General features: G+C 40.2%; 5 protein-coding genes across 6 annotated transcripts in view; all 5 read right to left on the bottom strand.

Moving 5' to 3' along the window:
- The window catches only part of WWOX (WW domain containing oxidoreductase), a 531,112-nt gene extending 529,822 nt beyond the window's left edge, over positions 1-1,290 (bottom strand). Inside the window, exon 1 of the mRNA XM_056360980.1 lies at positions 1,146-1,290. Within this exon, the coding sequence (XP_056216955.1) occupies positions 1,146-1,252 (107 nt within the window). The 5' untranslated portion in view covers positions 1,253-1,290. The remainder of the gene's footprint in view (positions 1-1,145) is intronic.
- Positions 1,291-18,461: 17,171 nt separating this feature from the next.
- On the bottom strand, positions 18,462-25,633 carry CLEC3A (C-type lectin domain family 3 member A). The gene is made up of 3 exons (XM_056360903.1): positions 25,452-25,633; positions 23,237-23,317; positions 18,462-20,090 (listed from the first exon to the last, which is right to left on the bottom strand). The coding sequence occupies exons 1-3, from the start codon at positions 25,564-25,566 to the stop codon at positions 19,699-19,701; spliced, it is 588 nt and encodes a 195-aa protein (XP_056216878.1). The 5' UTR covers positions 25,567-25,633; the 3' UTR covers positions 18,462-19,698.
- Positions 25,634-40,585: 14,952 nt separating this feature from the next.
- Positions 40,586-104,683, bottom strand: VAT1L (vesicle amine transport 1 like). The gene is made up of 9 exons (XM_056361132.1): positions 104,241-104,683; positions 97,663-97,792; positions 93,473-93,688; positions 82,299-82,441; positions 78,607-78,710; positions 77,308-77,363; positions 74,983-75,177; positions 45,667-45,750; positions 40,586-43,645 (listed from the first exon to the last, which is right to left on the bottom strand). The coding sequence occupies exons 1-9, from the start codon at positions 104,468-104,470 to the stop codon at positions 43,547-43,549; spliced, it is 1,257 nt and encodes a 418-aa protein (XP_056217107.1). The 5' UTR covers positions 104,471-104,683; the 3' UTR covers positions 40,586-43,546.
- Positions 104,684-127,214: 22,531 nt separating this feature from the next.
- NUDT7 (nudix hydrolase 7) lies at positions 127,215-131,682 on the bottom strand. Its single transcript, XM_056361018.1, has 4 exons — positions 131,559-131,682; positions 131,054-131,207; positions 129,978-130,136; positions 127,215-128,051 (listed from the first exon to the last, which is right to left on the bottom strand). The coding sequence occupies exons 1-4, from the start codon at positions 131,591-131,593 to the stop codon at positions 127,668-127,670; spliced, it is 732 nt and encodes a 243-aa protein (XP_056216993.1). The 5' UTR covers positions 131,594-131,682; the 3' UTR covers positions 127,215-127,667.
- Positions 131,683-132,301: 619 nt separating this feature from the next.
- LOC130159409 (hypoxanthine-guanine phosphoribosyltransferase-like) lies at positions 132,302-141,885 on the bottom strand. 2 transcript variants are annotated; one of them, XM_056361020.1, is made up of 9 exons: positions 141,720-141,885; positions 138,329-138,435; positions 137,702-137,885; positions 136,733-136,795; positions 136,180-136,197; positions 135,900-135,982; positions 134,828-134,874; positions 134,096-134,172; positions 132,302-133,235 (listed from the first exon to the last, which is right to left on the bottom strand). In XM_056361020.1, the coding sequence occupies exons 1-9, from the start codon at positions 141,735-141,737 to the stop codon at positions 133,221-133,223; spliced, it is 612 nt and encodes a 203-aa protein (XP_056216995.1). In that variant the 5' UTR covers positions 141,738-141,885; the 3' UTR covers positions 132,302-133,220. The 2 variants fall into 2 exon arrangements, with proteins under 2 accessions (XP_056216995.1, XP_056216994.1); XM_056361019.1 differs by having other exon boundaries at positions 132,302-133,202; positions 141,720-141,883.
- Positions 141,886-144,179: the final 2,294 nt, after the last annotated feature.

The following is a 144,179-nucleotide window of genomic DNA, read 5'->3' on the forward strand; positions in this document are numbered from 1 at the left end:
GTCATGTCATTCATTAAATTGAATCAGTTAAGTTTCACAACAGTTACAAACCACAGCTGTTGAAATGTTTGTGTAGACAGTACTCTGTAATATCTTGTTTTGTCAATTTGCTACTTTCACTAGGCAATCCCTTTCTGAGTGAGCTTTTGAAGTCAAAGGAAATATACCAACGCTTGACTTAAGAAAAACATCTAGAGAGAACCTGCAGTGTTTACAAACCAAGCACAGCTAAACTAAAGCATTCTGTCCAGTGCTTGGAGAACAGAACTTGGGAGGAAGATGCCAACTTGCCACTGGCGAGAATGCACTATACTTTCCCCCCTTTCTGTGGAAGGGATTAAATCTTGCAGCTTTAAACACCCTGAAACAGAATTCCCAGTTCAGCATGGCTACAGAAACCACCAGAAGAGAAAAGATACAAATATATATCCCCACAAGTTAGTTAGCCCTACAGTACATCCCCTTTTGCAACCAGCGAGGATGCAATCGTTTTCAGAATGGCAGAAGCCAGATGGTGCCAAATGCAAATTTTCATCGCTTGTTGAAGCTGTAGTATACCGATGAGCTGCGGGAAAGTATTTATAGCTTTTAACTTCTATTGTACCCGTTTCCCCTCTACTCCTACAAGGAGGAAAACTAAGAAAACTCCGATGTTGTGTGAGGCTCAACTGCCCATCCTATGGGGATCACCCACAGACCCCCGACGTGTACTGCAAAAGCAACAGCTGTGTGCCACTCGCTCTCGGAGCCGCTCCAGCATCGCTCCCACGCGGGCAGGGGGCTGCTGCTGCCCGGCGGCGCTCAGCACCGCGCAGCCCGCCCCGCCCCGGTCCCGCTCCCGCCGCCCACCGGCACCGGTGGGGCTCAGCACCGGGAGGCCGCCGCGGAGCGGGGGGGAGGATAGCCCGCACTCGGCGCTCCCAGGAGTCAGGAAAGCGGAAACCGAGTCTCAGGGGAACGGGTCCCGGCTGCGGCCCCCGCCGCCTCACGGCGGCAGCTGGCCCCTGTGGGAAAGGGCGGGAAATGGCGGGTCCTGCCCCCCGCCCCCGCGCTGAGGGGCAGCACCGGCGGCCCCACGGATGCCGCCCCAGGGCGAAGGGGCGGGTGGGCGAAGGGCTGCGGGCGGACTCGCCCCCCTCCCTTACTTCGCGTAGTAAACCCAGCCGTCCTTGGTGGTGCGCTCCTCCCAGCCCGGCGGCAGCTCCTCCTCGCTGTCCGTGTCCTCCAGCCCCGCGTACTTCAGCGCCGCCATTGGGACGGGCGCCCCGCGCCGCCGCCAGCCAGCGGGCGCGTGCCACACCGCCCCTTCCGGCCGGGCTGACCAATGGCGCGGCGCGCCCGCCCCGGGGCACCATGGGAAGCGTAGTTCGCTGCCGCGGGGCGCATGAGGGGGCCGGGGGCGCTGCCCTCGGCCCGCGGCTGAGCAGCGGCTGCGCCCTCAGCCCTGTTGGGTCGTAGCGGTGTTACTGAGTTTTAACAAACCCCTAAGGGGCCCTGGATTGAGTTGACATCGTCATGGATGGCACAAGAACCTCAGATTTTGGGAGCCCTAGGTGTTTCCAGCCCTCTGTTTTCAGAGACAGGTACGAATACACAGCAAGGTGGCAGAAAGCAATGAAAAATGAACTGTTCTTTAAGCTTTTTACCATTAGTTGCCACTTCCTGATCTCTGGGATGAGACCGTGTGGGATCTCCATTGTGACCGTGCTAGTCAGAACTCCTCTGTGTCGCTTTCCTCGATGAGGGAGGCCTGCCTGGAAGGGAGTACCTCGCTGCTGGGAACACCCCCCGCAGGAGGCTGCGGGCCGCTTCCCCCACCCGGCTTCACAGGCCCCTTTGCCAAGCCTGTGCCACCCGGCGACATAAGTACCGTCAGCTGCAAAGACTGGAGCATCCCAGGTCAGTGAATTGACACCAACCTACAGGTCCTGGCGGCTGGAGTCCAGGCAGCTCACTTTGCAGGTGTGACACGCAAAAGACCCTGTCTGTTAGCATTACTCAGCTGGCATAGCACACATCCCAGGCCCACCTCAGTGCTTTTGGTCCCGTACCCGTATGCTGACATATTCCTACCTATTTATATAACCAGACCCAACTGTCAGCATTTGTAGCAGCGTCTTCCCGTTGTCAGGTCCTTTGGCAGGTGTTACAAGCCAAATAAAGCCAAGCGGACTGTTGGACAGAGCCTGTAATCCGTGAGGACTGCACCAGGTGGCAGTGCAACCTCACAAAAGCAGTGGAGTGCGATGACTCCTTTGGGTAACATTTTCATGCACTATTTGAGACACTGACCTACACGGCTCGCTCACCCCCCACTAATGGCATGCGTATCTGTCTAGAAAAAGCAGCCTGAACTTTCTTCTGCCCTGCTGCTCCCGTTGCTTTACAGGTTCCCCTGAGGAATTACACCTCCTAAATTATCTCCTCCTGCTACAAATAAAAACTCATGCATCATCAAAAGCCAACTTTCATGCAAGTATTGCTGGGAGTAGTAAAACAGACTGTGACCATACTATCTTTGGTAAACATATGAGAAGGGAAACTTCAGCGACACACTCACTTCTGGTCCAGGAAGCTGCTGAAATACTCCATGGGTGAATGAGTGGAGAGATGTGCCAGGTCTCAAGAAAACACATCATTTAAGTCGATATTTGTAGTTCAGAAAAGTATATTAATCTAGCAGTAGTACTGTAGGAAAAGGTAGGTTTTAGTTCTCTTCCTGTTGCTGTCTGCTAGGATTCAGCACCCAGCATTCCATGAATTGCATTCAGTGGGATCATGGAGATCATTTGTCTGACAGTTTTCCTATCACATCTGTATTGCATGAAGTACGCGTTATGTCCTAAATGTAAACAGCGGCATTGCAGTATTTCAGTGCAAAGGGTGTATGGTGTACTTTAGATTAGAAAGAGAAATAGAATCTCAAAACTAAGCATATATATGTGTGTATGTGTATATACCCATTTAATAGGACCACTGCCTTTCATGTAGAAATATTTACTGAATGAAAAAGCAAAGGCTTTGTTTGACAGATCAAGGTGGGTATTAACAGATTGTTTTTAAGTCCGTGGTACGTGAGTAATATGATACCACAGAAGTCCTATGTGTTTATATTGTTTTCAGTACAGTTTGTTTCTACAAAAAATATTTAAGAAATGCCACACTTGTCTCTGAAAACTAATAATCAATAGAGACTCCAACAGTTATGATACTTTACACAAACATTTCTTCCTCTCTACTTTAAAACTCCTCCTACTTTTCAGGTTTTCACTGGGGGGGGGGGGGGGGGGAGTCACAAGTTTTGATAATTTGGTGACTTGTGTTATTTACTTAATTGTTTCAAAGAATGTTGAAATTCAACCATGTATTTCAATTTCAAATTCTGGCAAATGGAAGATTAATTCCCTTTCAAAGGTCAGAGAAGTCCTTTGCTATCTTTACAGCTTTTTCTTTTTACATTGATTACCTACATATCTTAACTAAATAATAAAGATTACATCAAGAAACTTCATGGGGACAATATGACATTTAATTATGACTTCAGTGGTGGTCCATGCAAGTTCAGGTTTCTGCCCATCTGTACTAAATTGCAGAACTAGTTCTGTTAGGTTTCTCAAATGACAGAAAGCAATGGCCATGATTTCTGTAAGAGCAGGACTCTAACTTTAGGACACAGATTAAGGCCTGTAACAGTTTTGCCACAAATTAAGACACTTTTTTAGATCCTAAAATCATAGGGGTAATGCAGTCTTCCTCCTTATCACTTCCTCCCCATCAGGTAGGTCTGTGTTAGGAAAGTAAGAAATTGTATATAAATTGACTGAGTGTACACACTTATCCTTGGCGTGTACAGTATGTGCATTGTTCTGGCTGTTATTTGGGGGGTTGGGTTTTGTTTGGATTTTTTGTAATAACAGTTGCATAAAGTTACTAGTCTCTGTTATTACAGTGATCTCAGTTGTCATGTTCATACAGTCGGAGTAGTAAATAATCCATTTTGCTTAAAAACTTCTGTCACTTGCTTTCAGAGTCATATTTTAGCATATATGCTTCAAAGACATCATTCTGATACATTGCTGCAGCCATCATCTAAATTAATTTTTCTGATGATTCTAAGCCTCACAGACCAAGATTAATTCCACAGCCTGCCAGAAAGTGAATAAATTAAAACAAGAAGACATTTAGAAATGATTATTGATTTGACAATAACATAAAAGTCAGTTAGAATCTTAATCTCATTTTCTGTTAGCTGTCTTTAAACTATCAAAATCTAATGTATTTCTCTAGCTTCTCCGTGAGAAACACTGACAAAGATTTGGTCGTACAGTTACACTGGCAAGGCTAAGGCAGCAAAGGCGTAACATTTCCTTAACACTAGTCACAGGCTTATATGCTTTGCTGAATCATGGCCATTGTCTGTCAGAGATCTGAGCACTGATTTATCTGACAAGGATTTAGGCACTGAGAGTTATCTGGATGAGAGAAAAATAATTGTGACATATTGCAAAAGCATCCAGATGACACAGCAAAAAGGTTGATTTACCCTTTTGATAGAGCATGTGTCTACTTGTTAGAAATCATGATTCAGGAATATGACAAAAATCTGAGCAGCCCTCAGATCATAATTTTTCAGCAGCTGGCAAAACATGTTTGCATAGGCTACTGCTGTTTCTTTCCAGGTGAAAATTTCTTTCCTGGTGAAAATTCTGCCTCAGTGACTCATGCCTTTCTTACCTCAGCATTAAAGCAGTGCAGTCTGCATAAGGCTATGATTTTAATTCACTGGGACATGATAAATGAATATTTGAGCTACTGCATAGTGTGGATGTGCCATGTCCTTCAAGGGAGATTTTTTTTTTTTTGTGTGTGTGTGTGTGTGGAGTTAAACTCAGCTTTCCATAAAAAAGTTTACAAGGTCACTTTTTACTTTCTTTCAAGTTACGAAACCTGTTCAAACTTTCTAAATCCCTGAGTTTTTACCCAAGTTTACTTTTAGAGATTTCAATAATCTTATCCTTCTTCCTTACATATAATAATACATTTTTTGACATAACTTCAAAGTTAATAAGATTCATATAGGCCTTGTGTTGATGATCTAGTTTCCTCTGAAAACAACATAAAGAACATTTTGCCTATGGAATCTGTGTGAAACGTCTGTGAAAACTAGAGAGCTGGAATCCCAGTCATAAGAGTTTCCGTGACGTGGCGTTTTTTATCATAATATTTCCAGAGAAAATAACATAGAGTAAGGTGCAAAAAAATGTGGCATACAATCATGCCTTGAAATGCTTGAGGAATCGGTAACCTCTGATGCACTGTATCTGAATATTGTAAAGTCTACCTTTACACTTAATCTAATATTAATTTATTCAGAACATGCACAGTGTAGAAATTAATGTGCAGGGTTATATTAGATGTTCTTACCTGCATATTCTGATATTTTATTAATAGAAATATTAAAATTGTTCAACATTATTAAGAAAATAATGGAATATAGGAAGATATATTTACAGTTTGGTTATAAATGTTATAAAGGACAAGATTTTTTTCTTATTATTCACCTTCCAAGTAAGGACTTTCTGTCACTTTCCAGCAGTAAACCTTAACCACTGCAGAAAAGTAAAAGTCAAATAATTCAAAGGATAAGGCAGCGTTCAGCCAAACTTTCAGTCTATGTATATGTTATTTCTAGAGCTTATAGGTTTTGTCTTATACACTAGTATTTTTTCATGCTATTTGTTTCTTTCTAAGGTTTAAATATCCTTAGCCTGGAGTGCTCTGGTTCAACCAATAGTGGTACTTACAAGGACAAATACACTGATAATAAAGCATTTCCTTTCTTGCACATTGCATGATCTTTTTTCCATACCTTTATATGTATATCAGCATGCATAAAAGCCTGTAAGATAAATTCTAGTCTTACCAGTGTCAAAATTCATCATTCTGGCAATTTTGTCTTCTGCAATGACATTGATCCCCTCATTGAAGGCAGTTGTAAACCTCCTGAGAGTCACCATATCTCAGTCAGTCTCCTGCTACGTTGGATGTAAACCGAAGTCAGTTCATTCACCCTGTATTCTATATCCATCTCGAAGTCATTAAAAGATTGATGGAATATTCTTCCTGAGCTAGTTAAAAAAAAAAGAAAAAACAATAGTCAAGCCTCCCTTAGGTACAAAACCCATATTTGAACATACAGAGAAGTATTTACTCACACCTACTAAGTAATTATTCATCTTTCACACTGCAAAATTGGACAGTGATAAGCTAGGAAAAAAAAAAAAGAAAAAAAAGAAAAAAGAGAAATGGAAGTCAGCTATCTAAACTCCTTTAAACATTTGGCTTTAATTGCTTTGCACAGACAAGAAAGCAAGAGGTAAATAAGATTAATCAGTAAAAGAACAGATTAATGGTAAAGTTCTTATACCGCGATGCAATGAACACTTTATTCACTCTTTGCTTTGCAATGTCTCTCTGAGTTCAGGAATACTACTCATATATCTAAACTTAAACATGGAAATGTTTGCAGCATCAGACCTAAAGGGTATAGGAGAACATCTGGTTCATTTTTTCATTGTTAGTCTCGCTTCTACCTGAGGCAATGGTGAGAAGCTAGAATATGCATGTGCAACATCACCGGCAATGGAAGAAGCAGAATTACCAGTATATTTTAAATGAAGATGAGAATTGATACTTGATCACAGACATGAAAAAGATGAAGGTTTCATTCTGAGAGATTTAAAAGCATTCGGATGATTTGTCTCTAATTACTCAGGAGAAATCAAAGAGATGGAGCATAACTAAAAGAAAATAGAAAAACCATTATAACAGTTTATGAATATTAATCACCAGTTCACGTTCTTAATCAAATTAGCTATCATTCCTGATTAATTCTTTAATGAGCTTCTTCACACTCATAACAATGGATGCAGTCCATGCACAATGAATACATTTCAAACATAGATATTGTTTAGATAAAACTCTAGCCTTTTTCTTAGAAAAAATGTTCTTTGTTAAAAACTCTTCTCTCCTAAAATTATTTCAGCAGAGTAGCCATTGTAACTAAGTAACTGCAAGCTTCTTTTCTTGATCTAGCATGTAACTGACCAAGAATGCCTGATTTATGAAAACAACTCATTAGAATAAATACTGAGCACTGATGATATGTAATTACTTTACAACACTACAGAAGAAAAGGTATTATTTAGATACAGGATCAAGAAGATCACATAGAAGAGACTTTATCCCCACTAAACAAAACATTCTAATCCACTTTCAAACTGCTAAGAAAAAAATAGAACTGCTACAAAGAAAAATAGTATTTCTGATAAATTTTACAAAAATATTGTAACAGATATTTTTTTTTCATAGGCTGGCTGCTGGATTATGTAAAGGAAAACCAGGACTGATATGTCAGAGAAGTTAGTGCAGTATGAACTACTGTAAACCTATTTTGGAAATACCCTGAAAAATCTTGAGCTGATTCTGATCTTGCTTAAGCTATTGAGAAATGACATAGTGACATTTCACTAGTGAGAGATTTGAATCCAGCTTGTATTTTAAATTAACTTCAGCGTATAATACATTTGCATATAAAGAAGTATCATAAGTTCTTCTACACCCTCATTTCAGTTATCATTGGATCACCATACACTGTATATCTGTTTAAAAGTCTTGCTTTCACTTTCTTCTCTCTCTCCAAATCTCTAACAGTCATCCCAGTGAAACACATCACATGTGGTTTCCAGTAAGAACCATTTTCTTGGTAGGACTACGGCAATTCTTCCCCCATGCATGTTACATACAACACTGTAACAGCATTTCAAGCTGTCTGATAGCACTTGATTTTAAAGATACTTCATGACCCAATTAAGAATATCCATATGCTTGGCGTGAGTGACACTGTACCTCTTAAAAAACATCTACAAATACAGGGGAAAGGGACCAACTATCTAAATTCAGCTGGATTTCATTTGTATCACAGATGACCTTCTACAAAATAATCTATCATGCAAATCTTGATGTAAGGCCACCTCTAACAACAAAATCATGGCAAAACAGTTCTTAGGGCATGCATGGGTTATGGCAAGCTAGCCAGTAGGCTTAGACAGAATAGAAAAAGGCTCTTCATGTAAGGCTTATTGTGTGAGAGAAGGGGTAGAAAGAAGACTGGCAGCACAGACTAGTGACAAGCACCTTGTTTTTGTAAAATTTCTTCGCCAACAACTAGTCTTGTTTGTTTGTTTGAATTTAAATGGTCTACAGTCTCACAGAGCTGCAGAATCAGCTTTGTCATCTAAATAAAATAAATTAAATAGCATGAGGCCTAATGCATGTCCCTGAAGCAATTCACTGGGTACTTCTCCTCAGTGGTCTATTATCTTCTGTTTATGGTCCGTCAGCCAATTTTTGTTCTGCCTGAAAATCAATCTGAATTCAGTAAAAAGCTAGCAGTACATTCATTTACATTCCTGACATCTACTGATTCTGTAATTCAGTAACAAAAGAGCAGTCACAGTTGCTTAATCTACTAATTTGGTGTTAGGATGATCTAATGAGAACAAAAGCATTTATGGAAGTGCAAATTAATGGATACATTGGATTTCATTTCAAATGTTACATAATGGCCTGGAAAACACAGTGCATTTCACTGAATGGTATGTCACTATCACAGAAAAAATTCCAAATGCCTAAAATCTCATGTTGGCATAAATTAGATGGATTTTTAAAAGGTTTTAACTTATTGAGTGTTGAATGTTGTGGAACGTTAGGTCTTAGGTCTGAATGTACTCTTAAAAACCTGGTCATGAGTTCCCTTGAAAGTCTAGCTTTTATTGTACAAGATGTTTGAATTAAGGTATTCACCTTTCCTTACTGAATAAGAATATATGTTCTGTGGTTTTGAAGAGGGACCAAAGGGGAAGTTAATTCCAAAAATAGTCAGTGCTTATGCAGCCTTTAAAAATGAAAAATAGATCTTTAAAGAGTAATGGTTAACAATGTGCCCTCATTAGTCATGTTTAAATTGCTTTTCTTGGCACAAAACAGTTCCATACTGGAGCCTTTATTCTGTAACTGGAGAGAATCTATCATTTTAAATCTCTAATCAAAGTCACAAAACTTTCACAATTACTCTATCTTCAGTGGCAAAAATGAAACTTCCAAAACACGTTAATAAAAATCTTCAATCACACAGTTTTGTATCCCTAAGTCAGACATAAGACTCTAATGGGGATCTTTTGCTACAAATACTCAACAAGTGTTTGGAGTACTCAAATGTAGTACATGACAGTGTTAAAAAGCAGATCTCAGCCCTCTCAGCTAAAGATCATATTCCTGAATGTTTTTCACATCATTCATCAGCTTCTAATAACAAGTGTGATTCCTTTGGGAACAGAGCTTGATAACATACTATTTAACTTTTTCCTTAATAAAAGCCAATTGTATCTTGATCTTACAGAAGAATGTGAGGACCTGTCTTAGTTCCTGACACAAGAGGGAGAGCAGAGATGCCTATATAGAATACATATCACTGTCGAGCAAGAAAGTGGGAAGAAGTACAAGGAAGAAAAGAAGAGCTTCTTACCTTATATTTCCAGCAAATTTTACTGTATCACGACAAAAAGATTAAAATCACCTTTTAATACTGTCTGGTTGACATGGCAGCTAAGGAAGACTTGTGAAACAGTCACAGCTTATGGTAGTTGGTGTTCCTTCGCTTTTTTAGGCTTGAGTTTAAAGACAAAAGGTACACCTATAGCACCTAAGGCAGACAGTTAGTGTCATCAGAGCTTCTCAGCTCCATGCTCGGTGACTAAATAGTTTCCAAAAAGGAAAATCATGTCTAGCTGTCTCATTGACTTAGATGATTTGACACTGTAGACATACCTTATTCATTCTGTCCTGAAACGTGTCTGTTCTCATCAGCTGTTTTGGAGAGGATAGCTTGTAGAATTGCTACCATTTTTTTTTTTTGTTCCTTTCTCATTTTTTTTGGTTCCTTTCTCCCTACCTGCCTTCTGCATCCAGTTTGTCTTTCTTCTTCCTTCCAAGAAAATAAATTTTAAAAAAAAACCTCAAAATTTTCTGCTTAGTTTGATTATTTTTCCCCTCCTGGTTTTTTGGTTTGACCACAAAACCAGACAACCCATTATTCACCCAGCCCTGCTAATGAGCTCCTTTCTCAGAGTTTTTGTACCCTGCATAATGAAGAACATCTGCATCTTCTGTAAAGCTTGACATTTCCCTGCCTGTTCACCAATGGCCTTTTTCTCTTTTCTTTCAATGACTGAATGGATTAACACTGCAATACTACTAATGCAATGCATGGGAAAGGAAACTGGCATAGTCTCCAGAACATTCTATTCTTATCACCTTCCATTAATATTTCACTAGAATTGCCCAATTCATGTGGTAATAATTTCCTTCTAATCAATGTTTCATATGTAAACTTGGTTATTTACTCCTACTTATTCCTACTTGCCAAGAAAGCTGAATGAGACTATTGGGGTTATCGGTCTTTCATGATATTAAGAACAGATTAGTAATGCTGGCAGCATGCTAACAAAAAGATGTTTTTCATTAATTAACACTTATAAATAATTTGTTAAAGGTTACAGAGTGCTTAATGTATCCCTTAATAAACAGCTATTACATTGACAAGCCAACCAATAAATTGCTTATAACTATAAAGCTTTTCTGCAGTGCTTAAAGTTACTTCAAAGCATTTTAAAAACAAAGGGCCATCTACTATCCTGAAAAAAATGCCGACTGCCTAGTCCTGTAGAAATGGACTATTTTGTGCATCACTGCTGTAATGTGTTTCATATGAATTTATTAGATTTTATTATTCATATTAACTTATCTTTTCTTATTTTCCTTGATGGTTTGGTCATGCATAGGATTGTTTGTGAGACCATTATTCTGGAAGGGAGAGAGACCATTTTTCAGGCTACCTTGTGATGTCTGGCAAAACATCAATGACCCAGGTTGAGGCATAGTGATATATGGTACACACTGTTCATGTAAAGTGCTATTAGAAGTTTCTTTATTAACTCTTACTAGAAGTGTATTCATGGACTTAGATTCCAGTCATTAACATTATTGAACAGCTGTGTACACACATGCACGTGCAGATATAGTTTATATTTCCTAAGAAACCATCTGGTTTCAATTGAACACTAGTAGAATATAGAGATTCAGTAGGGCATCTAGCAAAGAATGAAAAATATGGATTTAAAAATCTGACAAAAGGCAGAAAACTTTGTCTTTTGAAGGGTAAGGACTACATTAAGTCTCCTAGTGACCATGCTGTGTCAGCGAGATCCAGTGGATGTTACTTAATTACTATTTATTAACAAAAATACTGTAGGGAATATTATAGTGCTGTGCAGACAAAAACTTGGGAAGATTCACATGCTTATAAAATCCCTGTGAGCCCATTGTCTTCTATTTCTCACAGTGTCTCTGTAGCAGAGTATACAAAAGAAAGCTGAAGCTGTTTTCTTTGTTACCTGTCTCTGATCTCAAAAGCTGCATTTGCACCATATGCATTCCAAGATTCTACAATGTAATCTGGGATGACCTGGAATCTCCATAAGATCTTTCCACTACCACAGGTTTTTTGGCCAGTCTCAAGATAAATGATTCCTTACAGAATCACCTGAAAAATAATTTTTACAAAAGGATATTCAAATTTACTTTACATTTGCTATGGCAAAGTGCATGAAGGAGTTCACATTCTTTATAGTGAGTGTACCAGCAAAGCAGCCTATGAAAATGTAGTCCTATGCCAGTTAGACTCATTAGGAATAAATTACAAGAAAACATAGACAAAAATGTTACACCTCCTTTGAAAGATCCCTCACCCAGACTAAATACACCTGCCAATTCTTTAGCAAGATCTCAAAGTACTGCAGCGGTATTAGTAAAATTTTGCACCTGATAACACTTTGAACTAGTTATGTATGTTCCATTTTATAGACAGGGCATGCAGCCTAGGAGATTAAGGAGTTAGAATTCAATTTCATTTAAAGCAGTGGAGAAATTCCACGGGGGTCTTTGCATAGAATTTGTACCAGAGTTCTAATGAACTAGAGGCTAAGTAAATGTTCACATAATTGTCTTTATACAACAGATTTTATGAAATTCAGGATTTATGGTGGCCAAGGGCTTCTTAGCAACACCTTTTGACTATTTTTTCTAATGTTCCAAAATGGTTACAATGATTCTTAGTAAGTGATATTCTCAGCAAATGTTGTGTTTTAATTAGCAGAAGAACATACTAGATGGCTGCAGGTAATGCAGGTAATGATAATGTCAATGACTCCAGAGCCAAGGTAAGGTTAGGCATGAGTAAACACCTTTCAAGATAACATTTGAACCTCTAACCTTGTTGCTTGGAAAAGGAAGCTCTTTCTCATCTAGTGTACCAACATAATTATGCCTAGAGACTACAGACTACAGTCTTAAAACTTTGCGTTAGACATAGTTTTATAGGAAATGGTTTAACTTTGTGTAGCAGGGATGAAATATATTTGCAATAAGTACAGAAGTATTTTCTCTTCCTTCCATTTCTCTAACCAACTGAAATTGTAACATTATAAATATAGAATACATATTTGAAACAAGACAAATATCTCAGTCTTCAGCAGACTACAGTGAAATTGACTGAAATAGTGCCTTCTCAAACTTGGACAGGTTCCTAAAATAAATTCGCCTGCAGTATCCATGTTTGCACTTCACCGTATTGTTCCCTGCTTAATTAGGTACTAGCCACAGTTTCTTTTGTGCTTTTAATCTTGATATTTTTCACATTGCTTTACCTAGCTTAGACTGATTGCTTAGCTAAATATAAAAGATGATAATTAGTTCAACAGCATGTTGGATTTATACAGCAGTTCAACAGCAATTCATTGACTACACTAATCACATAGCACACATTAACATAATTATTTTAGACATACTGGAATAAATACAAAATATAGTATTTATTAACTGAATGCTTGGCATAACATTACCTGACCCAAGAATCAAAAATAAAGTTAATTTGATATGGGTTTTGCCACAGGAGGTAAATTCAGTGTCTCTGTCCGAGGCCAAGATAGCTCTGGCAGGAACAGTCCTTGCCCTCCTCGCCCTCCCCCAGCTGCCGTCTTTGTTACCTGCACCCAGATCCTTCAGCCCAGTCCCTCTGCTGCTCCCACACATGCACGCTCAGCTGCTCCGCTCAGGGTGGAGGTAGATGTTCGTTGCATCACACACCCCAGGTCTGACTCTTGGGAAAGAAAGATAATGTGGTGGCTGAGATGCTGGCTCCAGATTTCAATTCCTTTTCCTTGCTCAATGATGCTTTATTTCAGTCCTTAATCTCATAATTCTTCAGCTCCCCTTTGTAAAATTGGGCTAATAATCTTCATTTTGTCTATCTAGACCGTAAACTTTTTGGCACAGACACTTTGTTTTACCATGTACACAAGAAGGCCCTGAACACAGAATGTGCTAGTGTTTGAAGTTAGAACTAACTCTGATTTCCTACAGGGAAAAATTAAACAAATCAGTCATCCTTTGAAAGGGGCTAGTTCTGCAGCTGCTGGGCACTTCTGGTTAAAGCTGATTCTGCCCTAAGAAAACAGCTTGCTTGTTTAATCCTTACCTCTTTCCTTTCTCAATATTCCCACAACTCCTCTTTCTCATACTTCTTTTGCACTCTATTCCTCCAAAAGCAGACAGCAGGACTAGCAGGAATACATTTTCCTACCAACATGTTTAACACATGGCAAATACCTTTGTGTCTAGACAGAAGTTGCAATCATAACCACATTTCAGCTGATTTTCTAAATGTCTTGAACAATCTCACAGAAGAGCAACACCCTGATACTGCACACTAACCCCAGCTCAACAAAAAAATTGGCAAACCTCAGGCAAGTTCAGCACCGGGCGCGGCGGACAGCGCCCAGCGGGACCGGGGCGCTGCTGGGGGCCGGGGCAGTCCCGGAGCCCAGCCCCCCGCGGCGGCGGCGCCACAGTGTCTCGATCGCTGCGGACCTCGGGGACAGAAGGGTCATCTCAAAGAAAAAAAAAAAAAGAAAAAAAAAAAAAAGAAAAAAACCCACCAAAAAAGCCCAGCTAGTAGCGGGCTGGACACTGAGGAACTCTGCGTTTCCCGGGCCGGCAGGTCCCGGTGCGCCGGGAGCCGCCGTCGGGTGGGCGATGAGTGTTGCCTGCGTGCACGGGGGAAGCGCGAAAGCGGCGTGGAAACGGTTCCTCCAGCACGCACCAACTTCCCCCGAAAATCCCCTTGCTCTTACCCACCGACAGCTCTGTTGGGTCCTAGCAAAGCAGGCAGGAGAGCCACTCTCACCGTGGAGATTTCTGAGAGACAGCGGTCATGTAGCAGATGGCATCAATATTTGGGGAAGCCAGCACCCACGGGTGCTGCTATGCTGGAAGATGAAATCTCCTGCTGCTGAGATACCCCCTTAGCCCTCTAAGGAGTCACACCTTGTTGGGGCTGGGAAATCACGATAAAACTATCAGTGTTTTCTCTGCTCCTGTCCATCTTGAGCTGATCTCTGCATTTACTAGTTTGAACAGCTTTAGGAATGAAACCAGGGTGATAGTAAAAATAGAAGGGGAAATACAAGTTCTTGTTTCAACCCAATATCTGGTAAATTGAAAAACAGTCCTTTTCCTTCGATAGTTTGCAGATCAGGCCTTTGCACCCTGAATGGACACAAAGATTTTACTAGTGAATTCATCTCCAAAGCAAACAGCACTAAGACCTAGTTCTGCTTCTGTTTGCTTCACTGTGAGGGAAAAACTCACTAATGTTGAAGGAGGAATGAGACTTTTCATTTACAGTTGAAATTTCTGAAAAAAACCCAAAAGGATCTGGCAACACCATCTTTTGAACAGCCATCTTCTGCAGGAGCATTTGAGAATGCTTGTCTTAAAGAAGATTTTACATCAATATTTGTGTATGAAGAGTTTGGGATAATCTGGTTGAAAGGTCCTTGATTTCAACAGAATTCATTGCATTCACTGTAAAGAACTTTGGGTCACGCCCTAATAATGCAACTTTAGGAGGTTTTTGCTCCATTTTCTCTAAGGATGTACATTTTACTTTTGCAAAATCATTACCATTACATGGTAAAATAAAGTAGTACTTCAGTAGAACAAAGATAAATGCCACTGTGCTACTGAGAAGGTTGAGTATCCCTGGAAAAGCTAATTTTCATTTTATTTGTTTAAATTAAAGGAAGAGATTACTTTATTTCAAAGAGTTTGTTAATTACTGGCAGCTCTCATAGCTGTGATACAGTTCAGAGAAAAGACAGCTCATTTAAAAGTACATCATGTACTTTAACCACTAAACCACCTTTAGAGTCTTGTCCCTCCTGCACTGCTGGTTTTCTTTTTAACTACACCAATATTCATCTTTGGTTATGCTCATGGAAGGGATCTATGTTTGTGGATTTTTCCACATTTCTTCTGCATAAGCATGGAAGAATAAATCAGTGCTTTTAAGTCTGAATATATCCATCTTACAGGCAGCTTGCGTGATTGAGCGTGCCATCCAGAGGCTCCTTGCTGTACTGTATCAGTAACTTTACTCACTACCAAAGAAAATTTTTAAACTTCTTTTCCACTTAGTTGACAGCATGTATGAGCCAAAGTAATACTCTGAATGTCATAGAAGTGATTTTCTCAAGAAAACCAACCGAACTAGATTATGTACATTCAAACCCCTGTACTAGAGAGTCTCCTTTTCTCCACAGGCTGCACAAAGAAGCAATGTTTGCACGCACCCCAGCCTCTGGGCTATTCCTTCCTAGCAATTTAGAGTATGGCCATCTGTACCCTCCTCTCAGGTCCTGCTGAAGGAAAAGGCTATCTAGCACACTGCAATACTGTCCCCCTCTATTTCTCTAAGCCTATGGACAGCTGCAACCTGAGAGAGCAAACATATGTTTAAAACACTCTCAAGCCATCCCCTTCTGCCCACTTGGCTGGGGGAAGGAATGCTTTATCAAAACCATCACGCCAGGGAAGTTCTCTTTTGTTTAGACAACAGTAAGTGAGATTGGTGTTTTATTTATCAGTGCAATGAACTGTTTCTAAGGTACCTATCATTTAGTTTCCAAGATCTAGTAGTGGTTTTTATCCTTCTCTAAAGTGATCCACAAGATGGAATTTTAAAAGAAAAGAGAAGCTATAGAGGCTTTGTAGGAGAAAGACTATAAAAAACCTTCTACATAGTAAATAGAAAGTCAATAAAGAAGGGAATGTTTCTAGACTTTAGGGAGTAATTGTAGGCCACAGCAGGGATGAAATAAACAGGGGAAAAAGTAAAGTTCCTTTAAAGAAGAAAGTATGCACAGTTAAGCCTTACTTCCCACTCCCCCACCCCCACCCCCACCCCTCCCCTCAGAAAATAGTACTGGAACTGTTAGAGGCTTAGCTAAGTCTACATGGGACAAATTCTGCCTCAATTCATAAGCAGTCATCCAGCTGTTAGGACAAATCTAAGATTATGCATCACATTTTTACTTTAAAATGTGATATTCAACAGGCTGTCTGCAAGATACTTGATCACCAGTAAGGCTTATCTGATTCATGGAAGATATTCCTTTTTCATGCGTCAACAGTGATGAGTAAGAGGATTTGGGACCCCTTAAAGCCAGTTGTTTGCCTCTTTCCAAATGTGGAGGGACAAGGCTTGTACTAACGATAAAATATTCATGCAGTTCAAATTAGGCACAGCAAAACCCCTATAGTACTTTTGTTCTGCATAGCACGTTTCTCCTCAGAGAGACTGCAAGGCGGGAAGCTACATTGCCTGTGTTGCAACTAAAGTGGCACTTTAATTTTTTAAGTGGCAATTTCAAGTGGCACTTCAAACTTTGTAAACTCTGCAGTCTCCTGTTACACCACTAGGTGTGAGTGTTGGAGCTTCTTCTGTTGTTGGTTTTGCAGTAATGTGTATAAAAGTTGCTCTCGTGTGTCCTGTTGAATTCCCAGTCACCCAAGCAATTCCCAACTGAATCGTGATGACTATCCAGTGTGCAAATTGGAAATCACTGACTGCCCACTCCATGATACAGCACCCACCTGCAGAGCAGAACACCCCAGCTGCACATAAAACTGCTCTTATATCCGTTTTGCTAGCTGTATGTGCGTGTACTGAGAAGCAGGGGTCCCTGGTGCACAGTTGTGTGATTTTTGGAGAGATGAGGAATCCAGAACTGGAATTTGAAGGGAAAACACCACTCAAGACCTCGGAGGATTTCAGAAACTAATTATGGGAGACTAGTGTAGAGAAGTGAGCTCAATCTTCTTGAATGGAAAAGATGGGCAATGCCATGTGTTTATCAAGAGAGAAAGGCAGGGAACGAAGGTCTGGGGAGAAGAACTGGTGCAGCAGTGGTCAAAGCAGGCCCACCAGGCAGCAAACACTCATCCTTGCTCTGAGCTCACTTTGAACAGGCACATTTGATCAAGAGGAAAGATAGTGACAGCTAATTTGACAGGACAAAGTCTGGCTCTCTGCTGTGTTTCTACTTTACTTTCTATCTTTGTTGCTCCCTTTGCAGGCACTTCTGGAAGAGTTTTTTATCCTCCTACCATCTCCTCTCCACCCCTATCCAGCTGATTTTTCCTCCATCATTTTTCCTGTTTAGTTTACGTCCCTTTGTTATTTACTAAGCATTCTGCTGTGAATCTTGAAATTAATTACTGACTTCTCTATGGTGAATTTTGTCTTTGTGGAGTAAATCACTACTAAACAAATAGTTATTTATCTGGTATCTGTATCCACTAGTTGGTAAACATCCACCAATAATATCTATAAACATTTTCAACTGTTGCATAGAACTTTAGAAGCTGGGCTGAAATAGATTAAATAGGACATAAATTTATAAACTCCTCAAAGGTAAACACATTATGGAATTTGTGGTGAACTTTCAATTTGACTGTAGCTATAGGGATATGCTGAGATACTGACTTACTTCAGGTAAGCCAGAGGTAAAGAAACCCTACAAAATTACTGCAGGCTTTTTAATCATGTTAAAAATCAGGTAAAAGGAATATTGATTCCAACCTTAGCAAAGGTTGATAATTTTGAACAAGAATTGGAGATATTTGGGGACATTTTGCTCCTTTATTTTAATTCAGGAGCTAAAGAGAATTCAGAATCATGCCTATTTTACAAATATATTAAGTGTTGGAAGATAAAATTAATTATAACACATTACAGTGGTGCATTGAACAGCTGCATCTTACACAGTATTTAGGCAAACAGGGATTCAGATTTTGTCCTGTGGCATGTATATACACTAGTAAAAGAAAAAAGGTGTAGTATAATGTGCCCAAAGATGTTACTGCTTTTGAATCCTCAAGAAAAGTCCTAAGAAAGAATGGCCTTCACATGGATGCATAAGTAGTCAAAAATACTACTACAATTAAATACCAGTAGCCACAAATTTATTGCATACTTTAGAAAATTTTGCACAACTATAAGATAAAAAGTAGGAATTAGCCCCCTAACAGCAATATATTTAAATACTTGAATGAAATTCCTTCACACAAGAGAGGAACCACTATTTATAACATAAAGGCAAATCTCTATTGCGAGGCTAAGAACAGCAAAAAATAAACAGCACATTTTACTTAATTTTCAAATGTCAGGTGTTAAATGGGGAAAATTTTCATGTGGCCAAACGAGCTAACGAGCTGTGGTTTGGCCCCACTCTTTTGTGCCAATTGGGTATACTGCCTGCCATGTGGAGAGAGAGGTGAATGAACAGTGATATTGTGCCCAGAAAAGGGATCCAGCCTCTCTACTTGTGCTGTCAGGCAGGTGTTACTGCCTGAATTATAAAGCCTTTTTCTGATCCTGCAGGAGAGAAGGCTTTTGCAAGTCTTATTAAGGCATTGCATAGTAGAAGTATGATCTAGTCCCACGTTGGTTTCTTCTACGGGAATGTTCCAAATGACATCTAATATTTAACCATAATTGAGACATTTAAAAGCAAACATGTTTAGACTAACTGATGTTTTAGAACAGTTACTTCCCCCATTTTCTAACAGTGTATCACTTTTTACTCCATGCAGTTTAAAAATTAACATCAGATTTTTCTGTTTCATTTGGCTTTGTTAACCCATAGGTAAAACTCTTGGTCACAGATCCATCATATTAAACTCTATAAGGGCCATGGCCATTTTTCACAGGACCTCCCATAATCCCAAAGTCCCTCTTAAGTACTGGAACTGAAAGGATTCCTACACCTGATATTGGCACATGTCACCATACAGCAATCTTTTGTAAACTTCCAATAAATTCACTAGAGTTCTGTATTCAAGTAAGTACTATTCTACCATGGAGATGCAAAGTACAGAATAGGAGGTGAATTCCAGCAACCTGAACATCAGGCTGAAATAATATGCCAAAATATGATACAAAATAGATCAAAACATAATATATATTCCTATACATAATGAGAGCACTCACTAAACATAACATTTTAGCATCTGAATAGAAAATAAATTAATAAAGAAAACTTCTGTTTCAGGAAAGAGTGAGTACAATGCAGGAAATGGGTATTTTTAACTCACCACTGTCTAAGTGGGAGGGGTTACTAACAAGCAAAACCAAATGTTAATATCCCAAAACATGGCCATGGTCATTTGTGCATGTAATTATGGGATCAGAAATTCACAAATATATCTTTTAGCAGTATGGCAGGCTTCATCCACCCACTTGCCTTGAGATGACTGAGAAAAAAAGACACAGTTTTCACGCTTCCCCCCATTGGGCTGGGCACGATCCCAGTTGAAGTACTGTAGAGCCATACCATTGACATCAACAAATTTCCCTTCGTTTATCATGTCAGTGACACCCAACCAAAACTCAGACACTCTAGGCATGCTTTTCTTGCCATAATCTCGAAGAGTGTTTGTTTCATCGTTATTCCTTGGGATCGCCAGTGTCCCTCCCTTGGCTATGCAGTCTTCGTTGGCTTCATGAAAATGTTTGGTACCCTCTGATATGAGGTAGCACTTCTTATGGGCCTTTGTCCCACGAAGACAGACTGTGAATAGATAGGTATTGGTTTGTATGTTCAGTAAAAGCTTGGCTTATACGTTTGAATAATGTTTTCTAAAATGATAATTTTCTAAAAGCATATTGGGAATTAAGCAGACAAGTCCCTCAGCTCTTGCCTCCACATGGTGGACCTGAAAGCGGCAGCAAGATCAGACTTACCTGTTATTCCTCCTGTTCATGAAGGAACTTTTACACAGCCAGCATGTTAGTGTGGCTTTGGGATCCCAGCCTGAACAGACTGTTCACAGACACTCTGCAAGACAACTGGGACTACAAGGGACAGCCAAGAGCAGAGCATGCTCTTATAGCTGCTCCAGAGAAAAGGCGCTTCTGAGGAACAACAAACATAGCTGTGATCTTAACACTACAAAGTGCTTTGGAGAACAGTTCCTGTGTTTATGCTGATAAACCATAGGCATGATCTTGAGCCCTAAATTCCCTCCAGTAATGTAATTCTCTCAAGGATTAATTTTTTTTTTATGTTGTTGTTCCAGAATGCTAAAATATAGCCCAGGCCTGTTGTCAGCATATCTTTTGCCTTCTTTTTAGCAAATAGTCCTGCTTTCATGCCTTTTTGCCTTATTTGTTCAGTCTTTAAACTGATGGAGTGGATGAGGTATCGATGTTTGTATTGTTGGCAGATGTGAGTTTGTCATCAGGAAATCTATACTTGGCTTTCTAGTAATGACACATATCTAAAAGTCTTTCATATTTATGATATTTAAGTGCCAAAGAAAGGTGGTTTTATGTATTAAATAAGCCTAGTTCCTAGGAAACAAAGGCAGGACAGAAAAGTGCCATTTTAAACGTGTCCTGTTCACCAAATATTGATTTAAAATTCATAATACAAATCTGTCTGGATGATTTATAGAAGTATATTTCCACCTGCAGAAGAGTACACATTCACCTCTCTAGTTCTTAATTGCTGGTCTTTCCAGCAAAGTCTATCCCTTCAAACTCTAAATTCAAATGAGGTGAAGTGACTTAAATCTGTAAACACTTCTAAAAAGTGTACACTTAGTACTGAGCTTGCATGACAATCTGAACCAAACAATCTAAACATTTGCATTTATAAATCTGTTTGCTTTTAGTTCTACTGGAACATATCAGGGAAATCCTGATGTAAAGTCCAAATGTACTGGAACATTATTTTGGCATATGCTCTGTAACTGAAATTGCCTTGCAGAACTGTTGTCAAGAGTTCTTCCAGCCCTAGGTCTGTGTGGGCAGGCTTGCAGGGGTGAATACTTGAACTTTGCTTTCCAGCTCTCCTAATGCAGATATGTGAAAAACTGGTTCTCTCAAGAAAAGCACGAGAAAAGAACCCTCCTCAAAGGAGTGTTCCTTCTGAGCTAAGGAAGGTAGCAAAGGCCTTGAATAAACTCCTGTAACAATTATTTTTAGAATCCTGCATGTGACTCCTTCCAGATAATTTCATGTATTGCTTAAACTCATCTCCTTACATTAGAAATATGTCATGAAACAGTATGAACATCTTCTGTCCTGATGTTTTCTATAATCTGTTTCTAATTCCTGTCATCTGTTCTTGTAAAAAAAAAAATATATATGTATCTGATCAACAGGATATGGAAATCCACTTTGGACCGTATCTTATATGTCTCAGTTTTTTAGTATTTCCATTTGTAGTATTCATTGCATTCCTTAGCTGCATTTTCAGGGTCATAATTTTATATTAGGGCTTATCCTTCAAATTTAAACATTTCAATCTACTAATGGCCAAAGAAAAGAAATGAACATATTTCCTAAATGTTCAATTATTTAACAAAATTATATTCATGGGAAAGGTCAGAGAGACCTTGTGTACTTCTACAACGCTACAATAATGATGGAGATGAGCCCTCTTCAGGGAGAAAGTATGTGCTGCTAAATGCATTGCATGTGGCAATATTTCACAGTATGTAGAAAGGAGACCTAGGAAATTCAAGCAAAATAAGAAATCAGATTGTGATGTTGGTCTTGGAAGTGTCCATAAGCTAAAAAAGTAGCTCCTTTTCAAGTATCATAAGGCCATTTATTAATTCAGTCAGAGCTAGAGGGACAATAGATCTCTTTTTGCCAAATCTGGAATCCAGTTGAACAGTGTGGTTCTGAATTTAGAATATAGCTCAAAATAAGTTTTGAGGATAGAAAATCTCCTGGGTTTGGTTTCATTTCTAAGCCACTGCATGCTTACTCTCAAGCTCCTTCTGGAAGCAATACAAGGATTACTTTCAAACAACAGTTACTTGTCGAGCAGGGGCTCCCTCTTTTAAGACACTTCTAAAGTAGTCTTATAAGGAATTTAACATAAAAATATTTTGTAAAGCTCAAAAAGCTCTATGTAACCCAAGACTTAAACCAGGACAACCCAGATATTACCATCCCTAAGGAAAATATGTTCTGTTTCATGTGAATGATGTAATTTCCTCTATAGTGTCCTCTTGTACATATTTAAATGCCAAGTTTTGTGTCAACAGCTGTGAAAAAGCACAACTGTCTAGTAGGTGCGTGTGTATTTATCTTTCTTATTTTGTTTGGAAATTTCCATCTGGCTATTTAAATACTTAAAGAACTCTGCACATTGAGACGGGATATTTCTGAACTCACAGTGGGTATTACTTTGAAGTTTTGTGGCACCATTCACAGCTGAATGTCACATACTGCACACTTCTAAAAGGCTCAGCCCTTTTAGCTTCCTTTTGGGGGTATTCTCAGTCTTTTCCATGAACATTTTTGCATGGATAGGTAGCCCATGTTCATATCAAAGCTGGGGGCCTAACTCATTGACCACCTAAGCTCTTAAATACAGTAACCCTCATTGTGTGGCCTTTTTCTGATTATATCTAATATCACAGCTTGGGGTTGTGCATAGAAAAACCAAAAGCAGTTCTTGCTCCAGATTAATCCTTGCTCTCAGTGAGGAATCATCACTTGTATGCTGTTAGTTCAGACTTCATTTTACTTGAATGCTTCCTTCAACATTTGTCTCACCATTACAGCTATAGCATACCATGCTTTTAAGGAGTTGTATTTCTCAGTCACAAATCCCCATTAAAGAGAAGGATGGGAGTGAAGAAGAGAGAAAGGCAGTGATAACTTTTGGAAGCCACTAACCAATATAAGGTGCTTTACCTGTCTGAAGTGCTTGCATTTCTTTCAGAGCATTTACTTCTCGCCACAATTTGTCAATCTGGGTCTTTAGGTCATCTTTTTCTTAAATAAAAGAAATACAGAGAAATGAACAGATATGCACACACACACACACAAAATATTTATATGTTAAAAGCTGTTTCAAAATACCATGGTTTTATGTACTGCTGAGATGTTTTGATTTCTTTTAAATATCCTTCCTTAATGAAAGGATTCCTGTAGATTTCCTGCAAAAAAAACCAGGAGGAACCCACCTTTACCGTTTAATCTCATAGTTTAAATCTCATTTTCAGTTGGACTTTACCCTAATAATGATTTGAAAACCATGGATGATTGCAGCTAATTGTTATTTAGTGTGCCGGTACCTAATTGACAGCAAAATTTGCCTATTTACTTTTGAACCTGTACATCATGGGGTGGGTGTGTATATATAACATGCAAATAATAGCAGGACACAAGTTGTGTTTATTCAAAGAGAAGCTATTTCTGTGAGCATGGAAGTTTCACACAAGTCTGTTTTAACACAGTGAGGAACAACTAATACAATCCAACTTCACTGTCTGAATGTATGCAGTCAAGTTTGCTGAGCTGCAACTTCCCCTCCCCAGGAGGAGCCTTCCTGTTTCAGTCAGTACAGAGTGGGCCTGACGACTCGAGTCACAAATTCAGTCTGAATCACCACTTTGCAGCACTTAAAAAAGCACCAAGAAGATGGTGGGACAAGACAATTTATACATAACTCCATTTTCATGTCCTCTTTTCCATTCTTTTTTTTCTTAATCATTATAATATTCCACCACCATCAAACAACTAGCTGGCATGTCTCTGTTGCACAAGATGACAATCTGATTGCAGCAATAACTAGACCTTCCAGAAGCCACAGTAATGAACATGAGGAATAAATAAGCTCTTTCACATGTAGCAGAACTAACAAAACCACAGATCCTACGCATCTGTGTTACATCAACTAATCCTCCAGCTGCACCCCAGAAAGCTCGTCTCTTCCCCATATTCCCTACTGCCCGTGGGGATAACCCCAGCTGTCCTTCATGACTCCCTGGTTCCCCAAGGCAGGACTTCCAGTTTCCCAATCCATGCTACTCCCTGCAAGTCCCAATTCACAAGAGCCTGTCCATGTTCCTCTGCTTCAAAAGAGTCCAAAAGCAGGACAAGCTGAGCTCCTGGTGCACCCTCTTCACAGAGGGACACTAATGCAGAACTTCCCCACCCCCCACCCCCCCCACTGTTGGGAAACTTATCCTCTGAATTTCATTCTTCTGCCAAATTGCTTCACGTTCAAAAGTTATTAGTGGAAAGTTAACAGACAAATGTGCTGGCAAAATAAATGTATAAGCATTCTGTCCTTAGGACACCAAGCTTAAAACCATGGAGATTCAAAAAGAGAAGGAAGTCTGTATAACTGTATAGCTCCAGAGCAGTGTAATCATGTTGTGCAATGGCTTTATCAATGCTGCAGTTTTTTCATTGACTAGGAGTTTAAATATTTGCCATCAGTGTAACCTCCATCATACCCTCTTTTATTAGAAATAAGTCTTTAAATTAAATACACAGACATTTCCAAACAACATTCAGCAGTTTTGTATTTGCTCTGCAAGCTTTGCTCTGGGAAATTATGCTTTATCTTTTCCTGTTAATTCTTTTTCATTAGTTTAACTTGCCATTTCACAGCACTTTTCATGCAGGTAAAGTAATATTCCACAAATATTAGACATTCTGTTAAAATTAAGTAAATGGTACAAAAATATGAACAATAACCCTTGTAGACCAAGGTACAAAAATCTGAACAAATAACCCTTGGAGACTGAAGATTTTATTCTGCTCTTTTCCATCATACGTACATGAATTTTAATTCTTCTGATCTTAGTCAATATAACTATATAACTGAGAATGATGAGCCAGAGTCCTCTCTCAGCTGTACCTGTGAGTCCTAAATAATGCGATTAATAGGCATAACAGAGCAACGTATTTACAACTGTTATGCAGCTCTTTCTAGAACTCATTCTGGCACCTTATTCTTGGCTTTGCTAAGTCAATGGGTATAATATAGACTCCAATGTCCTCTGTTAATAAACATTTGTATAATGTTAGGTTTTAGTTCATGCAATGTTATTTAAGTACATAGTAAACTTGCATAGTCTATAAGCTTCTATCCCTCCTCCCAGTTAAAACCCAGTACCTTTCACTCTACGTTTGCTGTGCTTCCTGGCTTTGAATTTGGAAGCCTGGCTGATGGTCTGATCCAGCAGTAGTATGCTTATGAGTAGAAAAATCCTAAGTCCTGTTTGTGCCATGTCTCGTTTAAAGAACTTAACGAGAAGCTTGAAGAAATTCTCTTTAGCAGCTATGAGAGCAAGTCACATAGACCCATCTCAGAAGGGACTGACTGAGGTCAGTTTTATAAAAGTGTAGTGATGGGGTTGGCTGTACTCCTTGCTTACGAAATGTGTTTAATACTTAAGCTGGCTGTAACATAAGGCACCCCCTTGTTCTCACGTCTCATCTGAAATTCCAGTTTCCATTTTGAGTTCAGCTGGGACAGGTTGCTTTTAGAGGCCATAGCAGCACTGAACAGTGCACTGATTGCCACTAATAAGCACTATAATTCCTGTTTAACTTTGAAGCCAAAATGTACGGAAAAGGAGATGGATGTCCAAAAACATGTTGTGCAATGCCAGCCTCAGGAATGGTCTTATTTACACTGAAACAAAAAAAGAATGTCACCCCCTGAGTAAATGCAAACGTTGCAACTACACACACAGAGTGTATATATACATTAAGATCACATTATGTGAGACGTGCATTTATTATTTTATGGAGAGTTAATAAATGCCTAATAGATATGACCACATTTCTGATTAAGACCAGTGCAGTACGTGCTATCAGCAGGGTCTAGCCAGGGAAACAAAAGACAGTGGATACTCTTCCAAAGGTTCCCAAGTCCTGACTGTGTGGTCAGAAGAAGAGTAAAGCACAAGATGCTTGAAGCAAGACAGTGTCTCTCTACACTCTGGAGAGATCTCCGCATTCAGTTCTCCTTCATTCACCCTTCAGCTCTCTGGAGTTTTCTGGGGCTGCCTTTGAACTGGAATTGCTATAAGTAGCAGAACCTCTCACTGATTTTGGTGGACAAATGAAATTGTCACAATAATGTGCCCACCCATACACTCTTTTCTTTTTCTCCCCTCCTCCCCAAGTAAGAGAGGTTTTGCTTAAAATATTGACACCAAAGTCATCACTGCGTGATGGGGTGCTGGCAAGCACTGTTCATGCCCTTCAGAGCTGTTGTTCCAGATGTCTCTTTGCCATCTCTGACTTGATTACATTCTGCTCATGTTGCCAGATTATTTCAGAGCTGTAACAGCAAGAGACTTATTACTTTATTAAATGAAAGCTCAGATTTAGGGAAGTGCTGTTATACTACATGATTGCATCATGGGTTTTTCCAACCCCCTTGTACAGTGTTTTTGCAGTTTGTATAATGTAAAACACACCTGAACCATCTGTTTTGGATACCCTTAAACAACTAGCTGTATTCTAATAATCTATCACCAGTAAGCATCTGTTAGTTACTAAACTTTTCATAAATGCACCCTGATAGGACAAAACTTCAGTCGCCCTGCTTCATAATATTGACGTATGTGACGTTGTGTAGGGAAACCTCTGGATCGACAATGCTAAGGCCTTAGTGCTGTTACGGAGCACAGCACACCAGAGATGGCTGTTTCGAGTCACGCACATCCACAACTGTCTAACAAATCACTCCCACAGCTGCGTGTTTCAGTACACAGTGAAATGTGCAAAGGGCTGTCATTCCAACTAGCACATGAGAAACTGAAATGTGAGCTGTCAGAGAAGAAAACAAGGAGGTTGGCAAGGGTCTGGTTCAAGATTTAATCTGTCATTTAGAACTAGCCCTAAGTTCAGGGTTGATCCATATTTTATCCCAGTGATACTGGGACATCAATATGAGCTAATTAAGTGCAGACAGCTGAATCAATAACTACCTCCAGTTATTCACTTGGTGCATTCTCAGAGGTTGTTGGTGGAATTGCACATGAAGCTGGTCCTGAACCACTGCAGCTTGTAGCCTGACGTATTAACCTAGTGATAATTTTGGGTTACCTTGACAAGGGAGCTGTAAACACCCAGGGCTGTTTCACTTGGACCTTAGCTATCCCCCAGGCTTTGAGACAGGCAGGAACAGTAGCTGTGGTCAGCAAGCATTTTAGTGTGCCTGTTGAAGGACTCGGTATCAGAATGTATTTGTTCCTGCTCCTAGGAAATGGAGTTTTCTAACACAGGCTTTCTTTTCTTTCTGTGAAATGAGTCTGACAGAAAAATAAATTGTACTATACTGAGGCAAGCATGCAACTCTGTAGAAATGGAGGTATAGAGAAAACACAATTTGGTATTCTGAGAGCTCTTGGCCCAGAGCCTGAATACAAACCTGTGCTTTTTAGCATATGTCGTGTTACATCCTTTTAAAAACAGACTGAAACTGTTTTGAAAGCTTCACCCCCCTCGTTCAGTAGTCTCTCTGACCATTTCACCAGCCTGCAAATAGCTCGGCTGGACTTCACTCCTAGAACCTGAGTCACAAAGTTGTCCTTGCAGCTGCTGTGATAGGCCACAAGGGTATAGGGGTTTGTTTGTCTAGAATTTGTCTAGAGTACCTAAGAAATAGGTTTCACACTTATGACTAATCTATAGCAAATGAGGAAACAAGTTTAAATTCTTGTATATAGTGTGTGGGCAGGAGAGTCAGAGAAAAGTCAAAATATGTTGCTGAGAAGATGTAAACTCCCAGTGCTACTGTGGGGAAGCAGGAAATGGAACCATATAGAAGGTCTAGAGCATCACTGAAGTGAGTACCTGGTCTGTGCGTGGTCTTGAAACCAGCATTACAATGTCACTTAGAGTTACAATTTTTCTTTTACTGGCATAGTTATAGTAACATACAGCATAGAGAGTGAACACAGTTATATATGTAAAGAATTATTTTCTCCTGGGAAAAACTATTCCTTTTCCCATAGCAGAATGTGCTATTCAAATAAGAAGAGTCTCACAGTTTTATAGCTGCATCCAGACTAGGATAGGATTGCGCTTTTTTATTTACACCAGTATAGTAAAACTTCTGCATACAGACAAAATCATGGTTTCTCTTGAAGTGCTTAATTCAATTCAAAGCACTCTTGAAGTGCCTTGTTTGATAACAACCATCCTGCAAAAAACATAGCTGCTGTACTGTGCAGACATCTGGCTTTTTGGCTCCCATCTCCCCGCCTCGTTCGCTTTGCTTTCAGACAAGTGCACCATTCAGAGCCATTGGTACAAGGTTTATTTCAGTTTCTCCACAGAGGCTCTTCAAGGTAAAAAGACTGTTTCCCTCTGAGACAGTTCTACCTTTATATTCTCCTGTAAACTGGCTCAGAAAACCTCTTCATACAGCTGTTTTTCCTCTCCATCCTCAGCCATCACTGGATTTGTGGAAAGAACATTCAATTGGGCACAGAGTATGAGAAATGGGTGTGAGATGAGGACTGGGATCCTGAAACAGGTCTGGCTGCAGAAACCATTTCCTGTTGTGTGGAGTAAGATGCTATGTAGGGCAATCATGCCCTTTACTTAACTCCTGGGGTAGCAGAGTTACAAATAGACAACCTACTTGTAAAAAAAAATACCTTTAAAGACAATTAATGCTTCAGTCTGTTTAAAAGTGAACTGCTCACATATTGCTAGTAGGCTGGCTATGTTTCACTGAGATCTACAGTGCCCTCCATGCTTCACAGCTAATTGTTTTGTGGCACGTTTGATCAGATGGAAAACTGATGGGCTCTATCTGCCACTGAAATCACAGCAAACTTTTTTTGCAGCATTTCAGTTGTGGAAAAATCAGCTCAGTGTAGGATTTAGGAAAAAAGCTTGCATGTGGATAACTATTTGCCCCTTCTGCTCAGAGTAAAAAGAGAAAATGAAAACTGATCAGAGCTGTTGCCAGGCTAAGGAATTTCAAGTGAGGCAATCTGAAGAGCCAGTATAGCCAACAAAAGTAAGCTACACAAAGGTTAGTAAAAGGCTTATCACCTCCTATACATCCATTTTTATAACTGTCTTGGGTGGTAAATGGGATCCACTGGTTGATTTTAGTTTGTTTCAATTAAAGGTAACAAATTTTGTAAATTCTGCTAGTCACAGATTATGAAGTACCTGGAAAATTACTGTATGCTTGGTTTCCGTGGCCTTGAAAAGTCTTGCAAAGTCTTTCTTAAGGATTTGATCTCAGTCCAACCAGGTACGAGGCAGGATTATGGCTGCCTTCCCAACACCAAAGTTATTTTGGGGAAATTTGTACAAATGAACCATGGTTTAGAAAAGGGAAGGGCTAGCTTTCTGGTATGCAAGGTTTTGTGAAACTTATTAACGATATTTTTGGGTTTTGCAATCGGTTCAAGTTTTTTCCCATCATGCTAATTTGCTCTTTTGGAAAGAAATTTTCTGGCTACAAGTGATCTTCTCTGTCTGTTAGAATTAAAGGAGATTCCAGGTTTATTGCAAAACCAGGCTGGACCTGCACTGAATGTCACTGAGTGTTGAAATGAGGGCACTTAGTCTTCTTTAAATATGTGATGCTGCTATCCCAAATGTATGCCTCACCTTGGCACTGTGGTACCGATAATGGGATTGATCAATAAGTAGGCTTCTCGATGTGGCATTTTTCAGTTCCAGACCTGACTGCTATTACCTACAGATCTAGTGCTTTTCACTTCCCATGCTGTAAATACAAGCTTCAAAAAAATGAAGAAATTGGAGATGTAAATAATGTATGTGTACTGAAAAGATGAATCAGGGGAGTATTTTGAGCTTCTGGAGTAAGTGCTTTTTGTATCTTTTATTTGGGGTCTTTGCCACAAAGCATCTCACAGCTGAGTCTTAGCAAGCAGACAGGTGGGCAAACAATTCACAATAGGCAGCAGAAATACTTGCCTTACATCTAGCACACATATTTAAGGCAAATATCATCTTGTCTATGTGACCAAACTCCCACTTGTACTCCCTTCATTCCCTTGTAATGGCAGTGAATATAGGTTACAGGTTGTAAAGCTGAGAAAATACTGCTTATCAAAGGCAGATTCAGAAGAGATTCACCAAATCTACATGAAGCAATGTTAGCAAAGCCATTGCATCCTTTTTTTTTGGTTACCTATCCAATGCCACTCTGCACAGTGTTCAGATAGCTCAAATGAATGGCACAGTTGCCAAATCTTTTTTACTTCAGGCCTTTAGCTGCAAAAATAAGTAGGTGCTGAGTGTTTTGCTGACTGTTGTTGTCTGTTTCTTTAGGCAGGAAGCACCCCAAATAAATACTTATTTAGAGAAAAATGTTTGTATGCCTATGTGAAATGTGCAATGAGAGCTAACCATAATCCCCCTCAAAACAGACTTTTTACAGACCAGCTGACTGCATCATCTCTAAAGATAAGGGACTTTAGGAGAAAATTTAAAGCAGTTTCTTTGCAGTCCAGGTGCAAATAGAGGAGTTGAATGGGGTCCTTTTAAAATGCTGTTCCTGTGGTCTTGGCAATATTTCCATGTTGGGAATTATTGGCAGCAGCTCAGCTTGTTTAGCCCTCGGGATGTATGTGAGAATGTGTCTCTCTTTCTCTTTTGTAAACAGAAATTACCTGTTGTGCTAATTTTTCTCCTGTAATGTGTGCTGCCTTTTTTTCTTCCTGGAAATGATCTGAAAACATCCTGAGCATTTAATTTCTCCCTTTAAATATTTTATTTTTGATCATCACAGTCTCTTCACATTAACATGATCTTAATAGGTTTGCTCATCCTTACATATGCCAGACAAAATGATTTGGACAATGATCTAGGCACTGTGAAGCTCTCCAGACAGTCTGAATTGCACATTCAGAGGTTCATAGCAGGTTACCAACAGTGCAGCTTTGCATACTGCCAGCGGGGCTGGTCAGAGGGAGGATCACATTTTGGCTTGTGTAGTTGTTTGTAGGGTTTTCCTATATGAGATGGAAAACCAGACCTTCTCGGGAGTGTGATCATGTCTCCCTTTGGTGGCTGCACTTCACTGAGTACTTGAAGGTTCTGCTCAAGAGCTGAGACCTTCCACTTTGCCAACCCAGAAACTCCAGTTCCCACCTCGTGTGTGCCCATACGGCCTTTGAGGTCCCCAACCCCTGTGCCATGGCCCTTCTATAGAGGTACTCTCAGAGACACTCCCAGTGCTGCTGCTGCCACCCAGCCGGTGTGGCTGCCAATGGACAAGGAGGTGCTTTAGCTGGGGGCTGCCAGCCTGGCTTGGGGAAAGAAGCCAAAACACTGCTCCGCCGTTCAAGGCTGTCACAAGATCTGCAAACAGCTGACCCTGCTTTACCGTCTTAGAAGCAGCACTACCCCCATGCACAGGCATAATCAGCTCATGCACCAAGCCCCAGGGTTGGAAAACATGTGATGTAGTCCAAATAAAACAGTGTTCTTTAAAATGTAAAAGAAGGTTTTTAGCTGCCTAGTCAGGAAGGAAAAATAGTACCTAAATGTAAATGCTTGGGAGATGTCCGCTTGTCTCTGCAGGCAAACTCCAGCAATGAGACCAGAGAAGTGGCCCTGCCTTGATGGGGGCTGGGAAAGGGGCAGCTCGGGGCAGAGACAGATCCCGCAACAAGCCTACCACCTCACACCATGCGTGTCCTTGCTCCCACCATGGGATGAACATGCAAACCACACATCGCCTCCTGGGAGATGCTCACACAAGGGTGCTGGGAGTGGAAAAGGAAAAATAACCTGTCAGTGCAATTTTCACTAACAGCCCAATACGTCTATTGAGAAATAACATTTCTGGGATGCTGCCCTCTTGTGAAAGGTCAATATTAACATCCCCTCCCATCTTCCCCTCTCCTACCCTTAAGGCTATATTTTGATGGTACACTGATGAGTTATATGCTGTTATGGTATTAGGTGTTGTTTCAAACGCTGTACCTAAAATTTTCCTAATTGCAAAGAAGAAATCTTTCAGGGATTTTTGGAGACCTTGGTTGCTTTTCCCTGTTGAAGTCTAGCTTGGGCAGAAAGAACCCATGACAAGGTAGCACAGCATCCACCTTTCCTGTTATCTGCTGTCCTTAAGGATTCGAAATCTTAGTACACGTCATGATTGTAGCCAGACTAGCATGGCCTCCAGTGCAGACTAGTTAAACATATATTTACCTATCTTTTCTGATATGTCCTGTAGCTTGTTTGCTGATGGCACTCAAGCTATCTAGTATAAAGCCAGCTTGCTAATGTCTATATAAAAATGCACTCGCTGTACTGTCTACAGTGCAGACAGACCCTGCCTGAGATACTGGCCTTATTTAACGAGTAGGATTAGTCCGTTTCAGAAATTGCAGGGCATTTCAACTCCTGCACTACATGTTTGGGAGAACCCCAGTTTTTAAATTAGAAGCTGAAGAAATCAGCAAGAAGGTAGCTGTAGTTGTACCTGAGAGGGTGGACTCATCTGCATTTTAGGGAGATTTCAGAAGCAGGTATTATGGGTCTGGACATAGCATCCTCCAGAACTGAAGGAATTCACATTTTCATATTGTACCTAGTTAAAGCTGTTGCTGGTCATGAAAAGGGGGATACAAATCCCCACTTGTCCTCATCTTCTTTTCTTCCTAAAAAACGAGATTCCTTTGGTAGAGTTGGGGGATGCATTAAAACACGTATCTGTCTGTGCACTGCTTGGGCTGTGTTTGAACCTCATGTTGTGCTCCTGGATCATTGTCCGTCTTCTGTGTGTTTCCAGCCCAGTGCAGCATCCTCTCACTGCATCATGACCCCACAAGCGAGGTGCAGCCAGAGAACCTGAGTTGTGGGCTTATAGTGTGGGGTTAAGCAGCTGAGGATGTGCACTGGCAGGGCCACACACCCCAACAAAATATACAGTGTTCTGGGAAGTTCTTTAAAAAGGACTTGGAGTCACAACATGGTTCGTAAGCAAGGCATTTTTTAAAAAAAATTGTAAGTAAAGAGGGAAAGAGAGATATGTGTGACCCCTGTGTCCAGCCGCAAAGACAGCTGATGCTTACATCCACCCAAGGCCTGAAACCTGTCCTGTAACTTCAGTCCCAGCACATGATGCTACATGTTGTGCATGTATGTCTGTTACGTGACCTTACATATCAGAGAAGAAAGGAGTTCAATGTCTTCATTCACACATGAAGCTTTTTGAAACTGAAATTTGATTCCTCAGTGGCAACTAGAACAGCAGGAATAAACAGGGTATTTATTCAAATATTTTCAAATAATACTCTCAAATGGAAAATATTCTGGCATTTGCCAAGTAATTTAGACATTGTGTAAACATAAACTTAACAGAATGTTATTGTTACTTCATTATTCTTTCTGTCATGTACATTCTCACTGCAATTTATTCTCATTTCCAGCAGATGTCTTAAGTGCCCTAGGAATGATTAGGAGAGCTCTGATTTCATATTGCTTATCCATCAAAGGAAAAGATCAGTCTCTCCTCTGTCTGCTTAATACTCAGGGTAAATCTACTTTGTTATGTGGCTTTACACCAGTGTTACCCAGCAGAGGATCATGTTCAGTCTGATTACTCATTTTCTAGATGCTTCATTACTGTAGGAGGAGCAACTGCAGACACACAGACATCAGGTCAAGCATGCTGGTACAATTGGAGTTTCAAAAGGAATGGGAGATTGTTTGTTCTGGCTTTGTCAATATTCTTCCCTAAAATAATGCTATGGGCTCTGCCCGGATTAAAGCAGTTTCATATAACAAGGTGACATGATTTCACAAGTTACATGGACATCTGACAGATTAAATTGGCTTATTAATCTTCTAAAGATCTTTGAATCTCAGGATCACATGTGTTTGATACCACTTCATTGCAGTGGGAGAGCAAACAGGTTAGGTTTGACTGGATTTGACACTCAGTGCCTGTGTCATGTTCGGTGCCCCTCCAGCCACGGGATAAATCTTCTCTGCAGTTCTCATCCCCGCCTCCTTGCAGGGCCTGCTGACAGGATCCCTGCTGACATGGAGGCTTGCATCCAAGTGGACCCGCTGAGTCTTATGCTTTTTACCTTGCTCCTTGCCCTGTGCTTCTCCCCTTGCAGCACTGGCAGTGGTACACAGCGGCAGCAGTGCTGGCAAGTGCAGGCTGAGCTTGCAGCCATGTGCCGTGGTTCCTCCCCTCTCAAATGTGCTGGGCAAACAGTGCAGACAGCTGTTTTTTTCTAGCTTTATCAAGCCCTGTGCTGTCCCTTGCTCAACAGACTTGTGTGTTGGTGGAAGACTCTCAGCCCACAGCAATGGGGAAGTTCCTGTGAGTTACATTCTCCCTAAAGGCATCAGAGTTTTGCCTGCAGGAGGCCAACAGCCTTTACTCCTTCTCTGATAAATAATGGCAGAACAGTCCAGGACCATGTTCCCATAAGAAGAATATGCCAGGTCACCAAAGCTGGACATGTACCAGTGAGTCAGTAATATTTCTGCAGCACTAGATCTGACCCAGTCCAGCCATCTGGGGTGGCAAGACTGCTCCCAAGTATGAACTTGCAGGTTTGCGCAGTGCATCATGCTTCTGCGTAGACTTAACAGCTTGGGTCTCCATTAGTTCACGGAACTTGAGGCTCCACGCTGCTACTTGATATAGATGCTCCCCAGGTTGCAAGCCGTGAGTGGTCTCTATCAAGGCAGCCCCTTTGCAGGAGATCTAATGTGACCAGGAACCAAAACAGCTGTTCTAAAGAAAGGCTAGCCAAATTAATCTCTCATGCAGGATCTGTAAGGCAAGTGCTTGGTTTTGCATATCCAGGATTCTTACACAGCCTGGCACTTGATGCAGGAGCTTGGCCAAAGTTTGCATGCTGCCTCTGGTAGAGTGGAGGGCAGCGAGTGCCCTGGAGTGCCAGAAGCAGCACAGCTGCAAATGCAGAGGAGCAGCTGTATTCCCTGTGCAAGGATTTTTCATTTTGTACTCCATTTACTTGCTCCAGCGGCTCCATAAAACCAGTATAAACCAATACTGCATCCTCAAGAAAGATAATTGGGTTTGGCGATGTATATTTTAATAGGGAGAACTGAGTAAGGATTAAAAAAAAAATCTTGTGTTTTTTCCCCACCAAGTTACAACTTGGAAATAAATATTACTCCCTGAATTTTTAATACTGCAGCAATTAGGTTCATTTAGAGGACCAATCAACTTGATGCTGTCCCTATCATAGCCAGTGGTAGAACTCCTGTGAGATTCCAATTTGAGTTGAGTTTACCATCTTAATGGGAATAAGGAAGGAAGCTTGCAACAATTATCCTTTTATTACCCTGTTTCGCTTGATGATTAGCAAACAGAACACTGTGTAATAACTTTATACATCACTTACATGTTGAACAAAATACAGATCAAAACTTCCCATGAATCATATTATGTATGCTTTATTAAATTAAGCTACAATGCCAGGGAATGTGCTTCAAGAAAAACAATATTGAAATGAGACTAATATTTAGTATGTGAACTGTGAGAATTGGTTAGAGCAAGTGTCACACAGCACAGCTAATGGCATCTGATATATTTAGGTGAGTGGTTGTGGACTGATCATTCAAGTGAGACATTAAAGACAATTCCTTCTGTAAATCTGCTGTGACATGCCTACGCTGAGCTTCTGAAGTACTGCCTCTCTTCTGTGACACGCTGCATAAACACACCTCTGATGTATGGGTCCAACATCACTTGACAATCAGACATCGTTATGGCACTCATTTTTACAGCCCAGTATGCAACACCATCTCCCATCTGATCCTTGGGTGAAGAAATCCCATTTCCACCCATGAGGTGAGGATGAGCCAGAGTGGCTGGATCTGCATTCTCATGTGAATCCAGGCATCGCTTGTTGGAAAAGGTTGTGTTTAGGGATCCAGGCTGCTTCCTTCCCTGTGATGCCCTGCCAGTGGCAACTACTCAAATATGCGTAGAGAGGATGAACAAGAAAATAGTAGAAAATGCTTATAATGGCCACATTCAAGTGTTGGTTCAGGCTCTGAACTACCATATTTGATTAGAAAGCAAGGAAAATGGAGACTGTCATCTCTCAATTGTATATATTTCTATGGGGCTTTGCTGACAGGGTCTTGGCTGAGGACATTCAGCAAAAGGTTTTGTGCATCTCCTTTGCTTTGGAGCAGGTATGATTTGAGACACAGCTTTCAGCCACGGAGGCAAAACTTCCAGCTCAGCTAAGTTTAGTCAGGATTCCTTCAGTAAGTGAAGAATTAAATGATAGAGAACCGTAAGTCCTTAAACCAAATGGCAGTATTTTATGGCATTATGGACAAGTCACCTAATTTCATTTTTTCTGACTAAAATACAAATGGTCCAGGAACTCAAAAGGGTGCTTTTATACAACCAATGAGATACTTAGTGGGTCACAGGAGATGTGGTTCCTTTTTTTCTTTTTTTTTTTTCCCCAATGGGAAAATATTCCTAATGTAAAATGCAGACACTAGAAGGAAAAAACAGCAGTAAAGAAAATCTGCCAAGGCAAACTGACTTAGAAAAGAAACCCACTTGTCATCATCTCTCTTCTGTGTTAGCAACAAAACAAATGTTTTCTCCTAGAAGCCTCTGGAAAACATCACTCATGTGACACGTCCTCCAGGCCACACAGTGCCTTTATCACCAGAAAACACCCCAGTCACCATACAGCTAACTTCACCCACTAGCGTTTACAAATATTGTTTCGTTAGCTTATCACCTGGCCAGCCCAAGGGCTAGCCATTTCGGGGAAAGTACAGCAATCGTTATCATAAATAATGCATCTAGTATATCTGCTGTCTCACTCCGTTCTAGGGCAGCTAAGATGCTGCATCATTTACTGCTGTGCTATATAGTGGAACACATCTCTCTACATGGGAAATGTACTTACAGAGATTACCCAGCAGAAGAGCATAAAATGATTTGTACTGGAACCTGCAGCTTATCAGGAAAACAATGTTTGGCAGGGACACAGCTAATGTCTGGCAGACCGTAGCACATTTCCAGTGCTGGCAGTTGCAGAGGCAGAGCCGCTTCCAGCTGGGCTGCAGGTAGCAGGAGGCCGATTGATGGCAGCTGGGCCTTGGACCTGGGGTGGGCAGAGAGCCCCTGTGCCTGGCGGGCACAGCAGCTTGCAGGAGCAATGGGCATGGGTGGCACGAATGCTCCTGCCCCCACAAAAGTGCTCATTTCCTATTCCCCAAGCCCTCAGAATGCACAGAAGTTTCTTCTTCACTACTTTTCCCCATTCTTTTGAGCTAATTGTAGCGCCTCAGGATGGTCACTAAGCAAGCAAGGTAGGGGGGAAAAAAAGGAAAAAAAAAAAAAAGCTCTTCCAGACAGATCAAAGCCCTCCTAATCTCAAAAGGAAAACAAGCAGGCCCCCAGCCCTGCAGCCCTCCCTCAGTGACAGACCCCATCAACCCAAACCACAACCCTCTTTCCCTTTCTATAGCTGGCAGCTGCCCTCCCTAAGCCAAGTGGCAGTGGCATCTCTCAGCCCACCCATTTAATCCCTGGCTGCCCAGTTTGCAGCTTTGTCTAGTGGTGTCAGTACCAAACATTAAACTTCAGGAGGGTTCAGAAGCTAAGAGATCCAAGAGTCTTTCTTTGCCTGTTTAGATTAAGTTTTAGTTCAGTCAGTTTTAAAGCTTTTATCAACAACTGTGAAGACTGTTCCTTTCTAAATGAGAACTTGTTTTTTAAGATGGCAGGTGTATGAATTTTTAAGAGACAGAGCAGTCACTATAAGGGCGGTCAATGCTGGTTCCTGGCCTTTTTTTTCATCTTGCCCAAAATGCCTGTGCTTCCCATATATGAGAAGAAAGTTTCCACATGTGAAGGGTTAATCTACGTGTGTTAAATCCACTGGGAGTTTGTAAGGCATTCTGTGGGGGGGATGAAAGTGGACAGGATCCAGTGTTTTTCAGGAGGTAAAAAATGAATTTTCCTGAAGTGCTACCACAGAACAACAATGATAGTTGAGTATTGTAGGGACTCTAGGAACCCTGCAGAGAAAGGCTGGGACCCCCATGTCAAACCCGGTGAGAGGTGGCGGGGGGGGGGGGGGCTGCTAAAGTAGTTCCAAGGGGGATACTGACTTCAGCAACAGCAGTGCCGGTGTCAGGCACCCCTTTACACAGTATCAAGCTGCATCTATTGGACTTTCCCTGGCTTGGCTTTGCAGAGACCAGGCTGGCTGGGGTAGGAAGCCATGGTGCAGCTGCCCCGCTCACCTCCCACAGCTTCACAGACAAGAGATGGGAGCGAGACGGAGGCCTTTCCCTGAAGTGAGTCAGGTTTCCAGCAAAGTAGAGAACAGAGCACAGACCAGAAAGCCTTGGAGGCTGCCACACAGGAGTGCAACAGTCTGGGTGGTGACTAAACCCTACATCTGTAACAAACCACCTCACAAACTCCCTTTCAAGCATGCAAATAAATAAACAGATAACATGCTGCAGATTCGACTCACTTGTTACTCTTGGGCAAAGACATACATGATTCATTTATTTTCATGCATTCATTCTCTAACTCTTCATCATCTACACTGTTCTCACGCCACCTACCAGTTTCTCCACAGCATGCTGGTGGTGAGGTGCCCAATGCAGCATTGCTACCGATAGCAAAGACGAAGGCAATGTTCAGAAAACCACACCGTTTGCCCGCAGTGGTAGCTGACAGAGACAGGCCAGGTAAACATGAAAGGAACAGCTTGCTTAGGATCAGCTGAGCACAGTCAATCAGCACACAGCTCAGACTGAGGAGATAAAGTGACATTTGCATTTACACTCCAAGCTATTCTCTCAAAGGACAACGTTAGGATGTTTGCCTAGATGTTACAAATTACTTGGAGAAAAGGTGTCTTGATGCAGATAGCAATTATGGTGTTTTGATTGTTTTGGCTCTTTCTGTAGTCAAACAAAACACTAGCTCACACCAAGGGACTTAGGTGCTGCCGGGGGGAGAAACTCCTGCATGATTCTCTAGGAGCTGGAGGTTTTACGTGTGCTGTGTGCTGATAATCACAGCTATACTAGAAGAATCTTCTCTGACAGAAACCAACCAGAATTAATCACTAAGCTCACAGAAAATGAGAGGGGAAGCACAAAATGGAGGATGAGGTGAGACCTAGGGATATTCAGCATCCTAGGATGATTTTTGCATTTTATCTGGCCAGATGCCACACAAAGGCAGCCTGCTGCATCCCCACTTGCCTGGTAGCAGCATCTGTGTGTTAGATTGTGTGACAGTCGAGTATAGATGGCCCAGTGGGAAAGCTGGCAAAAGGCAGAGCTTTATTAGTAATCACTGAGACTTTGCAAAAGCCTATGACTGTTTGCTTACAGCCTCATCCTGACCCTATGATTAGGGATGCACTGATCCATTATTTGCTTATTACGACTTCAAACCAGAGGGCAGAAATTTACTCTGCTCCTCTTCACAATCATCCAGTGTTCATATGAGCTTTTAGATTACAAAGCAGATGCAGTAACTACTGAAGTGAGATTTTTCAGGGACATTACAGGCTTTAGAACATGTCCTGCACGACTGGGATGAACCCAAGCTAACATTTCCTCTTTGTTTAGATATTAAACTGAAGTTCATTGAACCATTTCTTCTTTTCATGCAGGAAGACCTTTAAAGCCATGTATTCAAGTACAGGCTTGAGATGACCTGTAAGATTTGGTAACTGTAATCCATTCTTTGAAAGAAAAGGTGTAAGCCTCCTTGCAGCCCGCGGTTGAGACCAAGACCCAGGCAGAGTGGGATTTTAGATGTAACCATGTCCTCCTGCTTTCTGCCAGCTCATTTGCTGGTGGCTAGTTTGGATCCTATTTTAAGATTATTCCCTCAGAGTATCTTCATTTCTGAAAGGAACTGTCTCTCTGAGGATAACTAACGTGTGTCCATTCATCTCCCAGTGCAATCAGAGTGCTAAAATTCTGGAAACTAGTTTCTATCTGTATCAAAATATGCTTCCCTGAACGCGTCGTGAATGCTGCTTATATAATGTCTTGAATTTCTTAGACTGTAACATTCAACATTTTACATCTAAATTTTTAATGTTCTGTACAATAGCACATTTGGCCACTTTAACAACCTCGATGTACTCTGTAATTAAAAAAAAATATCTGTATACTCCTCAGTGACCAAAATAGAAAATAAGACTTCACATTTTCCTTTTAACCAATTCCAAGTCAGTTCCCTAATGTGATCATAATATTAGAATAAAACATGTAACCCAAGGATAATGCTATGCTCAATATTTTATTTATATTTTTATGTAAACATAATTTGCTTTGTAGGCACAATATAACAAAAGCTCTAAAGCAACAAATACAATTAAACAGTGTCTCAGTTCACTTCAATCAGGCTTAAGTTAAAGAGAAGCTTTCACAGTTCTTTTAAGGCAAATTGAGAAATAATTGGTTTCACTTGAAGAAACTATCCAATTGTCTTAAGAGCTGTTTCAACAACACTGTCAGTAGTAAGCACAAACCTTCATTTCTACTATAGTAAGACTTGGTCAGTAACAAGTCCCAGCATTGTCATTTTGTATAGCATGCCCTCTACCAAGTCACACGTGATACTACTGTTTGTGGTATTCTAAAAGGTACTTAGGGCTTGCAGGCCAAATTCTGCTAGCACAAATCCTGCTTCCAGAACACACACCTGAAAAACTGCCACTCATTTCAACAGTAACCTTCACATATGCCATATTAATACCAGCAAAAACCCGAGCAGTTTAGTTTGCTGATGGCAATACTCATCTGTGTTGCACTTAGGTAGATCCAGAAGTATTCCTTTGTACTCACTGCAATTACCTGACATTCTGCTGATCAGAAAATGGCCCTAAAATTGGTATGAATTAGCATGAAGAGTATTTTTGCCTTGCTAACAAAACCAGAAAGAACTAGCCAACATTATTTCATTTGATTGTTGTCCCTATGGTGTCTGTGGCCATGACCAAGATCACCTATCTATTAGTTCTGAAGGGCAATTTAACTGTAGAGCCAACCATGCTGCGGTTTATAACAGAACGGATTTGCTATTCTGCTTGCCCTACTAATTTAAGGCCTTGAGAATGCCACTTTACTGCCAGCTCGAAGGTCACCAGCAATATTGCTCACTTTGGCGTCAAATCAAAATTCCTAGTTATGTTAAGGTTTGCTGCAGGACAACATCGTTACACTAACTGCAAAACAAAACTGGGCATGTTTCCTACCGTTTTCAGCTTATGAGTCGTGAAAACTTAATGGTCTTTCTTAAAAGCCCAATTGGCAAGCCCAATACATGGAAAACTCACTGAACATTTATTTTTTCTGTGGAAAAAGTCCCTGTTTGGGCCTGATACGGCACTGGAAGTGTAGGCAAGTCCAGCTTGAAATGAAAATCAACTATATTGAAGTTATGCATCAACATCTAGAGAAAACCAAAGTTCTGGTTCAACTAATATTTCAAAAGCTTTTTTGGCATTTTTCTCCAGTTACTACTTCTCATTATTTCTGAATATGTTTAACCCAAGGGAAACTCCTTCAGAATGAATATTCTGCACAATTATCTGGTATTAGAACAGCAACTTCATGAGTACAGTGTAAAGAGATGGACATTAATACTCAGGCAGCAAGATGCAACAAACAAAAAACCAAGAGAGAATCTTGTAAAACCACACATAAAAGTCATCCAGACCCACAAGTCCTTTCACACTGAGAAAAGCACTAGAAGCCTTCCCTCTCCAGTTTTCTGTATTACTTTTTAACTTCTGTTAACAGGATACTTGGAGATTTAGGTGAACAACTAGCCATGCCTGGGGAAAATACTTTATTTTGGAAAAAATATATTAATTCAAAGATACATGGCATTATACAAGGTCTCTTGTCATTCCTTTAGCATTTCTATTGTTGGTGACTGCAGTCATTTTGAAATAACTGTTTTAACGAGACAACTGAGGAGCTGAGTAGTTGCTGCTTGAATAGTGAAAGACAAGGAAAAAGTATTTACTTTTGTCATGTTTTCATATAGTTTCCGCTAGTGGGAGGTAGATAAGACTAGCTGGTCTTTGAATGCTCAATCCTGCAAATTAAATCCTACAAACATAACTGGACATACGGAGCAGAGCTTTTGCTAGAACTACTCAACTAGATAAAGTTATCCCTGTGCATAATTTCTGATGGGATTAATGCCTAAAATTCATTTTTAACAGGGTTAACTTCTGTAGGAGTTCAGCTCCAGCTTGATAGCTGATCAATACTTTAGCAATTCCAGAGCAGTAAACTCCACCGACAAATTCCATCCACATTCAGTTCCTTACCAATATGATTTTAAAATGAAATTTAAAATTGGTTTTGATTTTGGACACAGCTGAATCAATGTGTCCTTAGCAGAAGGTGTTCATCTGTCAATAACTGCTAATTGCTACAGGCAATTGAAGTTCTGTGTCTAAAAAGAGTGGTTCACTGACCACCTTCTTTGCCTACAACGTATGGGGTGACAGCTCAGATTAACAGGAAAGCATGACAGTTGGCACTCTGAATGATGTGTTTAATTACTGGTGCTGATGACTTAGGTGATTATACAATATGAATCAAAGTCTCTCAATTAATGATTTCTTGCATAATTTCAGATTCCACAATTATAAACGAGGTATTTTTGAAAATGAAGATAGGATTTGCTTATAAAATGATAAAGCAGGGCTGAGGAAAATGAAAACTCATCTTTTTTGCAACTTTTATCTGTGGTTCATAAAAGGAAATCTATTTTAACACTGAAAATGCACAAACTTAAAATCCTCCCTCCAGTTACTAGAATCTTCCAGACAGCAAGTGGGGAATTTTTTTTGTTACTGTTTCCAACTTGCAAAAAAAGCCCAACCTCCCCAAATAACTTTATGCAAAATGTTGGAATTTGCATGAGAAAGATGCCCATCTAAAATTACACAGTAAGTTAATAAGGCTTTTAAACCAAACAGAAAAATCCATGGGACTCCTACAGGGAAACTGGGTGTTACACAGGAATGTCATAATACTGCACTGGATGAGAATGGCACTGAGTTCAAAACAACAATGATCAACAGCTCATAGCTCAGCTGACTGCAGACAAATACAACACACACTGTACTACAGCATTTGTTCACTGATGCACAGAATAGATTTCCCAGTCTTGTTCCCTTCTACTTCCATCAATCTTTCTGCTTCCTCCACCTCCGGCTGTTACTGGATGAATGGCATGCGCTCTTTATTCTCATTGTCTCCTTCATGGTCTTCTTCCTCTTCTCCAGCCTCACTTGTCTCTGTGCTGTCATTGGCCATCTGTAGGATGAAAGATGAAGGACATCAGAGCACCTTTCACATCGTTTTATTTGTTCTTATTTCAGTTTGATTCATTTGATAAAGTGGCTTTAAGAATGAAAGAAGACATGGTTGCAACATGAAAATACACAGTCTGTCTGTGCAGAAATTTTGCTGACACTACACCACTTCCAGCTAAAATTGTAAGCTGTCCCCTCACAGCTGAATTACACAACTGAATGCTGCTTTGTAGGACAAATGGACTCTGATCTGTGCACTTGGAGCAAACTGGTATTAAAGCTCTCGGACAGAAAATACGACTGTGTAGGAAGTTTACAGAATGTGTGAGACCTCTGACTTACAACTCCTGTTATCTGTTCTTCCAGGCACACGTAACACTATGGTTAACACCAGGTAATGGATGGGATCAGGTCCCACATGAGGCATAATGTCATGAAAACTCAGAGAGCAAATGAAACTTTACAGAGCAGTGGATATGTAGATACTGGCAGAATATACCCATGGCAGTGCAAATTTCAGAGCATACAGGAGTGGGGACAAACTGTATTTCTGTATTTTATTGAAGATAGTAGTAGTAGGTAGTAGGCAATTGCAGAATTTTGTAGTTTAGGATAGCATTTAAGGAGCACGTGTTTTTTCACATGGGAATACTTATTAGAAACTCTGTAAAGATGTAAGACTCTCCTGTACCTCACCTTGTCTTTGGAGGCACAAGAATGTGGTTACCCGGACAGGCGGTAGTGTTTAACAGCATACATTAGTATGACTAAATTCTCTAACACGCCACCATTACCTCTCTTAGGGCACAAGAAGATTCTTGTATGAGCTTGTAACTATTTCAAAACTAAGGGAGGGACCCATTTACTCTTTAAAGAGAAAGGCAGAGACATTGTACCTTCCCTGTGTGATTACTAGCCTCTACTGGAAATAAACATCTCAAACACAACCTGATTTTAACGGAGAAAAGCAATGCTCTGAAGTTACTTATATTTTTTAATTAACACCCTTTCGTGAAAGTGTATCAAATTTGTTCTCACCTTCTAACAAATGGCTATTGTGATATAGACTATCAAGAGAAGAGATAGCATAAATGAATTAATATTGTTATGGATTCTTGTTTACAGTTTTAAGATGCAATTAATCTACAAAATAACATCCAATTTCCATATGTGAGGTCCCAAACGCCTTCCTTTTCCTTGCAGTAATTTTGTATGAGATTTGAAGCCAATTTTAGAGTAAGCACAAGTAAGAGCTTAACTGTAATTCCAGGTTCTTTTCTGTTCTTTTGAAACAGAAAATGTCTCGGGTCTGAAAGAAAACATCATATATCAGTATTGATTTGAAGTCAGTTTATCTTCTTTACTACTCTCTCCTACACCATCAGTGAATGTTTAGGTGTGAGCCTCGTTTTCATTAACTACTACTCTCTGTAATGATTCAGTAGCATGTTAAGTGCTCCAAATCCAGTGGATCTGAGCTCCATCAAAACCATCTTCCTTCAGGATATTTCTAGAAGGAAGTATTTAGATAGTATACTTCATATATTATTAAAAAAGCAAAAGACATTCCTACCAAAGGTATACTCTGACTTTCGTATGGGAATCGGAAAGCACTTCTGCATTTGTACACTGATGTAATATTGACTGTAGTTTTTTCTGTTCAATCCACTTATTAATACAAGGATGTTGTATTGCGTGAAATGTCTATCTGTTTTCCATCACAGGGACAGAAATAAATGTGGCAGTTTTACCCTGATGTAAGAGTTGCAGACTCATTTTTGGAGAGGCAGATAGCCATTCAGTACAGAAAAGTAACTGCTGGGACTCCAGGAATTACAATTATGTTTTCACTTTGGGTTAAATATATAAATTATTATTACTGGTTTTATTTAGGTGCTATGGATTTAGAAGAAAACAGTGTTAAAAAGAATATTGTAAGGGACATGTCTCATGTCTCCAAAAGTCACTACCATGCTTTAACTTGTGTGACTGTACACCATGCAGGTAGCGCTTTGCACTCACCAAGGGAGTGGGTGCTTTCTCCACATCCAGGATTAGTTTTCCGATATTTCCTCGGTCATGGATTCTCTGCATGGCCTCCTTCACCTGAAAGAAAGATAAGCTATTGATAATTTTCAGACACACACTAAGAGAAGCCTGAATTCCTTCCTTCCAAAAGCAGCATTTAAGGCATGGTATGTGCAAGGTCATTTAAACAGCTGCTTGAAGCAAAACTAATGGTTAAACATTTTTAGTGAATTTCTAAGACCTGATCTTTGCATTGTGCTTGCATGGGATGTGAGTCTTGATGACAGTTTCTGAATAGCATAATACACACAAAATGTTAACACAGTACAAAAGTAATGGTTAGCTGAGGTGTAGAGAGAAATGTAGGCTCACACAGTTAATCCTTACAGGTTGTTCATTAGATTTTCTCTTTGCAGAATATTTATCAAGAAACGCTACTTTCAGTGAAAGTATGAAATGTTTTTTTAATTGACTTGTGATGTTTTTCAATTAATTTATTTTGCGTTCATATAGAGGGAATGCCCTGTTCAGGCAGTGGCTGTGATTACTGCAATATGATGGTTCTCACTGCATAAGAAAGTATTTCTTTCCTCCTTTTTTTCCACTTTTTTTCCTCTTTTCTTTTAAATTTTAAATAACTAGTGTCCTACAGATACCACTAAGACTAGACTTTCAACAGCTGGCTGCAATTAGCACATGTGAGAAAGGACCAAAAACTTCTTACTAGTGCACTGGAGAGGAGCTTATTTTGATGTATGACATCTCAGAACTCATGAGAGCTCGGTGTTGATGAATTGAAATTGTGTGCATGTTGCATGGACTGTTCAACGTGCAGCATGCAGACCGCTATTAAATCACTGAAAATTGGAAGATGTCGAGAGTTTCCTCACTGTCATGGTAGGAAACTTCAGGAACTGAAGATGTACACGTAGAGGCTGTTTCATATCCTCATCACGCTATTTTTTGCTGGCATAACAGGATATGTTGAGACAAGAAAGAGTTTTATGTTAATAGGATCTGCCATATGTGACACAGTTTTATTGAATATTTTAAGAATAATAGCATAGAAGTTTGAAACAATATGCTGACTTGGGAACAGGTGAGTCCCAGAGTACATTTAAAAGCCTGAATTGGGGTCCAGGTACCTAAGATAATTACTGAATATCTAATATAGGAGGAGGTATGAGATTTTTACAATACAAAGTGAATACAGCTTTTGACTTCCAATTAAATTTAATGGATGCTGGGCACAAAATATCTTTACCACCTGTCCACCTTATTTTGAAAGCTGACTGCAGTGAACTCAATATTACAACTTTAATTTTGCGACGTGCTTCCCTCAAATAGTAAATACCAGACATAAAAAAAGTATCTGTTAGAACAAAAGAAATATTGCAGTGCAAAACACAGTGACTTTCTAACTTTGGGCGTAACTGTAAATTAACCTTGGAAAACACAAGCTTCTGAATCCCACTGGATAGAAGGTTGACCTCTAAATGTAGTCCACAAAATCACAATAACTGATGAAGTTACCTTACAGCATAAACAACACCTAACTACCCTGTAAGACTTGTTCTGCACTATGGACAGTATTCCTTTAAGAATATCCAACAAAGACTCTGAAGCAGCAGCAGCTGTATTATTTTTTATTACTCTTATTAGCCAAATCAAGCTTTTAGGAGTCTATAGCAGAGCATAAATAACCAATATAGATGTGACAGAATTGGAGAAATCAGGAAACACACTTACCCGTCCATTGACATTTATTACCAGAACATCATGTGGAAAGCAGGGTATGCAACATTTATTTTAATTTGGACCATATCATATTTGGCACGGCAAATTTGAGAAAATGTGCTTTCCCTGCATTTTTCATATGCACAGTATCAAATTTAAGACTCTGGAGAAAGGTTCAGAAGTTGTTTCCAGGGCATTTCTAAGTAGCTTGCAAATGCAAACAGCAGGTTGAGGCAAAGGGAACAATAAAACTTGTAACAATAATAGTGGCTATGGAATCCAGATGGAGCTATTAAAATATATAAAAATATCTGAAAAAAAGTTTGAAGAGCTGATACTTCATCTGTATATTTTAGTGTTATCTGCAACTTATTTACCCAGCTAGTCAAATTCTGTACTAGTGCAATGCCATTCAGTACACTATGTCTGTGTTAAAGAGACCCTGAGCTATTTTATAAATGAGTAATTTTTATGTTTACGGCTGCTAACAATCCATTTATTCAACAAAGACTGCAACTACTTGTTTCCCAAGGTGCCTGAATATTTAAACATCCCCTCTTAATCCTACAGAGGGCAGAAAGCATTAAAAACCTTTGCTATGCAAGTATGGTTAAAGCTTAAGTTGTTCTATGCAAACTATATAAAAGCACTTACTTTAACTGTAAAGATTTAAGTGCTGCATATAGCCTGCCTTTTGTGGAGCGTGGTACGGAGCTTCATCGTAAGTCTGTGCCTGAGTGCACATTACCAACAAAGATAGTGAACCATGCTGCACTTGGTTAAAATCAGACGCAGTCTTACTTAACTGGTACTCCAGTGAGGCATGTGGAAATCCTGGAATTTAATGCAGGTTTTCTGAAGTGGCTGAAGTTTGATTCACAATAAATATCCCTTTTCCAGGAGGAAGGATCAAAAGGGTGTCCCTCTTTTAACAGAATTGCATCCCTCAATTCCTTTTCACCAATTACTCTATATTGTCTGCTATTTGCGTTTGTCAGCTCAAATCCAAGTTTTTCTTTATATGGACACATCAGTTGAATTTCTTCTTGTGCAGTACCATCAGCAGAGGGTTCTTGGATTGGAAATAGTGCAAAGGAGTGTTTACTAATATAGAAAGTTTCCAGTGGAATAAAGGACACAAATTCTGTTGCCCTTTGTTTGCTTTCAGTATAGCTCAGTCCTTAGAAGGTCTGTGTCTGAACTAATGCTAACTACAGGTTTTAGCCTTGAGAGCCCCAAAATGGATGCAGTACGTACCACAGAGCTCTGCACTGGAATCGGGACTATTTATATGCATTAGTGGACAATTAGAAAATGCTTCCACTTTCCATGTTATTTATGTAAGGAAAGTTGGCAAACCAGTTACTGAAAAACAACAGACCCAGAATGCTGCAGAGCCATGCACTGCCCAGTGGATCCAACACAGGCACTCTTAGGCAGCAGTAGAGGAAAATTATTAATAGCAAAGGAGAAATAAAAGGAATCCCAAGTTTGCCTTCTCCCTCAAGCACATTTGCATTAATTCATATTGTAGTCTGATGTGCTGTTTTTAAGGATACTCTAGAGTAGAATCATCTTCCTCTATCTATTCAGTCTAGTGGAAAATGATAGCAAATGCAGGCAAAAGACCTTTTTAACTCAGTTTGAAACAATTTGCATTTGCTTTAGGGAATATGCTTTTATAATTGGAGAAACAATTTTGAACAATGATATTTTTCCCATCCCTTTCAGCTCTACAAACAATACAGTCATGGCTATGTTATCACATATCCTCATTCAGGTGTTTTTCAGCAGTGACAGTGAATCTGGAAATGACCTATCCAATAATGAGATCATCTGTAAAACAACAACAACAAAGCAAGGTCTAGAAAGACAAAACCAAAGTACCTCAAGGTCCTTTACAAGTCATGCTTACTACGCCCTGTGAGAAACACTCACGTTCTCATTTTCCACCATAACTCCCCAAGTGCTGCAGACTTGGAGCCATCTACGAGCTCCTTCCTCATACCACTCTGCTGGACCCAAGCAGAGGCACAAGGAATGTAACATATACAGCGTGTAAACAGGAATGCACAGAATCACTGCACTGTGTTACCATTATAGGCAAAATTTAGCAGCTTTAAGATTTCTTAGAAAATTTTAATCTATTAACACACACTTGCACAGTTACAAAGGTGTTACACTACCAATGCTACCAACACAATTCTTCAAAGAAGCCTGGACACAAACACAGGATAAAAAAACCCACAAGGCTGGCAAAGGCGGCCTGTTGCAAAAAAGCCCGTTCAAGTATATTTTCCTGAGGGGATGTTATGGTCAGGATCTTGGAGCTTCTCTTGAATCAGAGCCATTTCGGTCCATCTGTATTCTGTATCATATCGAGAACAGTGACCATTACTGTCAACAGACCTTGGTAGGGGAGTAAGAACAGAAATGCCTTCGTGTTACTGGTCAGAGAATATTCTAAAAGAGGTTTCACGCCAGTTGTGTTCTCTGGAATTATAAAGTTTGACAGCTGTACTAAATCTGCTCCAACAACGCCCTAGTGCCTCTCTTGGAGTACTCCTCAAAAATATCCAGAACGTTGAATATAGTGCCCTCTTTAAAATTTCTTATTCTGCTCCAAATAGGCTCATCTTCTCCAGCCTCAAATCTTTTCAAAATCAAGCTGAGCCACTTATCTTAACCAACAACGGTAATTTTCAGAATAGTTTAATACTTTCACCTCCTACCAGACTAGATTTTCTGCCTTCAGAAACAAGCTGTAATAACAAGGCCTCCCTCTAACCATTTTCGTACAGGTGAAGTATTGCAATAAGTTAGTATTTTTAAAAGTCTACATACAAGCTAAATAGACAAGCAAAGAAAAAGCAAGCTGACCAGGCACACTGGGTTCTAGATTCACGGGACAGCTATCTGCCTTGTCTTTCTACTTTCAAAGTAGAAAGCCTGAGCTCTACAGGCTTTCAAAGGCAATGCAAGTGATGATACACAGTAAAGAATAGGATTTTGGAAATTCTAATGATGGATGTCTGGAATTCCATGTGAGTCTTACAGATTTTTAAAACCTGAATTGAGAAAGCTCAATACTTGTTCTCCTCAATGAGAACTTCGATATAACTGGCTGTGCCAATAGGTGTTTGCAAATTTAGAAATGGTGCCATGGTCAGGGTAATGGCATCCAACATTCTGCTCAACCTCCCTTTACTGATCAATAAGTTAAAATTATTGAATATTATAATCCTGTCCAGTTCATACAAAAGCAACATAAAGAAAACAACAGGAAAAACCTCAGCACATCTCAGGACAATGCTTCAACTCTGTATGTACTTTGGGGCATTCTGTTTGTCTGGTTTGGGTGAGCGTTTATTTCCGTGTTTTGGCATGGGGAAAAGATTAGTCTGTCTTTTACTTTGTGGGTTTTTTTAACGATACCTTTCCAATAGAGTAGGTTGTCAAAATGACTGTGTTACTGATTATATTGGATTTGGGGAATTTGATGTAATTTTACAAGGACTAATTATGTACCTTGAAATTACTGATACTTAGGTCTTGATGCTACCTATTGCCAAAATAAGCCAAAAATTAAGCAATTTTTAAAGTTTGTCTGTGAAATCTTAAAATGGTATTTTTTTGTAAACAATGAAGTTGTCACTGCAGCAAAGAGAATGATTTCAACTAGGCTGTAGCTCTCAGAGATGCCTATATAGTCTCAGTTGATCAAAACAGCTAATTTAATAGTATCACATTAGCTCTAGATATCGTTAAAGATAAATAGCATGGTATTATAAATACAAAAGATTTCCTGTTCCCTGCAGCAATGGGACACTGAATTGATATAGTATCTCTAAAAGAAAGGCAGATTTCCGTATTTCCTTAGCTAATAACCCATGGCAGACTATGATTTGCAAAGTTCTTATTTCACTAAAAGCGAAAGAGAATACCCTGCAGTAACAGCCATAAATTATTTTCCTCTACAAAATACAACACCAGTGTATGCACTGGGAACATGGTGTGATTTTATTGTAGTCATTCTGTCATTAGCAAGCTGATAGCTTTTCTAATTTAAAGTAAGTACAAGCTTGCATAAAAAAACTGATAAAAACAAGAATTATTTTGGTTTCTTACTAGCATTTCTAAAATGGTAAAGTACTAATAATAGCAGAATACTAGTAGTAAAGTACTAATACTGCAACTAAGAAACCAGCTTCTAGAAACTGCGTTATGTCCACAAACGACTTACGTAAGTTTAATGAAGCTCTCTGTCAGCACTCCTGACTAATTGCAATACATTTCTATGTGAGAAACACATGTTCAAAAAGCGTAAAATTAAGCACGTAACCAACCAGACAGGAAAAAAAGATCTTCATACTGAAACTAAAAATAGCAGCCACAATACATTTTTTTACTCAAATAGTTTCTTCAAATCTAAAATAATGAAAACCAACATGTATTTCAAACAGAGCAAGTAACATAATATGCTATCAGACTATGACATCACATTTGGATATCGGCAGCTAGCTTCTGATTACATAGGTTTTCCATAGCTTTTGATGGGACTGTGTAACCCCAGTCCATTTTAAACTGACTAAAAGACTTCCTTCCCTGAAATGCATCTTGTATACCCATTGTACACACACTAGGTTTTTTCCTATGTTCTCCCTGGATTTTTCTTCTTTGTTTTTAGCACTATGTTTTTCACAGGTAAAATTAGTAACTGGAACAGATTTCTTGTCTGGCTTTTCATCTCGAGTCATTCATTTCAGGTCTCCACCTCTACTGTCCTGGTAGTCGTGGCATTGATCCTTCAATTTCCTGAAGCCTGCAACTGAAGTGAGACGAAGTGAGGAGTGCCGTCCCTTACAGAAGCTATCTTATGATTTAACCCTGGATCCACATTACAGAATAAGCTTGAGAACTCTACTGAGACCATGATCACTTTGGAAAGTTCCTGAATACAGATGTTTTCCTGAATGTAAGTCTCACCCTTTATAAATAATATATGCCTGAAACAAATAATTATACTCCAACTTTGTATTGCTACTGTCAAACCTCCAGTTATTTACCCATTTTACTGAAACTAATTTGTTGGCTGTTCTGCATTCGAAATCAAGAACCAACAGTAGTCTCTACTGAGATATTCATAAATGCTTGCTGACGTTCAGTTGTCTATAGAACTTCATTTTGTTATCAGAATACAGCAAAGCAGCCTACCGCTTTATAAATACAAGGCAAAGTTAAATGGAAAATATATTACTAATTATCTGTTGCACCATTTCACAGTGTGAAAGACAAATGGAGCCTGCCTAAGAAATGGATGCTATTTTCAAGCCTTTAGATATTATTTTAAACATAATGATCCATTTCTGTATTTGGCTCGTATAAAGAACCAATCTCAGGAGTACAATCTTTAAGAGAGACTGCGAAGTTGGAACATTAAACTGCTCACTACGCCAATATAACACATCGGGGGTTTTAGGCCCATCTTAGTAATCGGGATGTTTAGTAGAGAGAAACAATGAAGGCAACATGCCATGGAAAAACTTCCTAGTGGAAATGTCAAAACATAACGCTTTCATCATCCTATATGAAGCTGTTCAGCTCAGTAATGTAATGAATTTCATAATTTATTTATTTTTTAAGTAAAGTTATTCATTTACTTCAAAGAAAAAAAAAAAAAAAAGAGAAGGAATTAAAAGACACTCTTGCAACAGGGGAGTGGGTATTCTTCTAATTCCATGAGGTTGAATGCAGTTTGCTGCACAAACTGGCATCTACAGATGACAGTGTCATTTTTGCAATGACTTTCTCTACCCCTCACTCTCAGCTAAGGCAGGCTTATTGGATGGTGGCAGAGGACGGTGTACTTTCTCTTCTTGGGCACCTCCGGTGACAGTGGGTTTCCCCGAGGTATATGAAAGGATTTCTGCTTACAAGAAAGGCACCCTTCATTCCTCTTTTTGGTAAATTAGGCCATAGTACAAAAGGCTAAAGAATCTTATGCCAAGGTTACAAATGTAATCCAAGCCAGAAGTGAAATTAGTTCAATTATCTCGGTATAATCTGTCAAACTCGCCAATCATTCTAATGCTGTATCATTACATGTTGTCAAAAAGATGATCAGCATCCAAATAAAGGGAACGTCCCTCGCCTCCAGATGAGCACAGTGGAACACAGCATTAATTTAGTTTATGATCTACAACTATAATTTTCCCTCTCATTAGTTCCACACCTTTAGGTTAAAAATTACTGTTTATTTTTACACATCATCTCAAAGAAAACTTTTGTCCTCTGTTTTCACACTGAAAATGTCCAAGCCTTCCAGCAGGTGAAGAAGCCATGTTCCCCTCTAGCCATGAAATAATCCCCTCATCCACTGTAACCTGTGCTGCAAAGATCACCCCAAAAAACTTACTTTTCCAGCTATGTCCCTTCCCTCTTTAATCCCTCCCTGATTCTTCAGATGAAAAGCGAAGACGTAATTGGCAACATTTAGTCTCTGCATCTGCCCATCAGCCCATCTTTTCTGCCCACATCACCTCCTAAGAGCACTTTCACCCACTATTATTTCAAGCACTCACACGATTTTTCCTGTGCTGCACTTACACATAAAAAAGTCTCTAACAAAGACAACCCCAAAGCTGGCGCTTTATGATTCTTTATGGCAATCCCCAAAATGCCAATGATGTCACTACACCCCTCAAATCCTTCCTAAGTCTCATTTGGTGTGTATATGGGAGGCTGAAAACAGCTGATTATTTGAGAAGTAGCTGCCACAGTCATGCGATAGCTACCCCGTGCTCCCTCACCTCCTGGCTCGTACCACCTGATGCTCTTGGGCAGTTTTTGAAGCAGGGATGGTGTCTTCTTAGGGGTGCGTATATCTGTCAACAGAACCCCCACCTGATCATAGCCAAGCCTACTAATTAGAGCTGTAGCACACTGAAACACTAACAGCACCTTTTAACCACCTGTCATCGTACAACCAATTTCATAGACAAGTAAAAGAGGTGGAACAAAGCACTTTGCAACAGGAAAAAACAGCTTTATCCTGAGGCTGATGTACTTCTGTTATTCAAAGAATATGGGTAGAAAGGAGAAAGCATCCATTTAGCCTGCTTAACCATCAGAAACAGAATCATGTCTTTTCTCAAAAGTTTTGTTTGTTTGTTTGTTTCAACTGTATTGTCAATGCAAGAGCTTTCAAATTTAGAAGAGAAAGAAACAGCAGTAAGGTACAGGCCAAATACAAGAAATACAGAAACTAGCAAAGAGGTTTAGGTAATTGTCTGAACATACAGGCATATGCCAGAACTTAAAAGTTACAAGCCCTGGTTCAGAAATAGGTTGGAAAAGACCAAGAAACATTAGATTGTTTCACAGGATCTTTCTAACACTCGATATGGTCTTTGGTTGGGTATTGTGCAGAACAGGTCCAAAAATCCACTTCCTAGTGCTACTGTGAGCTTCAGTAGATACTGGAAAGGAAAGCACACAGCATGACAGCTACTTTTTGAGAAGAATTTGAAATATTCTGTGTATATGGCCAAATTTCACTCCCTGTTCCACTGATGCAACTTCTCTGACATCACTGGCTTGCACGTGAATGAGAAGAGCAGGTATTGAAAGAGGATAAAAGTCTCAGTATTCCTTTGTCAACTAGTAGTGTTCAATAGGCTTCAATTACTTGAACACACATTCTGTAAATCAGTATTATCCTTCACACATTGTTTTCATGCAGGTCAGTACTTTCCTGGCAGAGCATGAACTTTCCATTAGGAGAACTCGGTATTCTCCTTACGAAAGCCAAGGGAGCTTCCTCCTATTACCCTCGCCCTCATCCTCTATATGCTGCGAAAAAAATAAAGAGAAGTTTAGCTTCTGCATTACTTCCATGCAGGGGCTCTCTGAGAGAGAGAAAAGCTGTCTGCAAGAGCATTCCTTACCAATTAATTCCTCTCTTGCTCACTGTCGTATGTCTGAGAAGCCTGCAACTGCATCATGTCTGCAAAATCACACGGCCAGGATCTCCATGGTGATAGTGTCATGCGGTATGCAAACATCAGCTGGCTAGTCAAGGTTACTTTGGCAACCCAAGTGTCACAGGTAATGATCCAAATCTTGTTCAGATTAATGGAAGAATCCCGTGAGTTAAAAACGTGCCCATTTTTCATTCTAGGGCTGGTTCTGTTCTGTTGCTGTTTGTAACAGACACTATTTTAATAAGCCCAGAGCTATCTCCACTAGAATTACAAACACTAATATCAATAATACTTATTTAAGCATCATTTGTATGCAGTAATGAAGAAAAAGATGCATACTGCAGTCTATTCTAGCTGAGACTCCACGTAGGCAAAGCTTTAATATTACAGCTTTCGTTAGTGCTTTAAGGCAACATGATTTTTATTTCAGACTCGCTCCTGTGGTCTATTACAAAGCAACGTTGTCTTTAATATAACTCGTAAGCTGCGCTGTATTTGCAGACGCTCTTCTCTGACCAGGAGAAGAGTTTTCTTTCACGTCATTGGCATATACGGCTTTTAAAACTGAACGCAGCCCTCTCTACAAAGGGAAATCATGCAGCCTGTCTCCATGGCTGTAGCTTTGTTCTATGGAAGGGAGGAAACTCCAGAAACCAAGGATAACAGTTTCTAAACTTGCTGGCAGCTCTGAGGGAAGTGCACTGGTGTACTACTCCACATAGATTTCTGGCAGGGCATTAGGGTGCCGAAGTACAGAGCGAAAGGAAATCTCCCTTTCAGGCTACATTTGCCACAGCCCTGTTAACACAGCTCAGGCTAAGAGAAGGGACAGAACACGGGCTCCCTGGACACCCTGTGACACAGGCAGGGACCAGGCACTTGGCTCCTCTCCACTGGTGACTGTGTCCTTCTACTCTCGGTGACATCTCTCAAAATATAGTCCTATTTTTTTGCTGGCATATTTGCTCCTCCTCACTAAACTTGCAATGTCTCTGTCAGGTTTATGCAATGTGATGTACTGGAATAATATTTAATTGGAAAACATGCTGACTTTTTTTTAAGGCTTTTTATTTTTTTTAATGAGTTTGCAATACTTCCCTTTCTCAGGCTAAGTCTTCTGCACAAGCTTTTGTAGAAAAGCTGTTTGCCTGGGGGTGATTACTGACAATCACCCTACCATAGACACAGTTACCTGGACAAAACCATCCTTTTGCTGGTAGGGATTATTTCCCCAGGAGAAATGGAATAACCTCTATTGACCACAACACACTTCCGTGGGAATGATCTGCATTTGTGATAGGAATATTTTCCTTGCACTGTGCAGCAGAATAACTAGCAGAAAAGTGCTTCTTGTATTTAATTGATCTAACTGCTGTGACAAAATACTCCAATTGCGTGTCTGCGTGGCACCTGGGTATGGGTATATGGGAGGCTGGCAAACCTGCCATCTGCAATTGCCCTCGACTATCCTCACTTTCCCAGGCTGATTCTCCTCTCTTCCCTACACCAGTAATTCTAAAGAGACCTCTCAAATTCTCTTCGTTCTCCTGGAGGCTGAGGGTATGCAGCACCTCGCAAAACAGATGAAAGCGAAGCATAATATTACAGGATTTTGAATAGGCTCTGTTCCTGCCCATGGTGAATACAGCCAGCTCTTAACATGCAGAAATCAAGCACTGAGAAAAAATGTGCATGGGGAAAACACGGATACAATCAAAATCAGCCACTAAAGTGTTAAACAGTATTGTTAGCAATGATTTTTAGAATATTTTAGACACAGGAATAGGAAACTAACTTGGGTCGTGGAGTCTGTTTCCTTGCTGTGAAACTAACACATCATGTCATCCTGCTAGTATACATCTAAAATCAAAAACTATGTTATCCAACCCACTTGTTTATGCTCTGTTACACACCAATGGTTTCGCCTGCATAGGTGAAAATGGAAAGGACTTTTTAAATCCCTTTCATTCCTCCATTGCCATTCACAGCTGCGAACAGCAGCTCTGGCCTCTATTTCCTTCTGCTGCCTGTCAGCAAGGAGAGACCTTTTCTCTGGAATACCTTTTAGCCTCTCTGTATGTTGCCATGGTAGCAAGACTTAAAACCAGACCCAAGATGAGAAAAATGTCAAAGGAATAAAAACTGACGCTACAGGCAAATTCTGGCTCTGAGTCCTCCCTCGGCTATTGAAGATATCTATTAAGTTATACATCTTTTAGATGGAGAGCTACAGCCGCAGAACGGTGCTGTTTTCACTCTTTCCTTATTCATATAAGCTCCTGCTGACGTCAATGAGTATTTGTTTTGCCTCAGTAAAATTCAAGGAAAAAGATTTAAAGCCTTATAATTACAGAATAACCGAGCCAAATCTTGCCAGCTTTTTACTTACAGAGTCAACAGGGATAAAGCAGAAGAAAAGGCAGAACCAACATCAAATTAAATATTTAGAAGTACCAAACATCAGTGCCTAGCTTATCAATTTGGTGGGACCTTTCCTACATGGTAAAAGAAGAAAAGGCATTGAAATTCATCAACAGAGAATTCCAGCAAGTTAGGACAGCACAGGGGTGTTCAGCACTTCGGCAGCTAAACACTAGTGTTTTGGCTGCATGGGGAACGCTATAGAAAGAACATCTCTGTAAGACTGTGTGGTATTATCTTAGAAAACACCTGTACAGAGTGAGAAGGAAAGCTATTTTTGATTTAAACTGGCACAGCACAACTTTTCTCAATATCACTTGTTATTAACATAAGGTTGAAGAGAAAGGGAGGCTTTTTTTTGCATTAATACAGGAAATAATTACCTTATTACTTTCAAAGTTAAGGGCTGTTTCTGAAAGGTAGAGATCGGTGAAGAAATCCCTGGAACACACTCAAGCAGAAAAGCCACATCTTGTGAATCAGGATGAAGCTTTAAGGATCCCATGCTGGAATTTCTTTTAGAGCAGCAACAAAGCCAGAACCCAAATTGTCTGCAGCAGTCTGTCCAGTTGATAGCACAATACAATCGTATGGACTCTACACTGAGATTAACCAGTCTGAAGACTGGCATAGTGCTGTGTGGAAGGAATAAAGAACTGTTGTGACAAAGTTTAGAAGTTTCCCAAATCCACTGATGAAAGGGGGATCCCTCTTACATCACAATTCTGGTTGCTACTATACGCCTGTGAGCCAACAAATCCCAGATGCCATCTGAGTCTCTGGGATGGCTGGTAGAAATTACGATAGCATGGTCCCAATTTATACTAGGAAGATGGCTTTAAGCACATCAAAGCCACAAGCAGAGGAGCTCAGAACTGTCACCTTTATGGTACTCTCCTCCATTCTGAGCAATAATGCATCTTACAGAAAGCTGCAGCCAACTGTACATGCAGGGATGCCCCAGACACTCCTGAACCTTGGTATTTAAAAGCGTAGTGGTTCAGATACCACTCTAGGGAGTCTGGTTTGATCCACAGCAGCAGATCTCACAATGGGGAAAATTCCTTTGGCTGCAAAGGAGTTTTGGCAGTCGCGGGCAAAAGAAACAAGCCCTCAGTATTTGGTTAAGATGCAGCAGTCTCCTGCCTAAATTGAATTCATATATCATGTTCAGTTTGGTGTATTCCATCACAATCTGTTGTAACAATTTATGGCAGGAAATAAAGTTTATTCATCACTATGCGATAATAAAAAAAAAAGACATTTTATCTTGTTATGGACTATCAAAGCTCCATGACATCAGCCTTTAAACTCTTGCCTCAGCAACACTGCCCTGTGATCTCTCTGAAAAAAACGTCTGGAGAACAACTGCACCAACCCACAAATATGTTTCATTTGTTCTCTTTCACATCAGCATGTTCTAATAGTTATGACTGTCACCAAACGCACCCCCTCCTCCACCCCTAGAACATGCAGACTTAACTGTAAGCATAACTGCTCTGCCTGGTGGTGTATTGTTGTCTTTCCAACTATAATGCCTAGGCTGTAAAGGTGGATGCTGTTGACCTCCCCTCCACAGCCTTGCAGCAGCAATCCTGTCTGGTTACTTCTCTGTGGGAATCTGGCAAACAGAGATCCCTCTTCACACACAAGTGAAAGATCAGCCAGCCTTTCTGGAACTATATTGTTTCACAGCCATACGAGAACTCCAAGTCTGAAATACTTCCAGAACCACAGCTTTTCACACAGACTGTCTAGACACTTGCAGGACACTATTTAAAGACAGAAGATTTTTTTTTCTTTGACACAGTATTCTGAATTGTCTCTGAGCTAATGAGCTTCGAGGTCTTCCAAGTCAATCCAAGTCTTCTGCCTCTGGGCAAAGGGGCACAACCAGTGCCACTTGGGGGTGGGGGGAACCCAACACACCAGCCTGCCAAATATTAGGCGATTCCTGAACAAGCATTTGTCAAGAATCAATGCCAATTCTACCATGTTTTTGTATACACATGCAATTACACCAGAATATAATGAAATACCAAAGACTGGGCTCTTTTCTGCAGGGACTCTGCTTCATCCGAGCAACACTGGGGATTACGGGGCCCTGACTGCCCAGGTTTCCAGGCACAGCAGACTTCACAGTAATGGCAGTGTTAAACCTTCACAGTGACAGCACTTGAGGGTATTATTTGTGGATTTAACACAGCTTCACTGTATGGCTGTGTGCAAAGCATCTGAATTACATGCCTTGGTTTCTTTGTCTTTTAAGACAACACACAATACTTAGATATTCCAGAGTAATACTGCAGTGTGCTAGTGCCTCAGTCAGGTGGCCCTTTAAACCATACCACAGCTTTAGTGTACAAGCTGCTACAATTTTTTAGTGTTCAGAGTCAAATAACATAAGAGAAGTATTCTAGAAAGCTCAAAGTGCCTTTTCTATACGCTGTTTCTTTTATTCTCTCTAACCAACAGTCCTTGTCATGTTAGAAGCTGGATATTGGTGCAGCTGAAACCCTGTTCTGACCTCATACGACTGTTAATATGCTTCAAATGCAATCAAATTAGGGATAATGCAACCTGAGCTCACCCAGGTAAACTGGAGTTTGAGGCATGAATAAAGATGGACATTTAACTCCTATGTGTTATTAGTACTAGTTACTCTGCCTCATTAAAGGATGCGGACCTACACACACCATTTGGGTTTGTGTGCGTACAGAAGAAATAATTTGTGCTATCTCTTTTTTGCTACTATGGTAAAAAAACTAGAGGTTTGGGGGAGGGAATTTTTATTTTTTTTTACAGTTGTATGTTTAGACCAAAAGCCCTTCCAAATACCTTCTGGAATCCAACAAAATCAAAAACCCACATGTGTTTACTTCCTTGCTCTTTCCCAAGCTTTTATCAGTAACTGTTCATTCAAATTTCTGTTTATTGGCAACAAAACATTTGTGTTTTAAATAAAGGAGACATTTCTTTGTGTGTACCTCACTAGAGAGGATGTGCTTTGTTTTAGGAAGCTGCAAAAGTGCAGAAGACTTTCCAAAAGGAAGGTCCCTTTTTATCTCATATTACCTGACCAGCACTCCATGCTGATGGCCTATATTACTCCCAGCTCATTTGTCTTACAGTCTTGTTCCAGTTCTCTAATCCACCAGCACCACCATTCCATAATTGGATCTTCACAAAAAACTCATTTCTACAACCTTGCTATTCCAGACCTCTCTATAGCTTACCAGCACCACCATTTCTTTTGGTATTTCTCACCAACACTTTCAAACCCAAACTTACAGCACAACCTGCATGACATCCGTCTGTGTCCTTTTTCTGTCCTTTAACCTTCCCTGTTGTGGCCTTTCTTCTCTGCCTTGCAGTAGTAGGGGCCGCTGACTGTGCCTTGCTTGCTTCTACTTGAACCCTGTAATAAGATTCAGCTTCATGAAAACCTGCGCTTCTTCCCCTACCTTTCCCAAATGGCAGATGACTTTTTTTGGAAGTCAGGCACAAAACCTGTGACCAACATGACTTCTGCCACTGTAACTTTTCATCATATTTTCTAAACAATTAAAGTGAGATTCTTCCTTGAGCTCTACTCCGAGATTTTTATTTCACAATATGGGATCTTAAAATCAGTAACTAAAAATCAGAAATTCCTGTCCTAGTTTTCATTACTACTATTGAGAAGAAATTGTGCTCTGTTCCAGAACCACTATTCCAAACCATGGGAACCAAACTTACTGGTTACAAAATACAGTAAACATTCAGTCTCCCAGAAGGTAAAGACATAGTGATTAAAAAGCCTTGACACTGTAATTTCCAAAGTCTAAGAAGCTTCATATACAAATCCACCTACTAGGATCAGATTACAAGAGCACATTATACATTGTGTCTTTGAAAAAATATCCATGTTCTTTTGTAACAATGGATTCTCTCCAATAAAAGTCATCCCTAATCAGTAAACCAATTATGTAAATTCCTGAAACTCACCAAGGTAAATCCCAGAGGCCTCTAAAGATCCAAACAAGAAAATATTTCTCCTTTGATTTCTTGTATAACTTTTTTTGTTTCAGAAAGTAGTACCATGAGGATTGCAAATCTAATTATTCGTAAGTCATCATATGCTTTGATTATTCAAAAAGCTGTCAGACTCTACCATTGGGTGCCACTCCAAAACTTCACTAAAATTACACTTAAATAAAACCAAAACCCACTGATATATTAAATTTTAATACAGTTGTAATGTTAGAGAGTGTGATTCATGATTATCCTCAGTAGCTACATCAGTTTACCATAAGATTGAACTAATTAATCTAGGTAAGATGAAAGGTATTTGAATTTATCTTGTTCGCTAGCTGGCAGTTTTACAATATATTTTGCAGTCCTATTTGCTTTACTACTTAGTATTTCTCCTGGCACTGCTAAAAAATGTCTCATTCTAAGCCTATATTAAAGATCTTAACTTTGCCTAAGTACTGCGCCAATGTGATTGCTATAAAAATTGATTCAGTTTACAACACGTTTAATGCTCATGTGTGGCTTAACATTCAGCTTAGCATTACACTGCATTGACTGAAATCAAATTGCTATGTAATTGGTAGCAGGGAGCCAAAGCAGAAGCGTTCATGTGATAGAACGTCACTGATTCAGCCGAGGCAGCTTCTAATCGAATTCAATTACACTTGCAAAACAAACAACATGTACACTAGCTACAATAATTCAAGAAAATAGGTGAGAACTTTTATTTTGCTAGCTGCAGGCGAATGTAGGCTTAACTGTAGGAACTCTTAGAATTACACTGGATGTTTTCTTTAAACTGAAGGAAAAGATACAGTATTGCGTTAATGCCCTTTTTCCTCAGGAAGGTTTAAGATCTTTAAGATATTTTACCCAGGATATAACCATACCATATAATAAAATAAAAACCCTCAGGTTCTTCTCAAAGCTGCATTTGCTGATGGTAGGGAATTCACTTTTACACAACCTTTATTCTACTAAACTGAACGCTTTTTAACAAAGATTTGAAGCAGTCCGTGACGTGTGAGGCTTTATTTCTTACAGATACAGCCTACATTTTCAAATGGGCGCAATTTAATGCCACATTCAAGGCCTGAACTTTGATAGTCAAACTAGCATATTCAGTAAAATCAAAACAGTGGAAAATCAGTTCTCAGTTGAAGATCTTAAATTACATTGCTTCCTTTTAGAATTGCTTCCTTTATGGCAGTGACTGTAACATACAGATTTGCCCTACAAAATAACTTAGTGTTTGGTCACTCACAGCAGACTAAAATATACAGGGAACTGTCAATACAAATGACAATCTATCTGCTTTGCTGCCTTGCTGTTAATTTGTATCATTACCTGTAATGAGCAATAATATCATTACTAAACTGCAATAACACATAAAACCTCTAAATTATCACATTAAATTTGGATTATATTATGCTAAGAGATGTCTTTATGCCCAAGAGTAATTTTGCTTTTAAAACTCATCTGTGTTTAAAACTATTGAAAAGAATATATGAGCCATTTTCATTAGGTGAGGATATTTACCTTGATTAATGATTGTTATGCGCTAAAATGAAGTGGTTTTTTGGATAAAATCATTGCATTTTCTTCAGGATAAAATTATGTAAACCAGAAAAGTAAACTTGCTTCCAACTGAAGTTCCGCACTATATTTAGAAAAGGAGAATTTAATCATAGCATGCATTAATGTTGTAATGTGTTATAAGGTCTTAAACCTTTAAGACTTTAAAAGCCACGTGACAGGGAATTTTAGATTATTTGAAAAAAATTCCAAATCAGAACAGCCTGATGATCAGGTGGCATCAAAACAGAATTCTACATGGTATGTGCCCCCTCTGCTATGAAGTGCCCCTGATCAACTTCCACAAGCCTTTGGAGAAACTACAAGAGTCTGGTGGTGAACCCCAAGAGTGGGCTTAAAGCACAACTGTGATATTCATTTTCTTGATATATAGAAAGTAATGAATTAGTCCATGTTGTAATGATCCAGTCATGAATCTTAAGGTATGTAAGGTAGGACTCAAACACTGGAATGCATTGACTCATGAAGTTTAACAGTCAACTGTCCTTCCTAATTACAATCAATGCCAGCAATCGATCATCTGGTTAATATGTAGATTACCTACATAAAACCACAAAATGATCTTATCTACAAGTCTTGTAGGTAAGACAGTGGTATGTGCTTTTTGGGGGAGATACTGGCAAAATTGTATCGAATAGAACACAAAAATTGTGTCTTCTTTGCAATAAAGAGAATCTAGTAACCTAATTAGACTATTAGTATGAAAATAAAATAAAAATTATGATGAATTTTGTGCTACTGCTCATGAGAGTACCAAACAATTCTACCAGTCTGCCAAAACCAGTCATCAACATCATTAGTTGCTGAGAGCCAAACTTGGTTTTGCTGATGAACGTAATAATTTACTTTTTCTTTGGCTATTGTTCCATAGATATGCTGATAAGCAGATCCCAGGAGAACTAGAATGTTCACTTTAGAAAGGCATTTTTAAAACCAAAAAGGCCCAATTAATTTAATTTACCAGAGTTCTGCATCTACTAACAACTAAACATCCTTCTACTATAGGTAAAAGCTTACATCAGCATTACCTTTTCCTAGGCCAAGCATGCAAAATCCCCCAAAAGCAGAAAAATGTGAGCTAGAATATACAGCAGAAATGCTGAAGGCTTAGTATCTACTGATGTTTCTCACTACAGTAATTCTGCAGTCTCTGAAAGCATCTCATTCCCTTCTGCCTTATTAACCTTTCTGCTCACTGTCAGTCACAGGAGAAGGCCACACAGACCAATGCTGCCAACTCCGCATCACTTTGTCTAAAACGGACCTACGACATTTAAATGTCAGGAGAAATTTCGCTTGTTCTCTCCCACTCCCTTTTGATTCTTTTCAGTGACTCCTTAAGATGGCGTTCTAGGCATTAATTGATTAATGAAGTATTAGACTCACAGATTATAGTCAGAAAAAAACACAAAACAACTAGTCTGATTTTTTTGCACATTAGAGGCCAAAATTCATCCAAAATCATCAAGGGTCTCTGTCTGAAAATGGGAGGGCTTCAAAGGCAGGAGGAATCTCAATTATTTGTATTCTGTGTTGTGCCAGACAGAAGGGTGACATCTCAGCTCTCTCAAAATTGCCAAGTAGACTTCACTATTTCTACCTCAGTTTTTAAAAAATCCTTAGCACCTGGAAAATAGGTCTTTTAAAATTTTAACTGAGACCAAAAAATGTTTCTGAAAGAATGAAAACAACCACTAGGAATTGTTAACACACACCTCTGATTTCTCCTTCCTGATACCCTGGGAGGAAAGCTGAATTTCTCACATTAGCAGTCCCTGCCAGTTGAACTTGAACAACCGAGAGCTTTCTTTCTGAACCAGTCAACTAATTAACAAAGAAGCGTGAGTGGAATTTTTTGACACAGAGGAAAATGCTAGGTTCCATTCGCAGGCTCTGCGGCTTTAACTACACACACTAACAGCGCATAGCACAGGAATGAAATAGCATCTGAATGTGTCTTTGAAAACCTAGTTTCTAATATCTTCCCTTTACTACCTACTATGTATCTAGTGTTTTTCATTTATGGTATCCAAGAGTTCTGCTCTGAGTGACAGAAAACAGTCACTGTTAACCAAATCTTAAGAATTCCTTTATGGTACTACCTGTTAGTGGTACTACCGAGTCTGTGGAACAGGAGATAAAGTATGCATTCTGTTACAATCCATTCAAAATTATTTCTGCTGATAGATGTAACGTGTTGGCATATATTTAATCAACCCGCATGCAAGACTAGGGGAAGACAGGCAGATGCTTCATTGCATTATTAGGTAGAAATAAAAATGAATGGAATGAAGCACATTTGAATCAAGGGTATAAAAGCACATAGCTTTTGTTCTCTCATACTTCACAGAGTCTAGAAATTGTTTTTGAACAGCAAAATGACTTCATGAAACCGTTTTCCTGACTCTTGAGAACAGCTTAAATTCTATGACACAAACAGCAAAAATTAAGTGTAAAAGAAGTATGTTAGAGCCAACCATTCACAATAAACATAGAAGAAATTTACTGTATATCACTTGGAGGTATGCACACGCATTGGTGTTTTTTAAAAGTGTCCTTGATGTCTACAGTATATCCCCTCTGCTTTGGTAAAGCTTTCCCTAACTAGGTCTCTGGTTATTGTCTTGCACGGGTACGGTATCACCGTATCAGTTCAATACATAAGGAATGTGTACCAATTTATTACCTAAAAGCCAGCTAATGTATTTCAGTAAGCAGACTACCCCTGTAAAATACCGCTTCTTCACAGGAATGAATCAGCAGCTTGCTCCCTGTTACAGGTTTGTTCTTTTTTTTCTAATAAATGACCAACCAGTTTTCCCCATATACAAACTCCTGTTACTAATTTAATTAACTAGAAGCATTTGACAAGTTTATCTTTAATAGCGCACACTTTCTTGAGTGGAATCTATCAATTCTTCCTGTATTATTTTCCTGCCCGTTCCCCCCACCCTCACATTATCCATCAGGAACCATGTCTACGTGTTGTTTTCCTTTGCCCTGCAGTTACAGAAAGCTATTATCTGTGCAGCACACAAGGGCAAACAGAAATGACAATCTGTCCTGACCCAGAAACACCTATCATGACTCACCACTGCACTTTCAACTTCCAGTGTCTCATGCCTTCTAGAGAAGTATTTTCTGCCTGCGTATCTCCATAACTAATTAATTCTTAGCAGAGTGCTTACTAAGTAGATTAGAAAAGTGCTGTAGCTGTGGGCTGTATTTATGTTAATTGAGAGAGGCTTAGTCTCACACTAGTCAGCCTCTAACCTTTGTAGCAGCAACATTTGAACACAGAATCAATGTTCATCAGAAATATTGCCAAAATACTTTTCCCATGTCTGCTGCTTCACTCCAAAACATTAAGATACCGTTCCCCTGAAATGAAACGGCTTACTGAAATCTGGTAGAAGACATACCATTCTGCAATTAGAGCCCCCAGTAAACACACGGAACCACATAAGCTCATGGAGATGCTGAGATGCAGCTCAGGGGCTTGGCCGTTAAGAGGTCAGAACTGGAAATCAAGAGATTTTCATGCTGATCCATGATCTTTCCACTAACATGCTGCATGGCATCAGGCGAATGAAGATAGCCACCATCTCATCTGTTATTTATCTATTAAGTGAGTATTATAGCATGAATATTCTCAGCATGCACAAAGGAACATTCTGAAGACTCTAGACGGCAAAGTTGTTTAAACACAGTTATTCAACCAGCAGACTAGACAAAACAAGCTAAATTTCAGAAGCTGTAAAAGAAAATAAAAGAAAGCACAGACCTGAAATATATTACTTGTTTAATTAAATTCCATCCATGTAGCTTGAATTTCATGCAGTGTTTATGAATAACATATAGCAATTGAAAATAATTGACTTCTGCTTACATACTTAACAGACTTAACACGTGAAGTCTTGAATTTCCTAAAACAGCTCATTTACTCAACTGATTTTGCGGTAATCATAGCTAATGTCATGTATCTGAGGCCTTATTACAGAGCCACAGCGCCTATATATAATTCTTGTCTTACTTCTATCTCACTCTTAATAAAATCATAATCATGTTACACTGCCATCAAAAGTGTATGAATCCAAAACCACTACTGGCTTATGCCATTGCTTGCTGATACAGGTAGGAAGGGTAGAATGAGTTACAAAGTGATATGAAGTTCCGTTAAACAGTATTAAACGGGGAAGAAATGTAAATGAAATTATATAGGCATTTAGTAGAAAATAATTCATGTCAGACCAGCAAGGATCCCATAATCAAGCACACACAATGTTTTAGAGGGAAAAGAACTGCAATATGTAATTCATCTCCACTACTTCCATGGTATATTTCACTCCTGTAAGCATACAGCACCAAAATTATTTGGATTTTTAATTAATATTTACTTCAGATAAGCATCTTGGGAAAAATTCTTCACAAAGTCTTTATTAAAAATTACCTTACCCATGATTAAATTTTCATTCATTTAGAACTTGTATTCATTGCATTTAATTTAGTGAGGTAAAATTCAAGTGGAATAGTTTTCCCCTTACTCTTCACAACATCTGAAAGGTATTTTGGCCTCCAACTGTGTATCATTTGATCGTGAACATAGAAACAAACTACCCTGGATTACCCAGGTTTTGCTTCTCAGTCTGCTTTCCCCACGTCTCTGTTCTGAAACCTGTTACATCAGTAAGACACAGCTCCTTGCATTTCTGTGCGCTTTGATATTTGCATGAAGCTTGTATGAAACTTGTGTTAGACTTGTTTGTATACAAAGAAACAATGGTGATGTACTGATAGAATATTTAGATTTACTTTCAACTACAGATGTTTATTTTATACAGTCAAAGGAAACAGAACCTCACACATAGGAAGAACAAAGTGTTCTAAGACAGTATCACAGGACCATATATATGCAGAGCTAATACCTGTAAATCAGGAAAGCAGTTCATGAACAACTGCAAATGAAAACAAATTTAAATGAAGTCCTGTCAAAGTAGTACGCACAGCATCCAAACAAGCAGACTCTGCATTGTAATGCTAGAGGAGATAATCACAGCAAAGGAAACACAGACATGTTCATGGGAGTTTTCTCAGAATGGGTTACATCTCCCTCCTTCTACAATATAACACTGCAAAGAAAACTGTTCTATGCTTACGAAAAAATTATTATTCTCTGTATTTCCATGAGGGTTATTACTTTGGTTACAAATTAACTTGCAGTTTCATCACGTTACTCTAGATTATTTTGCATACCTTGAAGAACAAATACAGGCTCTAAATGCTATAGAAGTTGCTTGATTCAAAAAAGGTGTAGTTTGGTCAGTTAAAGAATCTGTTTTCATCAAGCAGAAGACAGAAAAACCTGCACATGCATTATTACATTATCGCTAAAAAAACCAGACACAAGATGGCGTTTAGTATTCATAACAAGGTACCAGCCTGATCTGATATTATTAGATTGCCTTCTTACTATGTTAAAAGTAACTAATGGGTTAATTTTCTCTGTGTCTTACTATAGCGATACATGGAAGGCTTTTTGCCCTAAAGTGAAGATCAGTGAAAGGCATGAATAGCATCTGATGAAATCAAAGTATCTGCTTTAGGGGGTTCACTGTTATTATTCTGCTATCATGGGTTTGAGATTTGCCATCCCCCCTGCCCCAAATACTGTTGATATTGTTGATATCTAAAAGCACAAGTGGATGAGTTCAGCGGAAAAAAAAACCAAACAAGTTTACAGTACCTGAAACCTCTGAAGCCACAGAGCAGTGCTCTTTTTAAACACCCATATTGTGATGGCTTTGCCCTCCCCAAAGCATGTTGTAAATGCTGTACGGAAAATATTCCTTCATCCAGTTCTTGTCACTGGATTGCAACTTGATAAGGGTGTGATCTGAGATGGAAGGTTTCTACTGTGTTCCTTTGCAGGCTAGTAACATTGAAAGCTAATGCAGAGAACAGTAACTATATGAGAACAGCAATATATGAGAAAACATTTCTTTTAAAGAAGATTATTGTATCAGCAGGTATTCTATAATGTAATCAGTTGCACTGCACTCCTGTAGGTTTAGGTTCTTAAACACAGCTTGGTTTTTCCTTAGGAATTTATCATAGAGGAAAGCTCTGGCTTCAAGACACGGAGATCTCATTTATATAAGAATTCTATTTACAGCTAGACCTGCAACATTCACGTAATTATTCAGCCAAAAAAACCCAACAACCCCAACAAAAAACCCAAAACCCAAACCCAAAAAGCAACTGATAGTGCAGTGATCCTTACAAACTAAATTAAGGTGCATGGCTCATTCCAGTCAAAAATATTCTATGCACTGAACCACGAGGCACAATCATTGGTGTCTTCTGATATTTGTATCAAGATCCACAGGGCCTGAACCTTAAGTGTATTTAGTGCCTTGATTCCAATCCCAGCTGAATGCCACTGTATGTTCCTGGATCTGGGCTCCAGCTGTCACATCTCTATTTAAGTAAGGAGCTGCTGAGGCCATTACTACATTATCGCTACGGAACAACGGCACAGGGTGACGTGCAGTGCCTGCTGTAATATACCGACCTGATCTTGTAATGTCATCAGATTATCCTCTTACTTTTTAGACTAAATAGCAGCTCTATTCCCCAGGTTTCAGAATCTTCATCATTCTCACTGGCCCTAAGGCAGTACAGGTCTTTGATACCATTATTACTATGTGATGGCACACTACATCATTTGCGAGACAAGAATGCAATGAATCCCTTGGCACACAACACAGGATGGTTTTCCATCATCTTACTGGTCACCCATCTGGGCCAAAATAGCCCAAGTCTGAAAACTTCCTGACATACTGTGAGTCCCTTTTGAAACAGGTAGCCTAGTGTGAGGGGCAGGGGCTTACGGGGATTTGATGACATGGACCAGATTTTGTGCTGCCACTTTCCTGTCTGGCAGCTCACGCGCAAGACTTTGCGAGTTTTGTTTCACGTGCTATCAGTGCTACTTTTAACTGCTGTAAATCATCAGAGAACGTGTGTAACTGTTAATAACCCTTTCCACCTTGAGTATATATTTTCTTTTGCAATTATAAAAAGCTGAAGAAAACAGAATTTTAATAGGAAAATGCCACATGGACTTTTTATTGAATGCCAGATTTTGAGAACCTCCAGTTTTCACCCTGATTAATAATCTAGAATCATCTACTGTGTGAAGCCGAAGATTCACAGACCCTCCAGAGAATGCTAAAGCATAAATGCACACAAATTAATCAGAATGAAGAGTAACTAACTGCAAATTAAGGATTAGATGAGTAGTTACCAACAAACAACCACACAGCTTGACAAATACTGACTGCATACCAATTCTGTTTTAAACTCCACTATTTGTAATGAACTGCAATCTTAACAGACAATCAGTTTTTTACTACAGGAACAATATTTTAAGCATGCACCATCTATGTCTTTTCAACACCTGAACACATAAACAAATAGTTGCAAAACAGCGAGACATTCAACAACAGCTAATTCACTGTATGACTTCACTCATCTCATGATGAGTAATTCCCCAGTTAATTTCCATTTTGAAGTATCTGTGGATTTTGCTGCTGTCTCTCTTTGTTAAACCTTTCTTACATTAATGACTCTAATGGCCTCCTTGAGAACAGACTTGACTTTACTAGGATTTATGGATGTGAATTTGAGATAAAAATCACCCTTCCCAAGCCAACACCAACAGATAACACAGCAATACAAATAATTTTGCTCCATAGCAGTAGTCAAGTCTAGATTCTGATCTCCCTTGTGTCAACCATAATCTGATGCACTGAAGAAAATTAAGTCACTGCTAAGTTTCCATCCAGAATAAATTCTGTCCCACTCTCTCTTCAGACAACTGGTAAATTCATTTAAGCAGCCTGTACTGAAAAGACAGGGCAACCCTGGTCCTAAAACAAAGAGCAGTGAAACCAGGAGTCCTTCCACTAGCTTCCTTTGAAAACAGGGAAAGCAGAACACCAGAAGAGATTGTATCCTAATTAATATGATCTCATTGACAATCAGACAAACCTTCACCATTCATTAGGAACAGTATCAAGCCAAGTCTGTCTAACAATTTGCAAGCTCTGCTATCTTCGAGTATTATTTGACAATCAACTAGACATCACTTAACATACACTACGTGATAAAGTTATCAGATTCCCATCTGTCTAAACCCTGTATTACTGTCACTTGAAACACTTTAAAACGCAAAATCTTACTGCAATTATAGTATTATTTAATCAGTACATATTCTTTTTAATTCAAACTGTGTACTTTTGCAAAAAGCCCAAACAAATAAATGCTGTTCAAGGAACCATACCAGGCTTTCAGAACTATGATTTATTTGCCGCCCTTCCCCCCCGCTGCCCAGTTCAAGGAGACCTGTTAGACACAAAACCTTTCTCTGGCTGTTCTCAAAAGCACTAGATTGTAAAGCCCTCAATTTTGGGTCATCATGCAAGAAAGTACTCCTGTAGCAACCAGCCTTAAGCAGCAAAGGTGAACAGCACTGCAGATATAACTCATTGTCTTCTAAGACCGCAAAGATGCTTTTCACCTCTGATACATAGATGGCTACTGCAACTGATCTATGGTTGAAAAGATAAGTATTTATACTGTAATACAGTTTTGGAAGAAAACCAGATGTCTTCTATGTTGGCTTCAGAGAATCTGCATTAATTTGTGAATTGATACTTGCACAAAGAAAGAATACATGAAAACAGATGCAGTGTGAATAAAGCAAGCTGAAGGGGCACGTTGGGGATATGCCTTTCATATATGGATCCAAACTTTTACATATGTGATGATACATTCAGGTTTTTAACATTAAACATTTGGAAAGGTGTCCCATGGTTGAGGCTCCTCTGAATTTTTTTTCCTTAAAATATTTTCATTAATGTCACTTAGTGGATTCAAGGTCATGTCTATGGCAAAATTACCAGTCAAGAGGACAAATGGATTCTTCTGTGAGCATCTGCAGAGGGGTGACATCCTTCCATAGAAAACTATTCATTCATTCATTTTCAAATGCCATGCAGGGAATCCACCTTTCGGCCACTCTCAATTTAAACATATTTAATCTCAATGTTCTTTAACGGGTCAGGACATTTCCTCAGGAAACATCAACAGTAAAACGTGGTCACACTGGTTTATTCTCGAATGAAGACTACTGAGAATCTCCACATGTCCACTTTCATTTGGCCAAAATCAGGCTTACTCAATAGGAAATAGAAAGCAATCAAATGGCAAACTCTGAAAGGGGGAAGATGTTAGAGCCATAACGTTAAAAAAAGAAACTTCCCAAAACAGAACAAAAATGCATACTAACCTTTCTTCAGTCTGGTTCTACTTGGTCCTCAGCTATGACACATTTTTCTGTGCATCATATTAATTTGAGAGTCAGCCTTAAGTTATTTTTATACCTACAAAAATATGTCCCCAAAATGATAATGGCAAAATGAGTAATATTTCAGTTATACTTTGCAATCGATTAAGGACACCTCTAGTACTATTATATCCCTGAAGATACTAGCCAGACATTTCCTTTGTAAATTACCAGATAGCTCATGGAAAGTGAGCAGGCATGATAAATGAGCTGCAGTTTTCTTGACTGTGCTTTCTAACAGATGTATTTACATATTTCACAATCTACCGGTAGGGATGATACGTGTTACTGCCAAATGTTGGATGAAATGTTATCAAACAGAAGTCTGCCAACAAATTCCCATCATGCTGACTATTAAGATCAGCCTGCCATGTGTAATTTTTCACGTTATGTCCTCAAGCAAGAATTTTTTAAGCTATTGTTACTATTTTAATTATCCTTTTCTTACTCACCGATACATGCAAAGTATGTATTTACATGAAGAAGTTGCAGAATGCCTATCCAGAGACTTGTGACACATTTTTAAAATACTCTGTAAGCTTATTTAATAATAAAAAAACCCACGTGAAAAACCTACATCTGATCCCATTTCTATTTTACACTGCTCTTCAAAGGGCTCTTCCTTTCAGGCAATAGTAGAGGATTTTGTCTTGCATGAGCCAGCTGCTCTTTAAACACAACATCTGATTTCCCTTAAGCAGTTCGATGGTGAGAATTAGCCACTCCATGCCACTGGCTGGTAAAACCCTGAGGTGCAACTGAGTTGCTATCAGTGACAGGGTGGCCTTAGGCAGACCTTCTAGAGAAGCAGGAAGAGATTCCCAGGGAAGCTGTCATCCCCTGTTTTGAAAGGAACAAACAAAGCACATCTCATGCTGGACCGTTTGCATCTGCTGGACCACGTAAAGTGGTATGTTGGGGTCCACTGGGGCAGATGTAACGACAGCATGAAGAGACGTACAGCTCCCACATTACCACAACCTGAGGCGGTACACACTCTGTCATCATATAACCCAGCCCAGGCACACGCCAGCCCCAGGGAACAGGTAATGCATCCTGCTCCAAGAACTGTCATAGGCTGCGGAGTCCTGCCCCGCAACTCAGGATATCTTACCTGTGTCCGTGACAATGGTGGTACCGTAAGGCCACTTGAAAATGAGCATCACGCTGGGCTCACAACCCTGCCCACAGCGCATTCAAAATCTTAACAAAAGGCACTATTAATGTGCTAAGTCTGATGGTTACTATTTCCTCATGGATGCATGGTAATACCAGCTCACGTGTTTAGACACAGACAGAATTTTGTCACAGCACCTTCTGAATAGCAACCATACGATATAACCACAGTCCACCTTCAGCAAAGCATCATGCATCCTACGCGATGGGTCAGGCTCAGTGCACTTCACAAACACGTAAGACACATATTAATCTGGCACTGCTACTATAATCACACCGTTTCTTTAAATGTTACTGGTTCACACCTTCAAAAATTCCTGCATTCATTTATTGGCATCTTAAGTATAAAGGTCTCAGAAACAGTGCTTTGATCAAGGGGTTTATTTGCCCAGGCTACAGTCATATTAAGTGCCTTTACATGTCTTTAAGAAGAGCTAAGCCATTAAAGCTAAAAACAGAACCAAACAAACACCGTACTGCACAACTGTACCTCACATTATAAGTGAGGTCTGATTTGACTGCCTGTGATACATTTTCAGCAGCCTCCCGAAAACCTCTAAGCTTCCCAGGTTTGCTAGCACAAATATAACACTGAAACTAAAGCTTACGTATTAGATCTTTTCCTCAGAATAGATTTTAAGTTGTTTTCAATTATAACGTCTGCACTTCAGGCCACACTTACTAGTCACATTTCATGCACTTAGGAAACTGATATAATTTTCTAAGATTGAAAAACCGCATTTATTAGTAGTATTTTCAAGAACGCTGCACAGAGCATTTGATACTCCAGAAATATTTATTAGAGAAATGTCTTGGTAACTCTGGATCATGGAGTTTCTGAATAGCAGGGGCTTTGGAGACAGCTTTGTGCACAAACTAAAAAGCAGAATACATTAATAACTAGAAAACATATTTAAATCTAGTAGTGCACGTATTTCAGAAATTTCAAAATGGGGAAGGAAATTTTGCTCCTACCTCTTCCAAAGCCCATAACGAATCAACCACAGGCTTGATCTTCTTACTGTTATATAGGTTTAGAAGTTTGTCCATCACACCCTTGATCAGGCCACCTCGATTCTGTTTGAAAAGTAGATTCAACAGGGAAAATCCAGCAATGACTTTGTTCTCCTCATAGAGCTTGATAGGATTTACTTTCTCAACCTGCCACCACTGCAAAGCAATAAACAGCAGCAGGGTCAGAAAAACATTTCTCAAGAAATGTACAGGAAAGTTCACAACAAAACGGTCTGGGCAGATGTGATACACAACTCATCTGTCAGATCTGAAGCAACAGCCAAAGAGAAACAGCAAGAATTTTATTTAAGGAAGAGGCAAAAAAGTATGCAGCTGAGTGACATGCGGAAATAAAACACAGACTTGCGTGGCATGAAATGAGGGTGTTAGAAAAATGGTGAACAGATCTGGTTTTAGGGCATGGGTCTAGGAGTAAGGAATTTGGACCTCCCTTCTTTTTCTCCTATCCTTTGCTATCTCAACAGAGCCATGCGAGCTTCCCAAATGCTCGCAAGCAACTCTTGACATGTACTCTTCTCTCAAAAAAAAGGAAATCATGCACTGCTTATCAGCTTCCACGTACCTTTCAGCCATTATTGTTTGTGGTATCTGAGCAACCCTCACAATGTCTCATGAAATTGTTTTATCTCATTTAGCCCAAGAGCATCCTGAGACTGAGATCCTACTTCCTAGCAAGTTTTATTTGAATGAGTCAATTTTTAATTAAAATTTTCATACAATTTTTATGAGTTAATTTTGCAGTATAATTACATCAAGAAAGTAGTTATACTTTTAATACAAAATCTGATATGCTATTTTTTATAAATCCAATTTATTCAGTCAACAAATACCAGCATACATGAAAAACATTTCAGTTGAAATTGATCTTGTCGGGCCAACCTACCCTACAATTATACTCGTCTGGATATGTTTATGTTAACAGTATAAAAGCTGCATAGTAAAGGTTACCTTGTTTTAGTTCACAAACACATTGTCAACAAAGATCGTGCCACTACAATCATTAAGAAAATGTAGGAGGCAAAGAACAGCTTCTTGCTAGTCTTTGATTTATCTTGTTTTCAACTACATAGAGACTTTTGAAGCCAATTTCTCCTGGGAAGGGGTTTTTGCTGGAAGCTGTAAATGAGCTCCTGGCAGAAAGATATGACAGATCTTCAGTCAAGGCTTCTCGCTCTGTTTTTCTTGTCTGAAGTAATCACTTTCACTCCTGGTTAACTTATTTCTCACTAGCAGTTTATTTGATATATTTGTCCCTTTTTTGATCTCTAGGATTTCTGAGCAGATTTTTTGTTGTTGTAGTAAGCTGAAGAAAAAAATATAACATTTGAATTTTGGATTTGTTGACATCATCAATTAGGAAACAAATGCAACATCATCACCTCTTTGATGTCATTTGCAATGATCATGGAGAACTGACAAATGCGTTTCTTATGAACTAGCTTCTGAAAAGCTGGAAATGACTGGACACAAGCCCCACCTTAAAAGAGATATCTTCTTTGATACTTCCTTTAATTTACTGCACTGTCCTGACAGTGTTTTCAGATATGAAGAACCTGCAGGGTACAGTTATCCCTATCCATGGATACGTATCCATAAGTAAATAAATAATGCAGTCTGACTTTACACTTAGCTGTGTAAGAGAGGTACGTCTGATGGCACCTCTCCTGTGCAGACAGGCCGAGAGAGTTGGGATTGTTCAGCCTGGAGAAGAGAAGGCTCCAGGGAAACCTTATCTCAGCCTTCCAGCACCTAAAGGGGCTGACAAGACAGCTAAAGTGCTACTTTTTACAAGGGCACGTAGTGACAGGACAAGGGGGAATGGCTTTAAGCTGAAAGAAGGTAGATTTAGTTTAGAAATAAGATATTCTTTACTGTGAGGGTGGTGAGGCATTGGCACAGGCTGCCCGGAGCAGCTGTGGGTGCCCCATCCCTGGCAGTGTCCCAGGCCAGGCTGGACGGGGCTTGGAGCAGCCTGGGCTGGTGGTGGGTGTCTCTGCCCATGGCAGGGGGTGGAACTAGATGGTCTTTAAGGTCCCTTCCAACCCAAACCGTTTCATGATTTAAATATGCATTGCACACAGAACTGATTCCTGTCTAGCTGCTGTACCAGAAGAGAACGTGTCAAACCACTGCAGTCAGAAAAACACCCACTTTAGCAACATCAGAAGTAAAAACTTATTAGAGATAAATAAGAATGATGAAGATGAAAATACTACAGAAAAGACTGAAGTTAGAAAAGCAGAATCACAGCACTGGGACACTTACTGATTTTGCAAAACTGAAGAAGCTTTTTGTCTCCCCAGTAACCATGTTAGAAGAACCTGTAAAATAAGAGTATATTCACACACAACTTATTACATGCCGACAAGCAGACCATTTATCATATGTAAAATCATTTCCGTGATTCATATTTAAGAAAAAACATTTCCACAGGTTTAAGAAGGATTAGTAGATGTCCTCATACTTTGGGAATAATTGACAAAGAGGCCAAGGTGACTGAGCCCTCCAAGTTTATAGGTATTTTGAGGTGACAAGAACAAACTATCAAATCTTCCAAAACCAGGAACAGGTTAAGTGTTACTAGGCATCTTGACACCAAAACTCTTCTGTAGCTCTCTCTGCAGTAAAATGTAATTTGTCATGCCATTTGTCTCTGACCGTTATTACTTAGCAGCATCACCACACAGGTATCCTTTTTCTATATCCGTAAAGCTAAATGTGTACGACTACTACATGTGTGCATGTACGTGCACTACAACCTGTTAACAAAGGTAACGATGATTTGCTGGCAGGGACCTCATTACAAACAGGCAGCCAGGTTGGCTTGTACAGCCCAAGCAGGTATCTGAGTGACAAGGCATTTGTTACTGCCATCCTGCTAGCTAGATGAAAGCCCAAGCACGCAGGTGTGCTTATCCATGATGCCACTGCACCTTCCACTGTGATACAGATATATTCTTCATTTCAAAATCTAGCAATCCCTTCAGCTGTCCCCCGACAGAAGCTTGGCCTGCTTTATCGACGCACAACAAGGCAGCCTGGCAGAACTGCAGGAAAGACGTGTTCACTCAGGATGTGGAGTAGTCCATGTACATGAATAGGAATTTGTGAACAGAAGCCTGGGCTTGAATTCCTAAACGTCATGTCAAATAAAAATGATAGCATTCTTCCTGAAATCCTCCTCCAAGCTTCCCTCCCACAAGAACTATTTTACAGTTTCCTTGGCCACACTGTGATTCCTATGTGTAGAATGAGAGAGCCAATCTTTCTCCTACACTTCTGTATCACCCAATGATGTTTAACAATCTGAAACATACGTTTGGTTTCACTTTTAGATATTTTTTTCAATTATTTTTTTAAAGAGTTTATTTGTATTACCTATTGCTTCTCAATAATTTAGTCCGTGCTCAGCTTCACTAAAATCCTTGATTGGAAATGGTCAATTTGAGGAAGTATTACACGGTAGCCTCCAGTAACGAAGGGAGTGGCATGGGTGATTTTAAGAGATTTTTAACCTTTGCAAAGCTTTTGTTTTGAAGTATGTACATGGCTTTTTCCACTCACCATATAAAATGTAAGTCCCAAGTGGTTTGAGGAGACTGAGGCCTTTCCCAGTATTTTCTCCACAAAGACAGTCCAAAACAATATCTACTCCATCTGTCGAGATTCTGAAAAGCAAGAAAGAAATCTCACTTTGCAGTAAGATCCAGAGGACTGGTCAGCCAGCATGATCTAGGCCAATTGGTAACATGGTACTAACATTTTCCAGGTGCTTTAGAAAGGACTCTAAGGCTGAGGCTATGACTATGTGAAAACTTTCTCTGCATCAAAAGACCTTTTAAACTCATTCAGGTGCTGGAATGCAAGTCTGTTGGGCTAGCCAACCCATGCCCTTCAGGCTTAGAAGGGTGGGAACCCATCTTGTTCCCCCTTTTTGAGGGTTTTCAGTGAAATTATATTTTATATATATATATACATATATATATATATAAACAGGTGATAGACAAAGTTCTTTCTGAGTGAATGAGAATGTCAGAGATTGTCTTTTTCTGGTCAACAAATGTCAGAGAAAAAAGACATTTTTGTTATTCACATCTTATATTCTTTTTTGGAATTCATAGGGAAACATATCTTATTTTAGTCCTTTCCAGATAAAATTATGCCCTTGGACAGTTACTTAAAGAGTCTTCTGTTTCAGACTTTGTACAAACTAGACATCAGCGAAGAGTTAAATCAAGCATAAAGAGAAGTCACCAAGAGCTAGAAACCCAGCTCTAAGGATACAATCAGGTCATATTATAGAAATCACAAACTATTTATATTGTTTCCATAAACAGCTTGCATATTTATGATCTTCCAATAAGCACCTTTGTGAATGCAATGTCAATAGGATGCTGAAGGAAAAAAAAGAAAAAAAAAAACCAAAAAACAAACCAAATACCACACACCAATACCCCAATGTAGTTTTTTTTTTTTCTGGCAAAACACTAGCTGCAAAATCCTATCACTAGTTTGACCTAAGTCTAAAACCCTACCTCCTAACCAAATAAACAGCCCAAGCAGCAGTAAATTCTTGAGTAACACTCTGAAACAGTTATGTAAATAACTGATGCAGAAACTACAAGAAAATTGCAACCTGGAGACTATCAAAGGTTTAAGGGGCAGTCAACAGCGTCTAATCCCCACGAACACCAATTAGCACCTGATGACCATGCCTTCTGCAGTGGTGTAACTGCAATGAGAAGTCAGGAAAGAGGTTAAGCTTTATGGCTTGTAATGCATCCTTGTTTCCTCACAAAACTCAGACATCCACTGGTTACAAACAGCAGCAAAATGGACAATTTCACTGTGTGCTACTGCTGCCGTAGGTGGGGTACTAAGTGGTTTACATTCAGGCCACTGGATGAGCTTTCACTGTAAATGAATAATTTGCAATCAAACAGCTTTTGGTGCCTTCCACAGTTGAAATGATTCCTCATCCCCCAGGATCATTTCCACATTCATATCACCTTTGGGTTTGGTTTTTTTTCATTTTTGGGGGGTAGGTGGGTTGCTTTTTTTTTTTTTTTTTTTACTTTTCTCCTTGATGAAAGTTCTTCCCTGGAATACCCCAGTCACCTGCAGTAAAGCAGATTCCTTCCACTATCCTTTCTCAGCCACTGGCCCACCTTCTCCTGCTCACAACCTCTGAAGAAAGAAAGAGTCTTCTCCTTCCCTTAGGGCTCCCCCTGACCCAGTGTGCAGCAGGCAAATGCAGACCAGCTGTCCTCCCTGCTGGACACACATTTTAAGCAGAACAAAGTCTACAGCTAATATCCAGCAAACCAAGCAACTACACTGTTCTCCCCACTGCCTTGTTCAAAAGCCAATTTGTCTTCATAACACTCTCAAAATCACCACTGTACTTTTTTTCTTTTCTTTCAATACAAAGTGAAAATACACAGATCTGAGCAACAAATCAGAGTGCTGGCATATTCTGCAAGGTGCCAGTTCTGACTTCAGTCAGGACTATCAGTTGTGCTAATATAATGCTACGCACCTCTAGACCAGGAAAGACAAACAAACTAGGTTGCTGTACCTATATTTCAACTTTTGTACCCACTGGTTCTCTGCCTCATTGGTTCACTGAGAGGTGAAAAAGCATGTGAAAATGCAGGATCACCAAAAGCGATTTTAAAAGACTCAACAGAGCAGAATTCCACCCCTTTGTAACCAGGACTCCTTTTGATTTCAGCAGTTACAGTCTGCTATACAGAGTCAGGGGCAGTGTCAGGAACTGTCCCAAAACAAACTGTCCTGATGAAGGGCAGAAGCAGTCAACGTTCTCTGCATTCATGAGGTTATCAGATGTTAAAAGGACTTTATTCCTTTTTATAAGCAATGACATCTGTTGTATCTGCTCCCAAATCACATACCCACTTAGATCAGACCTGTTGCCCCTGCAAAGAGTTATGATTAAGGTTGGTGCTGAACTCTGATTAACGTTTTCAAGTGTTCCCTCTTGCTGAATCAATGTTTGTAAAGTGGGGACTGCTAGAATCCAGTCTTAACCCCACAACAGCGATTTTCCAGGGGCAGCAAAACACTTAGATACATACACTTCCCCGAAAGAAAGGCTATCAAAGGGCTGAAGAAATGTGCTGTGATTCTTCTGAGCTGTAAGAAAATAATCCAGCAGATGAGACCTCTACAGGTCCTCCATTTCCTGTAAAACTTCCCCTGTGGAAAAGTTTTACTTTGATATAAAATGTCCTTTGTGACAGATCATTGCAAATGTTCTCTTAAGCCCTTAGGAACACTCCAGAAAAAGCAGCAAGACACCCTGCTTTCTCCTCCAACAGCTTGCTGGATTGCTAACAGCTCTGACAAAAGTCTGCGATAAACTGAATGTCCTCTCTGAGGGCTAGTAACCCTGGTACTAAGAGACCACCTGAGACTTTACGTATCACTCCGAGGAATGCGTAAGTTTGGCAGGAAACCTGTCAATTGTACTACCTTGGGGCTCCCCTTTGAGAAATGTCTTGTTTTATACCCAGCTACATAATCTAGCATTTTGACAAATACAGGATGGAGGGAAAATACTACTCTTATCTGTCTGACAAATAAAAATCAAAAAGACATTTTTTACTAAGTTTCTTATCAGTTCTAAAGTTTTGCCACCTGCATCAACAGCAGTATCTAAAAACAGACAAACTGGAAATCAAAGTATTTGAAAGCATGTAAATACAAACACACATGAGTACTTCAAAAGGCAACAGGCTGATTCTAATCTGGATGCAAACAAACAAAATCTAAGGATCTTAAATTAAAACAGACATCATGTGCTCTGATAGCAATCCCTGGCAGAGGATAAAAACCCAGGCAGACAGAAGCACACCCAGAACTCCAAGACCTGGATAACTTGCAGATCCACTGAAAATATCTTACTCGGTGCACTGCAGTGAGCTCCTACATACGCAGATAACAGTAAAGTACATCCTTCTGTTAAAGCCGATACACTTTTTCACTTAATTTACTTTGCTCGCAACAGACGTTCACGTATGAACACAGACTAACGAATCTTATGTTGCTTTATGAAGAAATAGGGAGACGCTTGCCATCTTGTCCCTTGTAGTGGACAGATGGAACATACAGAATAAACTACAGTTGCCAAACTCACAAATGTAACCTCCTCCCATAAATATGATCAGCCCGGTGTCTTTCATTGTCTGTTTCCAGGTACCATACAACCCTTACTCAGAAAAATAAAAGATTACCTTTTTACTTCTTGAACATAGTCTGCATTTCTGTCAAACAGGTGAGTTACTGAGTCTTTGATTGCTTCATGTTTGAAAGATGAAGCGGTTCCAAAAACAGTAACATTGGGAATTGTTGAACAGAGCTGAGCAACAGCTTGACCCTGCAAACACATTATTATGTTAGTTGACTGACATGGAAATTGGTTAACAGACTTTGCAGCTGCCAGTTCGCTCATGTTTGGTCTTGGATATTGCTGTGTCACGTGCAAGGACTTCCCAAACTAATTTCTTGCCAGTGCAACGCAGTTCAGCCACAGGAGAAGACACTTAAATCAAAAGGATATTCTGAAGACAAAGCAACTGCAGGGATAAAAGTAATTTAATGTATCAAAACATTCTATTGCAAAAAGAGTTCTTCTTGATCTTTTAACAGAGGCAGTGTAATTTAAGGGAAGGGCATTAATTAACAAAGACCACTGGAAAGGATTACTCACAACAGTGCTAGAGAAATATTTTTCATTTGGTATATGCATCCCACGTCATTTCCCCCGGTGTCCCCTGAGGAACATCAGCAGTCCTCTTTGCACCTCCCACCTAAGAACAGCGTTGACTGCTTCCGCATGCGACTCAAAACCTCTCTGCTCATGGGGAAGGCTTTGCAGCACCTGATGCCAGAACAGAATTTCTGGCAGATAATGTAAAGTACTTGGTTCCTCTGGTACTCAGATAAGCTTTCATGCCTCAGCTTTTTGCAGTCCTAATACAGAAGGTCTAGCGTAGTCAGTCCCAGGACAGCACGTAGTCTACCATTCCTAAGTGATCACGTTTTCTTACGGTTTCAGTGGGAGACAGCAAGTTGGTATAACAAATACTGCATAGTAATGCAAATCTGCTTTACCTCTTATTCATAAAAGTAATTATTACTGATTATTCAAAATGCAGGAATAGCCTTGAGTCCCACTGAAACGTCTGCTTAGGCTCGTGCCCTAACCTGAAAACTGACCAACAGCAGAGACGATGAAATTGCCTAGAGCATGTATAGGAAAATCATTCCCCTCGTACATCCCTCCTGCGTCTGGGCAGGAATCCAGTGGAGTCAATCAGATGCTACGTCACTGTTTAGGTAGGACTTGCGGCATTAAGACAATGTGTGCATTCAAATGTCTGTGCTTTGACTTTCCAGCTTCAGGCTGCAGGAGGCTTTAACTTCTTTCCCTAAGTTTTAACCTCTGATTTCATGAGGCCGAGAGAAGAGAATCACTACATAAATGCTGGGCCATCTAGATTTCAGAAAAGATCCCAACAAGTCATCTTCCTACAACCCTGGCTTTTGTTTTACTCTTAATACACTAACAAACGGAAGACAGACTTCTGGTAGCCACATCCTGCCCCGTGTTGTAACCGCATTATTCCACTTATTATTACACAGATATATCCAGAAGCAAGAAATGGCACTGCCATTCTAAAAAGAATGTCTGACAGAATTCAGCAGATTCTTGACTACATTTACAGCCAAAAGATTGTCACTTGTACACTGTATGCGCGACCAGGAAAATTATCCATGGATAAACACATTTCTGTTCATTCCAACCAGAATCCCTGATTGTTAATATGTAAATACCAGTAATCAGTGCTTGGGTTTTATTTACAGTAGAATAATTAGATAACCCTGCATACCCTGGGGGTGTTGGCATCCTCACATACAATGCTGAATGTAATTGCTAGTGACAATCCTCTGAGCATCGCATCGCAGGAGAGGACAATATCATTATTTATACGTGGTGGCACCCAGGAGTTTCAGATTGATTTCCTACTGGATCAGTCAGTAAACAGCTCCACAGCAAGGCGCAGTTTACATGATCCTTTGGACACATAGCCCACCGCCAGGGAATACAGCAGGAGAAGGGATGGATGCATTCTCATTCTTCCTTTACAGGTGAGACACAGAATAGCACAGCAAGTTGAGCAACCTGTCCAACAGCTCAGAGAAAATTACAGCAGGACCCAGATATGAACGCAGATTCACAGCACGGTAATCCAATACCAAACGCAAACGACCTTTCCTTTTTAAAATCATCCCCCATTTTCCTGGGTTGGAATCCCTAATCGCTTAGAAAAATCACAAGAAAATCCGTTCCTGAGGGGCCTCATCTCACAAGAAGTAATGTCTTTGGGGAGTAGAAAACTCTTCTCATACTTTATTTCTCTATTACTTACCATCTCATTCTGAAGCCCAGGTTTTCATGTCCACAAACATTGTAACAAAATTACAAGAAATAAATTGATCTGGATTTTCTATCTCTCCTTTTCTTAGCCATTTTCACTAGCAATTATCTTTTCTCACTTTCTGTGTTTCCCAGAAAACCATCACACATAGTGGTTTAGGTAAGTCTGTATTTTATAATATATGCTAGTTAAGTGAAATTCTGACATTATTGATCTATTCTTTAATTAGTTTTCTGCAATTTCCATGTAACTTCAGAAGACGAGGGGTAATGAGTATATCCTGAACCAAAAAACTGACTGTTTAAAAGGTCAAATATTAGAGTAGAAAACATGTTGGTTTTTATCCTGCAGATGATTAACATTTAACAAACTGGCAGTCAGATAAATAGAACTGCACAAAAAACCCAGGATGTGCATAACCTATTTTCCTCCTGACTCAAACTCCTTATTACACCCCTCCCTCCGCCCATAGAGATAATCTTATCTAAAATCCCAGATCAAAATACTTTCCAGCTTTCTGTAGATATTTAAAGCCTATAACTGACTCACATGACCAGTACTTTCATAACTGGATGAACATCACTTAAGTATTTTGAGGCAATTCCACGAAACTTTCTTCTTCTACAGCTTTCTGAAGACCTGAATTTGATGATGACTTGCACTTATTTTTTGTGCAAAGTATTCTTTGCATTTGTATCTCAGAAATCTAAGAATAAAGGCCGTATTGGACCTTTCATGCTTTCCCCACCAAAACAGTAATACTGAACTCAACCTATGAACTCAAAACATTTCACTTCTGTGGAATGTGATTAAGCTCCAAAACAGCACTGTGGCTACACACGTCACTCCTAAGTCTCTTTTCTAATCCCTCAAGTCATGTAGCCACCACCTCTGGATTAGTAGCTAGTGTTTAGAGGGCTATACATTCTACTTGCAAGTATGCGAGGTGCTGGTGTTCAGAACGTCTGTAGTTCACAAATGAAGTATGCACAAAGGGGTTTGCAGCTAGGAGGAAAAATGTCCTCTTCCCAGGGATGTGGAGGGGCAGGCATGGTATCCACGCTGGCTCCTGCTCCCCCCCGTCACCAGGAACCACCCTTTGATCACAGGGGCACATGAACCCTGTCCTGCCTTTCAGATTCCAAAAAGCCATTCCCCTCCTAAAAATTGCTCTCTGGTTAACAGAGACAAGAGTGCTTTCCGTCTCCTCCCCTGCCCAGACAAAACCGCATCATCTCTGCTACCAGCTTTCACTGTGGAGACCACACGGATATGGAAGGAGGCACCATGTTATCAGAAATAGCATATGAACTCTAAAACCTTCCAAGAGTGTGTCTAACTAGATAGGCATGATATGAAAAATGAAGATAAAACTCTTCACACATCTAATTTTTCATATATGATGCAAGTTTCTACAGATAGATAATGACTAGATTCTTGCTCCCTCAACCTGGGAAAACCAGTAAGTGGCAAAAAATAATTCTCAATTGGACAATTAATTTTACCTTTCACAGGATTTAGCATTTTTTGAAACATAAAAATGATCAATTGCTTCCTTGAAGGGATAGACATGGTTACAAAACAGTCCCGTATAATGGTTTTAATCTCGTTTAAAATATGTATTTTTTATATACTACTAATCCAGCAAAACTCCACATGGCGAGTCCTCAAAGAAATTAATAACTTGGATTAAAGTATGCTGTGGCAATGAAGCATGCCTCATACTGGATTTGGCATAGCAGTCTTGCGTCTCTTTAGCTTCAAAGTCCATTTGATGAATTCCTTTTCAAGGTATCATGTCCATTTATAAAACCAGTATGTTGAACCTGATCTACACATGTGATTATTACAAAATCTGTTATAAATGGATATCCTTATAGTAATTTTAGATCCAGTAAAAAGACAGATTTCTTTACATTCCTTTACTTTAAAACCCAACTTCAAATATGCAGGATTGGAAACCTCTCCTACTGAGATAATCACATAAAAGAAAAAATGAAATAGACTGTTCTGTGCATTTAAACAATCTAAAAGTAAAAAGAAAAAAAAAAAAAAGGTCATTGACATCTAAAAGTCAATATAGGAAGCACAAATACAAGAAAACTTTACTAATCTAATTAGCCTATTAATACTAACTTAACACTGGATAAAATATAAATAAGGGGTATAAGCTAGTGGATTTCCAAAGGGTCTGACCTAATGGCACAAGCCAGACCCCAGTCAGATGTGCAAGCTGTGCACTGAATTACCGCAGTTACAGAGCAGTATATTTTTAAGAAACCATCTTTTCTGCTATAATGTAAACTAAGACCTGCTTTATAGCAGTAGAGAACAAACCATCTAAAAGGTACTAGCCTGCAAAACTACATGTAGTAGGACCAAGAGCAACAGCAAGAAATATTTTTGTAGCCCAAAGATGCTACAGCATTTTTAAAAAGAGTATTCAGACCTAACCTTGCACAAAAACCCTGCCTGGAACCAAATGTCAGGAGAATACACATTTCCAAAATGCTTTGATGCCACATAACCTATCTGAAAGTGTCACAAAGTACACAAACATAGTAAGAAATCTGCAAGAGAAGACATCTACTAACCTCCTGGCATCAAGGAAAACTTTTCTCTTGTGTTAGAAGTCAGATACGCAACACTCCCTCTCCTGAAGGTGTTGTTTTTCCAATTACAGCAGAGGAAACTGGAAACCAAACCCTGAGGTGAACACTGCAGTGGACAAACTGCAGCGTGATTCCTGAACAAGCGTAAGGTGGCATCTGCTACACCCGGTGCATCACACGCAAGTTTTGGAGTAAAAGGAGGGGAAGAGAGAGGGGAAGAAATAGTCACCATGAGATAATGATCTCTTTTACCCTCAACATCTCTTATTTTCTGCAACAACTAGTAGGGTATGTTTTTTCCTACCCCCTTGCAAAGCTGTGCAGCTGAGGTGCATCCAGAACTCGGGGCTCACTCTCCATCTGGCATAAATCCTCTTCAGTTTAGTGGAGCTACAACAACAAACCCCGGGCAAGATCCTCATCCAGAGGACATAAACGCTGTCTGAAAAGGTAGAGCATCCAAGGAAGAGTTATGCACTGCTCGTCTGTGACGTGATTCAGCAGACGACTGGGGAAAGGACATGTCCTGTGGGGAGTGCAGGGCTGCAAGAGGCAAAAAGAAAAAGGCCTTCAGAGACTGCAGCCTGCTCTGGTCAGGGAAATTGCTTTTCGTGTATGGCTCGCCAGGCTTTTGTGTTTGATTAACAGATTATGCTCTGAGGCAGTGTCTGGAAATAGACTGAGGCATGGCACAGGGACTCTCCTGAGCTGCTGAAGGAGCACGTCCACGGCTTTAGAGGCATTCAGCGGCACAGGGCAGCTCAGCGTCAACACACCCTGTCTGGCTTTAAGCGAGATAGCCTGGGTACTTAAAGCAGCCCAGGCTTGGTTACACAGAGCTCTGTGTGAGCTGATTTATTCCCTTCCTTGGCTGCTAGAGATGAAATAAGAGGAAAGCACTTCATCAAACGCAAGAACGGCTATGAACTGCTAATACAAAAATAGCAAGCGCAGTCCTGGGAGGTGCTGAGTGAAAATTTCAGTGAAGTGGGAAGTATTAATGACATTGTACAGTATGCCGGCCAGGGCCATCAAAGTGCAGAGTAAATTCTAATTACTCACATTCAGGAAGGACTGACTCAAACACAAGAGTGCTGTTTAATGTGCTCCTACCTGCTAGGTGCAGGCAGACCTAAATTCAGCCTACCCATACAATGTTTAAAAGGATCAGGGATGCTGTGAGACCTATTTTAAAAGGCTCTGGCTTTCATAGCAGCTTACTGCTGCTTTGCTGCCAACCAGCTCAGAGGCCAGGAAACACGTATGTATCTGCTTGAACCAAGGTCTGTAGGACGACCAAGGAAACTGACAACTCACCTTACAAAAAAGGGTTACGAACAAACCAACCTGCTTTCAGTCTGAAAAAAACAGGCCAAAGAGAGATTTGATTCTGAGCTTGTTTTAGCCATAAACACATACACATCACACCAAAAAGATGTGAAAGAAGTGCCCCAAGAGGAAAGAATAGCTAAGTTTAATCAATGGGCAACACTAGCAGAACAACAAAGATACATTAACTGGCCACAAACAAAGTCTGGAAACTGAGAAAGATTTCTCACTGAGCAAGACTAAGCAGAGAGAATGTGAAGAGATGAACACATAGGGTTTTTTGGGGGGAAGAAATCTGGTAATTCTCTTCAAAGGGTTCCTATATGCTGACTTGTGATAGCAGGTGACTAGATTTACTAAGGAGTGCCAGTTCTTTGTCACATAAAATATCGCTACTTCAGTGATTGCGTTTGGAACACATCCTCAAATATCTGCAATTCACGCAGGGGAGACACAATAAAAAAAGAGCGTTCCTGCCAAGCAGTAACCAGTCCTGCCAGGATGACCCAAATCTGTTGCCAAGTCAGATTTACCCTTCAAATTCAGACATGAGAGCTGTATCTGTAACTTACTCCGCTTGCACTTCTTCCGCTGCTGAGCCTGAAAGGGAAGGTCAGATCACAGCTTCAGGACACCAATCGATGCTCCTGCACAAAAGGCAGCTTAATTTTCGCATCTCTAAGACTGAAATGCTGAAGAATTGGCTAATAACTCTGCCTTGCGTCTGAGGGGTTACGTGATGAAATCGCACAATCCTGGTAAATGACCCAAGTTTTGTGCTCTAAATATTCAGATAGGAAGTACATAAAGAGCAAACAAATAAGGACATGGGCATAATGGCTGTATCTCACACATATAAATCCCTGAAAGAATTAATTTTCCAGGTAGGTATCATAGAGAGAGAGACTGCATTTATTAAAGCTAGAAGAGGTGAGACAAAAGATTTTGCTCTTTTGGTTTTTTGGTGTTTGGGTTTGTTGGGTTTTTTGGTAATACAACAGTCCTGTATTTATACTAATTCAACCAATCCAGAATACAGTTTTCAAATTTACATTATAAAGTTGCTCTTAAAGTTATTACTTTCATACAAGCCTGTGCTGTGACACGCACTGAATGCACTGACTTAAACAGACTTCATGTTAAAGAACTAATTGCTGCATACAGCAGATCAGTCCCAGCAGGGTGCATGCTACTGTTCAGTTTTCTTGGTGTATTTTCTTCAGTTGCCACTTTGCTTCACTTAAAAAAAAAAAATTTAAAAAGGCGTGGGAGTATATTTGTGAAAGGAGCTACTCCATCATTGTCTTGCAGTCATTTCCAACATTACAGCATTTTACTGCTAAGACAGGCCAATATGTGTCCTACAGTAAGTCATATGTTCTTGCACACTTGTATTTCTGAGCATTAATTTTTATGCATGGATAACAGAAAGTTTTTGAAGTTCAGTGTTAGCTGACTTCCTCCTTACTTTAGCAATTGGTTCAGAAGGACACTTAAACATTTCTGTAGCTTTATGCATTTTAATTCTACTTGTATTACACAATTTTATCTTTTGTTAATTATCAAACTGCCCTGCCACTCAATCAAACTGGTCAAGCAGAAGTGTTAAGCGTCCTGCCAAACAGAGGCCTGAAAGGGAGCGTGTAACAACCACTGTCTTGTTAGATCTTGGTCAGTAGCGGCTTGAGCAATGATAACAGAATCTCAGGGCAGAGTATTAATTTCTCATCAAAGTCTGACTGAATCATGTAACGCAGCTGTGAGCCTGTACCACGCTTTCCTAGAAGGCCCCTAAAATTTCTCCAGCCTGCTTCACTGTCCAGGTGAGAGCTGAGAGTCAGTCTCTCAACTGCCCACCCCTACCTCAAGAGCAAAAGAGGAAAACCAACCCAACCCCAAAGCAGTCCTCTTTCCAAACAATCGAGATCAACAAGCCAGCCCCAGGAAACAAAAGCAAATACAACCTTTCCTTTCAACCCCCCCTTCTAACACTGCAGCAGCGCCTCCTCTTCAGATGGAAGGCTGCAATATACCAACAGTGTCAGCAGCAGCACAGTTTGTGAGTGTCCACCTCTCTCCTCCTGGTTGAGGTGCTTCTTTACAACCAGCCACACTTCCTACCGTGAACAGGGAAGACTGCACGGTGCCCTGACCTTTCAGCTGAGTGGGTGGCAGGGAGTGTGCTCATTTGGTATATGGAACAGGATTCAAGTGTCTGTTACAGACAGGTACACGAGACTTTTTTTTCAAGATATCTTGGTGCATTTCCTTTTTTTCCTACATCATCTTCTGATGTCCCCTGGAACTTCTGGAAATAAACAAATTGACTTACCTAAAGCATCCTGTCAGACATTAAGGGATACCTTCATCTACCGATCATACCCGAGGCACAGAGGGGAAGACAACTGCTATGGTTACCTCACTACCAAAATATCTATAAACAAAAATAAGGCTGCATAAATAAACTGTCAATACATAAGTAGAGGTCCCGGAGAATTTTCCCTGTTTCCATTTATTGAAAAAGCTGCAAGATCCTCCTGAAGGAGACTGGGGAGCCAGAACAAAGAACGTCACAAACATTTATGAAGCAACAAGCTCTTTTTCAATAAACTGCCTGAAGCAGCTAAAATAATGATCTTGCATAATGAGAAAGGAACAATTACAAACTTCTAGTCCCACAGGGAGCCTATTGTCTCATTAAAGTGCTCTGGAATTTCTATGACATTTAGAAACAAACTGGACAGGTTTCCCAGTTGCTGAAAGTGGGAATGGTTGTTGTATCTATTAAAGCAACAGCACAAAAAATACCTCTTCCCATACCAGTTCTAATGCCAGTTTTCTGGTTTATTAACCAAGAACCTTGTGAAAATGATTTGTTTGATTGTGGCTGTTAAATTTTTCAAAGAATTAACAGACACTATTAGAGTGGTTTAAAGGGTAACACAAATCCCTCTGAAATCTTTATGTCTAGTTAGCAGAAAGGAAAAAATTCCATGCACCTCCAGTGATATTTCACCTGTAAGACCTATCAAGCAATGGGAAAAGACTTTCCTTCCCCGTTCTAGCTATACATGCTCTTCCCTTACAAGCAACAACAGGCTGCATGCGGCACTCTCCCCTGTGACACAGCAACAAGCTCCTGTCCTGCAGGCCAGCCAGCCCCGTCTCACTCCTAGGTACGGTCTTGTCCTGTATCACATACAGACCTTCATCAGTTTTTGGCCAACCTGACTGTTCTGCCTGCATCTCTGGTCCTTCCCTTGGAAATTCTGTTTTACTTAATTACTTAGCAGGTGATGGATCTGGTGTCTCCTTGCTCCCCTCAGAGAAGATCCACAAGCAGCCACAGCAGAGAACCAGTCAAAAACTGCTCACTGACCATCTGCAATAAAAGAGAGTAAGCCAGCAGCTCCTTACAGGAACAGCCCAGCACAGAGGTTGGGCACTAGTGAGGAAGACTACCTAAGAGTTGGTAGAGCATTAACAGTGCTTCAGGAAGAGAAGAAAGAAATAACAGAGGCAAGTGAGGTTAGAAATAGGAAGGGAAAAAGGAATAAAGACATTTAGCAAGAACACTTAACAAGGAAGATGAGTTAACTTTCTCTAGATACACGCATACGTGCAGGGATTGCAGCTGGGCGTTTCGCTCATTCTGTGTGCTCAGCCTGGGTCCGTATAGTGTCAGCTGGGCAAATGGCTTTATAGCTAAAGCTGAGCCTTCAATTCCTGCAGAATACACAGTCCCCCTGAATGTGTGGTCTCATGTTGCTTTTACAGTCCTAAATTCCACATGAAAAGATTTAATATTAAAGAACAATAAAGTCAGCCATAACGCTCTAGGTTGTACTGTGTCAAAGCATAATACGATTATAAATTCCATTCATTTACGGAAGTATTCCAAGAGGACCATTTACTGCAAGTAGGATTATCGTTAGCTAAAAATACTTTGTACAGGGAACCCATGAATTTATTCCTCTGATTACAGCCTTCTTTTATATGAGAACCTGAAAGAAGTTCTAAGGGCACAGAATTAGGGATAAGGTGTTTGGCGCTGCCCACCAGACCTCAGCAGACAACAGAATATTAATTTAGCATAAATAAGGCACCGCAGGAAAACAGAAGAGGTACTCCAATTCGAAAGGCTGAGATCTGCTAATGTTCTCAGGTTGTAAAATCTGTCTTACGGAAAAAGACTGCATAATTTCAAATGTAAACAAACAACCCTGTCAGCATCTTAATATTTTGTACAAGCTTAAATATTTTCCAAAAGGAGAGAGATTTTCTTAAAAAGTCAGCATTTTCTTTTACCAGTTCCTTGAACCATCTTTTATTTCATTGTACACCCTGGTATTCCACTGAATTCGGCCTACTGTTGTTTTGCCCATGCAACACAATGCCTCCTTACTAATAATCCAAACTATGACACGCAGCAGCCACCACTAACTCTTAACTCAGCATTTGTATATTTTCCTCAGGGTTGGCATGATAATGCTTTTCCTTACTTTTAATCTCTCTACAAAAAAGAGGGAAAAAAAGAAGAAAAATATCTTTCACAGAGAAAGCATCACGCACACTTGCACGTGGTACCTGCAGGAGTATTCCAAGAGGGCCATTTACTGCAAGGGGGATTAGTTACCTACAAATAGCTCATGCAGCGAGTGCATTTATTTATTCCTTTCATTACAGCCTTCTTTTACACAGAAGAAGTACAAGATACATAAGTTCAGGAATGCAATGTTGGGAAAACACTTGGTCCTTGATCTCTGACAACCAATTAAGAGGGTTTTGGAGGAGTTTTGGGGTAGAGTTTATTGTCACAACGTTTTTATTTCACCAAAAGCTCCTGCCAAACATTCACATCAGCGTTTTGATGGGGAAACAGACGCAGTTCCTCCCACTGCAATGCTAATACAGGGAAGTCTGATATCAAATCAAACTGCAAGGTCTGGCTCATTTCAGAAATCAAGATGCATCAGACTGCTTCAGTTACTTGGTGACAGGAAAGTAAGTAAAGTTCCAACTTACCACCCCACCTCCTGCTGAGTGAACCAGCACAGACATGCCTTCTCTTAGGTTAGCAACTTCAAAGAGCATCATGTAGGCAGTTACAAAGTTCATGGGAAACGCAGCAGCCTCAGAAAAACTCATGTCATCTGGGATCTTGTAGACAAATTCTACTGGGGTACATACTACTTCAGCCCATGCGTTGTAGTTTACAAAAGCCATGACTCTGTCTCCAATCTACAAAGAAAGAAGAAAACAACGTTGAGGATATGGCTGCAGTTGAGACTGGAGAGAGCAACCTGTAAGACCTGAAACTCTCCTGTTCAAGCTGTGGGTCACTGACTGACTGTGAAGATACCAGTGCTCCACATCTTTGGCAAAACAGCAGTTAAGCTGCTCAGCTCTGGGCTTTTACCATTTTTTTATTGTATTTGTTTAAGAAGTTCAATTTAACAAAAATACCCGAAGTTAAAGCCACCTCTTCTTTTTTGCTACACTGTGATGGAGCAGTCTTCTACCATCATTAATACAGATCACCTTTTGCTAGCAGAGCTCCTAAATAAAAAATGAGGCTGTAAGCAGTGAAAACAGCACTCTTACTGATAACAAGGAAATTTGCTTACACAAGAAAAAAAAAAAAAAGGAAAAAATATTATAATGATATTGATGAGACGCATGGAATAAAATCACATCTAAAATAATTTTCACTTTGCTTTCTCAGTCTTCACACTAATCAGAGATACTTTTCCTCTCTGTGGATTGAGAAGGGGAGGCCTTGTACTCTGGTAGATAGAACACGTGAAAGGGTTCAGAAACCACTCATTTAGAAGATAAAACCATCTGTATACACTCTCTGTTTTTATTTTCTTAGTAACTGATTCTACCAATACATTTCTGTGATTGGAATTTCTACAGCCACATGTCAGAGCAGAATTTGATCATGCAACTTCGTATCATCCACCTTAAACATAAAAAATATACCTCTGGATTCCGAGGCACTACTAAGCCTACAAAATAAACCTGTGAGGATCTGAAGAGGCAGTGAAATACTCTCTTTGAATGCAACGTTTCTTTACTCAATTTCTAAAATATACAGCAGTAATGAGTATTTCACTATGGAAAAATGAAGATTTTACGTTAATATTAGATACAATCAGCTGCTTCTAGGAACCTTTTGGAGGTCCAGGCACACCAAATTCACATGTTTGTATAATGGCCTTCATCGCAGCCTCAGATTCTTAAAGTGGAGATAGTGACTCCCCACAGATGGGCAAGAATAATAACAAGGCAGCTGGAGCTCCAAAGCTGCTGCGGGGGTACAACCAGACTTGGAAAGCAACTCTCTCATAGAAGTAGAAATTGGCCTGTGAGCAAACATTTGGCCAGTGTATATTAAACCCTTCACGGGCATGGCTCTTAAAAACTCTTGATAATGGCCTGTCACCAGCAGCACCTTTTCCCTCATCTTAGACCTCTCTGCCTTTCTGTAATACACCAAGAGAAGCAGCACCGTTACCCACTAAAGGATGGTGTCACAGTACAGTAATAAGGTAGGAACAGCGTCAAACTTCAGGTCTTGACGTTTTAACTAAAACAGCAGCTGTCCCTCTAAAATACCTTTGTGCATCTGCCTGATATTCACTATCTTACATTCTACTAATGCCCGCTAATCCTTTAGAAATACTACATGTTGTGCTTGGACTAGTTCAATGATATTCCGCAGCAATGGAGTAAAGCACAACACTTTTACCTTCAGGCAAACGTTTATAGCACAAGCACATTTTGGTCTCCCGAGTACTTGTCATCACTTTGGCACTGGGATATCACAGGTTTGCTAAAAGCTAGGGTGCTGCTGACAGTTCTGAAGGGTTTGTCTCTTTGCGAATGAGGATGCTTAAACAGAACTGTCATTCCAATTTCACCAAGATGACTCCTCCTTTTGAAAAACACATTCAAATTAACAATGCCTCACTGGTAACCGCTCTGTGGTTCCCTTTTGCTGTTAGAGAAGCACCTAAAATCTAGTCTGCTAGGATTAACTAGTGAAGATGTTAATATGGCCTATATCCTTGCAAACAAGCATAAATGTTTACCAAAATGAATGCAGAGAAGTCCCTTTTGTTGAGACTTTCAATCCCAAGGGATTTTTTAGCAATAATAAATTCCATATTTTACCACAAACACTATAAAGAGCTTGGCCATCATGTCAGATTAGGCCTTAGCTCCTGAGAAACATCCCCATAACTAGAAAGATCAGGCCTGATACATCTCAGCTCAGCAGAAATCAGCTTTTTATTTTAATGGAGAAGGAATAGGTATTACACCATTACTCCATAAAAAAAAGGCTTTCCTTCAACATAAAATCTGTTCTTACACATTGCTGTCAAAGTGGACTGCCATTCAGTGCTGTCACTTGTCATACAGTAATGCAATCACAGCAAATTAAGATGATAAATGGCTGGCAGTATCAGGTAGTACAGACTAAGGGTCTGTAAGACACGTTTTTCCAAAGCATGAAATACCCACAACTTTAACGTGGCTCGAACTGGGACTGATCTACAGAGGGAAAGAAGGTCAGAAGATGCACGGTGTGTTCTTTACCATTCCTATGGACAGTGATAACAGCATCTGTCAAGGAGACCACAGGCAGGCATCTGGCATGCTCCTATTCTGTGCAAGAAATCCATACAGAAACCGACAAAACATTCTTCCGTCTTCCCCATGGCACATTCTCTCATTAATGGGTTCAGACAGCAGTTATTCTGAGTGTCAACTCTTCTTCGAGATCACTCAAACACTGCCACAGCTATGCAGATTATATGCAAAAAATTAAATACCATGGCTTATTTCAATTTCAGGGAGTAGACCAGACACAAACACGTTCTATAATCAGAACAAAGATAAAACTTTAAAAGAGACACAGTATATTCAGCCAGGTGCAATGTTATTCCAACAAGCACCATATGCTGTAGCCTCATGATGCCCTTCAAAAGTAGCAAGAACTTTTACACTGAGAATGCTGATCTAGAGCAGAGTCTTTCAATGCCCGTTTCATAGAATATTCTTTGATACGGAGCCTAACTGTAAACCACAGATACTAGAGTGGAACAACTGAAGCAGAGATTTCCAGACAGCAAAGTTATTTTCAGTTACTGTTTGTCAGAAAAAAACATTGGAAGATTTTGACTTGTTTCAAGGCAGATATGGGGCAGGAGGAGGTAAGTAGAGAAGTATCCTAAGAAAATCTCATCACTGAGACCCTACTAGAAGCTAAATTGACCATTATCTTCACTCAACTGAGAAATTTTACAGCTCTTCTAGAAGAAGCAAAATGTTACCTTTAAATAAACATATTTTAGGTAATTGCCTTCTTAAGATCAAGATACAGTAAGAATTCAAAAAATGTAATTACTTGGTGACATGACTGACTCAGCTAAGATAGGATTGACATGCATTAATGCAGTTTTTATTTCAAAATTTTCCCATCTACTTAGGAAATAAAGTGCAACATTGGAGGGAATACAGATGTTTAACATCAATAATGGAATAGGAGATAGGACAGAATGCTGTTTATATCTAGTAAGAGATACCACAGAGTACATAATACTAATTCTAACCAGTTAAGAAAGCTTTATTATATACATTAACTATTTGCCATTTATCACTATTCTGTTAGGTAAAATAGAACCTTTCCCCGAGCGATCAGCGTTATATACCCAGAACCAGGGTCCCAATTTTATCTGCGTCTCATGAATACACATGGTTGTAAGAAACAATGCTTATTGTAGATGGGGGTCTCATTAACTCAAAGTCAAAAACTGGAAATAGAATCAGCAGCACATGGGCTTTGAGGAACAGAGCAACAATGGCAGCAAACATGGCCAAGAAAAGAAACTTAACAAGTTAATTCAATTTGTTTTACTTTCTTAAAGCACATCAGTCATGATTTCCAGTTCCTATTTAGCCATCAGGATATGCACATGGCACAAGCGGCTTTTCAGGAAGGATTTGAAGGAGACAACAGTGGTAGCTTTAGAAACTAATTTAAAGGTCATTCTCATGCTTGGGAAGCAGCAAGGAAATATTGCCCTTTCAAATCTCAACAGGGTTGTGAAGGCTGCTGTTGCTGGCAGACCAGAAGGGATTAGGGACAATGTACTCAGTGAACTGGTGATTGCATAGTCTTGCTCTGAAAATAAAGAAAATATTACCTCAAATCCTTTCACGCTATCTCCAAGAGCTTCTACAATTCCAGAGCATTCAAATCCAGGAACAAGTGGCGTCTTAGGAGGGTTGTCGATATTCCCCTGTCGCACCATCAAATCAATAAAGTTCAAACCACTGCAAGACACAGCAAAAAAATAAAATCAAGACTATTACCATAGATCAAAGCAGAGGAGGAAAACTTGACCTGAGTGATGGGAAAGCCAGAAAACTTTCAGGGCAGCATTAAAAAACTGGACTCTACATCATATGAGGGACCCAGCAGACATTCACACTCCTCATGCGTGGAACGGACTGACTACGCTGTGCTGTACTGGCCTCGGGCAGAAGAGTACACGTGCAAGACAAGCACATCTGTTATTAGCCCCAAAGCTTACAAGCCTGTTTAGAAGTCACACATAGGAATTCACAAAGGGCATTTCAAAATTCAGCACAGTGAAACGTTATGATTACTACACATGCAGCACTAGCTGGCAAGTAAACCCAGTTCCATTTCAGAAGTTCATTTCACACCAAACCTCAGACGTTACAGATGTCCTAGGCCAAGAACAACCTGATGGAACTGCCCTACCTCTGATGTGACTCCAGGAACGAATCTTGTATTCATCCCAGGAGGGAGTCCAACCTTTGACATGAACTTATTAAGTATCAGATAGGCTGTTGCTTTAGAACTCTTCCTCCTGGATCACTTCTGTACACTTTTGCAAAGGTTAATTAGGTCTTTGGAGCCCTCAGTGTTGCTGGTCAATAAAAAAAAATTCAGGCCTTCCCCTGTAGTCTCAGTTTTGAAAAACTCTTGAAGCATCTTTCCTTTTATCTTTCACCTGCTATCCAATTCTATTAAGTAAAATTTTGTGAGTTTCTAGGCAGCCACAAGAAAAAAAACCCAAAAAGCAACCAAAAAAGGTACCATTTATCTACTATGTGTGTATACTGACTACTGGCACAAATGCCATACACAGTTAAAACTTCTAAAACACCTAAATAGCTAAAATATACTTCAGCATTAATCCATTTTTCCAAAACACAGCCCTGGATCTGTTAGCCAAAACTGCTCCATAACTAACTCCCCTGACTCTATGACAGCAAGCCCTACTCATGCGTATGATATCAGCAACTCCTTGGGTGCATAAAATTACTGATGTGCACAAGTACTTGTAAGATGGAGCGGAGCTTTAGTCAGATACCAGTCAAGACACAAACAGATTGAACAGACCCAACAAACAAGACAGAGTAGACATGCAGTGTAAGCACAAAGACAAGACAGCATTCATGAGACGCAGGTCTTGGGGGGGGGGGGGGGGGGTAAAAAAAAAAAAAAAAGGAAATCCCACCAAATGTAATTATTTGTAATTGTGGTGGAGGGTTTAAGAGCAACCTGAATCCCCAACTGTTAACTCTGTAGAAGCAAGATTATAATCATTTTTTGAAATCATGACTTTGACAATCTAGCTTGATACACTCAGGATAAAAAATTAATAATAATAATAATAATAATAATAATAATAATAATAATAAATCCAACCAAAAAATTCCCAACATGCTCATATGCAAAGCTCATAATGTTAACCATACATAAGGTTAGCAGGGGCTTAGCACAATTAAGCTGGGAGCTTTCAGATGATTTTGGAAAGGCCACTTCTTATCCAGTGGCTCAGTCCACCTCCTACATCACCACTGTTGATAATGAAAGAGAATAATGTTGATAATGAAAGAGAAATTCCAATGCCTGGAAGGCACTTATTTGGGGGCAAAAAACCCAACAAAACAAACAAACATAAAAACACCAAAACCAAAACACACCGCAAAACCAAAACCACCACAACATAACTGGTGGCAAGCACTATCTGTGTACATTAACTTCGGTGATGATCTTTCGAATACATCTTTCCATACTGTGGACATTTTACAAAAAGCTAATTTTCTACACGCTTGCAAGAAAGGGCAGCTGGAGGCAGAACTGTGATGCAGAAACCTATGTAGGAACATGCACCATGATGTCATAGCAAGGAGGCAACAAGGGATGGATGGATATGGCAAAGGCCATAGCTATCTGATAATGACATAAGATTACAAATACATTATTGCAGCTCTTTCAAGAGACATTCATTCTTACAAAATAACTTGTTAGTTTTTGAAAGGGCAAATACTCAGTTTTGCGTCTAACAACATATAAACAAAGGCAGCAATATCAAGTAAAACAGAGTTCATCTCTATTACAAAGAACTTGCAAGACTTGATACCGGAACAGGTGTGATAAGGAAAGAAAAAGGTATTACATACCTTGTGTATTTAAGTCACATGTTTTTATCATTTTATTGATATGTTATTATATATTGATAGAATATATATTAGATACAAAGAAAATACTGATATTATATATATATACTAGCCAGAACATAGAGTGTTGATCGGCATTGCTAATCACTTTCCAGAGAGTTTCTTCCTTCATTTCATCTTTAGTCTCTTATACGTATACATGTTGTCACACCCCTGTTACTGATCTCAAACGTGCATTTGTCCCACTCTTCACTTTCAAATAAGGACAGAAATAAGTTGTTTTATTTTGTCTGCCAAATTTGACCAACCCTTATCAACACCCATAGACCTGAAAGCACAATTAAGCTGTATGGTAAAACCAGCATTTTTTTTTTTCTTTCAATGACCTGGAGAGCCCAAAGATGAATGGCTGGTTTAGTAACTACCTCCAAGACACCCAATCTTACCAAGTCCTTCACTGAGATTCAACCTACAGCATACACAGAAAAAGGAAAGCCTAGCTGCACAGAACGACACAAGAAAATGTGTCTCATGAGGAGTGATGGTTTTAGAAAAGAAGTACAATTCATTTCTTGTACTGGGTACAGACCAGCATAGCCTGTTCTGGTGTGCGGCAAGAGAAAGTGACTTCTGAACTTTACGTAAGGGCATGTGCAGAGGGAGAAGTGTAAATGCAAAGGGATCCTGCGGCAAAAAGTGCACAATTTCTCGCAGTCTGTGTTTTTAATCCTAAATCAAGAGCTGGATGCAGATGAAGACGGGGAAGGATATGAATTACCAAGATCAATACATTGACATAGGGGTTCTGCAAGAACCATTCTGTGAAAGAGCAGGGATATTGGTGTGAACCACATGGACTATGTTACCTGTGTATAACTGGAGGCAGAGATTATCAAACATAGAAGTACCTCTGAATTTAACTTTCTAAGTCTGCAATGCTCTGCCTTTCCACCAATTTTGAGGATCTTGAATACTATTTTCTGTACTTATGGTTTAGCTTTGCTGCACTTTATTTTTTTTTTTAACTGTGGAAAGTCCTGCAAATAGAAAGCTGTATTCCAGACCTCTTTCACCATCAGACATCAGCCTGGTTCTCCTTGCTCTGTCCCATGCACTCCAGGATGCTCAACACCTTCCACTGCAAAAGACCAAATCATGCAGGCCATCCTTCACACTTTCGTATGGAGAGGTGCTGCTTTTGACCCATCTTACTTATTTCATTGTAAGACTGCACTGAAGTTAATTACAGAAGTTCACAAAATACAACAGAGTGAATAAGAGGACCACTGAGTTTTACATTCTTAAAATCCTTTCCCTTACCCCTGGCCCGCCAAATTCCTGACAATCTCTAACAAAAAAAGGGGGGGTGGGGGTAGACAAAGGTTTAAAATGGTCAGATCCTACACTTTTTTCCCAGAAACACCCACAGTACATGAACAAGGCTGCCTTTAAGAACAAAACTGATACACCGTCCTCTACTCTGCTATACTTGGGATTTCTATGATTTGCTACCAGTTTTTCAAAGCACTGTTATCTCACAATCGGAGTCAGAAGGGTCACTTCTGCCTCATTCCTCATGACGCACACATATAGCGGCACAAAGAAGAAATAATCGTAACAGAGAAAAGAAAAATAAAGGGGGTAATTACAGGATACCATTCCTTACTCACACACCCTATCTGAAATACTTCTTTGGTTTGTTCTAGCTACTTGTCTAAACAAACACAGCAATTTCAACTGCTTTGTCATTATCAATCAAAAATTATTTCAGGAAATATGCTGAAGCTGTGACTCAACTTGGACATCGATGGCTGTTCCATTTCTTAGTCACTGAATGAGGCTAACACATGACTCATCTCAGCTGACACATTTTCAATTGGATCATTGATATTCCAGACCTTCAAAAGAATTATTCATCTGGCTTAGCACTAACAGCAACGTATCCTCCATCTCCTCCATTTATAGTACCATACTACAAAACATATGCATACAATTCAACAGGTGTATACATATGATTCAACTGGTTTCATCCCCCAGTAAATGCAGAGATTCCACAGAACTTGCACTTACTACTGATACATACTATTTATCATGCGTGCACACGTTCTTAGATTATTTTTCTCCATCAACTTGTGGAGAAAAATAATCACCATCTATAATGATGGTCAACTGCAAAACTGTTTCAACTAAGAACATAATTTGACATCAATATGCCTTTCTAGAGCAGCCCATCTTTGGTGCGTTCAGCACCGCACGCATTAACACGTGCGTACTACACCGGGCAAAGCCAAGACATTTTTCTCACTCAGTCTCCCAGACTAGACCGCAAGTCCATCATCATCTTGATCAACCTTCCACACTTCCAGACTTGGGTCAAGAAGATCAGCAAATTGATTTTGCCTTCCTTGGAAGCGCACTTCGGTGCCCTGATCGCATTTCAGCCTTGTGGCCGTTTCCAGCCAGGAATGACGAGCAGATGCTACACAGCCTACAGGCTCCTCTGGCATGATGGGAAGCTTCCAAAACACACACAGTACTGTGCAACCTGGCAATAACTATGAAGCAGTTGAGTGGGTCTACTGATGTCAAACAGCAAGCATGCAACTTGCACAGTTCACTAGTGATAACGTAACCCTGGGAAGCAACTGTAGTTGTAGCAGAGCTGAGTATTTCTATTTTGCAGCCAAGTGTTCCTTCGCAGGTAACTTGCTATTTGTGATACTATTGTTTTGATGAAAGTGGAATTCACAGAGGTACTGGAGCATGCTGTAACCCCCTCAGACATTTAAAGGACTATGTCTGCATGCTCAGAACATTTTAAGTTTTGCATGTTAAACTTCTGTTAACTCAATAGCTGGGGAAAAAATCACTTAGAAAACAACACAGCCTATTCTCAAATGGAATTACAGCCCTGCTTGACAGAAAGATGAGCTATCTAACAGCTGCTATGCTACCGTTACTACTTCTATTCACCTAGCAAGGAATTTCTTGCATTATCCATTGCGAATAGTAAAGAAAAAAAAAAAAAAAACACAAATGAGAATGCAAAAAATCTCAGCCCTTCATTTATTAGTCTTTATTCAGACTGATGGATACCACCATTTTACCATGGGCAACGCCTTGTGAGGGGAGCAAAATACTCACACAGGTCACAAACCTTTACGATCCCCATTAAGCCCAGGCCAGAAAGCCCAGTGTCTGAACAGGCCAAGATATTCAGCTGCATTAACCTACCAGAATATGCCAGGATCTGAGGTACATGCACTGGATAAATTGGTACAAACAAGCTCACTGTCCCATACCAGCATAGTTTTTAATGCAAGTTACTTCTAAAAGAAACAACTCGGCCTTCACCTTGGAAATTATCTTCTGGAAGCACCATGTTTTCACATAGCAGAAGAGGACAACAAAAGATAAATCGCTGCCTAGGCAAAACTGGTTAAGTCTTTGGTACACATCAACTTGTGCACTAAGATCCTAACGTTGCTTCTGTCACTTAAAAAAAAATAATCCTATTTTCATGAAGGAACATGTGCACTGAGAACCAGCTATCTAGGAAGAACAGTCTGCTCCAATTATCTGGGGAAAAAAAAAAATAAAATTAGCCTTCTAGGAAAGCTCGTTTTGGGATGCTACCAGATCGCTAGCCACTTGTCAGCCGGGCACAGGCATTAAGCACTAAGTTATCCTCAGCTTCAGCTCTGCTGGCACACCAGCTCCGGAGGAAAACGATCCCGACCGAAGTAAGTGATTCCCAGGAGGAAAATAACGGCCAGCACCAGAGGGGTAAGGGGCAGGTGCTGAGCAACACACACAGCCGGGCACCCGCATTTCTCGGGAAGCGCACGCCACCCTGAGCCCTGCTGGCTCTTCCCCCCATTTCTCCCTGCCGGTACCGTGAACATCAACGACTTTTTTTAGTATTTTTTTTTCTTCACTGCTGCTGCCGCCAGCACGCCGCCCGCCGCCCGCCCCGCACGGCTCCGCGGGGGCTCCGCGCCGCGCCCGGGGGCAGCGAGCGGCGGCGGCGGCCCCAGCGGGGCTCCCGCCGCGGGGGAAGCCACAAGTGAGGGAAGTTGGCGCAACGGCCGCCCGCCCCGGGGCTCGCCCCGCGCCCCGGCATCCCCCGCCCGCCGCCCCCGCGCCCTGCCGAGGCCCGGGGAGCCCCGCTGCGGGGAGAGGCGGCCGCGGCGGGGCAGCCCCCGGCCCCCGCCCGCCCGAGGGGGCCCCCGCCGCCCCGCCACCGCGCCCCGAGCGAGGGAGAGGGCGAGCGGCGATACTGGACCAGGCTTTGACGCGGATCTTCAGCTCCCCCTCCTGCGGCTCCGGCATGGCTTTCTTGGACACGCGGAGCTTGTTGAGCCCGCCGAAGGCGGACAGCACCACGGCTCTCATCTCCTTCGTGTCCCCAGCCCGCAGGCTGCCGGCGGCGCTGCCCTCGGCGCCTTCCTTGCCGCCCTCCTTCTCGATCATCTGCTCCGTCTCCTCCGCCCGCTGCGCTCCCTCCTTGGCCATGGCGGGGCTGCGGCGGCGCGGCTCCCGCCGGCTGCTCCTGTGCGAGGCGCGGTGCCGCCGTGTGGAATGGCCGCGGGCGCGGCGCGGAGCGGCACGGAGCGCTCGGCCCGCCCGCCGCAATGCACCGACTAGCGGCGCAGCGCCATCCGCCGCCCCGGCGCGGAGGGAGGCGGCCCCGCGGCGCCCCTCGCGGGTGCCCTGCCCGGGCCCGGCCGCGGCGCGGGAGGCGAGGGGCCGCCGGCGGCGTCGTGAGGGCGCGCCCGGGCCGCCGCCGCGCTGAAAATCGCACCTGTCGGCCGGGCGGGGCCCGCGCTCCCCGGAGGCGGCCTGGGGCGGCCCCGCGCCCGGCTGAGGGGCTGCCGAGGTGGGGCGCAGCCCCGCGCCTCAGGGCTGGGGCGGGCGGGAGCCGAGCGCCCGGGAGCCGGCGGCCGCGGCCTGCCCTTGCCCCCTCCCCACCGAGCGGGGACCGCGGCCGGCGGCGCTCCCCCCCGCGAGGCGAAGCTCAAAAATGCCCCCACCGACGCCCTGGTCTCACGCCCGGGGCACAGCCCGAAGCCCCCGGGCGGGCGGCTGGGCAAGCTGGGGCAGGGGAGAGGCTGCCAAACCAGGCCGGGCTCCCTCAGACGCCCCCATCCCTTCCGCGCCCCACCTAAGGGCATGGCTGCTTAAAGCTCCCTTCAGGTGACGACGCCTTGATCCCTGCTGGGGCCCGGGGGCACACCATCGCCCCTTCCCTGTCGTCCCGAAGCATTTCTCGGGGCCAGCTGGGTGAACACCCCTAGCGCCAGGAAAACCACACAAGTGGCTGTTGCCTCACGCCTGACACACGCACCCACAGGCAAGACCCGAGCCCGCAGCACCGCTGTACAGCACATTTAAGCCTTTATACAACTGGTTTTCATCCTGGTGATGGATGCCGGCATTTGCTGGTTTCTGCAGGGAGCTTACTCCTTTCATGCGAGCTCAGGGTGTGCTGTAAGACATCCAGCAGCTGGAGCTTCCTGGGACCAGCCTGGTCTAGGGGGACCTAATGAGGCGCAGGCATCGGCCACTTAGAATCACACAATCACAGAATCATTTAGGTTGGAAAAGACCTTTGAGATCATCGGCTCCAACCGTTAGCCCAGGACTGCCAAGCCCATCACTAAACCGTGTCGCTAAGCACCGCAGCTATGTGTTTTTTAAACACCTCCAGGATGGTGATTCCACCACCTCCCAGGGCACGCAGCTGTGTTGGTGAGGGTGGGTGCCTGCAGCCTCACCTGTGACAGCTGAACGTGGATTTTGGGGGGATCACTAGTTGTGGTTCCACGGGTGTCTAAATTCTGCCTGCTGAGTTCAGTATGAGATGCCTTCAACAGTTTGTTGTCGGCCCCCTCGGTCTCAATAAATGCACTTCTTACATGCCTAAAATTTTGCGTGTAAATACATGGATTTATGGAGTTCCGAAATTCCTCGCAGCATGCTGTGTGTACAGTGAGTGTTGCTGCAGACCTCTTTGTGGATACAGTTCCCCCATCACCTTCCCGGCAGCAACTGAGTTCTTCTGAATAATTCTCAGGACCTTTCTGAGTCATGGTAGGGATTATCACCACCACCTCTTTGGGCTGTGGATTTGCTGCGGTCTGCGTTCCTTGATTTCACAATATGCTTTTACTTCATCTTGAGTTATGTATTCAGTGTGTTGTATTTAGACGAAGCAAAAAAACTTGGAAATGTTTTAGCTATAACAAGTAGTGAGCTAAAACATGTTCATTCGCGTTAACGAAGTGAGATGGTGGAGGAATGGACACAGTTTTCGTACTTCTTTGTACTTGGTATGTGACACTTTTTGGTTTATTCTGTCTAGTCTGTAAAAAGTTTGCAGACAAAGTATTTTTTAAAGCCCATTCCTGAGAATTTGTCATCTAAGCCTGTCATAATTGAAGCAGTAAACAAATACATGTTAGGAGCAGAGGAGAAGGAGAACTAGCCACAGGGAGGCTGCACTTGCTTCATTATCTCAAGAAGTTCAAACAGATTTTATCACAAGCGTAGCCTGATGCCTCAGACACCTCTTACGTTGTCCTTGAGGTATGTTTTGGACAAAGATTCAAAACCAGCTCATTAACACCATCGAGAATTTTCTGCGTGAGGTGTTACAGCGGTGCCGTCCCCTTCATTCCAAGTAACAGCTGTGGAGGGATCTAACTGTTGTAAAGGTCAGGAAGCTGGTTTTCCCCCTTGCTCCCCTGGCGATACTGTGACTATTCCTTTCCCTGTTCCCTATACTCGGCTAATTCGGTGCTGTAACAGTGAATACAAAGTTCTGTCACTTTAGATCTGGCCATTTGAATGCATGACCAGGCGGGCAGCAGCTGAATAAAGAATAACACGCATTTGACTCCAAATGATTCACTCAGCTGGCATCTTATTACAGTTCTAACTCGAATGGCAAAGTGCAGAATGACTGGGGAAAGCAAAGCAGGTAGCATATGTCAACTAAGTGAAATCCAGAGTAATGAAGAGGCCGTGGGGCAGCTCACGTGCATCACTCCAGCGGTCTGAAATGCCCAAAGAAGTGAAGCTGGACCTTTAGACTGCATTTGTTTTGCATTGGTTTGCCTGCTGCTGTAGTCCTGGTTTATGCTGATGGCTTGGGAGTTTTCTGACTGACCGTACCCATAGCGATTTAAAGCTGTCTCTATTCCTCTTTGGTCCTGAACCAAAAGTAATTTACTCTGAGTGATTTAATTGTGTACTGTTTGCACATTAAAATGATTGAAGGATGGCCACTGTCTAGAAACAGGACGTGCTGCGTACAGTAGAACCAGTACTTGCACACATCAGTTGTGGCAGCTGAGTTAACATGTAGCAGATATTTTTGCATAATCCTGATTCCCGTATTTTGATTTAATCATAACCACTTCTTTAAGAATATTAGATGATGCAGTACAGAAGCGTACGCCAAGATGTAAAAGCAGTATTTATTCTGACAGTTGACTGTAAATTTAACCAGTCTAGAAACACTCTGTGGGATGGCCATTCGTATCACTTAAGACACCAATAAAAACATTCTAATGGTGGCTTTCTACTGACTTCAGCAGTGAGTGGATTAGACCTGTAAAAGTGAAAACATAGGACTGGATTGGGTGGGTATAGTCAGGTATGACAATATTAATGAGCATGCTGTGAGAACCTGAACAAAAGGGAGTTAAGAGTTCTTTGGTCACCATCTTTATATGCTGGTCAAGTTGGTGATATCTATTCCTTACAATAGTGATTTTTTAAAATGCTATGTACAAAAGAAAGGAAATAGAATATTGTACTTGTGGATAAATGCTAGCAGTTACAGTCAACATCTCTTCCTGATTCAGATCCTTTATTTCCAGAACACAATCACTTGTTCAGCGAAAGAACCTATGTATGACTGTATCAGGTGCAAAGTGGTCTTCTTCACAGATGTTGCTTTGAGGGTTCACGTCTGAATTTCATGGAGGGGAACAGCCATTCAGGATAAATCTAACTGTAGTATTACATACTTCTGGAGTAAGATAGCTGAAGAAATCAAAGTTGTTACTGGAAACACAGACCATGTGGAAGATAGTCAAAAATGTAAAGTAGATTAATTCAGTTCAAGATTTCATTCTGCGCAGAGATGAAAAAAAAGCCATACCAAACCAAACAGCCCTTGGACCTTTGTGGAAAAGAACTATCCTGTATTAAATACTTACTATGTACTTGATATCAGGGGTTTTTTTGGAAGAACCATGAGGTTTCTGTTCAAAAAGGACTTGATGTCATTGTATCACTTTCCCTTTGTAGCAGAAACAACATTTAAGACCCTGAATAATGGCTAATCACTTTGCTTAAGGGAAGTAAACACATAAACAGCAAAACTAAACCCTCAGAATGGATAATATTGCATTTTTTATCTCAGTAATTTTCTCTAGGGCATAAGTCACATTTTGGCTTAGAGAATAATGTATTAAAAATATTTTTAAGCTAAATAATGTATTTTTCTAATAGTTATATATTACATCAGTAAAATCATATTGATAGATGTTCTGGCTGCTTTAATGCATAAACAGTGCAACTTTTAAGATGCTGAATTCGAAAACATTGTTTTCTTTAGAGTCTACTGTTATAAAAATCTGTTTAGTGCAGACACAGAAAATAAATCCTCAGGACTCTCTTAACTTTTCAGTCTTGTTCAACATCTTCCCCCTACAGCTTTGTGTGCTATAAAACATCCACATCGCTTGACAGACGATGCATCTTATGTATTATGTTTTAAAAGCATGTTCAGATACCTATTTCAGCTGTTGTTATAACCTACAGTCCATGACATCTCTTATCAATAGGAAAATGGTGATTCCCCCCCCTGAATCCGTGTGTGGAATGTATTAACAAAGACAGACATTTCCAAAAGAATTCCTAAGAGCATAGGATGCTAGATTTAATTGTTTGGGCCTCTAGAGGAGACCTCTATTTCCTAAGGTTAATTCACATTGAGATAATTGTTTTATTTTATTTTATCTTTGCCAGGGGCTTTCTCTTACTGGTGGAGTTATGTATCAATCATAGAAGCAATGAAGCAATTCTGTGTTTATAGTCACTGAAAAGAACTGTACATTTCCCTGCAGTAGATAGAAACAGTTTAAAGCTCCTCAGAATCATCAGGAGTAATGAAAATGTGTTGCATTTTAAATTAAAGAGGAAAAGAAATCAAAGCATTTGCATGGGATTTGACAAGGCAGATATATGCCAATATGACTTACCCTGTTGACTGCTTGGTTATAGTTTCCTTCGTTACTTTATCATTTGTCTTGTACGGAAATTATGCTCAGATAATTCAGTGATGGGTACAATAGAAATTTAAATAAATGGATCACATTATTGTTGATCAAGAAATAGTACAATTTAAGAAACTTTAAATGGATTGTGAGTTCTTTACAGCATGGTGATGATAGTCGTCAATAAACATGGAAATACCAAAATAAGCCCTTTTAACAAAGCTTCATTTAAACATTTAGTTTTGGAGCCATACCATCTATTTGTTTGGCTAACTGAATACATGGTGTAATGAAAAAAATACTGTTCAGTATCTTCGCCTGCTGTCTGTACATTCTAACAATTCTGTTGTGTTTTCTGAAAGCCCTGAATATTTTTTACACTGAAAACCCCCTCTATTATATTATTTTTTTATAGTAAAACTGAAGCTGTATATTTCCTTTTGGACTCAACTGGGACATTAAGAAAAAAAAGGTCAGAAAACAATTACAGAAATGGATAGCAAATCACAATGAGAGCAAAGTTACAGTAGGTGAGTACAAGAGTACTGTCATTGCTTAAAAGCATCACATTATTCATATGTTGTTCTTTAAGGTAATTCATAGTAAAAGTGAAGAATTACTGCACATGTTAAATCTCCTGTTGAAAGTACTGTGCTCAGTATCTGGACTGTTACATATCAGGGGATGCACATGATGCTTTATGTATGTATTCCTTCTGTGTGACTCCAGGCATTGAGAAAGAGTAATCCCACCTGGCATTTTGACTCAATTTGTTCCCAGTAATTACGGATCCAGAGTAACTTGTTAGAAGCTTGTGAAAAAATGTCTCTGAAGTTTACAACAGAGCTGAATAGTACAGAAGAATGAGAATTCAACAAATACTGAGAATAAGTTTGAAAAGCACATCCAGTTGTTATAGTGGATATATCCAGTTATTATACCGGTTACATCTGGTTGTTACCCACTGTTACAATACAGTGCACAATATCGTCAGGAACATTTGCCTGTGAATGTTGTCTTCCAGACTGATTACATCTAATAATGCAATGTATTCCTGATCAAAGTTACCTTCTACAAATTTCAAAGCTATTTTAACTTTTTGTGGCTCTTATTTTTTTCTCTTTAAGTATTTTTATGTATAGTACAGGTAGCTCCCAAGTCTGCTCAAGGAAACAAAGATGAGCTTTTAGGTTTACTAAGCTGAGGTCTGTTTTGCATATTTCTGAAGTTGCAGTGTAAGCATGCAAGATAAATGTTGCTGCTCTGGTAGTAGTGATGCTTCAAGCTTGATTTTTAACGTGCATGCATTATATTAATTTACAGCTCGTGTGAGAGCTCTGTCTCAGAACAGAATTTCTGTAAGGTTTACAATACAAAGAGTTCTTTTCCCTAAAAAACCCTTGATGAAGCTTTCAGTACCACTCTGGCTGTGCCCTCTGTGATGGTGATGGGCCTTTTGAAGAAAGGAACAGGATGCTCTCTAGCATAATTGTGTTTCCTATGGACTGTTTTATCATGGTCTGTTAATGGTCTTTTTTTCTCAGTTCCATAGCTAGTTACTGCTTTCTAACTCATTGATTTTAATAAACCAGCTGAGTGTGCTGCTGTATTCTCTTCTAGTCTCCCTCTGGAGAAAAAACAAACCAACCAACCAACCAAAACAAAACCTACCTATAACAAAAACCATAAATGTCAGCTTATTAGGAGATTGGTTTACTCTGAGCACAGTTATGATGCTAATGGAACTGTTCATTACAAAGCTGCTAGGTTAGATCTTACCTGGGCTGGCAGAAACAGGGATTTTCAATGAATAAAAACATATGAGTTCGCAGGCAGGGTTTAGAACCTGTATTCTTTTTTTCTAGGACGGAGTTAATTTTCTTCACAGCAGCTCATTTGATGCTGTGTTTTGGATTTGTGACCACAACCGTGCTGATAACACACCAGTGTTTTAGCTGTGGCTGAGCAATGCTTGCATAGCGTCAAGGACGCTTCTGTTTCTCACGCTGGCCCGGCACCAAGTAGGCTGGGGGTGCACTAGAAGCTGGGAGGGCACACAGCTGGGACAGCTGACCCCAGCTGATGGAACAGGTATCCAGTACCGTATGACATTGTGCTGAGCAATAAAACTGGGGCAAAGGAGGAGGGAGAGGGGATACTCAGGGTTATGGCAGAGGCCCTGCATTCCTGGAAATGGCTAAACATCTGCCTGCCTGGGAAGCAGTGAACAAATTCCTTATTTTGCTTTGCTTGCACACAAAGCTTTGCTTCACTTCTTGATTTGTCTTTATCTCAACCCACGAGTTTTCTCCATTTTGCCCTTCAGATTCTCTCACCCATCCCACTGCAGGGGAGAGAGCGAGCAGCTGTTTGGGGCTTATCTGCCCGTCGGGAGTTAACACACAATACAACCAAAGAGACAGCTGTCTTCTTTTTATAGTAATTTTAACAGGTAAACTAAAAAATTAGGACAGGCCTGAAAAATCTTAACGCCTTTTCCACCTAGAGAAGTAGTTACTTAGACTAGTTAGGCATACTAATGAAGTACTTTAGGTAAGCTTATACTGTTGGTAACAGCACCGTACCCAGTATTTATAATAGCACTAGAATAAGTGTTCTAGTTTTACGACTTTCTTTATTTCATCTGTAGCTGTATTTCACTGTACTGCAAGATAACTGAAAAACAAGTCTTGTAGTCTGAAATGGGACTATTTGCTGACACCAGTGTTAGTACAGAAGGGGGCAAGACTGTGCTGTTGTGTTTCTTGGGGGCTTGGAAGAAGTATTGTCTTAATTTCCAATATGCTTTTTGATAATAATCAGCTAAACATTAGATAAAGGTGATTTCTGGAGACAAAATTAATGTAAACCTTGCACAGCAAACCTTCATAGTTGTAACCAAGACAAATGATTCCCCAGTGCTTCAGTATTTTGAGAGATCAGATCCGACCCAATAGACTCCACGATTTGTAAGTGGATTTGGATGTTCTGGGGCAAAAAAAGGTCAGGAGTCGAGAGCCCATACAGCTTTCTCACACTTCTTTCACTGATACCAAGTTTGCATGGTAAGAGACGTCTTAGTAGCAGGGTAGGACATGATTGTTGACTCAAGGTAGACAACATACCTTGTTGCATAAGGGAAGCACTCATATTTCCCTCCTCCTAGAAACTGTGGAAATGGATTCTAATTTTAGTAACTTGAACTATCAGGAATAAGTGTTCAGAGAAAATACTTAAACACACTTAAATTGTAGAACTTGGCCACAGTGGATGCTAGCCCTTGAAGTCCTAAGGGGTCAAAGTGGGGACTTTGTTCACTACCATGGTGTAATAGCATTGCATGGTTGTGATCGCTGTGCCTTTCAAAAATTTCTGGTTTTTTGAGACATTTCTAAAGGGCTTTGAAATCCTGGTGAAATGATCTACATGGAAGCTTTAGATCATACAGCTATCTCCCTGTATGACCTAACACAATTAGGTATCCATGTAAGCAATCATTTGCTTGATTTTTTTGGCCAATCTAAGAAAAACTGCAAGAAAATGTGGCCACTCCAGATAAATCTTTCTCTTTCAGGGTAAAATGGAAGGGCCACAACTACTTCCTGAGCATGCAGTTTGATTCCCCCTCACTTTGAGATCATTTTATATCTAAAGTCTAGCTGGTCGATATATCAGATGTTTTAAATTAAAATTGGAAACCATTTCAGGCAAGAGTTTGGAATGCAGCCGAGTCACATTGTGAAGTCATGGTACAAGATGGGCTACACAAGTGGTGGCATTTGCCTTACTCTTTAAAGAAATAATTCAAAATGTGGTCTACATCTACAGTTAAAAATAGAAGTCAGGAAGGGCTAACATGGAGGGTGAAGTCAGGACAAAGGAAATTGAGATTTCTAGGGAAATGAGTGTTTTACGCTATACAAATAGAAAAGCTCTTCCTTTTTTCATTGCGTAAGAAAAATCAACAGAAACTTTTCTGCTTGATATTTTAACCATGAGCTAAGCAATGTCCTTTCACGGTAGGTAACCAGCCAGAACCTGTCTTTAAATGTGGAGATGCTGACTAGTATCTGGAATTTCAGGTAGAGGAGAAGAGGGATTGTGTTACTGAATCAGATCCAAATACCAATACTATCTTGGTTAAGCTGCAGCATCAGAATTATTTCTGCTGAATGTCACCCAAGTTTCCTCAGAGACCTTGAAATCAGTGGGATTGTCAGGCATGTGTATTCCCAAAAGACTATGAAAAAATGAATTTTTTTGATGAGAGGCCAGACCTCTAGTCACCTTGAAGTCACCTCCTTAGTAGGAAGATAGAAGACGCCTAAATTACTTTCAAGTCTTTAACTGAAGGGTTTCATTTCTCCAGTTTAGAAAAAATAAAGCCACTGTTGGAGTGATCAAATTAAAAGAGGAGAAAGACCCTATCCACAATTATTAGCTATGTTCAGAAAATATGAACGGTGCTCCAGAAAGTCAACAATGTAGGATTTTTGTCCTATTGCAATAAATTTTAAGAAGATGGTGGTCATGGTGGTGGTGGTGGTGGTGGGGTGTTGAACTGCTGTATTTTGGGAGAGAAGCATGGGCAGGAACTTGAAGGAATGAAGAGACGAGTGCCCTACAGACACACCTAAGCAAAAAAGTCCAGTGTCATTTCATGGGAAGCAAGCACATCAAAAGAGAAATCCATGTGAAGCTATTCAAAAAAGGTTCATGAGTTACTTCCGAAAATGCATGCTCTATCCACATAAAACATCCCTTTAAGACAGGCAAGAAATCCCTGGAATAGCAGGATGAGTGTTCAGTGGTCTGAGGTACTGCGGGAGAGAACCATCAGGGACCTTCTGTGGTGATGCTCCAGCTTCATGGCTATGGAGACTGACCTCTGCAGCAGACTTCAAAGGTTATACAGAAACAAGTGAACACAACACCTATCAGCAAGCTTCCTGAATGACCAGACAGCTGCAAATTTTGTGACCAAAGCCCTCAAATAAAAATACAGAGCCAAGTCTTGCCAGATTTTGGAGGGAACTGCCAAGCATTTTAGCAAAGATTCTGGCAGAGAGTTACAATGATCACAGCCTGTGCTGCTGGTAAGCAACATCAGAAAAGAAACAACTGAAGTTAAAAGGGAAGAAATCATTTTAATCATTAAAATAAGAGGACATTAAGAAGCCTTTAATTAGGAAACTGACATGTGACAGTACGTTAGCCCCATCATACAGTATTGCTGTGCAAGAGACAGGATGGTCCCAGAAGGAACAGGTTGCTGCCAGGCTCTGATTTTTCTGCTCGAACACCTCAGCCAGGAGCTGGGTTTCTTTGCCACAATGGAGAACAGGAGACTCCTTCATGAGGAAAAAGCCATTCTGAGAGGGTTAGTCCAGCCTAATAGCAGAATATCCTTATCCCAAACACGTGTACTCTTTTTTTTTTTTTTTCTTTTAGCGTAATTAAGAGTAATTACAGGATGTGCTTAATGATACATCCTGATAACTCCCCTTTATCATTGCTCTCTCCTTTGAATTGTGCCATCTAAGAAGGAAGTGCTTGTGCAGTAGATCTTGTAATACACCATCTAGCGTGTTCATGATGCCTGTATCACAACCTACACAATATGCATATGCTGCTAATCAGTGACAGAGCTTAAAACAACCCTTAAGTCACAACTTTGAGTTCTCCTCTTACTGATTTATGCCTGTGATCAATATCATGCCTTGCTGAGTTACTTCCTATCATTTGAGCTGCTGTAATGGATTTTGCACATCCACAGATCACCCAACCTGTGAGGTAAACCTCTTTTTCAACCAGCTCAACACTTTGTACCTCGCAGCTGGGTAGGAAAAGAGCACGTTAGTAGTCCACAAAGTTATGGAAGATTAGCTGTCAGGAACTAACTAAACTATATCGAGCTGCAACTCATGAAGACAGAGCTTCCAGCAGTTTAGGGTATTCTCACCCCTTGTTCAGCTGCTCACTGCTCATTCCTACAACCTGCTGCAAGGTGTTGCCTCCTCAGCTGGGCTGGCCCAGCTGCCTGCGTGGCCACACTGTGAGACACACCAGGGAATCACTGGGGCTTAAAGCGCGCCGGTGTCAACTATGGGAAAAGAAACATCCATGCAACAAGAACTCAGAGGAACAGTTTTGATAATTTTTCACTCGATGATCTCTTTCCCAGACCTTTTCATTTCCCATGCAGTACCATAGAGTCTCCTCCATATAATAGGTCACTTTATGTGCGAAGCTGAGGACAAGCAAAGGTATGGGATTCCTGCTGTTAAATATCTCCTCCTCTCTGCAGTACCCTTCAGCCAGGACCGGGCCTGATGCTGCCGCTCTTCCGCTACCTTCCAAACCCTTTCCCATCAAGCCATACCGAGATTTCAACCCCAAGGGGAAGAACCTCAGTAAGGTGCACTCCCAAAGGCAACGGTACTCTAAAGTGAAAATCACTGCCATAACTTGCTTCTGAGCTTAACAAGAAGAGCATCACCCATTTTTGCATGGTCTCTAGCTCTGGACTATAACTGGAGATGTGCCAGTGATACCAAGGAACGTGGATTTCTAGCTGTGAATACCTGCCAGATTGTGCTAGGACAGGAATATTCCAGTTGCACTTTGTTCTGTGGTAAGCATTATCACAAGGGATCCTAGCTACCTGGAAGTGAAACAATATTCACTTCACATGGAAAATTATAGGTTTTATTTCTTTTATTCAGGTGACAGTGTATTTAATATTGGTTACTCATCTATAATATATACTCAGAGGCTCTTCTGAGCATCATCAGTCTCTTACAATTCTTTATTGGCTTATTTTGTAGGTTTTCAAAAACTCTTTGTTTCATATTTTGTGGGTTACAAAATGTTCTGGTTGAGCTAGAAAAGTGCTTCCAGCCTGAAGCTGAACTCACTAAAATTAAGCAGTGGTGACCTACTATTAACAAGTCAGTCCCCCTCTTTATTTTTTGACATTACAAATTTTTGTCATTAAAATTACATTCTTTAACACTAGTTCTGAGAAGTCTGAAGAGAGTTTGCTGATTTTGTTGGAAAGTGTAACGGTTTGTGTAGAGTTATCAGGTGCCAATGACAACCCATACACTGTAGCAGTTTAGATGAAGTAGTTGTCATGACAACCCAATTAACTAAACAAACATATCTGTATGCAGCAGCAGCTCATGTCCTCTGCATCATCTTTACCTCAGCACAAAGCATTTTGAGTGTATGTGCAAATGAATCTGTCCCCCATGCCTTTGCCTCTCCTCCGCCCCTCCCAACCAGGCAGGGATGAAAATGAGGTACCACGCAGTACTGCTCACTTCTCCTCAACGCCTGAACTGGAATTGTTACAGCAGTGTAGCTGCTTCTGATAGTGCAGCAATCCAGGTCAAGTCATTGCCATCTTCCTCCTCCTCCCACTCCTCCCCATTGTCCCCTTGAGGTTGGCAGATCAGGTCACCTTTCCAGATTTGGTGAAGGAAGAAAGGACAATTTGTGGATAAATACACAGTAAACTATCTGCTTGTCAATAAAATCTGTTTTTACAAAAAGAACTAACACAATCAAATATGACAGCCAGACTGAGGTTGTCTTTAAATCAGCAGGTTTGGGTAATGCATGCTTTTTTAGAAATATGTACCATAGCAACTTAAGCTATTCAGATAGCTCCACTGACCAAAGATAGATGAGATCTGGAATAACTGACATATCTAAGTAAATGCTCAGGTCACAACTAAGTTTTAATTGCCTTCACTACAAAAGGAATGTAATGTTGCTTCAGAAAGGAATAATTGTTCCAATATGTCCCTCAAAACACAAAGCACATAGGAAAAGAATAGATATAAAGGAAGGATTCCTTAGAAATTTTTTGAGGTTACTGCAGGTTGAAGCCCTAAATGCAATATAAAGTACAGATAACACCCACCTGCAAGCGCCTAGAATCAATGGCTTTTTTTTATGTTTGAGAGCACCTATTTTCATGTTCCATCTTTTACTTAATGTATATTTATCTGTCAGAAAATATTGTGAGGGACTGAACAACAGCAATAAATAAAGCCCAGGTAAGTTAAGCATAAACCAGAAGGAAGATGGACAAGAAATAAAGTATAGAGGCACACACCATAGTCTGAACAGAGCATAGAGATAGACTTTACCTGTTAGCACCATCATGGTTATTTTAATCCCCGTCACATCCTGGCAGTGCCCAGACTGATTTTTGATCCTGAAAGAAGCATCAGATCTATGACAAAGTACTATTTAGCCCAGGGAAATGTTCAGTGAAACCACATTTGAATTTTAAGAAGAGATTTAAGTGGCCCTTGCCTGGTTTACATTATTCTGTGCAAAACAGTTTACACTGGGGTGAATTTTATCCAATATTCAGTCTGATAGGATCCTGATAATATAGGATCTCATTCATGAAAGCATTTAAGCCACTTACTTTTGCCCTTCTTGGCTTTGATGTTTTTCTAATGGGATATAAGTTTCTTCCTATATTAAACGCTGATTTTTTTAATAGAGATTTTTTCCTCTCAAGTCCCTAGTGATTCAACTAGTAAAGTTTCAGACAGTCTGGCTCTGTGAGTTTACTTGGCATTGCTTTAACTGTAATTTTTTTAAAAAATTAGAAAAAGGACAGATTTCTACCTTTAATATTTTTCCTGCTTTAAGAACACATAAGAGAGAAAGTAAGTACCAACTCCTTCCTCAAAACCCCAGCAACAATCTTCCCCAAAACTCCACATAAGGTTTAAATAGTGTATTCTCCAAAGATGACATTTCAGTGTCACGTTTCTGGGCTGTCAGATTCAAGCAGAGAATGCTGGATGAGCTAAGCCAGCATTTACTTAAGACACAACCCTCACTTTAGGAGAACAGACATATGTTATGACTGTTTTGGAGGTGCATCATCCTGTTGTACTACTGTGAAAGCTTGAAGCCGAAGGATATATCAGGCATACATACTGGAAAGTCCAAAGAAAGTACCAAATTGAAGGAATTCAGCCCAGAGAAGTTTAATTATATAGAGTGGAAATAAAAGACTGATGATTATACTGAAGAATTTCAAAAATGTTATAAGAAATTGTGAAAAGTTTTCGTTTTGCCACCTAGGCTGGTGTGAGGGAATTGGGTGTTCCTCTGCTTTGTCTGCCTTTGCAAGGTATCCCAGTACTCCCAGTCCCGGATGGCGGACAGACACTGCAAGCCTAACAGGACTCACGCTGACAGGCACCTGGGAGAAAATTTGGATTACCAATTCAGTAAGAGCTCTGGTCCTGTTTATCTGATCAGTCTTACTGAAAGCAAGGAAAACTCCTTCAAGCTTTTGAGCGAAGAACATTTTTTGTACTGAATAAAGCTAGAATTTGCCATGCCCGCTTTTCTAATGGACAACTCCACACAGCAGACGAATCATCAGTGTGTCTGGAACTGCACTAATTTCCACCAGCTGCACATCTGACTCACAGTGCCTAAATGTGACTGAAATGTCTTTACATCCTGAGCTCTGCAATACATCTCCAGGAACCATACGATTGCCCACCACACAAAATTGTGAACCATCTGTCTGTCCTGCTTAATAAGCCTTAATGTTTGATAAGTAAATGAAATATTTAATACTTACAGAAATAAGGCTGCAGGCTGCGCAGTTGCCAAGTGCAAAATGGCCAACGGAACATACACAGCTGCATTTCTGGCCCTGTGGATGTAGCTGAGGAACTCTTCTGATGCCAGACACTTCCTGAAATTCACATTTCTCAAGGAGAAGATTCAAGAGCAGGAAGTTTCATCAGAAGGACTCTTGTATCTCAAGCAGGGCCTCTGGACACAAATGTAGGTATTAATAAATAGGATCAATAGTTCAAGCAACTAAGAAACATTTTACCCTCTTTTGTTCCCATTCACCATCCTCCATCCTTCCCTGCTTGTCTCTTTGGATTCTAAATTCACTACTTCTTCATGTTACACTCACAACATAAACTAGTAAAAATGCTCACCGAAAACTTCTCAGCTTGGACATCTGTGAATATCAGTTCAGATATAAATGACACATCTTGGAGCATGTCAAAGGAGCTTCCTTACTGACAGTTAAGACCCAAGGATGTATCTGAATGTGGCATATTAGCAATGTTAGATAACAGCCCCTGTCTGGGCTATCTGGGAAGAATCTAACAACGATACTCAGTGAGGTTTCACTGGAGCATTTATTTTGATCGATGCTCTTAAATTCAGAGCAAAGTTTTACGTAGTACCTAAGTTAGTGTGGTAATCACTTACCTTCAGTCAGACCTGGATTAAATACTACAGAAAATTCTAATAATTAAAATCAGTGTTACAAATAACAGGAATGTATTTGGAAGACAGTTCTCAGACCAAAGAGATTTTTTCCTTCTACTTGAGAGAAATATTTTTCCTAGCAGCAGAGCGCTCTTTCCTGTTCATTTCTAGGGCTTAAGAAAACCAATTATCAATTTGCGTGGCTTCACTAAACAGCCACATGATGGACTAGTAAGACTGAGTGAACAAAGCAAGCTAGGGATATTGGAGGCTGCTATTTGTTCAGTCTTGAAGAAAATTACGAATCCAGGCTTAACAGTGTATCTTCATGTTTCTCAGCCACTGATGTACAGTCAGTCCGAATGAATCAGAAGAACAGAATTATTTCTAGCACATTAGAATAAATACCAGGAGAATTATTTAGTAAACCCATCGTTCCAGATGTCGTAACGTGAGCGTAACAGAAAGTTGTATGTGGCCAACCACGTGCTGCTGAGGAGATGTACAAATACAGTCCCGTTCTAGCTAGCCATCAGTCATGCTGCTTGGCTACCCCTGACCTGGCTGCCCACAGGACTCACCAGCCAGCCTCGGGGGGCTCCAACCAGCAGCCCCAGGTTCCCCGGGCTGGCCGGGCGCCCGGACCCGGCTGCTTGGCGCACCCGGCAGGGGCACCCTCTTTGCTGGCTGCTCCCCGCCGCTTGCTTCCAGACACACATCACTTCTTCGACATTAGGCACCTTTCTAATTCTTTGGTCTCTTCCCCTTCTCGGAAGGGAGGTCTAACCACAGCCCCTGCTAGCGCACCCCCTTGCTGTTGCCCCTCACCAGATAGATTCTGTTTCTTAACCACAGAGCTCTTATGCTCTTATACCCAATCATTCCTTTTTTCTGTCTTTTTTCTAGAGCTCTGTCCTGGTTAACAGGTTCTCACAGAAACAAAGGTCTCAACCAGATCAGCTGCCTTTCAGCCCTTTCCAGCCTGAAGCTTGTAGAGAAGGTGCTCCATCCACTGCACACCCCTTTTTTCTTTTCCTCAAGTATGGATCAATTTGATGCCAGGTATGTAACATCAACTTTGTTTCTGTTAACAGTATTTCCACTTTTACAAGTGTTAGTGGACCTTGATTTACATCTGCTATTAATTCATCAGTTACTGCATTTCTAGTTTAATGGTTAATAGCTGAAATCCACAAATAATGCATTCTGTATGACTTCCATTTTTAGCAATGAAACCTGGCAAAGAAGTATAGCACTCCCATTTTATTCAGTTTGTTTCCCATAAATATCTGTGAATCAGTACTGTAGATGATCTAAACAGATGTTGTGCTTAGATTTAGAATTACACCCTAATATTTTAACAATATATTCTAAACAATCTTAGTCAGCTTTGAAAGTACTGATTTATTCAGTAGAACAACTGATAGCACCTGTTATGCAAATGTGACAAAATAAGATAATGAATTGAAAGATACAAGATAAAATGTAATTGAGATAATATACATTATCAGTTAAAGTAGGTATGCAGTATAAACTAAAGCCTCAGAGCGTGTACTTTGGCACAACTGTGCTAAGGTCAATGAAATTACTGTGATTTATGCCAGCTACACATCTGCAACAATTAAATTATTAGAAAAATAAAATATTTTCATTAATTTTCTCTAAAATAGAGAATAAAACAAACACTATTTAAATGTCCTGTTTGTCAACCCTTTTCTATGGGTGTTTGTTTCTATATACAAACCTATCTGAATATAGATTTACATCACTATGTTCTTAACCCTTCAAACATATACAGAGCTCTCTGCCTGGAATTGCTCATGTTCCTTTCAACAACTGGATACCTGACTCTTACCGGGGCTCTGGAGGAACATGATGATCTACCACAGGGCTCAAAGACAAATTTAGCTTTCCTCCAAAGAACAGTTCCTGTTTGTTGCCAGTAGTTCTGGATTTTACTATAGGCATGAAAGGGGATGCCAGCACTTCATTAAGAACAGCTATGCAAATATTTTAAAGCAGCTGTGCTAGCCATCAAGCACTGCAGAAGCTGCAGGATGAATTGTAGGGGTGTATCTTTGATACGTGTCCAAATGTACCTTGTAGAGAGTGGAGATCAAGATAGACGAAGGTCAATAAATGGTCCTGACTGGACAGTCAAAAGGATTGCAGAAATCAGGGTGAGAAGAGGTAAATGTGCTCAAAATGATGAGTCTGTTGCTAGCTGGTGAACAATCTCTCCCCTTCAGCAGATTCTGACAAACAGGATGATTATTCTTCATTAATGTTTCATCATTACTTGAATGTTTTCCTTCTGAGCACACATACTTTTCGTTTTGAAAACCTACCCTAAATCTGAAGTACTAACAGGCAACCATACGGTATAGTAAATGTAATTAACATCATAAAGTGTAAAGAGATTTATGTTGAAACTCAGAACCCCATACACTAAGTAAGCATTGTGACTACAGAATTACAGCTTCTGCAACGAACCAGAAACAAGTGCAATTCCTTTTTCTGTCTTCCTTATTTCTTAGATTAGATTTTGGGAATAAGTCAGGTCAGAGGGACAGAGGGACTACCTAATGACCCTTTTTACTATAACTATTTCTTTTTTTAACTGGAGATGGTTTAACGGGTACTGTTGCAAAAACTGCATTGCTATGGCAACCTATTAAAAAAAAGAATCACTGTAGTTACATCACATACATATTGACATGTAAGCAATCACATTGAGTTTTTTCTTGAAAGACAAAAGCACCTCCAGATTTTCTATTTTATATATATATGTGATTTAGGCATAGGCTGACTATAAATAATCTCCTTTCTTGAATATTTACATTCTCATCTAACTAAACTACCTTAACCCTGCATGAACTCTAGCTATGCAAAAGTGACACGCATTTTAATTGGGCAGCATATGCTGAACCTGAAAGGAATATTTTATGGTTTTTTCCCCACACAGAAGGGCTGGAAACTAGTATATATATGTATTTATTTACTATATCCTTGTTTAAGTAAGTTGCGGGTTTTTTGTATGGTTATAATTGTTAAATACAATTTACGTTATCAAATAGATATAAATGTAAAATGTTCATATAAATGTTAAAAGCCTGATTATTTGAGCACTGAAAATTATAAAAATGTTAAATGCTGAATCACTGCACATTAACTAAAAGAATGACTAACAACTCACATTGAACTTATTTTTAGTTGATTTTACATCATATCAGTAATTTTCTTGTTCTGATACAAGCCTTTGCATACATTTTGCTGTCATGCTAGCATTACTTACCCCATAGCTAGAGAACGTAATCTGGAATATATTTTTAATACCTTTTTTCAACTGAGAAATAGTCCTGGTGATTTGTTTGTAAGAAAAACTGCAAAGAGTAAATATTTACGTATAAAACACCTTTTCAAATCGGAAGGTGTATTAACATACTAAAACCAAACAAGGCACAAATGCATTTGCAATCAATAACTCAAAGTAAAGGAGTCCTTTAAAATCACCACATTCAAAATAAAAGTAGATACAAATCTATTTTAATAATAATCAGGTGTAACACAGGACCAGTAAGAGGGAACACTGAGACACCCAGGTTTTGTTAAGTGCTTTGTTACGCTGAGTTTAGAGACAGATCTGAAAGGGAACTGAAGCACCATACCACTGCAGCGTCAAGCTGCAACGCACCTGGCACATTCAACAAAACCCAGAGCCTTCTTCAGATGCTTAAACTTCTCTGTACAACAAAAGGGAGGGCTAATTGTCCTGGGTTGTGAACCAGTTTAAGGGCAGAACACAGCACTTCCCAATACGAAATTCTCAGAGCAGCACATCTGCTAGGTCTTTTTCCTTTTAAGTTTACACAGCTTCCCTGCAGCTCAAGGCCCAGGCAAAGACCCATCTCTCTGGAGGATCCACCTTCTCAGGAGTTTGATCTCACACAAAACAATACAGTTACGCTCTCCTTTAAAAACATGAGGTGCAGAGCAAATGCAACTTCCCTTTAATACGCTATTTAACTACACAGGGCACTTTACCCAGGAGGAGTGAGGGTTACACGCTTTCAGTTCTCTAGTACTTCAGAGGTAGTACCCTGAAAAATGCCTGGAGTCTGGAAAGACTTCCTGACCCTCTGCTTGGGGCACTCCCCACTCCTTCCCTCCTGAAGGTAGGAAGAGGCTACGAACACGACACGGATTGATGCGGAAGGCTGCCTAGCTTGGAGGTAGTCACGTTCTAATTTCTGCCTCAAGAACTGTGGAAGAATTTTATCAGAAAATTGCACAATGAAACAATTTCCTATAGGTACATGCAGGACTAGCAGAATTACAGTTTTAGTAACAAGCACTGAAATTTCCTTATATTCTTTTTGTGCTCAAAGGATTTTTTTGGGCACTCTAAATCCCAGATGGGTATGTAAAGAAAGAATGAGGTTTTTGAGTGAAGAAAGTACTTCCCAAATTGCAAAACTACTGTCAGTAGAATTATGTAGGATGCATCATATGAAGCCCCAGCGGTTTTACTGCAAATCACTCAAGGGTTTTTGGTTGGACCTCTGTAAGTTTTGTTTTTCAACCAGTTCAAATGGTTGATTTGATTCGCATTTGCTAAAAGGAACAACAGCTGTAACTGTTGTTGCTGTCCTTCACAGTTCCATACAGAAATGTTTAAAAAAAAAGGAAATAAAAACAAACTAAGGTTTGAATTTGAACAATTTGTACAATTTCTGTGCCAGATCTGGTTGAGAGATGAAGAAAAAAAAAAGTCTGCTGGGAACAGAAGAGGATGGAAAGTTAGTAATTATGTCTCTCAGTACCTGTTTTGTTTACTAATCAAAGGTCTAATTGCTTTGCTCTATTTTAATTAAGAATGTTCTTATTTTAATTAGTTACTTTTCCTGCATACATTAGCATTGAGAGAAACCACTGAGGATATGAATAATATGATTAAGAGTTTGAAGTTAAGCTTTTAAAAATGTTTTAACAATTTCACAAGTGTTTAATGATGAAAAATAAAGCTGTTCTTCATAAATATGGCTACTGCTTCTCCAAGGATTTCATCCTAGCTCAAAAAAAAGGTCTTTTTTGTCTTTTAACTTAAAAAGTCAACTGGTATCAAATATAATTAACACAGGCACCAAAAGAGCTAACGCAGGAATATGAAAGGTTTGATAGTATTTAGATATGCTAAAATGTGCAAGTTGGCCAAACCTTTTGAAATGTCCCAATGCGACAGCCATTCTCTTAAGAACCAATCTCAACATTATTAGCAATTATCTTTGAAACTTGGGGAACTTTATCTTCCTCCCTGACAGAGGCTAGGAAAAGGCAGATAGTGCCCTATGAAGGAACTGGAGAACTCACACAAATTGTTCCAGTTCCTGGGAAGATATCAGAACAAATAACCTTTACATAAGTACTTTAATGAACAAGGACATCTGTAGCAACTGTTGTCTTTATCCTATGGACTTTTTTTTTTACAAATGTGTTCACTTCCTCCGTGGGGCAGGTACCAGCCTTGGTGTAGAGAGAGAACTATAAATCCTCAAGTTTTGGATACAGCCCTGCCTATTACTCCTGTGTGCAACCTAAGAAAGGTTGGTCTGTGGAAACTAATAGTAGTATGTTACACAGCTGGTTAGAAAACAACACACAGAAGTTCGTAGTTCATTGTCGAAGTGGCAATTGCCAATTGGGATTCTAGAGAGGCCTGTTCAGAGTGTGCTTACTCCAAGTAAGCACATGCAAATGTAACAGAAATGTTTCATTTGTAATGTAAATGAAACAGAAAACATATTCATTAAACTTTAGGATAACAGCAAAACGGAAATGTCTGACAAACTCGGTAATAGATCATTACAATTTGTTTTGAAAAAATCAGGATGCAATTCAATGAGAACAAATGGAAAGTGCTACCGTTGGAAGGAATAATCAACTGTTCAAGTACAGAATGCAATAAATACAAATATAGGAACAATTGGCAGCGTTTTCAGAAAAGGATAAGGCGACTTTAGTGGACGAAGTGGAATATGAGTAAATATTACTGTGCTGCTTCACAAACAGCAGTCACAGTGGGCTATATTAAAAAGGAGCTGTGAAGCAATCCTGTCCTATCCAACCCAAATAAATGGTTAAACAGAATAATATGACCAGGATGATTCACTGAAGATTCTGAAAAGGAACAAAAATGATGAGAGATGTATAGAAAATGTGACTGACAAAAAAAAACCCTGAAGGATTCTGTTCATTAAAACTAAAAATGCCTTAGGAAGACAGTGATGTAGTTTTCAGGAGTGCAGAAAGTAACTAAGGAAACAAGCTATTCACCGTTCTGCTATGCTAAATCTTTTTAAGACATGGCTAAAGGATGGTTTGTCCAGGGGAACTTAAGAAAAACAGTAGATATTTGTCAGAATATCATGGATCTAATTCCATTTTTAGGTGTCAAGAGATTAGGCTAATTCTTGAGGCCTTTTCCAAGCCAGTATTCCGATTGCCAATCTTGTACTTCTTTAATGCCACAGCACAAAGAATTCTTCAGGCAGAATACTGCAGCAAATACCTACCACTGAATTACCTCTGGGAAGACAGAAATAATAAGTATCGCCCAGCTGTAGCAAGGAGAGAAGGCAAAGGGAAACTCAGCCCTTGCAAGACTTGCATTGATTTTAGCCTTGGTTTGTTTAGGTACACTTCTGTCAGCTGACTGCAACTCCAGCATCTTTCTCATCTTAAGCACAAGGTCATGCTGCAGTTACCAAACACAAGCTGGTACTTCAGCACCTACATGCTACTGTCCTAGCACAGCAGCTGAAGAATGTTATGGATGCAATTATAAGAAGCTAAAAACCAAAAAAATCTCAGAACTGGGTTTCCTAGAAAATCCTAATTAGCTATCCAAGCCATACTTGGGAAATATTTATTTGTAAAAAGGATGCATTTTGCCAAAGTCATAGCTAACCTCAAGTATACTACAAAAGCTGCTTAATGTAAAAATCTAACTTCTGCTCAATTACAGAGGTCTGCAAGAATTGCCAGGAACTTTGTTATCACACTTGCATCCACTGGTGAATAGAGGTGGGAAGCACAAAGTGCAAATATCCAGAAGAACAGCCATTTTTCTTCATCTTATTCAAGGGTAGCACTAGGGCACACGATTCTGAGAGGGACCGAACGCTTTCAACTCACACTTGTTACTCAGAGAAGATCGGTGGTTTAAGGACTGGTAACTTGTTTACTTGCAACTAATCTAAAATCCACCCTAAGTCAATTGTGCTTTTAAAAACATAGCCATTTGGCAGTAAGATCACAACCACTATGAATGAGCTTCTAGTTCACCAGCAACTAGGAAACAAGGATTCACAGCACAAAGAACAACACGTGTCTGACACTGCCAGGGTGACTGGTAAAGGTTCAACTCCAGATAAGCATTTTAGTCCTCATGAATACTCAACTCCACTTTTCCTTCTTTAAGATTACTCCCTCCAGGAGCTGAGCGAGTGATGCTAACAGGATGCTGAAGAACAAAATGCAGTACTGTTGCCTGTATACTAAGTCTACCATAGCCTACAGAATTGCCTTGTAAGAAATGTTAAATTAAGCAAGAGTAATAAAATTCATTCAACCACCCTTTTCCCTCCACAAGCCCCACCAAAACAAAACAAGACCATGAAAGCACTTGCCACCTTTTATATTTTTATTGTGCATTTTGTAAGTGCTTTAAGATACTCCACAAGACTGTATGCCTTATGTTATCCATATGTAGTACGCCACACAGTAAGACAGACCCCCAAAACTTTTCATGTTCTAATTCAAACAGACAAAAGTTAGATAAAATAGTATTCTCATTATACAGAAGGCAAACCACAGAAAGTGTCCTAGATCACATAAATGAAGGCAGAAATTGGAACAGTGTATTAAGTCCATCAAAAATACTATGTGCTTTTGGCAGCTCTAAAAATTGTATTAACCTAGTAAGGGCTTGTCAGCTTGAAAATATTATTTAAAAATAAATTTTAATAGATTTGCAATTCAGAAGAAATTCAAGTGTAAAATTCAAACAAGTAATAGGTAGAAAGGGAATAAACAAAACCCTTTTTCCACCTTCAGTACACATTAATTGTCAGACCAGTTTGTCATAGATTACTCTTCTTTCTTTCATATATGGATGCATATAAATTCATGAAGTTAGTCTCAGCGGATGAAATTAAGTTGTCAAGATCATACTCAACTTTGAAGGTAGGATGCTTTCCAAAAATTACAAGAGCAAGAAATACAGCAAAGTGTGCAGTAAGTCCCCATATCTTGAATGACATTTTACGTTCATGGTCATCATATATAAAACAGTGCATCCAACCTGAGTAACCAGATGAGGTTTTGTAAGGCAAGGTCTTGTAATTTAAAGGCTTGACAAAATACTCCAGTGGCACAACAAAAACATCACTCACTTCATCCGGATTAGGAGTGGCCTGGAACGTATCCTCTATAAATCCTACAACTGGTGTTACCACATGATTCATCTAAAAGGAAGAAGAAAAAAATAAAATAACCTCCCCAAACACTAAATTTGTACCAAGTAAAAGAATGTTCTTTATTTTAAAGACATTTCAGATGTTACAAAATGAGTACAAGAAACCTATGAAATATTCTTAACTGTAAGGCAATTCAGTCCCTCTAAACACAAGATATTTCTATTTGATTTTGAATATATTTTAATCAATTTATATTTTTTTGTTACATGATTTTACAAATATCCTGTTCATCCTGTATAATCGTATAGCAGTTAAGAAGGTTTGTCAATCTGCTACAAAAATAAAAAAAATGAATGCTGTCTCACGTCTTCCTTATTTACTTTGGCGAGTTCTGATTTTAACTGAAATTTTCCAGATCACCTATGGTTTATCATACCTCTGTATCTTTTTTCCTAGGATAGAGGAATACTTTCCTATAGATACAGAAATATGTTTAAAGTGTATTTAGCTATAAAATAGATACACTTTTTGGAACTGCTCATTTATGGACATTTTTATTCTGAATACAATCCCTTCTTCCATAGTGAGGCAAATCTATGGAAATAGTAGCTTCCATGAAAAGGACACCAAAATTCATTAAGATATGTCGCTAGTTCTATTCGTTTGTACCAACAAAGCATCACTGTTCAATAGAAAGCAGTCACAACAAAACTTGAACATTTGTGCTATGTGAATCAAGTCTGGAGAGAGTCCATCCAAGTCAGAATCACTTGGAATGTACATACAGCGAAGACAAAGTAGAATCCAACAGGTAAAATTTTTGTGGTCCAAAACTACATGAGCTTTTCTATTGACTGAGGCAATTTGCTGGAAAACGCTGAAAATCGTTATAAAACCTAAATTGATCCTTTTTATATATAGTCTCTGAACCATGTAGCTTTAATGTTATCTGTACAGAAATTATAATTTAAGAAGGCAAATAAAGCATTCTGCAATACAATTTTAAAACTAGTTCTTTGTTTTTTTAATGGGGGGAGGACATTGCTAAGAGTAAGTGGCTAACAGACATAAACCAAACAGCAGGCATATTAATAAAGTGAAACTGTAACCTGAAGAAAAAAATATGAAGTCTTTTGAAACGGTAACCCCTCTGTTACTATGCAACCTGATGCAACTATGACCCTATGCAACACTGAATATTGTTACTGAAATTGGCAGCCTGTTAATTTAGTCACTTACCCTCCAAAGACACCTTCGGAAGAGAAGTCTACTTGCTACAGTTCCACCCAGAATCACAGACCACAACCTCCAGAAGTCCCCTTCTGACTCAATTAACCCTGCTTTCAGCAGAATATTAAACGAGAAAACTTTTGAGGTTACATCAGGCTGCTGAGGGCCTTGTCTGGATGAGTTCTGTGTTATGTCCAAGGATGAGCAGTATACAGCCTGTCAGAAAAATCTGTTCCAGTGTTTGGCTAACCTCATGGTAAAGAGTATTCTCCTTGCATCTCATCAAGATTTTATTTGTTGCTGCTTGCGTCCACTGCCTGACACCAAGAGCCTGGTATCATCTCCTCTGTAACTACTCAGGAGGTACTTGAGGAGAGCAACTAGATCCCCTGCTAGCTTTCTCTTCTTCAGGCTGAATAAACCCGCTTCTCTCAGCCTCTCCTCATAATCCATATCCTTACAATCTTTGTGGCTCTCTGCTAAACTCTTAGCAGTTTAGCACTGTCTTTCTGGTACTCCGGTGTGTCCATGACTGGACACGGTACACTAAATGTGGTCTCACAATTACCAAATATAGAGCAAGACTCTCTTCCCTTCGCTCCGCTGGCAATACAGGCTGTGGACTTTAATAAGTAGTGGTTATTTACAGTTACAAGCTTGTAAAGGCCATTATCAACCTTACAAAAGAAAATAGCTGGTGCTTATGTTCTAGTAGTATGCTGACTTACTCAGTTTATTGCTTACTTTATCAATTCCAGGCACAAGCCTACAGACGACTTCCACCTTCTCTGGCTGGAGTCCCACTTCTTCTTTGGCTTCTCGGAGGGCAGTATCAATTTCATCTTTATCGATGGCTTCCCTTTTACCGCCTGGAAAACACACTTCCCCTGGTGATCTTCTCAGCTAGAATTTAAAGCAGTACTGCTGTGACATGTAAGTTTTACATTTCTTCTTGGATCCACATAGAAACTTGTTCATATTGCAAAATCGTCTTATGTTTATCTTTCCAGTCAAAGCTGGAAATGGCGATGAAGAGGTTTCTACAGATCACAAGAAATGTGCCTTGCCAGGAGGTATGCCAAAAAAAAAAAAAAAAAAAAGAGGGCCCATACCCAACTAATCCATAAACCCTATGAGAAACACACGTATCACTTGTACAGTATTGTGCAATTCATACTATACATTCCACTTTAACACTTCAAATTTTTCCATCATCCTGCTTGCTTAAGAGACTGACAGATGTCAGTATGATTAAAATACTCCAGAGCAACAGCTTCTGAAATACACATTAAAATAACAGACCTTTAAGTACGTTATAATAATAGGCTTGTGCAGGAAAGATCAGTAAAAAGCCCATTTACAATCAGTTTATCAGCTAGGTTAACTGTAGAGTCTTAAATTTCTAAGCATGACTCGAAAAAACTTCCAGTTTTCAGCATCGTTAAAACAGAGAAATAACCTCTGGCAGCTGACTGGGGGGTGTGGGGATGTGGAAAACAAGAGTTATAAAAGAAAACACAACGCTGGCAGGGGACTCGAGTTGCTGCCTTTTGCTTTCGTATGTGAAAGGGAGACAACAGTCACGCTAAATGCAAACTGACAAGGCACATTTACAAAAGTTGCACTGCGCCGGCAGTTCGTACAAGTCACAGTAAACGCTGAAAAGTGCCTTTTCTGACCTGGAGACCAGCCTTCACTGCGGCGGGGCCCCGGGTACCCGGCATTTTGCTGGCATGTAAGCCCCAGCCGCGGCCGGGCCCGGGAGCCACCCCGCCGTCGCCTGTGCCCTGGGGAGCCCGGCCCGGCCCCGGCCCCCTCACCTGCATGGCCCGCACCGTGAGCAGCAAGTGCAGCTTCCCCGCCCGCACCGTCAGCGGCAGGAGGACGGAGGCTTTGGGCAGCGGCAGGCGGGAGAACCTGTCCCCAACATCGCACTCCCTCAGGCGCCGCCGGGCGCTCTCTTTTACGCGCCTTCTAGAAGCAAACAGAAGGGAGCGCCGTGACACGCCAGGCTGCGCCCCGGCCCCCCGCAGGCGGCGCGGCAGGGGGGTTTCCACAGGGCGGGACGTAACGAGTGCGGCCACGGGGCTCCACACGGCTCCCGCCGCTGGCGGAGCGGGGCACGGCGCGGCGGCTCCTCTCCCCCAGCCGGCAGGGGGCGCGGCAGGCACGGCCTTCCCCTCCCGCTAGGCCCGGGGAGGGGTCTCTTCCCGCCCGCCTGCCTTCCGCGTTGTCCCCAGAGCTGCCGGGGCGAGCGGGCGCAGCGGACGCCGCTGCGGAGGGAGGGCCGGGGAGGACGGCTGCTTCCCGCCGCCTTTCCGCTACCTTTCCATGTCATCCTCCCGCTGCGCGGCCGCCATCGCTGAAACCCCCACCCGAGAGCGGACTTTCCCCGTCGCCTCCCGCCCCCTCCCGTGACCGACGGCCGAACCCTCCAATCAACACGCGAGATCCCCCGCCTCCGCCTTCTGATTGGCGGCGGGCAGGCCACGCGAGTTGCGCGCGGCGTTCCCGCTCTTGGGCGGGCGTCTCGCCGCGCCGGGGCGGTCGCTGAGGTGAGGGTTGGCCCCGGCGGTGCCGGCGCCGCCGGGCTCGCTTCCCAATGTGAGCGAGCGGTCAGCGATAGCTTTCCCGGCCTCCATTTACACCGAGAAGAACGGCGTTAGCTGTCAGCAGCCCTCGCTGCAGCTGGAAAAAGGAGAAACCCGCGGAGCGGCTTGGCGTGGCCCTCGGTCCGTGGCCCGCCCACAGAGGGGCTAGACAGCGAGCGGCGCAGGGCTGTAGCAGTGCTGGCCCCAGTGCTTTGGGTAAAGCTCATACAGGCACCTGCATTCCACCTCTCATCCGCTTTAAGGGGCGAATAACGTGACAGAGCACAACCTCCCGCTCTCAGGGGCCTCTGGAAAGCACCACTACAAAGCCTAATCATCTGTAGACCAGGACTCTTTAAAACCTAAAGGACATCGACAGACCCTGTTGAACACCAACGCCTAGCTCAGTACTCTTCCAATGAGGGGAAACAGAAAACACCAAAAAAACCCCAGCCAACAAACAAAAAAACCCCAAGGTCTCAAAGCTTATTTTAATTATTTAGTGCAGGCAGGAAACAGTGAGGTGGTAGAGATTGGCTCAGGTTTGGTGCAGGTTTTGGGCAGTAATATTTAGCTTCCGGTTCTTATTGGGGGGACACAAGAAGCCGAAGCAATTTCCTGCTATAATGGTTCATCATCCAGGCTTAACAGCTAGTGAACAGTGTTACCTGCATTTCAAGTAATACCACAATGGTACAATAAACACATGATCTCTCAAAAAGCAAGACACAACACCCGACGTGACACTACGTGGAATGTGTGAGAACTGATCGTGGAATGTGTAAGAACTAATCACTAGTTATGTTAATGTTTACTGTTTTTTCATTGTATTAAGCTAAGGAACCAAATGTGTTTTCCATGTGGTATGCATTTTGTACAGTTGACCTAATTAACCTCATGTCCTTAAATGCTTACTCAGCCTGTGCCTTATGTAAATGTACCAGCGTATATATTTATACACACAAGCTCACATGTAAAATCAAGTGCAGTTTATATACAATACACATAATGTGTTACTTCATATAGTAAATTAAAACCCAAACATAATCACATACACATGTACATGTCCTGGCTGTGTCCCCTGTGATTCCAGCAGAGTATATATCCATTTCATGGCCAGCGTTCTGTTCAGATTTCACTGAAACTTGAACAGAACTCATTCATCTTTAACCTGTTTTCTATAATAAATATAGGAAAAAAATATAGAAAAATATCTTCAGAAAATGTTGTACTTGTTCAGTGAAAAGAACACAATTAGTAGATTGCTTCTTACTACTCATCCATGCAGCTGTACATGCCACTGAACTATTGTTCCAGAAGACTGATGTTATCAGATTCTATATTTCTCTTTGGCTTTCTCTTTCAGAATGCAGATGTGCTAGAACAAACAACAACTTCAGTCAATCTTTACCTTCAAAGAAAATGCAAGAATGATTTTCAGTTAAATTCCTAGCATTGTAAGGAAGAAACAGCAGACCAGTAATCTTTGTGAGCTTGGGTGCAAGTTTACTACTTGCAGTAAAATTGAGATGTTAAGATTGCTTCCAAGTTCATCTGTAATTCATAATTTGTACATTCTGAAGAGGTCAAGTTTGTTCAATTATTGTATTCTTCATATTGCTTTGCAATAGCATAGATATAATATGTGTCTTTAATAGAACTGGTTTGTCTTATTGAAAAGACTTGCAAGTGAAAAACTTTTCCACTTAACCAGATTTAAGGAAGTGCTTTTGAAAGCTAAGGAGGGAAAAAAAATCAGCTCTTTCTATCAGTTATGCTCTTTCCAAGCCTACTACTCAGTGCAGCCAAAGGAGACTATAATGGGACAAAGGGAAAAAAGATCTTGATGGACATGTTACACAGTGTAGGAAAAACCTTCACACACAGTCCACACATAGCCATCTTAAAGACTTGGTTAGAAAAGAGCAACATAGGATTTCACAAAACAAACGTCAAATTAATCTGAATTACTCTTTTCAGATGGGGCCAGCAGACTGTACGCTGCCAGCCAACCTAGAGGATTCAGAATATCATCCAGGACAGCTGGGCCATGGGGCTTGTGGAGTAGATTCACAGAAAGGTAAAGCATAAACAAATTCTTGTGCATTGACATTGACTTATCAGATTGGCATGTTAATAATGTTTTAGCCGTTTTCGTGGAAGTTTCTAGTCAGATTTGAAGTTTTGTTAATTGTTGAGAAGCTCTGAGTATAAGCTAATATTCTTGCTGGTTACCTGTGGTAGAGTTGAGGCACACGTATATGTACTTACATTTAGATCTCTGAAGTATTCATTGTAATCAAGAGCATATCCAACCACAAATTTATCTGGAATTTCAAAGCCTATATCTGCAAGAAAATACAATTCTTTTTATACTTGGGTGGTGTAAATAGCTTTTAAGTACACAGATTATATTCAACAAATGCCTGAGCTGTGTAAGAGTAATACCTAACAAATACATCATCTTGCTTTCAAGATACTTAGCATGCTTCTTTGAGAATCACAGCCATAAATTGATGACAGAGGTTAGAATCTCTTCCATCATCCCCATCAGTTAATAATACAATTAAAACACTAAGAAAATGCATTTTTTAAGAACAAAATAATTATTTAAAACCTACTTATGAGATAGTTCTGGGAGAGGGAGACAAGGAGTGAGATTTTACGTGTGTAAAAGTACATGCACTGCAACTTTAGGGGTTTTCAGTTTGAAAACAAGGGTCAAAGCCAAACAATACAACGTTAAGCTTTGATTCTGTTCCTGCTATCCAGTAACAAATAGCCAAACCTGCACTCAGACCAACTGAGGAAAAAAAAAAAAAAAAAAGGTGGTGGTCATGAGGTTTCAGCATGGGATAGCTGGTTGTCAGTTTGCAAATCTTTATGTATTTTCTCGCAGTTTCTCTTGGCCTTCCTGAAACCCATATGCCAGCTGTCGGACTTACTGCAGGAAGTGAAATTTTGAGGTAGTATTTTAGACAGCCAGAAAAACACAATACTTACAGTCTGGTCTGTAACCTGGACTTTGATTTGTCCTTTTAACAAGCAGGCTGTAAGGCAGAGAAGGTTATGTTTTTTAAAATATGTCTTGCTGTAAGCTGTATGCTTCACTTCTCCCACCCTTGCCCATAAGCTTCTACAATCATGCAGTTAACACCATGAGATTATTGTAACAGAAGGAAGTAGTGTTCAGCCCTATAACTGAGGAAGAAGTGAAGGCTCTGATCTAGGTTCATTCTGAAGGTCCACATGACTCTATTGTTTTACATTTCTTTTCAATTCTGTATCCCAAGTCATTATCTTTTCACATAGCAATGTATTAGCAAACTTGGGACAGCACAGAAAGGTAAGCAAGTTCAAGTGGCATGTAAAGATTTTAGTGGGGAGGGAGGGAGAAGAGGACAAGCTGAGCAATGTCACTACAATTTCTTCCACAAGGTCATATCCATTCTTGCTTTTCCTGTGTACTTCTGAAGAAACCAAGAACCTCCTGGACAGTCACTAGGAGGAGCATAACTGGTACATAAAACTAGAAGTGTTTTTTCAAAGCACCATGATTGCTTGGCAGAGGCAGGGTTAGTCCCAAAAATTTCCTTTTAGAGATCATCTAAAAGCAGATCTAGAATGCCACTTGAAGTCATCTTGCAAGTGCTAACAAACTCTTAGATTCTGAAAACCTGTATGACAGGATATTAAGAGAAATCCTGAGTATTGTCATTCTAATATTGAGGCAACTGAGGTGGTGTTAAGAAACCTGTGGAAAGAGAAAAATTTCCTTCAGACATGAGGAAGTAAGAATCAGGGAATCCATCAGACTTTATGGACTATGCAAAAAGAGCCAGGAAACCTTTTTTATTCATTTTAACAATTAAGGTGGTAGTGCATACATAGATTTCCCAATTTAATAAATACTTAGTTTTTCACCAGCTGGATAAGGATTGCTTCCTGCTTTCACTTCCTCATCCCCCAAAACAAACAAAACCAAACACCCACCAGCATACACTAAGTGTTCACCTAAATGATTTTGCTATCTCTTCTTGTTAAAATAAATTAGTAAGTGTCTGTATCATTATACCTTACAACTTTTACTGTATTTGGTTTGTTTTCTTTGAGTTTTGAAAGTAGTGCTTTCATTGTTCTACCAGTCTCGATAATGTCCTGAAAGAGAGAGAAAAAAAATATCTTCTAAGTCTGAAATAAAAACCAGACTGTCAGTGGATTAATTTAAAGCTTAAAACCCAGTAGGCAACCCTGGCAGCACTGTAAATTAATTGTTTTATATGCAATAGGTATTGTGCAACAGGGAGAAAAAAATGCATGTTGTTCCCTGCCCCACTACTTCAATCTTTACTTACCTCTACTACTAAGATGTTCTGGAAATGATCATGTAAGGAGAAAAAGAAAAAAAAAAATATTTACATGACAACATGTAAACATTCAATGAATTATACAGCCAGGAAAAGTTTGCACTACAAGTTTCACTTACAAGTAAGTTGCAATTGATTTTCAAAGGAGCTTGTCACTTTACTTTTAGTGCTTTCTGAAGTCTCTAAGTATTTATGGAAGCATAAAATATTGTAAGAAAGCCACCTATGTCAGGTTTCATATATTATTCTATGTATAGCAATAGCATTCTAGAATCATACTGCATTAATCAATTTAAGAGAGTTAATTTCTGGGGGCTGTGGGATAAAATGTGGAATAGGATCTTTAGAAGTATCTGGTACTGATTGCATAAAGTTTCTACTGAGGTCAGTGGGAATTTCTCACTGTTTCAAAGCATGGCATTTTAAACCGGTGTTAAGTGGCTGTAAATGTGTAGTATCAAAGTATTAATAAAGGTGGACTTCCTGGTAGATACACAAGAACTGTTCTTTCCTCTTAAGAGCTGAAGATGCTAGTTCATACCTTCCCATTTAGTGTAGACAGTTCCTCGCCAACAATACTGATTTTTTCTGTAGGTGAATCATTCTAGAATGAGAAAGAAGAGAAGGAAGTCACATAACACATACTCAAAATTATTACCTTGTATGTGTATGAATGGTGTGCTGCTCTTGCTTTTCACCTATCAAATGACACCTGCAATTGTGCACAGCACTCCTTCAGTAAAACAGCTTTTATGTTGCTGAGAGCAAGAGGAGAGTGTGAAGTATCAGTGCAGACAGACAGTAGTGTGGAACAGGAGTACACCCATATTCATGGCATAGACGCCGTTGCTTTCAGTTATTTTTGTTACCACAGATTTGGTTTAGAATTCCATGAAAAATTTATAGGATATTGTAAACTATTGTATTTAGCATGGGGTAAATTTTGATCAGTGCACAGACCTCTAGCCTTCAAAGAGGGGAAAAGATAAAACAGGAAAAAAAATAGCATAAGTTATTGCTTTACAGTAGTTGGCTCAGGCCAACTACAATTGGTTGAGGCAGAAGGTACCTGTTCCCCAACACATAGATTATGAAAACTGGTCTCTCCAATATTATCTGTAGGAGTAAAAAATAATGCAGAGAGAGACAATAAGCAAGTCTCTGAAGCTAAGCTCTTCTCCATGCTCCCTCCCACTAAAGGGTGCCATGGTAAAGACAGAGCAGACCCTGTACTGAGGCTTTGGGCTGGAGAGGATGATGTTGGAGACCTGACCCTGGCTTTGTCATGTTAAGTGTTCTGCTGAGTGTTCACTCCAGTGAATATACAATACCCATCTGATCTTTGGGGCAGATTGGTAAATCAGTTGCTCTTCAGTGTGTAATATATTGAGTTGCTTTAAACAGGATATATGCATAAATTCCATTTTTGTGGAGCTTTTATGTAAAATACCAGTATTCAGAATGTGTCTGTGAGGACAGTCAATTTTCCAAAGAAAAGAAAGTTGCTTACGCAGTAGCTTTTTATTCTAACAAAATCCACAGTAATAGGCACAGATTTATCACCATTTTGATTTAGTGCTTTTATGTGGTCCAGCAAATCAGCAAAGAATTTATAGCCTCCTTTAAGGACACAGAGTGCAACAATGTGATGGCTTCCCATATCTTGCATGATATCTCTAGCCAAACGTTCCGTCCTGGAAAGAAAAAAACAAAACACCAAATCTTGTTAAGTGGTTTTGTATATCATATTTGTCTGTATATTAAGCAATGTCCAAGTTAAAAATCTGATCTTGCTGTTAGGTTTTTATAACTAGCAAATTGTGACCACATTAAGACCTATGACAATTACATATTTGCAGTTTACAAGATGATGCCTAGTCGATTTGACATACTGTTGATTTAAACCATGTATCTAAACAAGGCAGGATAGGAAAGCTTAAGGATATATGAGATAACATGGAAACTTAACTGGGGTTTTAGAAGAATCCTCTTCGTAAAACTCCTCTTGTATTAAACTCCAGAATGTAAGTTTCCATGTTTCTCATGGGCCACGGAGGATAGAGCCTCAGCCTTTTCATTTTGAGGGAAATGGATCATTGGCATCACTATTGCCACTTGTCATTGTTTACCCTTATACCTGTCGAGGATGAGTCCATGAGGAATGAAGACTCTTTCTAAGTCTTCTTCATAATGCTTGGGAATGCAAAATAGATTTTTATTATAGCCACTTTCTTCATCTCTTATCTGCAAGTGAAAGGGAGATAGCTCTAAGAGTAAGAACAAAGCCATACAGGAAAAAACCTTCCAGTCTCTGATTATGCAGACAAAGATTCCTCTCGCCACCCCCACCCCCAATAATGTGTCAAAATAAAAATACATCTGAGAGTTTTTGACCCTTCTGATAGAACAATTCACAGTCTGTCTGATAATTCAGGAACTAGTGTGCTTGTCTGAGATGAGAATGGATAGATAACTACTTTGCCTCAGTCATTATAAGAGAAGTTCTCAGCCATTATCAACTCAAACCCCAAAATAGTACTCCTCTTTTATTATTCATTTCCCCTTCTGTAGAGCACAGTAACTAGCTTGTGTGGTAGGCAAGCAAAAATTAAAATTTAAGACAAGCAGACTGGGATAACAGCTTGATCTCTGTTCAGTTGGTGACTTTAGGATGCTGCACTACACTGATCATCATTTTCCATTGTGTAAAAGAGAAAACTCTCCTAAGCATGAGTTCACAACTGAACTTTTAACAGAGGTGCATACCAACCATCAGTGGTCTCTGATGACAGGGGAAAAGACATACCCCAAAGGAGAAGCTTTGAGAGGGTAGTGGGAAGAGGAGAAGCTGCAGAGTGCCCATAGGTGGGAACCAGAGACCAGCTGAGCTGCAGTTCAGCTTGTTGCGCTGTTTGCCCTGCTATCAGTTTGCTCCTCTGCGCAGCTGGGGAGAAGCCATAGCTACTTCCCATAGATCAGGGCCTTAACACTTTTGCCCTCAGGGTTTAGAATTACAGTTCATTCTTCAGCGCACTGGCTCCAGGCTGTTGCATCCAGAGGTGCCTGGATGTCTAGAAGCTACATATTCTCCATTTGGGCTTCTTTTCTGACTAGTCTTTTGGCCCCAAACAGATCTGTGTCTTTGGACTCTACCACCCTACAAGACCAAAAATGGATGCTCTGGTCTTTGTTCATTTATGACATGGTGGTATAATGGCAGGCAAGAAAATAATATAATGAGGTAGAAACAATTGTGAATCAGAGGGCTAATATGTATTAGAAATAAGAAAAAAGTCTCAAATCAGGGAGATTTTGTCACATCTCATATTGTCGTATTATTGTTAAAAAGTACAGAACTGGTTGAAAGAAAAATTCAAAGCTGGCTCAAAGCTTCACTGGTGCAAAATAGGGTAACTAGACACCAGTTGCATTCAACAGAACTCAGTACAGTGGCTTGCTAATGGACAGCACAGCTATGAACTAGGCGGTAATAGCATCAAGTATCGCTAACAAACAAGTAAACACCTGCAAACTGTTTAGGCAGATGAATTGTTTTTAATTCTCCTTTCTTGGCATAGGAGAGATGAGTGGTTAGGAAGAAAGGAAAATTGGACTGTAGGGAACAGGAGTAGGTTATTACTTGCAAAACTCACAGTAGCCACAAAAATGAGATAATCAGTTACTGCTGCTTATTTTATATTGGACATGAATAGCCTACTTCATTTAAAGATAAAACTAGAGAGACAGGTGTTAACAATAATTTCAAAGAACAGATTATCATAGCACAAGGCAGTGCATATAGAATCTCATCCTGGCTGAACTAACATGCTCTGCAAGTACTCAAAGTTGATAAGCCTTGATGTTCCAGGGTAGACTTACAGAAAAGCCTTGTAGTTGAGCATTGTTTAGAGTGCCAGCAGTACTGTTTTGCCTGGTTTAGTTACTATTTTCTGTGTAGTTGAAGTCAGCAAAGTGAAAGCTTAGGTGAATGATTGTTTTTAAATTAAGTTTCTTTGTGCATTGTTAATCTTGGAAGAGATACTGGCAGGTACACTGGTATCAGCCGTAGATCAGGCTAGACAGTAGCATCTGTGAGTAGGCTTTAATGCAGTGCAGAACTGCTTACTGTTGTTTGTTATATTAACCCAGTTTGCCGGTTTGAAATGGGCTAATTTCTGCCTGTGTGAGGTTGCTAGTGGTGACAGACAGAATACACATACAGGATATGGGATTCTGTCATCAAGAAGCAGTGATAATGGGACATAATTAGAAGCATTGGTTGAAGCTAAAAGACAGTGTTTATTTGAGACTACTGGAACATATAAGCATCATTTTCATTTGGAGTACAGAGAAAGCACCTTTAAGAATAGCTACTGATATGATAAACTGTTTAAGAAGTGCTGTAGAGTGGGTTGGTTGTTTTATTGGTGGGTTTGGGGTCTTTTTTAAATTTTTTTTTGTGAGATCATCTCTATTGCATTCTACATAATTGCAGCTTAAATGCAATGGCTAAGCTACCTGCTATTTGAGCAGTTTTTCTTTTGCCCGATCATGATACTTGTTGCCATATTTAATGGACTTTAGCCTTACAATTTGCTTTTGCAGTTATAAATTGGGCTTTCATCTGTACAGCAAGTTAAAGTTTAGCCTTGTTGCCAATGGATTTATTTTCCTGCTGCATTTGATGACAGGCATCACAACTGGTTCAGCTCGGGTGAGGGATGAGCTTTGTCCATGTTAATGTAACTGTTGAATAAAGCTAATCTTGAAGTATACAGGTGGGCATAGTGATTACTGCTTATAGCTACTCCAACAGTGCAGTTTAGTACCTTTCCTTAGGTTAACAACTATGCTCATTGACACTACTTTGGGCAAACAATGTCTGCTACATTAATATCTTGTTTGTTGCTATGCTTGAAGCATTTTTTAAGGTCTGCTGAACCTTAAGGATTGTATCAGTTTGAGCACCACATCACCATAGCAACATGCTGCATTATACCTTACAGGCTCATAAAAGCATTTGTGTTGTGGCACATGCTAAATAATACAGTAGCATCCCATTATAATAAAGCAATCTACTAAACTATCACACAGTCATTACATTTTTAAATCATGAGCTCATAATTTGAGGTGTTAGTCTTTTAATTTAGATTCAGTCTCATCTGTTGTTCATTTACTTATATAGGTTTCTGAGTTTAAGCGAGAGAAAAACAACAGAATTGACTACGGTAATTTTTTACATTAAAGACATTCATAAATAAGTATTGTTTCATCACCACAGAATGAAAGGATATGAATATAGATATATTAAAGTCAAATAAGTAGTCATAAATTTGTTAAAAAAAAAGTCTATTAAGATGCCTCTGTTCTGAAAGCCAGTGTTACTCCTGAGTAAATACAAGAAATGAGGCCCTTCACTAGTCAGTATTTCTTGTGTTCTACAGTTTTTGCTGAAGCTAAACTCTTCCCCCAGACCATAAGATCCCTTCTATCAAATAACTAAATATGAGTGCATTATGTGTTCTTACCTGCAGTCCACGAGCCATAATCTTACTTTGAACTATGCTTTCGGAGAACGGGTTGGTATTACTACTGCAGTTTGTCTTGCTCTATTTTCATCTTGTAGACAGATCATGACCTGCTTCTAAAAGGTCAAAATTGCCATCCTTCATACAGGAAGCATTACTTCCTTCTACTAATGCACTGACATCACAATCCCGGGCTCTCGCTTAATCAGATTAACCAGAAATAAAATAGGCATGAGCCCTGCTGCAACCAATCAGAGTAAAGATATGGGGAACGGGGGAGATGCGGAAAGGAAGCTCATGAATCAAATTAGTGGGAATGACTAGGTAGGGTGCTGGTTTTTAAATGGAAAACACAAATCAGATATTTGATTGTAGCAGATGGTAATTCAATGGTGTACATGTAGAAGGTAATTTTCTCTACCAGTTTCTTGCACAATGTTTGCACATCCATTGTGGTAATAAAGTCTGCATATTTTAAAAATTCTTGTGCTAATTTGCTGTCAAAAAATCAGTATTTGAATAAATAAAGTCATAGTTTTAAAGATGCCTTGAAGCAGAGGTGACTTGGAGCTGTTAAGACATGGTGAACCCTCTCTGACATTCTTCTAGGTCATCCTTTCATAAAATGAGGGGGCATAACATGCTTCACATCATTTAAAATCAAATCGCATTGACATTCACTGTAATCTGATTATTTTAGTGTACCAAACTGCACTCTTATCTGGGATTAACATGAAAGTCTTAGATTTCTAAAAATTAATCCTACTAACAAAATAAGCTAAAGCTACCTTGCATGCAATGTGCTACAGAATGTTCTTATCAGATTGGGTACATTTTATTAATCCAACTAGTTTAGTTTTTTCTTGGGGAGAGGACATATAAATGAAGGAAGATTTTTCTCATGTCTTTGTAGTCTTACGCATGTTCTTCAGATTGTAGCTGATAACACTTGGGATAATGCAGAAATGCTCTGTCAAGTGGATTAATGGACATATCCACAACTTTCAGTGATACGTTAAATAGCAGTACTATTTGGGAACTGTTAATGCCTTGAGGCCACTTGGCTCCTATTTTACACAGTTAGCAATACACTCCTTCTATGAATTCCTTGTTGTATTCCCTACCTTACATATGTGAGTTCCCGATCTTGTGAAAAAACTTGCTTTTCTAATTTCTAGTGTAAAGTACTCCTTTATAGCTGGTAGTAACTTGTGTTCAAAAACCTGGAGAATTTCCTCAAAAAATCCTCCTTTGAAAGGAAACATTAACAAAAATTACACATGTACACAGTGGTGGCTATCGCTTGAGCAAAGACACTTTCCCTTCCTTATTCTCAGGTGTCAAAATGAAAGCGAACAGCACAGCTGAGGAACTCGTGCAAGCATACATTGCCTTTATAAATGTATGAAAAAAGAGAGAAAGAAGAGATTGGGGAACCCAGACTAGTTTGTAAGTTTCCACTCTGCTGAGCTTTTCAACCCAGTGTGATTTAGCTGTCTGGAAAGGACGTTGGTGCTCTAGAGAGCCCTGAGAGGATGATGCCATGATAGAACATGAAGTGCTGCAATTTTGCTCATACCAATTGCCCGTGTATCACACCTATAGCTTTGTATGACTAGTTCTAGGATTTAAATAATCTTTTTTCTATTTTTTTACAAGAAAAAAAAAGTAATATCTAGGTTTCACGTTTGTTGATTCTCCTGCACTTTTCCACATTTAAGGAGAATTTAGTGTCGCTATGCTAAAATCAGCAGTATGGGTGAGACTACTTGTTTTAAACCTCTTTCTAATGAAGGGACTAATTACTGGCAGTATGTGTTTACAATTTCCGACAGTCTAACTGAGCCCAGTTACTGAAATTACAGTGAAGATATAAATACTCTGTGCATATCTGATGTGTTCTGTAGCACCCAGCTTAGCTCTGCCCTTTTTTAAAATACTCTTGTTTTTCTCTATATTACGTAATGTTATGCTTGCTTAGTCTTTGTGTAGGGGAACCTTGACTGCAGATCACACATACTAGGCAGCCTTAAAATATTCTGAAGTGTAATATGTATGCTTTGGTTTTCTGTAGTAGGAGACCACCTCTGTTATGTAAATTACTTGTATGAATCCCTGAAGTCTTTACTGGAGGCAACTTTGATTCCACATTACTCATATTTTTTTAAAATTATACACTGAACCTTGCAAATCTTTGTGTCTCCTTTAGGCCCTATAATGTTTGATCTGTTTTGAACTGGACCCAGTTCTAAAGTCCTGATTAATTCTGTTTCAGGAAAGGATTGCAGAAAATCCCTCCCACTGACTTTATTTCTGAGTCTTTGCTGCATTGGGAGTATTGTCTGAGCTACAAATGAGCACTGACTTTTTAACTAGAGTCCATGTTTAGAAAGAGCAGAAGAGTTTCATTCATAAGGAGTGTGTGGAAATATATGCATGTATTATATAATTGTATTACGT

The sequence above is a fragment of the Falco biarmicus genome, chromosome 15 (assembly GCF_023638135.1).
Source record: "Falco biarmicus isolate bFalBia1 chromosome 15, bFalBia1.pri, whole genome shotgun sequence".
Classification (NCBI taxonomy): Eukaryota; Metazoa; Chordata; class Aves; order Falconiformes; family Falconidae; genus Falco; species Falco biarmicus.

Coding starts and splice junctions, on each gene's coding strand:
- NUDT7 (XM_056361018.1), bottom strand. CDS start 131,593: ATGGCGGCCGCGCAGCGGGAGGATGACATGGAAAG. Junction 131,208..131,558: donor CGGGAGGATGACATGGAAAG/GTAGCGGAAAGG, acceptor GTTTGCTTCTAG/AAGGCGCGTAAAAGAGAGCG. Junction 130,137..131,053: donor TCACGGTGCGGGCCATGCAG/GTGAGGGGGCCG, acceptor TTTAAATTCTAG/CTGAGAAGATCACCAGGGGA.
- VAT1L (XM_056361132.1), bottom strand. CDS start 104,470: ATGGCCAAGGAGGGAGCGCAGCGGGCGGAGGAGACGGAGCAGATGATC. Junction 45,751..74,982: donor CGTTATGGGCTTTGGAAGAG/GTAGGAGCAAAA, acceptor TCTTTCTTTCAG/GTGAAGGAGGCCATGCAGAG. Junction 43,646..45,666: donor AGAAAGCACCCACTCCCTTG/GTGAGTGCAAAG, acceptor TTCATCCTACAG/ATGGCCAATGACAGCACAGA.
- LOC130159409 (XM_056361019.1), bottom strand. Junction 134,875..135,899: donor AATACAGTAAAAGTTGTAAG/GTATAATGATAC, acceptor TCTGCCTTACAG/CCTGCTTGTTAAAAGGACAA. Junction 133,203..134,095: donor AATACTTCAGAGATCTAAAT/GTAAGTACATAT, acceptor TGTTTGTTCTAG/CACATCTGCATTCTGAAAGA.
- CLEC3A (XM_056360903.1), bottom strand. CDS start 25,566: ATGGCACAAACAGGACTTAGGATTTTTCTACTCATAAGCATACTACTG. Junction 23,318..25,451: donor CAGCAAACGTAGAGTGAAAG/GTACTGGGTTTT, acceptor CTTTTATTTAAG/AAAAAGATGACCTAAAGACC. Junction 20,091..23,236: donor AATGCAAGCACTTCAGACAG/GTAAAGCACCTT, acceptor ATCTATTCACAG/TCTGTCTTCGTGGGACAAAG.